The sequence below is a fragment of the Dendropsophus ebraccatus genome, chromosome 4 (genome assembly GCF_027789765.1).
Source record: "Dendropsophus ebraccatus isolate aDenEbr1 chromosome 4, aDenEbr1.pat, whole genome shotgun sequence".
Lineage (NCBI taxonomy): Eukaryota > Metazoa > Chordata > Amphibia > Anura > Hylidae > Dendropsophus > Dendropsophus ebraccatus.
This window is the reverse complement of record NC_091457.1, coordinates 62,665,646-62,809,824: the sequence shown is the minus strand read 5'-3', so window position 1 is coordinate 62,809,824 and position 144,179 is coordinate 62,665,646.

The window sequence follows — 144,179 nt, the reverse complement described above, 5'->3', positions numbered from 1 at the left end:
AGTTTCAGAAAGATCCTTACATACTAAAGCATATGTGCAAGTTTTGCATGGTGTATTATCCACATTTATGGAAGCCATCCACTGCTAGCCATGTGGATCATCTCTTCCTTTTATTTCTGTTTCCTAGTACTGAGGGGGAAAGTGTGTCTCCTATTGTTTTAGCCCTTCTGGATACTACATTTATACTTGAAGCCAGTAATTCATGTAGTATATGACCTTGTGTGAGAATAGGTATTTATTTACAATATTCTTGATTTGTTTAAATTGAGGACTATATGTTGTGACTAATGTTTTTTATGTTTGGTTTGTATTTTCTCTCTTTTAGTTCATTAATACAACTTTTCTGTCTTTCTCCTCTACCTTCCTACTGGCTCTTTCTACCATCTACTTTTTGTATCCTCCCTGTAAGAACCTATTTGTACATATCTCTTTTTCTGTGTTGTACAGTATGTATTTTGTTTATCGCAATTCCTCTTCATTCACAACAATTCTTCTACTGAGTAGAAGAACTGATTTTATGGTATGTGGTGGAAATTTCCATGTAATATTGTATTTCCTGATATGGGTTTTCTAAGATTTGTCTTTTGTACTATTTGCCCAGTAATCCCTACTAGTTTCAAATAATAGAAAAAAAAACATACTATGTGTGTCCTTGTTTGCTGTTAATAAATAAAATTCCAATTATTAGAATTAACATAATCGATAAACGGATCCAAATCAGACATCTCTCCTCTCCATAAAATAAGGAGGTCATCGATGTACCCCCATACTATTGTATGGAGTTGAGAAAGGGATTGAATACCGAATAGATATACCTGTCTTCTTAGAAGGACATTATCAGATTAGCCAGAGCAGGGGAGAATTTAGTCCCCATACATACTCTGCTCCTTTGTAAGTAGTAGTTGTTCATGAAAAGAAAAGGGTTATGCGTAATTAAATACCATCTAATCATCTTTATAAACATGATAACATCTTGACTGTAATTGATGTATGTACTTAAATGAATTTCCAGAGCTTCCATTACTAGTGAATGTGGAATGCTCATGTATAACAAGACAACATCTAGCCCTAACCACTTGTAGAAGATAGTTTGAGGAGTATAAGATTCCTCAGATGGCTTTGTTTAAGTGCATATAATTACTTCATGCCGTCATGAAGGAGTTAAAAAATAAGGTGTCAGAGTCACAATAATTAAATTGAGATGATTAACCTTTTGATGAAGAGTACCAATGGAAAGGAAACGGTGTCAAAAATTCTACCAGATACTCTTAAGACATAACCAAGATATAGACCAGAGTGGTATGAAGAAGTGGGAAAAGGATGTAGGGGTTGTGGAAAAAGAAGATTGGGAGAGAATATGGCAGTGGGGGAAAAAGATTGCACTGAATATTTCACTAAGGATATCACAGTCATTTGGCACCAGGCATATTATACACCATTTAGTATAAGAAGATTTAGTAAAAATTGAGGCAGTTTAGAATGCCCAAAATGTGGGCATTTTCATGGTGATTGATTTTGTTCGAATTAAAAAGGTTGTTACTGTTTTAATTGACATAAAAATAAAGAAGAATTAAAAAAAAAGTATAGAGTAATAGTAAAATGAGAATATATGGTGCCATCATCACATAGGTCCTTATTTTTTTATTTTATTATTCTACGGTCTTACTGCATTGCTCATTGTTTGTTTTTGCATATTGATGAACTCCTCTTTTGATCTTTGTGGGGGAGGGGGGTGTATTTAGGCTAGTGTTAAAGCGTAACTGTCATATTTTTTTTAATTGCAGAAATCAGTAGTATAAGCGATTTTAAGAAACTCTGTAATAGGTTTTATCAGCCAAAAAAGCCTCCTTCTGTACTCAAGAAACAATCTCCCAGCCTCCCCCCCCTGACTTCTTATCTGTGCATTATCAGGCAAACACGTCTTCATTACAGAGAAGCCAGTGAAGACGGGCTCTGTTCTCTCGATTCTATCCTTATGGAGGGGGGAGGCGCCGAGGGAGATGAGGGAGCAGGAAGAGGTGACATGAAGGTCAGCTGTTTGTAGACTGTCTGGGCACCTAAAAAGCAGGATCCAGGGGTCAAAAAGGTCAGTGCTTATCTATGAACTTACTGAGAGAAGTGCTGTGCAGGACTGCTCCGTGCTCAGTCACTCCTAACAGCCCCTCCCCTCTCCATAGCCACATAATGGAGACAGAAATCCTGCTGCTTCTGATGTGAGGGTGGAGGCTGGGAGATTGCTTTTTTAGTCCAGAAGTAAACTCTTTTGGTTTATAAAACCTATTACAAAGTTTCTTAAAATAGCTTGAACTGTTGATATTTAATGTTTTTAAAAAAAAATGACCCTGAAATGACAGTTACGCTTTAAGATATGGACCTTATGTTCAGTTCAGAGATAGTTTAATTACTGGTACCTATGAAAATAACCTATTAACTAACATAAAAAAACACAATACCACAATATAATAGTTGTATAAAATTCATTTAAATATTTACAGAACTTCCATGACTCTTGCAGACACAATCACTCCACCTTTCCTGAAACTGTTTAAATAGTGCTGTCAATATCAGATTTTATAAGAATATGCTCTATTATTAAGATAAATGGTAATATCCAGTTACTTAATTTATTCCTACATTTCTAGGAAAATAAAAAAGGATCAGCATAACACAAGAGTTCTTGGAAAACATTCTCTAGTATTGTTACTTAATAGAGGATATAAAGTATATATATTTTCTAAAACATACATGTTGACCAATATGATTTAACTACAGTACGTCCTTCATATACATTATAGCAACACAAAAAACATCGATATAGGCTATATAAAAATCTAAATAATACTCTATTAACTGGGAAAAAAAACATTTAAATTTTTACAGGCAGTTGTGTTATTTCGCCTGGTTTAACTAGTACATTACAAAGCCCTTACAATTTTATAATTATTTTTATTTGTTTTTAGTTTAAAACTTTTTTTGTTTTTGGATAACAGGTACAAATTAAAATTCAGGCATGTTATACAAACTTTAACACTTAAGAGCGTTACATTCAGTTTTTTTGTCACAATTGCAGGTGTCTTTCTCTAAGGGAGGAACAAGGTGGACACAGATGGTGAACCCTGTACTTGTCCCAGCCTACTGTTCCTGCCTACTTGCCTCGGACAGACCTAGGTTACTGCGGACAACTGGGTGACAATCCCTTACCTGTGATAGTACCTCAAAAGTGTAACACAAAACCAGGATGAGACTAATAAACACAAGAGTAGTCAAAAAGGCTGAGGTCAAATCAAAATGAGCAACGTGGTACAAAATCAGAATCCAAGTTGGGGAATCAAGTAACAATATGCTAAAGGTAACCCGGAATAGCAGACAGAGAGCAAGATACAAGGAGGATGCTTAGCATGCTTTGCAAAAAAAGACTAATAGCCAGCAAAATGTTAATAGACCAAAGGAGTATAGAAGAGGTTAGAGGTCTGGTCCAGCAAGTGATTGGACCAGAGACCCCGGACCCAGGCTGATAAAGCAAAGGATAAGTGGAAAAGGCAGAGTGTCAATCAAAGGCTAAAAAAGGTTAACTGTTAAGAGGCCAGATGGAACTAGCAGGGACCAGTCACTTTTACTTTGTAAACCTATATGGGTTCTTAGTCTTTGCAGTACTTTACATTAAAGTTTTAATTATTAAATTTGAACCTGAAAAAGCTCCTTATATCTATTTAGACAGCCTTTCTCCTGCAATACCACCTGATGTCTTTCGTCCATGTACCATCACAAATATCCTGGAACATGTGAATCTTTATTTGGTTCATCTTTATTCCACTATATTTTATTTGGGTTTGGGCAGAACAAGAAAAAAAGCAGAGGCAACACAAAATTTGCAAATGTGAAAAAGTCTTATTGTGTTCTAGCATATGCAAATTTATCTAATCTTCTTAAGTAAACTATGTAAACTTCTTGAGCGTTAAGAGAATTCACACATTCTTAATAAGTATGAGTCAAAACAGACACCAGGAAACATTGTGAACAAATGCACATTTTATAAATAAATAGTTTGCTATTACGTCTAGTACACCATAGTAAGATTTTATTATTTCTCATTTGATGTGGTATGTTAAACACTACACCAAAATGCACAACCTTTAATGGACTGAGGGCTGCATTTTAATATAATTGTAACTCAAGGGGCCACAAAAAACTTTGGCCGTATAGCGGATGTACTTTTTTATGTATGTATAGGGTCCAGGAGAAGTTAAGAAGATATCCAACAACAGACTTTTGGCCTCCATGAGATATTTAAAGATCTATGGATAGGGCGTGCGCCAAGATCTTTGTAGGTGTTCGTCCTCATTGGAATTTAGTGAATTCAAGGTGAAGCCAGCCTTTTTTAATAGCACCATATAATCTTTGTGTAAGTATCCAAGCATTTATCATTTTCCATTTTGTATTTTATTAAAGGGGTTATCCGGATTAGAAAAACATGGCTACCTTTTTCCAGAAACAGCACCACTCTTGTCTTCAGTTTGGGTGGCATTTTACATCTCCATTCAAGTTAACAAGCCTAGCTGCACCCACCCTCCCCCAAACTGGAGACCAGAGTCATCCTGTTTCTGGAAAAAAAAGGCTCCATTACATAGGGGTTTAATAGCCAAACAGGCTAATAATAAGCGTGACAATCAGCCAATGAACAATTATTAGGTATAAGGCACAAGTCTCAAAGTATTAGGTAGACTGCTTGGTGAGGGACAAATGAGGAGGCAGTCTGGACAGTTTCTTTTGTTTAGCAACATACTGTAATTTTTGGCACCTAGTTTAGGGAATAACAACATTCAAGAGCTACATGTTTAATCTTGACATGAACTTTGACCACTGTTAAGGGCCTGGCCTCACCATGGTCTGACAGTGGGCCCAGTAGTAAATATATTTAGTGGCCAGACTGGTGGGTCAGGTGGTAGAAATATTTCTAGTTCCAGGCTCATCTTCCTCTCCAGCTGTTTCACTGTCTCCTCCCTGTGCCAGTTACTGCTTTGGTTACACATCAAACTCAGAATACAGTACAAAATTCTTAGACTCATGTTCAAAGCTCTCCACAATGCTGCACCACCCTATTTCTCCTCCCTTTCCTCTGTCTACCACCCTACATGGTCTCTACTTCCTTCTAACAATCTAAAACTAACATCTTGCATATTTCAAACTTCTCATTCCAGTCTCCAAGGCTTTGCTCGAGCCGCACCTGTTCTCTAGCTTATGATACTTGAAACACTTTAACTCATTCACACCACAGTTTTAAGCATGCCCTAAAGACTAATCTCTTTAGGTAACTTATAACATTCCCTAACCTTTTACCTTTCAGTAATCACTGTTCCCCTATGCTCTAGGCACTTTGTATCTGCACCCATAGATTGGCTAGTGATTGGCTCAATGACCTTTATGCACAAACCCCCATTTATATACAAATACAGCACTTCCTGCCTTTTTGTCTCAACCTCTTTTCTCATAGACTGTAAGTTTTGCTAGCAGGACCCTCATTTCTCTTGTTTCAGTAACTAGTGCATTATTCTACAATGTCTACTTCTCTGATTATCAACCGCCAGACTTGTAACATGAAAAAAATCTATATTTTTTTATAAATATTTTTATAAGAGTTAAAGACATTGAAGAACAGTTTGCATTCTATAATACGAAGAAAGAAATGATATCTTCTGGGATACACTAGTTAATGACAATGGATGATGTAATAATTACAACTCTAATTGCATTAGTGACACAGGGCTAAGATGATTTACCTTGGAATGTTAGGAAACAGATTCTACAAGATTATAAGAACGCCAGCTCGCATTACATATTATGTCGGGTTTAGCGTGAGGGATTGTTGGGTTATTACTGCTTCGAAAATTAAGGTTACTTTAATTTATAACAAAGAAGAAAATGGGATGAGTCTTCATTTTTTCATGAGTAGAATAACTGCAAACAGACAGTTTTAAATTTATGTTTGTAATGATTGCTACGTGCTCCATTAGGACCACCTCTAAGAGAACTTAATTTGCAGCAGAAAAATGTACATGTCGACTTATTTTTCAAGATAGTTTATGGTGCATCCTGCACAGCTGTGCCTAACTGATTAAAGCCTTGCAAAATTTAAATAGGAAAGCCATTATGTCGACAGAATTATCTCCATTTGTCATTTACACATTTCCCGTGTAACTCTCAGAGCTTTGTGCTGCAGCCTTTTGCAATGATTCATTAATTATGCACAATTATGTACTTTCACATTTATTGCTTGTTTTCCTTTATGTAATTGTTCCCTTTGACCTTTACTATATTTTATCTTTTTCTTACAAGATTGTTAATTGATACTTCATTTGATTCCATAAAACAATATAACTACATTTTATTTAATCTTATATTTTAAAGCAAACATTCTTGGTAATTAGTGTCAAGCTGATTTTATATGGCCCTAATATGACTGCAGTCTAGTGTCCCTGTGATGCAGGTACAACCTTGATCACCTATTAAACAGTTCTACCAGGGTAACTATTAAAAAAAAAAACAACTTTTGATGTCCTAGCAACGTGTCAGAATCACTGATGATCAGGGTGCTGAGACCCCCATCAATTGCTAGTGCCAAGAACCACTCAGCTGAGCCCACCTGGTAGATAGGGCCTTGGGCATTTTAGTCTTCATTATAACCCACCCCTGTCACTATGCCATCCATATACAAAAGGATCCAGATGATGGGACTGAATTATCTGTTTATTTATTTTTTTTCTTTTCTTCATTTATAATTATTTTAGATTGACATTGTGGAACCAATTACTAATGTTCAATAGATTTATGGTCTATACAATGGCTTAAACTTACAATGATGAAGACCACTGTAGAGATAGATAGAGAGATAGATAGATAGATAGATAGATAGATAGATAGATAGATAGATAGATAGATAGATAGATAGACAGGCCAACATATTCTCAGTTTCTTTGCTCAGAAAAAAATTATGAAACTAAAAGTAAGCATGGTTCTAGGCCTCCTGAATAAAGGTCAGATTAACATCAATGGATGTGACTACAAAAATACAATTGTTTCCACAATTCTCAGCTAAAATGCCACCCTTTGATGAACTGGATGCAGAAACACATTTTGCAAGTTGATGAGATGTCAGTTTTGCTTTGAACACATCAAATAAGAGGAATGAAAGCAGTAACAGAAAGCAAATATTTGACTTGGGTCATTTGATGTTAATGTGACCTGGAAAGTGGGATGGACATTTCACCTGCACATTACAATGGAAGTCCTTTCACCTGCCGCCTGCTTTCATGCCTGGAATTTTAAATTGAAAAAGGGCACGTCTCACACATAACAGACACTTGTACCTGCATGTGTGTATGATCTGCATGACCATGTCAGCACATTTAAATAAATGTACACACATATAGACTTATACTGGAGCTGGCCAAAGATATAGCATGGATAAACAATCTGATTCTGTCATGTAGAGAGGTAAAGGTTGTTGGTAATAACATGACATTCTTTATCATGCATTCTGTTGTTAACCCCTTTAGTGTACTTTAAAGCCTAAAAACATTAACATATCCCTAAGCAGGTCACTAGCACTATACTGTAAACTGTAATATAATACACACTTAAGGCTTTAAAGGCCTGGATAACACTTATTCCAGACACATAAACCCTGCAATCAAAGGGTTTAACAGAGGGAGTCGTTTGCTATAACAGCCATTGCGTATCAAAGGTCTGTGCCTGCTATGGTTATATACCTATTAGACTTAGAATAAGATAAACAGATTACAGTTAAAGGGGTACTCCAGTAGAAAAAAAAATCATTTAAATCAACTAGTTTCAAAAAGTTATTTAGATTTATAATTTGCTTCTATTTAAAAATCACAAGTCTTCCCATACTTATCAGCTGCTATATGTCCTGCAGGAAATTATGTCTTCTTTTCAGTCAGCCACAGTGCTCTCTGCTGACATCTTTGGCCGAGACAGGAACTGTCCGGAGCAGGAAAGGTTTTCTATGGGGATTTGCTACTGCTCTGGACAGTTCCTGTTTCATACAGAGATTTCAGCAGGGAGCACTGTGGCTGACTGAAAAGAAAACGACATTTCCTGCAGGGCATAAGAATGGAAAGACTTTAGATTTTTAAAGTTAATTACAAATCTATATAACCAGTTGATTTGAAAGAAAAAGAACATAAGAATTCTCATTTATAACCAGTATGAAAAAATACTCAAATGAAGAAAAAAAGAAAAAGGAAAAGAAAAGAAAATATGATCACACTTAGTATGTGAAAAGATGCTAGAAGTAACACATGGCCTGTGTGGTTTTCTTGAAATGTTGTAAAAATTTGACACTTAACTCCACTAAAAGCAAATAACATGCACATTCATAGCTAATACCAATGTCTGGCAATTCTAAATATAAAAACGCAGCATAGCTATGCATTAACCCCTTAAGGACCAGGCCTGAAATGGCCTTAAGGACCGGTGCAAATTTTATGAATTTGACCAGTGTCACTTTATTCATTAATAACTTCGGGATGCTTTTACCTATCCGGCTGATTCTGAGATTGTTTTCTCGTGACATATTGTACTTCACATTTCTTGTAAATTGGAGTCGATACTTATAACGAATCTTTATGAAAAAAACCAAAATAGCGTGAAAAAATGCATTTTTCCAAATTTAAAACTTTTCTGCTTATACAGAAAATGGTTATACCACATAATTATATATTAAATAGCATTAGCAACATGTCTACTTTATGTTGGCAGCATTTATTAAACTATATTTCATTTTTTTTAGACAATAGAAAGGTTAAAACATTAGCAGCAAATTTCCAAATTTTCAGTAAAATTTCAAAATCAGATATATTTAGGGACCTGTTCAGGTTTAGGCTATGTTCACACTATGTATGTGTGCGGCTGTATTTTTTATGCGGCTGGAAATGTGCGGCTGAAACTACGGCCAGGGGAAAAAATAGACATGCGTCTGAAAACATACAGTCATTTACTTGGAAATCTGGTTCAACTAAAAATAACAAATAAAATCTTTAGAAAGTGATGCAAACACCTCTGGAATGCATCTGGGAAAGCAGGGAAACAGTTTACATGAATTGCTATTACCGGGGTTTGCGATCCTCTGCAGTAATGCCGATGCCTCTCATGGTTAATATATTTAATTAATAAAATACATTTTCGTTGTAATAAAGTCCCTTTCATTGTTCAATAATTAAATTTAAACGAATCCATCATTTTGCAATTAAATATACTGTTAAAATAAATATATATATAAATAAATGTATATTTATATATATATTTATTTTTTGACAGTATATTTAATTGCACAATAATGGATTCATTTAAATTAAATTATTGAACAACGAAACTGATTTTATTACAACGAAAATGTGTTTTATTAATTAAATATTAATTAGTACAGGAAGCTCCAGTAAGCCGTTAATTCATATTGCCGGCAATAGAGCATTCTGTACTAATCATCACTTTACTTTAATGAAAACATCAAATGTTTCTTCTAATTATGTTATCACAATAGCATTATTAGAAGAAACATTTAGAATTATATGTGCGCTCAGCTGATTGGCTGAGCGCACATATAAAGAGCTGGACCGCAGCACAGTGACTTCATTGTGCTGCGGACCAGCGAAGAGGACACATCGGGGTGAGTATAGAGCTCTCCCCACCCCCTCCCCTGCACTGCACCCCTCCCAGCAAGGAAGGGGGGTCACTTAACCCCTTCCTTGCTGGGATGGGTGCAGTCTGACATCAGTCTGGCCCCCAAGGGGTTAAGGGGGATGCAATACATCCTCCCTTAACCCCTTGGGGGCCAGACTGTAAGCAGCGATCTGTAAAGATGCTGCATACTGTAAGGTGCACAACACCGCTCACAATGATGGGTGTTGTGCTCCTGTTTGTGTGTTTTTTGTGTGTTTCTCCCTTTTTGTTTTTCAGATATTGGTATCCTGGGGATTACGTCGGATTCGGTGGACTACGTCGATGACCAGCGGTTGTTTGTTGTTGTTTTTTTTAATAAAATGGTCAATGAGGGGTGTGGGGGTGTTTTTATTTGAATAATTTTTTTTTTTTAACTTGTGTCTTGTCTTTATTTCTTTACTTTATAGACTTAGTAGTGGAAGCCGTCTAATAGACGGAATCCATTACTAAGTCGGGGCCTAGTGTTAGCCGGTATAGAATGGCTAACACTAACCCCCCATTATTACCCCAGTACCCAATGCCACCAGGGGTACTGGGAAGAGCCGGGTGCCAGTGGTCCCGGAGCGTCAAAATTGGCGCTCCTGGACGGGGCGGCAGCAGGCTGTTAAGATTTAGGCTGGGGAGGGCTACGCTACCCCCAGATACGTCATTGGATGATGAGGATGATGACGATGAATGGAGGAAAGAAGGATCCCCCCATTCATCCTCACTGGCTGTTTCGGTATCGGAGGCAATAATAACGTATGCGTCCGATACCGAAAACACGCCGGGGGCCACTTTTATATAGGGATTGGTATATGGGGTATGTAGTGGTGTAGTGTCAAACTTTATTCAATGTAGTGTAGTGTGGTGTAATGTAGTGTTTTTTACGTGTTTTTTTACAGTAAGTATAAAAAAAAAAACCTACGCCAAAAATGGTGTTGCTGATAAATGCCGCACTTATGTGCGGCACTTATCAGCAGACCGTGGCAGAAGGATATAGAAAAAAAACACCCTACGCCAAAAAGGAGGAGTTGCTGATTAGTAACGCACTTTGTAACGCGATAGGGTGCGGAAAATAGAAAACTACATGCTGAACATCCCTATATCTGCTGATACGTGTATTACACTTATCAGCCGCTAGAGAGCAGCAGAGCGCAAAATCCGAAAAAAGACGACGCTGGAGCCGAAAAAAAACAAACGGGGACCGCACGGACGAAGCCGAAGACCCGACGAGAAGACGAGGACGCCGCATACCCGGAAGACGCCGATCAGGACCCCGGGACAGGTGAGTAATGTACAAATACCTGAGCAGGTATTTATTACTTGTGGGGACCTTGATCGCCGTTCACGTCCGGCTGGTAACGGCCGTCCGTTCACGGCGATCGGGCCGGTGGTACCGTGACCACCATTACTTTTTTACAGTAATGGCGGTCGGTGCCGTCCTCAGACAGCACCGACCGACATTTTTTCCAGGTCTTCGGGTCACCGATGGCCCGGAAAGGTTCGAATCGCTGCTATGGGCTGCCAACAGGGAGAAATGGCCTGCTATGTATTATAGCAGGCTATCTCCCCCTATCGGGACCCGGCCGGACGCGGCGCCCTCTTAAAGGACTCGCGTACCGGTACGTCATGGGTCCTTAACCCCTTAAGGACAGAGCCAATTTCGATTTTTGCGTTTTCGTTTTTTCCTCCTTGTGCATCAAAGGCCATAGCACTTGCATTTTTCGACCTAAAAACCCACATGAGCCCTTATTTTTTGCGTCAATAATTGTACTTTGCAATGACAGGCTGAATTTTTGCATAAAGTACACTGCGAAACCAGAAAAAAATTCAAAGTGTGGTGAAATTGAAAAAAAAAAACGCATTTTGTTTATTTGGGGGAAATGTGTTTTTACGCCATTCGCCCTGAGGTACAATTGACTTGTTATGTACGTTCCTCAAGTCGTATATATAACATGTATAACTTATATTGTATCGGATGGCCTGTAAAAAATTCAAACCATTGTCAACAAACATATATACGTCACTTAAAACCGCTCCATTCCCAGGCTTATAGCGCTTTTATCCTTTGGTCTATGGGGCTGTGTCAGGTGTCATTCTTTGCGCCATGATGTGTTCTTTCTATCGGTACCTTGATTTCGCATATACGTCTTTTTGATCGCTTTTTATTACAATTTTTCTGGATTTGATGCGACCAAAAATGCGCAATTTTGCACTTTGGGATTTTTTTGCACTTACGCCGTTCACCGTACGAGATCAGGAATGTGATTAATTAATAGTTCGGGCGATTACGCACGCGGTGATAGCAAACATGTTTGTTTATTTATTTATTTGTTTACTTTTATTTATAACCTGGGAAAAGGGGGGTGATTCAGACTTTTATTAGGGAAGGGGGCTTTTTATTGACAACAACACTATATATTTTTTTTTTACACATATACTAGAAGCCCCCCTAGGGGATTTCTAGTATATACACTTTGATCTCTCATTGAGATCTCTGCAGCATAGATATGCTGCAGAGATCCATGAGATCGGCACTCGTTTGCGTTCGGCTGCTGCAACTGGAAGTAAACAAGTGCCGAGCCGGGGACGGCGCCATCTTGGAGCTATACGCCCTTTGTCGTTAAGGGGTTAAGTGACAGTGATCCATGACGTATCGGTTAAAATAAAAAAATAAATAAAAAACAAGCAGAAGTTTTCAAACTAACGAGGTTATTAAACATCAGCTGCAAAAACAAGGGGCTGCACATCCAAAAAAAAAAATATTTTATTGAAAGAATACAAAAATATACTATTCTCTCAACCCCTTAACGACATCGGGCGTAAATTTACGCCCTCGCAGCCTGGTACTTAATGCACCAGGGCGTAAATTTACGCCCGATGTTTACCCGATCGCTGTGTGTTCACACACAGCAGTCGGGGAAGATGGCCTGTTATAATGTATAGCAGGCCATCTCTGCTTGTCGGCACGGGGGTTGATTACCCCCCCGTGCCGACTATCGCTGCTATCAGCTGATCAATACAGATCAGCCGATAGCAGCTGAATACAGCTTTCCGGGTCATCGGTGACCCGGAAAGCAATGGCCATTGGTGCTGTCCGGGACAGCACCAATTTCCATTATTGTCCCCAACAAAGATGGCGCCGGTGCCACCCCCACGATCGCCGTGATAGGCCGGCCAGTACCGGCCGGCCCATCACGGCAATTTAACAGTTAAAAAGTGTCCGGCCGGGTTCTGCACCCCTCTGCTGAGGGGTGCAGAACAGGTGTGTGTGGTGCAGGTGTACCATACTCACCTGATCCTGGCCTCCGGAACAAAGATTCGCGGTCCCGCGCGTCCTCTTCTCCTCGTCGCCGCCACTTCCGGGTTCGTTCGGTCTTCGTCCGGAATCTTCGGCTCTTCTGGCTTTTCCGTCGCCCCCATCTTCGGCCATCTCCGCCAGCTCCATTCTACTGCCCCCTAGCGGCTGATCAGTGTATATTATACACTGATCATTTGCTTTGGGGTAAAAAGTTTATTTTTTATTTTTTTTTTCTATTTTTTTTTTCTTTTTATTCGCTCTAACGCCGCTGAGTGCTGATCAGCATCGCACATAAGTGCGCTGCTGATCAGCAACTCCTCCTTTTTGGTGTAGGGGCGTTTTTCTCCCCTATATCCTACCGCCACTGTCTGCTGATAAGTGCCGCACATAAGTGCGGCATTTATCAGCAGCTTCTTTTTTGGCGTAGGTATATTTTTTCTTACTGTCAAAAAAAAAACCGTAAAAAAACACTACATTACACCACACAAAATAAAGTTTTACACTACACCAGAACACATTTACATACCCCATATACTAGTCCCCATATAAAAATGGCCCCCAGGGTGTTTTCGGCGTCGGATGCATACGTTATCATTGCCTCCGACACCGAAACAGCCAGTAAGGATGAATGGGGGGTCCTTCTTTCCTCCATTCATCCTCATCCTCCTCATCATCCAGTGACATGTCTGGGGGTAGCGTAGCGTACGCTGCCCCCCAGACACGTCTTTTCCGCTAGTACCATCCCAATTAGAGATGACGGTATGGCGTGAAATTCTCCAAACTCTGTGAGAGTACCTCAGGGTACACTTACAGACTTAGGGAACGTGCACACTGTGGAATGGCGAAGGATAACCCTTTGTGCATTCCCCAGCTGGCACCCCCCGGCGGACTGATGTGGGCGCGCGTGCCATGGAATCCGCCCGTGCATAGAATGGAGTCTATCGTCCATCCAAAGAATGAACACATTGGTCGGAGAGCGGAATCCGCCCGTGCATAGAATGGAGTCTATCGTCCATCCAAAGAATGAACACATTGGTCGGAGAGCGGAATCCGCCCGTGCATAGAATGGAGTCTATAACATGGACGGAGACACACGCCTGCATTAGTCTGCCAGTGGATGCCAGCTGCGGAATGAGTGAAGGGATATCTGTCGCGATTCCGCAGTGTGCACGTACCCTTAGAGTGTATGAAGGAAGGGACACCCGAATCCTGCATACCCCCCCTCCCATCCTCGGAGTTAGTGGGAAGATCGTTCGGGAACTGATCTTCCCACTGCTGGATAAAGGTTACCACCTGTACGGGGATAACTTAAATACCAGCACCCCCTCTTCTGGTCCCTCGCTGCCTGAGCTACTATAGCTTGCGTCACGATCCGAAAATATCAGAGGCAGTAATAAAGCCCTAATATTTAGCAGCCATGAAGCGGCCCCAGCGCTTCTGAATATGAAGGACCCCGGATCGCACAAGGGCAACATTTTCCAGGTGATGCCCCCCACACTGGAAAACAGGAGACCCCAGAAGAAGTGCAGAGTGTGGCATAACAGGGGGATCAGGAAGGACGCCATTTTCCAGTGTGACAGTGTATTTTTTATTTTCCTGGCACATGTTCGACAAATTTGCCCGTCACTAGTGGGGTCCATATGCTCACTGCACCCCTTGTAAGATTCCTTATGGGGTGTAGTTTCCATAATGGGGTCACTTGTAGGGGGTTTCTACTGTTCTGGCAGCACAGGAGCTTAGTAATTGTGACATGGCCTCCATCCTCCATTCCAGCCTCTAAATGGCGCTCTGTGCCCATATGGCACATTATGCCCACATGTGGGGTATTTTCGTACTCAGGGGAAATTACTCTACACGTTTTGTGTTCATTTTCTTTTTTAACCTCTTGTGGAAATGGGGAAAATCAACATTTAGAGTAAAAAATGCTTAATTTTTACACTAAATCATTGATCTTGTCTTGATTTTTTCATTTTCACAAGGGGTTAAAAGATAAAAAAAAAACACAAAATGTGTAGAGCAATTTCCCTTGAGTACGGAAATACCCCACATGTTGACATAAAGCGCCATGCGGATGCACGGTAAGCCTCCAAAGGAAAGGAGCACCATTTGGTTTTTGGAGGGCCATGTTGCATTTAAAAGGCCCCTGTGTTGCCAAGACCGTTGAAACCCCCCACAAGTGACCCCATTATGGAAACTACACCCCTTAGGGAATGAAACAAGGGGTGTAGTGAGCATATGGACCCCACTGGTGACGGGCACAAATGTGGAACAATGTGGCGTGAAAATGAAATATTAAATTTTTTACACTATAATGTTGGTTTAGCCTTACATTTTTCATTTTTCATTTTCACAAGGGGTTAAAAGAGAAAAAAAACACACAAAATGTGTAGAGCAATTTCCTCAGAGTCCGTAAACACCCCACATGTGGACATAAAGCGCCATGTGGGCGCCGGGCAAGCCTCCAAAGGGAAGGAGCGCCATTTGGATTTTGGAGGCTGAATTCGGCCAGAATGGATGATGAACGCCATGTCGCATTTACAGAGCCCTCGTGCTGCCAAAACACTGGAAACCCCCCACAAGTGACCCCATTCTGGAAACTACACCACTCAAGGAATCTAACAAGGGGTGCAGTGAGGATATGGACCCCTTGATCACGGGCACAATTGTGCCGTGAAAGTAAAAAAAAAAAAAAAATTCCCTTTCACGTAACATTGTTCCACATTTGTGCCCATCACCAGTGGAGTCCATATGCTCACTGCACCCCTTGTTAGTTTCCTTAAGGGGAGTAGTTTCCAGAATGGGGTCACTTGTGGGGGGTTTCAAGTGTCTTGGCAGCACGAGGGCTCTGTAAATGTGACATGGCGTTCATCATCCTTTCTGGCCAAATCCAGCCTCCAAAATCAAAATGGCGCTCCTTCCCTTCGGAGGCTTGCCCTGCGCCCACATGGCGCTTTATGTCCACATGTTGGGTATTTCTGTACTCGGGAGAAAATGCGCTACATGCTTTGTGTTTTTTTCCTTTTATCCCATTGTGAAAATGAAAAATTGAAGGCTAGAACAACGTTATAGTGTAAAAAATAAATTTTTCTTTTTTCACGCCACATTGTTCTGAAAATCTGTGAAGCACCTGTGGGGTCCAGATGCTCACCGCACCCCTTGTTACATTCCTTGAGGAGTCTAGTTTTCTAAATGGTGTCCCTTTAGGGGTGTTTTTTAGGTTTTGGCACCCCAGAGCCTCTGCCAACCTGAAGTGGTACAGTCAGAAATGACCAAATATAACGGAGCCATTGAAATTAACTAGGCGCTCCTTTGTATCTGAGGCTTGTGGTTCCGTCAAATAGCGCAATAGGGCCACATATGGGGTATTTCTATAAACTGCAGAAACGGGACAATAATTATTGGGGTGCATTTCTCTGGTAATAGGTTTATAATTATGAAAAATATTGGATTACAATAAAATCTCTGCACAGAAAATTAAAATTTTCAAATTTCTTACACACTTAGCTTTTATTTCTGTGACTCTCCTAAAGGGTTAAAACATTTTCTGGATGTGCTTTTGAAGAGTTTGGGGGGTGCTGTTTCTGAAATGGGGTGCTTTGTGGGGATTTCTAACATACAGGCCCCTCAAATACACTTTAAACCTGAACAGGTCCCTAAAATATCTGATTTTGAAATTTTACTGAAAATTTGGAAATTTGCTGCTTATGTTTTAAGCTTTCTATTGTTTAAAAAAAATGAAATATAGTTGCCAACATAAAGTAGACATGTTGCTAATGCTATTTAATTTATAATTTATGTGGTATAACCACTTTCTGTATAAGCAAAAAAGTTTCAAAGTTGGAAAAATGCATTTTTTCACAATTTTTCACGGTATTTCGTTTTTTTTCATAAATATTCGTTATAAATATCGACTCCAATTTACCAGAAATATAAAGTACAATATGTCACAAGAAAACAATCTCAGAATCAGCCGAATAGGTAAAAGCATCCCGAAGTTAATAATGACTAAAGTGACACAGGACATTTTCATAAAATTTGTCTGTCATTGAGGCCATTTCAGGCTCTGTCCTTAAGGGGTTAAAGGCTGACATGTGTACAAACAAGCCTAATACATGATATGCCAACTGTTAAAAACAATAAAAAAATGAAGAATTGCCTTAGCCTGCTTGGATAAAAGCAAAGTGTTAGGAACCGGACAGCAGGACAAGACAAACAGTGAGCCCTAAGCTCAGCCCCGCCCACTGTCCTCTACCTATTTGCCACAATCCGCCCTAAAATGGCGGCGAGCAACTGGGCGGCAGTCCCTGCGCTGGCTAGGTGGGACACAAGGACAAGACAGACAGACAAAACACAATAACGAATGGTCAACAGTCCGGGTCACAACAAACGGGCAGCAAAAGTACAAAATCACAATCCGAAGGCAAAGTCAATATACAGGCAGTATGGTCAGGGGCAGGCAGCAAACAAGAATGGTCAGAAAGGCAAAGCAGGGTCAGAATCAACAGAGCAAGAATAGAAACACAGAACCAGGCAGAGACAAGCTCAATATCCGGCAATGAGAGCACAGACTGGGTTAGTTATATAGGAGGCCAGGATTCTGGTCCAGAATGTAATTGGACCATCCCCCTGATCTCCAAGCACAGACACCTGAGAACAAGACAGATCCACTGGCAGGATGACCTGTCAGTCACAGCAGAACCCAAACACAGATTAACCATGACATGGCCAGACAGAATTCAGCAGGTGAAGTCGGGTGTGTCTCCCAACAAAGGTGAGCATATAAACCAGTGTTCACACACTGCAAACAAAACACAGAAACAGGATAAGAAAATCAGCACCTTCTCGGCCGCACAGCATGAGCAGAGGGACGCATGACGCTCCGCAAAGATACCATCCTGACAGTACCCCCCCTTTTATGAGGGGCCTCAGGACCCTCACCAGACGAACCAGACCTGGGAGGAAACGGACCTCTTACAATACATGTCTCAACATCGCTAGAGATCTCATCGTCCGTCTCCCATTCATCAGAATCAGACTCCAACTGATGGACAACTGGTCTCCTGACAGATCTCCCATAACCGCTCAAATCGGTACCAGACACAGAGCCAATTTCAGCATTACATGAAGACACAGATATGGTATCCTCAGTGGGATACCCAGAGCCAACTTCCACATTACATGAATTCATAGAGATGGCATCTTCAACAGGACAATGCACACAAACTCCACCCACCTGCGCGCCCAGATGACCCTCCTGGTAGTCATCTGGACGCCGATGATCTGGCCTTGCAGGACGCTTGGTACAAAAGCTGATGAAATGTCCGCTGTCACCGCAGTAAAAACAGAGTCCATTCCTTCTTCTGTGTTCTTTGCGTACCAGGGAGCTTTTAACTTGGTCCAGTTTCGAAGGTTCTTCCAGAGTGACCAGAGGACGAGTTATAGAAGGCAATGGTTTAGAGGGGACAGAGAAAGGCACATCAGTGACACAGGGGGAATCTTGGTTTGATTTATTTTTACGTTCCCTGAGCGTGCGATCAATAGAAATCGCTAGAGCAATGGCCTGTTCAAAGGAGCTAGGGGTGGGGTGACTAAGCCAAGCCTCTTTAAAGGTAAAAAATGTGTTCAGGTCCCCTGAACCCTTGTCAGGCTCCTTGAGCGTGACCACTGGGGTGGCAGGAGTGGTAGCTGGTAGCTGCTGGGCCAATAGCCGGACCTGTTTGGCCAGCTCAGAAACAAGGGTAGCAAGATCTTCCACAGTAGCCATGGCACCAGAGGGGGCAGTATATATATTAGGCCGGATATTCTGTTAGGAACCGGACAGCAGGACAAGACAAACAGTGAGCCCTAAGCTCAGCCCCGCCCACTGTCCTCTACCTATTTGCCACAATCCGCCCTAAAATGGCGGCGAGCAACTGGGCGGCAGTCCCTGCGCTGGCTAGGTGGGACACAAGGACAAGACAGACAGACAAAACACAATAACGAATGGTCAACAGTCCGGGTCACAACAAACGGGCAGCAAAAGTACAAAATCACAATCCGAAGGCAAAGTCAATATACAGGCAGTATGGTCAGGGGCAGGCAGCAAACAAGAATGGTCAGAAAGGCAAAGCAGGGTCAGAATCAACAGAGCAAGAATAGAAACACAGAACCAGGCAGAGACAAGCTCAATATCCGGCAATGAGAGCACAGACTGGGTTAGTTATATAGGAGGCCAGGATTCTGGTCCAGAATGTAATTGGACCATCCCCCTGATCTCCAAGCACAGACACCTGAGAACAAGACAGATCCACTGGCAGGATGACCTGTCAGTCACAGCAGAACCCAAACACAGATTAACCATGACATGGCCAGACAGAATTCAGCAGGTGAAGTCGGGTGTGTCTCCCAACAAAGGTGAGCATATAAACCAGTGTTCACACACTGCAAACAAAACACAGAAACAGGATAAGAAAATCAGCACCTTCTCGGCCGCACAGCATGAGCAGAGGGACGCATGACGCTCCGCAAAGATACCATCCTGACACAAAGGCATTCCACATATAAAGTTTGCAAAAACCCAGTTCAAAATGGGGGACGCACATTGTACATTACATATAAAGCCTGGATGTTATAGGTTATTCATAATCCTTTGCAGAGAAGCAATCAGCTGCAAGCCAGCCCCTGTGACTGCACACTTTCATCTTCTGCTTCTATACAGTTAACTGAACGCATACATTTACAATAGCTAGAGATAGATAGGTAGAGGAAGTAATGCTTTCCAAAGCTAACCCTGTGAAGCGCCTGTCAGGTTTTGTCAGCTCACCTGTTCTAAAACCATGGCAGCAAACGAAGTGTCTGTCATTGTAAGTCAGTGATGCTCAAATGTCAACCACTCTCCTGGTTGAAGAACCTCTCAGGTTACAGTAGGTGGCCCGTTATAAAACAGTGAAGCAAAATAAGTATCATTGTACGCCAGTCATCCACCGCTGTCCACACCCCTCCTGGGTGAAGTTAACCCTGTGAAACACCTGCTCACCTGTTACATCAGGTGGCCTGTTGTAAATTTGTGTCTGGCAGCAAAATAAATGTGATTGTCAACTGTTTTACAACAGGCCACCTGACATACTCTGGTAGGTGCTACACAGGGTTTATTTTACCTGGGAGAACTGTGAGCAGTGGTGGATCACTGACACACAATGGGTCCTGTCAACGTGAGGTGAATTCCTCTGACTGACCCTTACTGCTTTTAGTCACATGTGGTAGGTCTCGTTTATTTTGACACTGCTCATTGAAATTTTCTTTTTTTTGGACCATTGTATAGTGATTATTACATATTGTTTGTCATTAGGATTGGTAAGGGAGGTGCCTTTACCTTTATCCAAGCAGGGTGAGGCAATTCTTTCTTTTCTAATTTGTTTTTAACATTTGTGATCTCATGTATTAGGCTTGTTTGTGCACATTTATATATATTTGGATTCTTTGAATAAAGTTTTTTTGGATGTGAAACCACACATTTTTGCATGTGCTTTCTCTCTTTTTTTCTGCCAATGTTAACATGCAATGGCTTTTGCACTCACGTGCTTGTACCCGTTTGTATTATTGTTGTTAGTTCAGGTTTATATGTTTACCCCTCATCACCTATCATTTGACTAACAAGTTGCACTCCACCATAAATTTTCATTCTTATAAACAAAAATGATAGGACTTAATGGTGTTTTTATGGGACAGTTGCCTTGAGTCCATATAGCTGGACACAAGTTTTTCAACCATCCCTGAAACTGACAGTCCCCAAATCACAGTATGTGGTGAAACCTTAATGTAAAAAAACAAAGCTGTATAAAGTTTTATTATGATTTTATTTTTCGTTCTAGAAGAGAACACTGGGACACGTGAAAGATCGTACAGAACACTTTTTAAGTGCCTTCCTATTATTATTATTAATTTTTTTTTTAAACTTTATGGGGGAACGGTGCCAGACTGCTTATTAACACACATTACAAAGTTATATAATATAATATAAAAGTTATACATGTTACATATCGTTGTAATTGTAATGAGTTGAGGAACATATATAACAAGACAAATGAAGTTTTTTTTTTTCACTTTCACCACACATTAAATTTTGCTACTTTTTCAGTGTACTTTATGAACAAATTCAGCCTGTGGCTATGTTCACACTGCGTATGAGTCCGGCCGCATTTCATACGCAGCCGTACATGTGCGGCTGAAACTACGGACGTGGGAAAAATAGACATGCGGCCGGATGCGTACGAACCGCGAACATACGCCCGTAGTAGAGTTATGCTTCCCAAGCTTGTTTCTAAGCGATCTGAAACAGGTCATTTACTTGGAAATCTTTGCCCAGCCCTGTAAACCACACAGAACCTTTTGGATCGAAAAATCAAGTTTAATTTGGCTGAAATAAGTACTTTCTACGGGACCGCATGGAAATCCACGGCCGTGAGTTTCAAAATTTCCATCTTCAAACAATGGTCTTGTTCATTTTTCACGGCGCCGTATACAATCCGGCCGTAAGATCATACGTAGTGTGCATTGTGCAGGCGTATATCGTATACTTTCAAGCGAACGCATCAACCTCAAAACTACGTGCGTATATTTGCGGTTTGCACTATGGCTGGAAACATATGCAGTGTGAACATAGCCTGCCATTGCAAAGTACAATTAGTGGCACAAAAAATAAGGGCTCATGTGGGTATCTAGGTGAAAAAATGCAAGTGCTATGACCTTTTAAGCACAAGGAGGAAAAAACGAAAACGCAAAAATTGAAATTGGCCTGGTCCTCTAAGGGTTAATCATTGGACTCACCCACCAAATATGTAAGAGGTTTCCAGTGGCTTCTTGGCACCTCCAACATACTGGAGAGGAGTTCGGAAACATTTTAGATAAGTGGTATGGAGTGAGTTCCAAAATAATTTCTTGTTCTATATCTATGGATTAGCAATGATTTTTAGCTTCACTGACATGTAATGAAGACAATAAAGCACATACAGTATGTAAATGTAATGCTGTATCATCAAAGTCCAGTTTTCTAATAGAAAGCATAATGTGAACCACACTTAAGACACCTTAACAGAAAGACATTAATGACATGTAGATATACCTGGATTTTCCCATGAGACAAAAATGTTCATTCAGTTTAGGTTCCCTGTTGTGAAGAGGTAAGAATGAAAAATACTTTATCCTTTTACATATAGCAGAAATTATAACACTTAATTGCCAATTCAGCAGCTTTATCCAGTTCCGCAAGGGCCATCTCATAGCCATGTTTTAATTAACAACAATAACTTTTACATAGTTCTTATGGCTATCTCTATTAATCCTTTGAGGGTCTTTAAGTTGGAGTATGTTATCCACAAACAACTCTTCAGTCCTATAGCTGTAAACCACCCATGAGTAACACAAACAGGAAAGTATCCTAAGAATAAACAGTATTTGGCTGATCTGGACTTTCAAAAAGAAAGCTAATAAGTCATGATCATTGCAAAAAAAAAAAAAAATTAAATAATAATAATCCACATTTATTAATAATCCAGAAAAATTGTGAAGATAGCAGATAACTGATGTAGCACAGTATTTGCCAACCATGGGTTTAGGAACTCAGGAGCCACCTGTTGCTTCTGTATGAGATACAGATGCCAAGGGTATGATAGCACATTTAACTTCAGTGGTACCTTGACTCTTGGCATTGCAGTAATCTCATTTCATGAAAGCCATACACCTCTCCTGCACTGATCTCTATTAGAGACGAATGAGCAAAAAAAATACTCGAAGGCTCGAAATTTGATCCGAATGCTCTGTAATGCTCAAAAATTCGATCGAGAATTGAATCCCATTAAAGTCAAAGGGAGATGCATGCTTGTTTCTTGGAAACTTAAATTCGACCACTTTGAGGTCATTAAGTTGACAAACACATCAGAAAATGATGCAAACACCTCTGGAATGCATCTGGGACAGCAGGGGAAGCATGCCTGGCTGCATCTAACACACCCAAATTGCAGTATTACTTCACTATCACAGCCTATCAACAATGTACTCCAAACAAAACATAACCTCTATTTAAAGTGGAAAAAATACCTTAGCATGGACAGAAAGATAAATATTAAGAAAAAGAAAAATCCTGCGGCCCTTTAAATCACATTGTCTATGACAACCACAGATGACAAAAATTAAGATTCAGGCTCTTGAGGTGAGCCTTCCGAAAATTGAGTTTCAGGCCCTTGAGCCCACAATAATAAATAATTTAATTAGAGGCCCTTAAAGTGAAGGCTAACCTCAAGGGCCTCAAATTGAATTTTCGAGCTCTTCATAAATTAAGTTTCAGGCCCTTGGGGTAAGTCCTCCAAAAATTGAGTTTCAGACACTTAAGTTGATGCCTTTAAAACTGAGTTTCAGGCCCTTGAGGCGTGCCCTCCAAAATTGAGTTTGTGGCCCTTGAGGTGGGCCTATATTAATAAATAACTGAGTTTGAGTGTGGGGGCCACATAAGGGGCCTCAAACTGCATTTTTTGAGGGCTTCCTGTATAGAGTTTTGGGCTTTTGGGGTCTTGCCTGCCTAAAATCAGTTAAAATCTTAACTGTCCCTACTCCAAGATCTATCCCTCAACTTGTTCTGTAACAATTAGAATGTAACAGCATATAGTTCAACTGAAGCTTATTCTTCACAATGAGCAGCTGTCTGTCTGTGAGAATAGGTAGCTGATATGCTGGTAGCCGGCCTATTCACTGTATATGCTGTGCTGTGTAGTGTGTTAGCCCTAAGAAGGACTATTGGGGTCTTGCCTGCCTAACAGGAGCTAAAATCCTAACTGTCTCTACTTCAAAGTCTCTCCCCCACTAGGTTCAAGATGGCATCTGATGACAAGCAGCGGGAGCTGTATTGCTATAGTTCAAAGGCACATGAGTAAGCCATCCAATGAATATAGATGCTGTTCTTGTGATGCCTGTGTGCTGCTAGGGCCCGTCACAGCCTCCCTGCATGGTTAGTGGCTGGAAAAAAATCAAACCATGGTGGGAGAAAAATAGAATTTTTACTGTATCTCGATCCAATACTCGTTCAAAAATGAATATACCAAATATGCAATATTCGATCGAATAGCTACTCGATCCTGATCCTCTGCTCTTGTCAGAGTACGAGACAGTGAGCCCTGAAGCTAGACCCACCTTCTGTCCCTACCTGCTTGCCTCAACGACCCTAAACGGTCGCGGACAACCACGGTGCCGGTCCCTATACTGATATAAGTGTTAACATGAAACAAAGACAGATGAACGTACACAATAGAGCGAAATCAACAAGCCAGGTCAGAAACACATGGGCAGTGAGGTACAAAATCGAAAGACAAGCGGGAAGTCGGTAACAGGCAGAAGGTCAGAAAACGCAGCAACAACAGAGGAAGGATAGGGCAGGGAAGGCAGAACCAGGATCAGGGGAGCTGGGACTAGAACAATCTAATAGCCAGCAAAGGAGTCTGATACTGGCTACACTTTATACTGGATCAGGAGTCCAGACCAGCCTCTCATTGGTCCGGCCTCCTGAATCCAAACCTTGTGCAGCTGAGACACTGCAGGCTGAATGGCAGAGCGATCTGCCCCTCAGCCTGAGTGTGACTGCACTCAGCTGTGAGAGCTGGGCGGAAGCCGGCCGTGACACGGAGCCGCTGCGTCCCAGGTTGTCAAGGACACCGTCGGGTCTCCGTGAAGTCACGCGACACCGGCGGCTGATGCGGCGCTGTGTCCTAGCGCCGTCAGACGGGGCTGAGGCCGAGGAGGACGCCGCTGGATCCACGGCAGGTGAGTTGCTTACATTACCCCCTCCCTTATGATTGGCCTCAGGACCCTTACTAACAGGACCCGGTCTAGAAGGGTTGTGCAAATGATATTGCCGAATGAGGCGTGGTGCATGCATATCTCTACTTGCTACCCAAGTGCGCTCCTCTGGGCCAAATCCTCTCCAATGAACCAGATACTGTAAAGAATTCTGAACACGGCGAGAATCCAGAATCCTCTCCACCTCATATTCAAGTTCACCCTGAATAATCAAAGGAGCAGGGGGAGCAGATGGTAACACGGGATTAACATATTTTTTCAACAGAGACTTATGGAAAACATTGTGAATTTTTAGACTCTTAGGCAATAGTAACTTAAACGAAACTGGATTAATGACCTTTACTATGGCATAAGGACCAATGTATTTAGGAGAAAGTTTACCAGATGGTGTTTTCAATCTCAAGTGTCTAGTAGAGAGCCATACCTTGTCACCTACCCCGTACTCAGGGCCAGATATGCGTCTTTTGTCTGATTGTCTCTTACAATTTTCTTAGGCTTTAACCAGGTTCTGAAGAGCCTGGGCCCAAACTGTGCACAGTTTTCTGTAGATTTTTTCGGCGGATGGATTAATGGAGTCGTCCAGCATGTACAGAGGAACATCGAGGATTAAACCCGAAATTACAAAAAAATGGTAAAATTTTGAGAGACTGACTTTCACGATTATTTAGGGCAAACTCTGCCAAAGGTAAATATTCTCTCCATTTCTCCTGTGACCCTGCAACAAAACATCTTAAGAACTGCTCCAGTGACTGGTTAACCCTCTTCGTCTGACCATTGGACTGCGGATGAAAAGCTGAAGAAAAGGACAAAGATATGCCCAGGCGACCACAAAACTCCCTCCAGAATTTAGACACGAATTGTACTCCCCTGTCAGAAACAATATTCTCTGGTACACCATGTAAACGTAAGATATGATTAATAAAAAGAGAAGCCAAGGTACGAGCATTAGGAAGTTTGCTGAGAGGAATTAAATGGCACATCTTAGAGAACCTATCAACCACCACCCAAATCACAGTTTTACACTTAGAGGGTGGTAAATCAGTTATGAAGTCCATTGAGATGTGGGTCCAAGGTCTAGCAGGTACCGGTAGGGGTTGGAGAAGTCCCTCGGGTAATCTGCGAGGAACCTTGGACCAGGCACAAATCTCAAAAGCCTCTACAAACAGCTTAGTATCTCTGACCCAAGATGGCCACCAATAATGGCGATATAACAAATACTTAGTACCAGCAATGCCTGGATGACCTGCCAATACTAAACAATGTGTTTCTTCCAGAACTCTCAAACGAAGATTTGGGGTAACAAACAGTTTGTTCTCCGGGGTATTTCTAGGCGCCATAGATTGAGACTGGACAACTTGGGCAGCCAGATCGGGCTGCAGTATAGCCGCCACCACCACCCCCGGAGATAAGATGGTTTCAGACTCCTTTATGGGGACTTCATTGACGTTGAAACTACGAGATAAGGCATCTGCCCTTACATTTTTGGAACCCGGTCTGAAGGTGATTTCAAAGTTAAACCGTGTGAAAAAGAGTGCCCATCTGGCCTGTCGTGGAGTAAGACGCTTGGTTTTATCTAAATAAACAAGGTTTTTGTGGTCGGTTAAAACCTTAATTTTGTGTTTAGCCCCCTCTAGAAAGTGCCTCCATTCATCCAATGCCCACTTAATGGTAAGGAGTTCTCTATTGCCTATATCATAGTTGCATTCGGCTTTGGAGAACTTTCTAGAGAAATAGGCTATGGGTCGGAGATTGGTGAGTGTTTCAGGACCCTGTGAAAGAACAGCCCCCACCCCCACCTCTGAGGCATCCACCTCGACAATAAAAGGTTGTTCAAAGTCAGGTTGAATCAACACCGGAGCTACAGAAAAACATCTTTTACGTTTGTCAAATGCCAGAATAGCCTCAGGAGTCCAGTTATCCACATCAGCTCCCTTTCTGGTAAGATCTGTTAAGGGCTTTGTAATCACTGAGAACCCCTTAATAAATTTTCTGTAATAGTTAGCGATTCCCAAAAATCTCTCTAAAGCTTTAAGATTCTTTGGGCGCTCCCACTTTTCAATGACCGCCACCTTAAGGGGATCCATACCAAAAGAACTAGGGGTGATTTTATATCCCAAAAAAGAGACCTCCTGAAACCAAACTGGCACTTTGAGAACTTAGCAAATAAATGGTTTTGTCTTAGGAGTTCCATAACCTTGCGGACATGACCAACATGTGAAGACCAATCTGGAGAGAAAATCAGGATATCGTCCAAGTATACCACTAAAAAACGTCCCAGGTAGTTGAGAAATACATTGTTAACAAAACGTTGGAAAACTGCAGGTGCATTACACAACCCGAAGGGCATGACAAGGTATTCAAAGTGTCCCTCGGGGGTATTGAAGGCAGTTTTCCATTCATCACCCTCCTTTATACGAATCAAATTATAGGCCCCTCGGAGGTCAATCTTGGAGAACCACCGGGCCCCCACAATCTGATCAAACAAATCAGGAATCAGAGAAAGAGGATGTTGATTTTTAATCAGGATTTTATTTAACTCCCGATAGTCAATGCAAGGGCGTAGGCCACCATCCTTTTTACCCACAAAGAAAAACCCAACCCCAAGGGGAGAACAGGAAGGACGGATGTGACCCTTATGTAAACTCTCTTTAACATAATCACGCATTGCCTCTCTCTGGTTTAGACAAATTAAAAATTCGTCCTTTCGGGTACTTAGATTCAGGAACTAAATCAATAGCACAATCGTATGGACGATGAGGGGGTAGCTCATCCACCGATTTTTCATCAAAAACATCAAGAAAATCAGATAGAAACTCGGGGAGCTCCCCTTCTAACGAAGAACATTCTGTTAAATTCAAAGAAATACAATGGGCGGCACAACCTGGCCCCCATTGGACAAGTTCTCTGTTTACCCAATCAAACACAGGATTATGTCGGGTCAACCAGGGTAAACCTAAAATAACATCAGAGGACAAATTGTCCATAACCAAAAAATCAAGACACTCGGAATGGATCGACCCCACTTTCACTTCGAGGGGAGGAGTGATATATTTTACTCTACCTTGGGCCAATGAAGTAAAATCCGCCCCCGTGATACTCAGCGGGCATTTAAGCTGAAGTGGACATACCCCCAGATTGGACCAAAACCCGGAATTAATAAAATTAGCGGATGCCCCTGAATCAACATGGGCAAACCCCTAGATACATCTCTCGCCCAAACATAGCGAGATGGGAACCATCAACTTATTCTTATCGAGTGGTACCTGTGAGCCTGAGTGACCCCCTCGATAGTCACTCAGGCGCTGGAGTTTTCCGGGGATGTTCCAGGCCTGGAGGTACATTCCCGAACACGGTGTCCAGCTTTGCCGCAGTACAAACAAAGATTATGCTGCATACGATGGGCTCGTCTAGTTCTTGCATCGGTGGCACCAATTTGCATAGGTTCTTCCGGTGGTGGCAACAGGGAAGAAGGGGTTTAAGGGAAAGACAGAAGAGAGGAAGAGGTTCTACAGGGTTCAGAGGTACCTTTCTCAGTTTGTCTGTCTCGCATCCGGCGATCTACCCTGATGGCTAACGTCATGGTCTCTTCTAACGTTTCAGGGGGAGGATAAGCTATAAACAGGTCCTTCAACTGGTCAGAGAGACCCATCCGGAACTGGTAGCGCAGAGCAGAGTTGTTCCAACCAGATGGTATACACTACTGGCGAAACTCTGCGCAATAGTCCTCAACTGGCCTTTTCCCCTGTTTTAGGGACGTCAATTGTCGCTCGGCTACTGCAGTCCTGTTAGGGTCATCATACAATAGTCCCAAGGCCGAAAAGAAAAAGTCAACGGAAGTTAATTCTATGGCATAGGGAGGGAGAGAGAATGCCCACTCTTGTGGCGGACCCTGCAGAAGGGACATGATAATTCCCACTCTTTGGGCCTCATCCCCTGAGGAACGGGGACGTAGTCGAAAGAACAACCGGCACCCTTCTCTGAAGGTTCGGAAACTCTTTCTATCCCCCTTAAATTTTTCCGGGAGTTGTACAGGCAGTTCAAGGGGAGAGGGGGTGGTCATAGTTACTTGTCAAGGAGCAGCCTCCTGCTCTTGAACCCGTTCAGCGAGATTCTGAACCAATGTGTTCAGATTCTGCATCTGTTCCACTAGCGCCTTCATAGGATCCATGATAAAAAAAATCCTTGGCACACGTCACACAATATTTTTGGGCTGGCTATTCTGTCAGACTCGGTAGGCAGAAATAGTACGAGACAGTGAGCCCTGAAGCTAGACCCACCTTCTGTCCCTACCTGCTTGCCTCAACGACCCTAAACGGTCGCGGACAACCACGGTGCCGGTCCCTATACTGATATAAGTGTAAACATGAAACAAAGACAGACGAACGTACACAATAGAGCGAAGTCAACAAGCCAAGTCAGCAACACACGGGCAGCGAGGTACAAAATCGAAAGACAAGCGGGAAGTCGGTAACAGGCACAAGGTCAGAAAACGCAGCAACAACAGAGGAAGGATAGGGCAGGGAAGGCAGAACCAGGATCAGGGGAGCTGGGACTAGAACAATCTAATAGCCAGCAAAGGAGGCTGATACTGGCTACACTTTATACTGGATCAGGAGTCCAGACCAGCCTCTCATTGGTCGGGCCTCCTGAATCCAAACCTTGTGCAGCTGAGACACTGCAGGCTAAATGGCAGAGCGATCTGCCCCTCAGCCTGAGTGTGACTGCACTCAGCTGTTAGAGCTGGGCGGAAGCCGGCCGTGACACGGAGCCGCGGCGTCCCAGGTTGTCAAGGACGCCGTCGGGTCTCCGCGACGTCACGCTGCTCAGGCGGCTGATGCAGCGCTGTGTCCTAGCGCCGTCAGACGGGGCTGAGGCCGAGAAGGACGCCGCTGGATCCACGGCAGGTGAGTTGCTTACAGCTCTGTTCCAGCATTATGCAGAGCAATGTTTGTTTTTCCATGTGCTGTATATTGTTATCTACAGTACACAGGGCGGGGAGGAAGTTCACGATCCTGGTGTCTAGCAGCCTCTACAGAAGAGGGCGATTGCTATCACCACTTGCTCTGCATCTAGCACAGTGATTGATGATAGCATTCACCGATCACAGTGCAGAGGCTGGAGGACACTGATCGTGTTGGGCAGCCTCCTTTGTGTTGCATATACACAAGAGCTTGGATGTCAGTATGACAGCCAGACTCCTGATGTTACTGTCAGAAAAGGAGTAATCTCTATTCTCTAATCTCTAATTTGACACATAAGGAATCTCAGGGGCCCTATTGTACCCATTGTTTTCAGGTGACATGATTGCAAGTGCAATGGATTTTTATGGCCGCCAGTGAAGAGTGAGGAATAGGCTGCAGTGTATCTGTCAGTATAGGGTATACGGCTGTGCGCCACTTCATAAAGTTGAAAGTCTGTTGCCTGCTGTATGGCATTCTTGTAATACATTTGTGAGTGTATATGGCTGTATACTCCTTGTGTGCCAAGGCAAAAAATCTAAGCGTGGTGGTACAATTCTGCGTGCTGTGTGACAAATTATAAATAGTGATGAGCGAGTTCTAAAATGCTCAGGTGCTCGCTACTCGAGACAAATATCTCCCGATACTCAAGTACTCATTTCAAGTAACGAACCCCATTGAAGTCAATGGGAAACTCGAGCTTTTTTACAGGGGACCCAAATTCGGTAGAGGGAAGGTTATGTGAAAACCTGTCAACCTCAGAAAATGATGGAAACACAACGGAAATGGACAGGAAACAGCAGGAGCAGCATGTATGGATGCTTCTGAGGCTGCCTAATTGCACCATTATGCCAAATTCTTGGCAACAGCCTGGTTAAAAAAGAGGTAGGCATATGAGCCACCCAAAAACTCAGCCTGACACAGCATGGCAGTGAGAACACAGGGAACTATTAAAACAGAGGTAGCATATAATGAACCACCCAAAAACTTTGCCTGACACAGCATGGCGGTGAGGACACAGAGAACCATTAAAAACAGAGGTAGCATATGAACCACCCAAAAATTTACACTGACACAGCATGGCGGTGAGGACACAGGGAACCATTCAAAGACAGGTAGCATATGAACCACCCCAAAACTTAGCCTGACACCACAGACCCAGACCAAGATGGACAATACAATCATCCAATAAAAATAACCGGATTATGACTAGATTTAGCCTCACACCCTCATGCAGTTGTGCGTGAGAGGCATATCTTTGGAGGTGGGGACGAAGAATAACAAAACAGTCTTCTTAAGAGGCCCCGGAATTTGATTTGATTGAATGAATACACTTTCAATCCTTTAAAGAGTCTCTAAGAGAGGGCAAGTGTGGTAACCTGTCTATTAAAAAGACCTGGACAATCCTGCCTTCAAAAAGGCTACAACATCCAAGGAAGGTTAACGGTACTGGTGAAAGGCCTGGTTAATCCTGCCTTCAAAAAGGCTACTACAAAATCCAAGGAAGGATAGAAGCTACTGGTTAAAGGCCTGGTCAATCCTGCCTTCAAAAAGGCTAATACCACATCCAAGAAAAGATAGAAGCTACTGTTGAAAGGCCTGGTCAATCCTGCCTTTAAAAAGGCTATAACAACATCCAAGGAAGGATAGAAGCTACTGGTGAAAGGCCTGGTCAATCCTGCCTTTAAAATGGCTAATACATCATCCAAGGAAGGATAGAAGCTACTGGTGAAAGGCCTGGTCAATCCTGCCCTCAAAACGGCTAAAACATCCAAGGAAGGTAGAAGCTACTGTTAAAAGGCCTGGTCAATCCTGCCTTCAAAAAGGCTATTACAGCATCCAAGCAAGGATAGAAGCTACTGGTGAAAGGCCGGGTCAATCCTGCCCTCAACACGGCTAAAACATCCAAGGAAGGTAGAAGGTACTGTTGAAAGGCCTGTTCAATTCTGCCTTTAAAAAGGATACAACAACATCCAAGGAAGGAAAGAAGCTACTGGTGAAAGGCCTGGTCAATCCTGCCTTCAAAATGGCTACAACATCGAAAAAAGGTAGAAGGTGCTGGTGAAAGGACGACAGAGGACACCCGCAACTTGACATCCACAAATAATATGGTTTTAAATGGACAAGACAAGGATGATAAATTGAATTTGACTATGAATTTGACTGTAGCATTCCCTGCATAATGTGACTCCCCACTTCTCCCCCCACCGCTGTTTCGACTTTGAATTTGTAGCATTTGGGGTAACATTTCCGGCATCATCTGACTCCCCACTCCCCCCCCCCCCCCCCCACTGCTGTTTTGAGTTTGAATTTGACTTGAATTTAATTGTAGCAGTTGGGATAACTTTCCCTGGTTGACTTGCGGAAATGCGCATAGATGCACCTTGGTGAGCAAGTCAGCCAAATTGGGGTAGGTTTTAAGGAATGGCAGCAACACTAGGTTGAAGACGTGGGCCAGGCATGGTACACGTGTGAGGCTGCCAAGTTGCAGAGCCGCCACCAGGTTCCGCCCCTTGTCACATGCAGAGTAATTAGCAGTGAGCTTGGATATGGCTTCAATAAGAAATAAATTAAAACATTAATAAACATCAGCCTGTCAGCGCTGTCAGTTGACAGGCGGGTGCTCTTATTAGTGACTGATGAAGCCACCAGCTGCATTGAAGACCCGCTCTGGCAACACGCTAGGGGCAGGGCAGCCCAGCACCTTCTAGTAAAACTGAAACTCAAAATCCAATCAGCATTGGGGGGAAGTGGGGAGTCACATCCAAGCTCGCTGCTAATTTCCCTGTGAAAGGTTGTGGCTGCATATATTATATACTATATAGCTGCAGTTACCCACAGATTGTATACGACAACCTCCAGAAACTAGTGTGACTGCAGTGACATCAAAGCTCACTGCTAATTGCCCTTGGAAAGATGGTGGTATATACTATATAATATTAATAATAATATAATTGTACTGAGGACTTAGGGGTCTGAATGCAACACCTGCTGTCCCCTTTCTGCCAACAGTCAATCACCACAGTGTACTGCTAAAATCTTGGTAGCTGCACTGCATGTCTCAGCCAGCAGTTTGGAGTCTGACTTTGAGCATAGTGGAGGTGAAGGGGTGGGTGTAGGGCCGGAGGGGCTCGTGCCTGGGGCCTGGCCGGGGGGACTGACAGACCCAGCATGTAACACAGGGGAAGGAGCACTAACTAAGTGAACTACCTTGGTTCCACTGAGTGGGGTGTTTAGCACTCATATGCCTACGCATGCTGGTAGTGGTTAGCCTGTTAGAGGTGGCTACCCTCCTGATCGTGTCGTGGCATATGTCACACACTACAGTCCGTCGGTCATCCGCAGTTTCTTTAGAAAACCTCCAGACTTGCGAACATCTAGGCCTGCCCACGGGAGTTTGACTCTGTGAAACAGTTGCTGATCTACTTGCTCTGGCTCTCCTTCTCCCTCTGTCCACCCCTTTTCCTAATCCAACATGTCCTGTGACTGAACTTGACTCCCCCTCGGAAGCACTGTCACTAGGCTTATCCACCCAGCTAGGGTCAGTCACCTCGTCCTCATCCACCACCAGCCCTTCCTCCAATTCTGAATCCCTCCTTTCCCTGGAGGGGCCAGGCTGTGGGGAAGTAGGCTGAGCTTCTAGAGCAAGGGTTACACTCCCTTGGCTAGCATGGGTGGACTGGGTGGAAGACACATCCACTATCCATGTCAGCACCTGTTCACACTGCTGCAGGTTTCAATAGTAGTCTACCCTGAGACCCCGTAAGTTGCGAGAAGAAGCTAGGGATTGAATGTCTGCGGTGTGCCACAGCTATAATACTTCAACTTTGGTGTGTTAGATACACCCAGGCATGCTTTCTCTGCTGTCCCAGTTGCATTCCAGAGGTGTTGGCATCATTTCCTAAGGTGTCAATGTGCATTTTTCTCCCATAGACTTGAATGGGATTTGATATTAAATTGAATAGTCGAGTATCAGAATCTACTCGACTAGATATTAACGAGTATTTCACTACTCGTTAATCTATAGTAGATACTAATATTATATAGTAGCTCCGCAGCCTGTGTAAGTGATTACAGTTACACTCAGTAACTCACAGGTTGTCTTTTCTCATTGGATGATGGTGCCCCTATTAGTGTACAATACAATAGTAATGTCCTCACTAATAATGCCCCAACTGCTTCATATTGTAATAATGCCCCTTGTGCTCCCTGTTAAGTAATAATGCCAATAATTTGTTCAACACTAAGGTAAAGCAGTCTGTAGCAGATTGAGAGGGATTACACTGCCCACTACATATCTGAGCATAGGAAAATTAGACAAAGAGATGCAGTTTGCAGGAAGATAACAAGGGGAAAAATACCATATACTTATGATAAAATGGCCAGAACATTTTTTTTAACATTTCAGTTATATTTTTAAGAGAAACAGATCGCTGATCTCAGGAAGACCAGCTAAACGATAACACCATCGGCTGCTAGTGAAAGCGCTCAAAGCTATGAAGTCCTAGGTGCATTGCCCCCTGGGAAACATGAATATGCAAAAGAAGAGCTCAAAGAGTCTCGAAACACAGGACTAGCCAGATATCCCTCTGGGGTGGCTCCTGTATGGAAACCACCAAAACCACCATATTAAGTGGCCCTATAAGTCAATGTAATGACAAGGGAAAAACCAAGGCCAGGTAACCATCCACATACAGCTGTTTCGGGGTGTTGCCCCTCATCAGTGTGGAACAGGATTCTGGCTAGGTGGGAGCAATGTCTATCAGAGCCATAAGAGAAACAGTTGTATATTTTTGTAACTTTATTAAGGTAACTTTATTAAGGTAAAATGTAAACCTTTTTTTTTTTCATTTACATCTTCAGGCTATGTTCATACTGCATAAGCTATGTAGTAATCACAGCCGTTGTTTCATATTTGCAACAACGCCCGTGATTACTACGTAGCTTACATAGTCTCCCTGCTTACAAATGTGTGTAGCCAGGTAAGCAGTTTGGGGTGTCTTTTCTAGCTGACAGTTCCCCTTTAACCTGAAATCTATAAATCTGTAATTGGAGTACAGTCAGATGTGAAGAACAATTGGGTCCAAATGGGAAGGGAAACACACAACACCTTACAATATCTAAAAAAAAAAAGTTTGGAAGAAAAACTAACAGCTGAAAAGCAGTGCCATCCAATTCACATTTTCTAAATGATGCTATGAAATATGTTCTACAACATGTGATTTCTTTATAAGAATGAATTTGAGCAGTGCACAGCACGCCATTGTGTCACAGCCAATGGCATCTATTCAGTTGTGTAGGTTGTAGAAAGATGTGTTTCCCATTTTGGCAAATGTCTTGACCGTTTTTTGGCCCTTTGTGGACTATAATTGAAGATTAAGACTTATAATGCAGTTTCAGCAGGTTACTGTGATCAATATCAAATTCAGAACTGCTAAGAAACTGTATTTTATATGAACTATTTCTGTAGTTATCACAGTTATCACAGAAATACCTTCAGCACTCCATAAGATAAAATAAAAGTGATAAAATGGACCGTTCACATGACTAAGGTATAATATAGAAATAATAACTAAGGCAAGGAGACAACAACATCTGAGCATCATGAGAGTTCAAGATGTTTATTTGACCTTCCAGTGGGCCCAGATCTCAAATTGACAAAGCAACCGTGAAACATTCTGAAAAAAATAAATAAATTAGTTAACGGAGGCCCCACCTTGCATATTATAGTACTTAAAGGGGTTGGTAACCTTATAGTAAAATTGCTCAGGGTAGAACAGTAAGTATTAATAAGTATATTCACTAAACTTACAGCAGCTCCCTGTGTACCTTACAGAGCTAAAATCAGACTGCTCTCCTTCAGGCTTTCTATTCTTTGGTGACTCTGTCCAAAAGATGGCTGATCATGGATGAGCATGTGACCATGCCTCTACTCCACATTCTCCATAGGCATATACAGGCTCAGTGGAGGACATAGAGGGCAGGGCACATACAGCCTGGAGGAAGGGAGTCTGATATTAGCTCTATGAGGTACACCGGGAGCTGCTGTCCGTAAGTGCTGTGAGTACACTTACTAATACTTTACACTAAACACCATTACTACAAAGTGGCTAACCCCTTTAAAAATGGTCACTAACATTTCATACCACATATGCTCCTTTACTTTTATATGTGATCAGCATCCAAACTACATTTTACTTCCTTAAAATCTTTTCTTTTTTTCTATCAAAATTATTTTTTAACCCCTTATAGACCCAGGTCCTGGGGTTCCTAAGGGGGCACCAAGACGGATCACAGACTATAGCTATTGGCTGGTACAGCTAGATTGGCTGTGCCTTCTAATTAACCATTTAAATGCTGTTGTCAAAACTGTTAAAAGCAATGCCTGGTGGTCTAGTAGCCAGATCGTCTCTGTAATAATTACCAGGGCCTCTTCAGGTTCCTGGCAATGTCCCAGGTTCTTCCATCTTCTTGGGCTGTCTGCAGCAGCCTGAAGCAATTGAGCCTGGATAACATCGATATGTACTGCATTGAACCCTATGAGCAATAGTGTAAAAAAGAAAAAAAAACGTTTTTCATGTATAAAAAATACTATACTGTACCTAACAAAAATTAAATCACTCTCCTCCTTTTCCTATTTATATTTTCTATCGCCCAAACTATTAAATTATCACTTTCCTGATCTTGCACAGTAAATGGTGTAAGTGACAAAAACCCGCCAAATTGCAAAATTGCTAATTTTTGGTTACTTCACATTCAGAAACATTTGAATGAAAAGTGATCTAAAAGTCACATATAAGCAAACAAACTGCTGATAGAAAGTACAGATTATGGTGAAAAAAAATTGCCTATCTTCATGATCTTGAGGAACATAGATAACATGTCAGTTTTACCACAAGATGAACCGTGTAAAGATTAACCTCCTCTTATACAAAAGGATGAAACAACAAAAGTGCAAAAACTAAAATTGGCTTGGTCACTAATGGGTTGAACTTTCAGGCATAAGGCTCTCCCTTCCACTGAGTTTGCTGTTCACTGCCTATACTTAGGTTCAATCAATCTCTAGGCTGGTTTTACAATGCCTTAAATTTCAATGAATTTTTATGAAATGCCATACATATTTGGTGTTTTTAAATGTGGTGTTTTTTCTCTCTTCTCTAGCAATTTCTAGTTCTGTGGCAGTGTTCACACCTGAATTCCATAACGCTAGAAAAAACAGCAGGATAATCTTTTTTTGGAAACACACAGAACCACACAAAAGCTGGGTGTGAAGACATGCTGAGAGAGACACTGCAACTGAATACAGAAGAAGGTATAGGGCCATCATCACAGGCTCGCTGCAAAATATACAAAGTATTGCTGCGTTTAAACAGAGTGATAATTCGCCCAATCGAACGATTAACGATTTCAAAGTAACAGTGTGTTTTTTATAATGATCAGCGTTTAGATGGAACGATACATCCATCCATAGAATTGCTGTCCTCTTGTCTGTGCTATTAGCCGAAGGATTGCTGTTCTGTTTCTTCTGCTAATAATCATGAACTTGCAGCTTTGCTTAACGTACAATTACCTAGACCTTTACTTTTAGAGCAGAGCGGTTGTCTGTAACCTAGACAATGAGTTGTCAACAATGGAAGGGAATCAGCAGACATATTAGGAGAAGGAGACAAGCTTGCTAAATGAACATTTATGCAAAACATTTTAACTTGAGTCCTAAAAATATAGCGATGTAAGTTGAGATAGGAATAACCCTTTAATTAGGACATACCCATTTTCCATCCTGCCCTCATTTTGATGTGTCTGATTCCCATCTATTGTGGTCACCATGATAGCTCAAATGAGCTCACACTATATGATCAAAATGAAAGGATACTCAAATTCAAATGTACATGTATTCAATTGAACACAATTCAGATTTTCATGTTTTGGCTTAAATGGTTTATCCTGCGCTACAAAAACATGGCCACTTTTCCGCCTCTCTTGTCTCCAGTTCAGGTGTGGTTTGCCATTAAGCTCTATTTACTTCAATGGAACTGAGTTTGAAACCCCACCCAATCTAGTCACAAATAAGGAGGAAAAGTGGCCATGTTTTTGTAGCTCTGGATAACCCTTTTAATGTGTGCTGCGGTATCTTTATGTTTGTTTACTTGACATTGCAGACACTACAGCATGCAGCTGTACTTCATTAATGTTTGGATGTGCTGACTAGCATTGGTTTTTGTATTATACCATGGATTAAGATATACACACGAGGCTTAGGTGAGATTACGGTTAATTATACTGAAGATCATATCTCCATTCAAAAGCTTTTCCTCATTCGATGGCAATTATATGACCCATCTTCCTTCTTTTACCTTTAAATTTTATAATGCAATATTTCCTTTTTGTTCTTTTTAGTATCCATGACAATACTGGTGTAAGGGGAGTGGTGAAGGTGTAAGCTTAAATAGAGGTCCAGTGTTGGGCTGAAATGTTGCTGGTTGTAATTTTTAACCAGATAAATAATAAGCTTTACTAAAAATTTCAGTGCTTTGGAAGATTATATTGTAAAATTAGACTTTCTTTAACTCTGTATAATAGAAAAATCTATTGTACTACATCAGTTTCAACTATTTGTAAGAACATTTATCAGTAAACTTCTTATATAGTTTTTTTTTTGTAAATTTTTTTGTACCAAAAATATTACGTCATGAAGTTGCTACATTGTAACTACTGAAATTTTCAGGTTATCTGATTCTAGGAAATATATGAGATACATAGATCTGGGGATGGTGACAGGTTCATTAATAAATATGACCCATCTGTAGTAGATGTTCTTGTGTAAGTGTGCACTGTTAATTTTCAATTTATCATTAGTTGGCTTAAATTAGGCAAAGGTAAAGTGCCCAAGTTTTGGTGCAAGTAGGTGATGCAGCAGAGTAGACTGCATAAAGATAGCAGAGCTGTAAGAGTTCAAGTTGCAGAGCTGGAGGTAATCAGATGACAGCTTGCCCGTACAGGTAATGCAGCAGAGCCGGATGAGTTCTGAAAGCTGTTTTAGCCAGTAGCAGATAATGCAGCATTACTGAGTGATTTCAAACAGCCACTGTATCCAATTGCAGGAGATGCATCATAGCTGATTGAGTTCAGGTAATGACTACAGCCAGCTGCAGGGGGTGAGGCAGAGTCTACAAGCCTTGTCATACACAGGAGTAAGGATGTTCCGAACTCTCCAAAGTTCGGGTTCATATGAACCCGAACGCTTGGCATCAGTTTCCCGCTGTCTGCCCGCTCCGTGGTGCGGGTGGATTCAGCGGGAGGACCGCCTGGAAAACTGGGATACAGCCTATGGCTATGGCTGTATCCCAGTTTTCCAGGTGGTTCTCCCGCTGGATCCACCCGCTGCACCGAGCGGGCAGACAGAGGGAATCATTACCAAGAGTTCGGGTTCGTATGAACCCAAACCGAACTTGATTCGTACCATCCCTACACAGGAGCATCAGCATAATACACAAGGGTACATGGTACACAAGCAGAAACCATGTCAGGAAACAGGCTCTGGTCAATACAGGAAACTCAAACAGAATTAGATACATGTGACAAATCACAATAGATGTGCAGACATTGGAGAGCGGGCGAAGTCACCTTAAATAGGTAAAACCAGATGGGGATAGGTGGAGGACACATTAAAGCTGTACGCACTGGCCCTTTAAGTTGCGTTTAGTGCACGTGTGCGGCCCTGACCAGGAACTGAAACCATAGTGGAAGCAGCAGGAGAGAGACAAGAGGTGGAAGCCCCAAACAGTGGGATGGTGGAGCAGAAAATGTGATCCGGCAGCAATGAGTACCTAGACACGTTCCATGCTAGTGGGTGCAAATCAGCAGCTTTACAGCCATTAAAGGGGTTATCCAGCACTACAAAAACATGGCCATTTTGCTCCCTACTGTAGTCTCCAGTTCAGGTGCGGTTTGCAATTAAGCTCCATTTACTTCAATGTAACTAAGTTAAAAACCACACCCAGTCTGGAGACAACAGTAGGGGGAAAGTGTCCATGTTTTTGTAGCGCTGGATAACCCCTTTAATAAATTATTCCCAAGGTGTTCATCTACAGGAGCTTTTAAATCCCCCTAGAGATTCAGCCCTCCACCAGTAGGCAAATAGGATGGAGGGCTCGATCTGTACTGAAGCTAGTGAACCTTAATTGTTTTTTTTCCCTCCCCAAACAGATTTAAATATTTCTCTGCCACAATTTTTTTTATACATGTATTCATATTTTGGTAAAATATCATTGCATATCTTAATACTTTACAAAAATGTTTAGAACTTTTGCATTCCTCAGATTTTCTCTAGAAATATAAACTATTACGTTTGTGCGTATGTTTACTTTTCAAGGTGTAAGCCTAAAATTTATTCTGTAAAGATGTGGGCATGAAGACATATGGGTAAATAGTTTATTTACACTTGCAGTATGTCAGACTTTTAGTCACAAACATATATTCCCAAACAATATTTGATGGAAAACTGCATGAAGGCATTTGTAAATGTGTACTATACTATAGCGTTTTGTTCTTTTCCTCTCTAGTTCCTGTGTCCCACTTCTAAACTCCAAAGCCATTTCGGTCTTTAAATGTCGTTGTTTTTAATGGCAGACTCATCCTAGTTCATTGTTAAATTTCATTTACCATAATAGTAAGGAAAAAAAATATATATTTTGGCAGTTGTTAAAATTCTGTCATTTCTATTTTTAATTTCAGAAAGTAATAAACCAGAATACTTAGCTGTTCACACTAGCAGCAAACAAAACATTTCCGTTTTTTATCTTGTTTGTTCAGACACGTAAACTTTACAATCAAAGGGAAAGACACTTATTAGCCTCCTGTCTTCTAATTGGGTATGTGACTCCTCACTGAGAGATTCGATTATGTCTGTGTCATATGGTGTAAACCTATCAACAACATGAAGGTAAAGCAAGTGAACCTTGTTGATCAAAACAATAATGTCACCAGCTGATCCCATACTAAGCAACATCCTGGGGCATCTTTCAATCCTACTCTTTACCCTAACATAAAATTTATACTATACGTCAGTCAAACATGAATAGAGAATGCCAATCTGACCCTCAATTTGTAGGCCTGCTCATCTGACAATAGGTTTGACATATTTTGCTTTTTACTCTTCTCCATTGTGACATTTGTTCATGTACACAATATGTAACAGTCAAAGCTCCACTGGCCACACAAACTTTTCAACTTTGATGAAAGTTTGGCATTTTCATCTTTTGATCAATGGCTCAGTGAGTAAGAAAGATAGAAATGCACTATGATATTTGGCTGAACTTTTTGCTTTGTGACCACATTAAAGATTTCCTAGACTAGAGCTCAACCTTAACAGTATAAATGATAAATGTAAATGGTGTTTGTAAAGCAATATTTATTACTGTTCTGTATATTACTGTTAAGGGTTTAACAAGTTAAAACCTCCTTTTTTGAAGCAGAGAGCTCCACTAACTTGGTTTGATGGACTCAATCTGTCCATGAAATACATTGTTGGCAATTTAGTCAAATGCTTAAAAATTGGATAGCTATTGAGGTCGCAATGGTCACAATTGTGATCAGCCCTCTAAGTCAGAGGGGGGGTAACGGAGCTAGTAGCTGTATTGCTGGATAACACACACACACATTGATACTGCACTAAACAGAAAGAAATGGGGGGAGAAATACACTGCTGGAGGTAGGTGGTGGTGGGTGCTAGGTGTTCCAGAAGGGGATGGCCTATGTACTCTCACATGCTTTGGCTCTACCCCACCCAGACAAAACACAGTAATCACTGAACTCAAAGAGATCAGTGAAAAAAATCCAATGAAGTACTCAATCAAGAGTCTCATGACTTTGGGGCTAGCTACAATAGCAGGGGCACTATGAGAACAATACTTTGCCTTTCCCCGGGTGCTGCAAATCCACGTTACTAACTGCAGCGCACAGTACGCTGCCCTCAAATGATTTTATTAATGTCCAACTGGCCCTCAACATGGAAAAGGTTCCCCCCCCCTGGTTTAGGTGAACACAGAGCAGTGATTCGGAGAGGGTTACAGAGAGGTATAGAAGAAGAAGAACGGAATAAATTTGGAGAGACTGAAGTGGTTAAACATTTTGTAGAGTTTAAACATAACATTAGCGATCTTAAATGGATGGTACTGGAGGAAGTGAAAGGGGAAAATGAGGTGCTGACAAAGAAAAAATTATTACAACGGGAGGTTTATTAGATCCAATTGTTGGATACAGTAAAACCCAAAGAACTCAATGAGATATGTTATTTTGGTGCATTTTTGTTAAGTTTAATATTTTTATCAATAAGTGCAATATAATATCTTGTGCAATAGATAACTTATGTAATGTGACATTTGTATAATATAATTAAGGAGTTTAAATGGATTGTAATTTTACTGATCATGTTGTCTTTGTTTTTAGCAGCCACGGAAGAACTCTTGTGAGACTTCCTAGGCATAGATGTGGTGGTGGTTGTCACACATAACATGCTTGAGAATTGAGCCCCAGCGGCGACGTGAACTCTCCATACGCTGTTTCGTGAGTTTTATCAGTATCCTAATGTGAACAGTATCCTAATATGCCCAGCTGGACAGTGGACTTTTACAACAAATGATGTTTTGCTATAAAACGCCTGTGTGTTATTTGCTATTGGATTGCCTACGGGTGTGCAGGCTCCTATTCACACACGGAGAGGAGAAAAAAGCGCAGTGTATTTATTGTCTGATACACAGTTTTGCTACAGGTTAAATCTTTTGTAAAATGTTCTATTCATGCTCAATGCTGAAAAGACATTTTAAGATTTCTTTGCCTCTGAAAAATGATGAAATACACAGAGAAACTAAGGCCATTGGCGACGTGCCTAGAGCATAAAAGAGAGAACTGTACAGTATGTAAAATGTGAATTATGAATTCAGATGCTTTACAATTTGATAATACCTACAAGTGGCTATATGCACTGTTGGGATCATATATGCACTGCTAAGGATCATAATCTTTTCTGAGACTAGCCGTTCCATGAACCAGCTGGGTCATGGAACGGCCGGTCTCATACTAAGTGTGCATATAGCTTTTAACTATGTACCTATGTGCAGTTGTCAATAAATGATGTCCATCGCTGTGTTTTAAAAGAATCTTGGTAATGTTATTTGCTGAAAAAAGGAGTTTTAATCCATTGAAAGAAGAGTAAAAGAGGCCCATGCCCCAGGCCTGCAATGCCTATGTGCTTCCTTCCCTGCAATGCCTATGTGCTTCCTTTAAATTTTAGGAACCCTGGGATTGATTTTGCCCCCTTCACGTCATCCAATTATGGATTAATAATCAGAAGGTGCAAAGGAGGCATAATCAAGCTGCGCGGCTCTGTCAGTACAATTGCTGTAGAGATTCAAACTGTTTCCCCTCTCATGTTTCCCCTCTCATGTTTCCCCTCTCATAAGGCCGTGCGGGGAAACAGTCAAGGTCACGCATTCACTGTTTGTGTTTTCCGTGTTTCACAAAGAGAACACGAAACATGTAAAATGCCTAACTGGTTCTGCATGCTTTCATCTAATGTGTTTTGGTACCTTTAGTCAGGTCTGATTGCAGCTTTGACAACAGAGTAGTTTTGATATGACACACTGAATGTAAAGATGCTAGACATTTCCATACTGTATTATCCCCTTTAAACAATGTGATATAAATTCTACAATGACCCACTAATACATTAATTTTCCTCTGTGTTATTATAGGGAGGTGAATACAAGCAATTTGTTTTTAAAGAATTTTTATATTGATTTTTTACAGGCAGTACAAGTCAAGGGTAATACCAAGCAATATACATCATCTAGCTGAGAAGTGAAATTAATAGCATTCCAAATAAAAACTTGGTCATACACATAAGACCAAAGTGGAGCTTGTTAACTTTGATTGGATCAGGGGACAGCCAGTTTCCTAATGGCATATGAGTTGGATTACAATGGGTAGGCATATGTATTTAATGCCTCTAACAAGTACAATATTTACCATATTTTTAGAGTTTCATTGTCTTCCTGCCCATCACAGTACAACAATGATGAACTCAAAGGTCCAGCAGAAGAGGAGTTAATTTAGAAATAACTATTAGGTCTTATTAATGATATATATTTCTTGTGGAAAGAGCATAGAACCTCAGTATTGCAATGTATATTTTAATAGTTCTGCTTACAGGTGTGCTTGTAGTACAGTTTAGGAATTAAAATGCAGCAATATCACAGTTAATTATGTCTAAGTAATTCTAAATAAATATTAATGTACTCCTGATGTTCACAGTCGGACCACGAGATCAACTCAGCAACTTTGCATGTTACCAATATTGAATTTCTATTTATAAAAAAATACATTTAACATAAGATCTCCACAATTAGTTTAGTGCACATCTATGTGTCTCTTTCTAATACTTCATGGTATCTATAGTACTACATGGTAAATGTATAGAATAAGCCTTCCTATCTAGGTAATATTCAGAATGTATAAATTAGGTTTTAAACCTGGTCTTAACATGAGCTGTATGCACCCAATTGCTTCAGTAAAGACTGACTTGAGCTGATATTGCAGAGCAAAAGGAGCTAATCAAGATGCCTGGGAGGTAAAAGAAGCTCGGGCAAAACATTAATTAGTGGATAAAACCGGCTATAAGTGACTTTGAGCAAGCCTGTGAGAAAAACTAAAAGGTCAACTGCTTCAGTTTGGAGCATTCTCTACATTAACCAAATAACAAATGTCATGCAGTGTATGTTGGCTGTGCTCGCTGAAAGCTAAAGTAGACAAAATGAATATTCCTTGGCTTTTACCTCTCTTCTTTATATTTGCTTGATTCACTTCAACCCAAATTCTTTTCACATTAGCAGCTTAAAACTATTATTTGCAGGTGCCTCATCCTAGGCTCCTGGGACATCAGGCTACTGTTCTTTACATTTTTTTTCTATTAATTTTAATATTTTTTTTTTCCTGCAAGGTCAAATAAACAAATCAGATGCACATAAAAAAGAATGAGTGGCCCCTTGGTAGGGGTTAATGTTTTTGAAATGCAGCAAACCTTTTAATGTGTTGTGACCCTTGTGACATCATCTTTCTGTGCCTCATACATCAAAATTAAATGATAAACTCTTTGGGGAATACTAGTGATTGCAAAATGCCATACAAAGAGTTGCACGACCATATAGCTGAGAGAATATACATTGGTGATGCCTGTATTTTCTGAGAAGTAATTGAAATAGCTGAATCAAGAAGTGCGTATTCAATAAAAATAAACAGGAGCTTAAAGTATCATTTCTTCAAGCCCTTCATTTTGATACAAACATGACTAGTAGGTATTGTTAACTGAAGATAAATTCATCAGGTTATATTCTAATCCATGGTAGGATGTTGGGGAAAAAAGTTGGATTTCTCCTTCAATGAAAGTAAATGCAACTCTAATAACAAATATAAGCCAACAGTAACTATTGCTCTTGTGTGGCCACTATGTTGACATAGTATTAGCACATGAATGCATCTATTTTATCAATATGTGGAACAGACAAATCTCTCTTATTCCTATTATTTTAAATGTTTGCATAAAATGTACAGGTAATTATATGAACCTTTGTAACAGATATGCCAGTGGCTAATAATTTGTCACCTGTAAGCAGCCTGTAGTTAGTTTCTTGTCTGCAACTTCTCAGTAAATATTCATAAAGTTCTTAATTCACCCAAAATATATTTTTCATTTATACACCTGATAGAAGATAAGCAAAGAAAAGCTGCAGAAGTGCAATCGTACAGCTGGCCTCATACATAATATTTTTGTCAGAATTTGGTTAATATTTTTAGCCAAAACCTGGATTGGGTCCAAAACACAGATAATTGGTCACACTTTTGTATTAAATAAAAATACTGACCAAAACATAGCCTTAGTGAGGGGGTAAAAAGAGGAGGGGTCTATTATAGTCCCTTTCTGGTTTATTCTCTGCATAAGTTATAGCACAGCAGTCATATTTAAAGGTCAGTGTACTTGTAGGTCAATAGACATACAGGGTGATTCAAAAAGGACTGTTTAAAATGATAGCATTAGTATTCATATCTGAGTGAACGTAACATAAATTTATTAACATGAAAAGACACTACATATCTAGTTCTTATCTATACTCAGCAAATGTTCAAAATAAAATGCATTGGTGACATGGCAGATGTTTAGGTGGTAGTCCACTTCTGTTCAGACACATGCCAGTAAATCCTTGCATATGGAGTAGATATACCAAGTCATTGATGTTGCCCCACAGGAAGAAGTCAAAGGGTGTTAGGTCTGGTAGTCATGGAGGCCAGGCAAAACATGGTTGGTTTATTCTTTCTTGTGCAGCTGGTCCAAATTTCTAAAACTACACGGGACAGGCTGCGGACATTCTCACAGCGGGATGTGCATCCCGCTGCAAGTTTGTCTGCCCATAGAGTGTTCAGGGCAGTGATCTGCAGCGGATCTTGCTGCGAATTCGCAACGAGAAATCTGCTGCGGATCGGTTATGTGTGAACGCACCCTAAATGTTGCCATCTAACATTACTCTACAAACAAAAACCCTTTGGCACTAAACATACAGGTAAATAAGAAAAAAACTTAGAAAATGTGTAGGCAGTGGCGCAAAAAACAGACACATTTTTGTCTCAAACAAGTAGCATTCTCTGAAATGAAAGCTGAGCTGTAATTGGTTGCTATTTGTTAGACAAAAAATGTGTCCAATTTTTGTCTCAGACAGATTGATAAGTCTGGGCCATTGTGTTAATTTTGACCTGCTGGGGTGTTGTAGTAGGGGGGACTATGCAGACTCTGTGGAAGGCCACCTTTGCCATGCCTCAATGCTTACCATACTAAGGTATCTGGTATGACTTATCCACCTATCAAACTAGTTTTGTATTAAATTGTGGTCACTCCTGAGAAAGCTGTGACAGACAGCGGAATGCATGGACCCCTGTACTTCACGGGACCTTGTGGCCATCAGGGTGGGATTAATGCAATCACTATGCTCTTATTAACTCTGCATTACTCTCATACCTTTGCAGTATCATATGCGATAAAAACATACTGACCAAAGAAGTGACCCGTAGCCACACAAAAGGTGGAGGCAACCCCAAAATATAGAGCTCAAATGTATTAACCTGAACAAATAATTTGAAGGTTAGATTGAGGTATATAGTCAGCTTTGTCTTTAGCACAGAAACATGTCAATCACTGACTGAGACTGGACAGAGCTACAGCTAGTGATTGGCTAAGCAGCTGTCCCTTTCTGGGCGAGTCCTTTTCAGAAGTGGCAGCTGGAGCATTAAACGAGGGACCTGAAGATGCCCCAGTAGGACACCGGGCGGGCATAGTAAGAATAGCATGTTATGTTCTGAGGAAGAACAGCAGTACATAAAAAGTTTCCCATGGCCAGAGTACCACTTTAAGACTTGGAAGGCATATGTCTGCCTAGTTTATTTATATATTAATACTCGTCTTGGTTCTAACATATTCTAACACCCTACAACATATAAAAGGTTGATATCACAAAATAACAAATATTCCTAACTATTGATTGACTGGAAAGGTTAACACATTCCTTACGTTTCTCAGGACAAATTAGATAGATTTTTTTTTTTCTTTCACATTGACCAAGCCTGTGCTCGCCATTAGTGCACCATACAATGAGAATTTGGTAAATGTGTATACAGTAATTGGAATTCTAATATTGCCTCCAAGAAGTTGAGGAGTAGTACCATAACACTATATATAGTCAAAATTACTACAATACAAGGTATTATATTTGCACCACACTCACCTTTCAAAGCAGCGGCTGTTACTTATCTTTGTGAGTACTCAAGGGCATGCTCAAATGACAGATTAAATCTAAAACTCTATGTCACAAGTTTTTTCTTCTCTCGCCAGCTTAAATCAAGTTATGCGCTTGCATGCTTGCAATGAAAGACAAGTTCAATACATTTCAGCGACTGTACTGTTGACATTTCCTTGAAATGTGGATTAGCCCCAGGATTGCTTTGTAATATTTTGCAAGTTTATGTGTACTGGTAAGAGTTAATGTATTATTAGCTTTCTGGCAGTGTAGTTGAATAATATCCAGCATTATCTTCTCTGTTAGGAAAAGTTCACTGTGATGATATATACTCTGGATTGCATACACCACAATAGCATTTGCTTTGGTACAGCTGATGCATATATTAGATTTTACCTGTAACCTCAAAATAAATTTTCAACTAAAAGGGGAAGATTTATCAAACGGAGTAAAATATAGACTGGTGCAAGCTGCCCACTGCAACCAATCACAGCTCAGCTTCCAGCTCTGGTGAAAGAAAAGAGGAGCTGTGATTGGTTGCTGTGGCAAGTTTGCACCAGTCTAAATTTTACACCTTTTGATAAATCATCCCCAAAGTGTTTGTTGTTCATGGTAAAAAATAGAAAGCATTCAATTTTTTTTATTCTGAATACCAAAGAAACTGATTTGCATGTATTTTTGTACAGGACATATTGCATTCAGGCTGACTTGACACTGCCTTTAAATCTTGGAAAAACGTCAATAAAAACTCCCCAGTGTTTTTTCCTTTCTTTCTTTCTTTTTTTTTCTTGCAAAAACGGCAGCGGCCAGATGTTAGTTGGAGGTAAATTAAAGTTTATGGTCTGCTTTACACACATTGCGTTTTTTGCACTTTTGAGGTTCTTTGATAGTTTTTCCAAAACATATTATACTGAGGGTGTGGCTTTTTTTTTTTTGCAAAGTATGCCATTTTTTGTACTATAGACTTCAATGGGATTATTGCTGTGCGTATATCGCTTTTTTTTTTTTTCACTTCTTGTGGTCTAGCAACCAGGTCATGTGATGGCAGAGGGAAAAAAAAGTTCAGCACACCAAAACGCTTAAACCACTAAAAAGATCATTCACACATAAAGTAAAAACACCAGAAAAAAATGCCAGAAAAAAGTTAATTAATTGAAAAATGCTTTGGCAGTTTCTCTGCCATTTTTTTGGCCTGCAAAAATGCCGTCTCCGGCTGGAATCCCGTGCAGCGCCGCAAATAACTCACATGTCAGTTTTCTGCGGCCACAGTTCAATGAATTGCGGCTGTAGGAAACCCTGTCAGTTCACACAGTGAAGTGAGCGGCTCCGGCCGCTTGCTTCATTGTGTGCTGTGGGAGGTTCTGATGTGGGCACGCGCTAATGGGCCCGCATTAGAAAATTGCGGCCGGAAAGATCATCCGGCCGGTACTGCAGTCACGGAACGGCCGTTTGTTCACGTAGTGTGAACATAGCCTCTGGGTGGACAGGTTTTGGGGATATTAATATGCACTCAAGCAAATAAAATTAAGAATAAAACAATCATCTATTATTTGATTGTATTTTTTTAATTTTACTTTTAGAACATTTTTATGTCAGAGACAACAATCCATAGCATCTAAATAGGGGTTAAAATAGACTAGCAAACAGAACTTTGCAAACAAAGATAATTGCAAAATGCTTAGCTCGATACTGAACTGAATTCTTTGCTAAATTCGTAATGAGTTTAAATACAGTGGCAGAGCCAACTTGTAAGGGCCAAAAGCCCAAATCACATCCAATAAAGCCCAAAAGCCCAAATCACATCCACAGCCTCAAATAGAAAATAATACGTATAAAGTGGCAGCACAAATTAAAGGAGCCTATGCTTACCTGTCTGTGCTCTCCTGGTGTCCTCCTATGGATCTCAGGTGTCCCCAATTGATGCAAACTTATGGGGGGTTTACACGGAGCGATAATTCGCCCAATCGCACGATTAACGATTTTGAATGAACAATTTTTTTTTTATAATGATCGGCGTTTAGACGGAACGATACATCGTACGGAATATTCGTTTTGCGATCGCTTAAGCCTATCTCACACATAGGGGAAATCGTTGAAAGACTGTTTACACTGAACGATCTGCAAATTTTTGCAAACGATCAACGACCATTTGAGAACTTGTTAAAAGATCAAAATGAACGATTTTTCTCTTGTCGCATGATCGTTCGCTGCGTTTACATGTGCGATTATCGTTCCAATTCGACCGTTATCGTGCAAATTCGAACGATACATCGTTCCGTGTAAAACCACCATTAGGCACAACTGATCATAATAAGCTATTGTTGAAAAAACATGCTTTTCCACCTTGTGGTGCTCAGGTCTCCTTGCACATCCTTCATAGACGCTATCACCACCCATGCTGAGTGCTTTCTCCCCCGCCAGCTTCTTTTGTGTTTATTTATTTATGACAGAATGTTTTTGTTCCAATCTTGCTGTTGTAAACGAAAAACAGCAACATTGGAACCAAAATATTTTGTGATAAGTAAATATACACAAAAGAAGCTGGCGGGGGAGGAAGCACACAGCATACAAAGTCATCTTGTCTATGTCAAGCTAGCGGTGTAGAAAAATGACTGCATGCAACTGCTTAATTTCCTAAAATAATTAATAATCAATAATAAATATAAAATATATTTTTCTAGGAATCAAGCAGTTGCATACAGTTAGTTTTCTGCCTGCTATCTTTCCATTTACCCCATCCCTGTGTGCGCTAATTGCTTTTTCCCCGACTTTTTTTGTGTATATAACTTATCACAGCATGTTTTGTTTCAATGTTGCTGTTTTTTTCAGTTCCTACAGCAACATTGGAAAAAAAACATGCTGTCATAAGTAAATATACACAAAAGCATTTCATTCCTGTACAGAGAGACATTCAAAAGGAGGACAGAAAAAGCCCAAGCAGGAAGGAAGAGACCACAGAGACTGGAGAAAAAGAGATTATAAATAGACAGAGCAATAAGGAGACAGAGGGAGGTCTTGCAGTGACTCACTCATTCCTCTAGACAGCTCATTCTCTGGAAAAAAAAGTGAAAGAATGAGGGAAGAGAGAGAAACAAAGAGCTGAGGGGTCACAGACAAAGATTAAAAAAAACGTCACCTATAGAAAGATTAGATAACTACCATTTCCATTTTCAAATTTAAAAATGTACAAAACATTAAATAAAAAAAACATATTTGGTATTACTGGATGTCTGATTTATCGGAATCATATGTTAGTGGTCCCACATGGTGATCATCATAAAAGAAAAATGCTACCAAATTCCAGAATGATTACTTTTTTGGTCACATCTTGTATTGGGTAAAATACAATAAAAAGTCCCCTCTACCCCAAACTGGTATTGATAAAAACTACATACTACAGCACAAAAAATGAGCCATTATACTGCTCCGTAGATCTTTTTAAGAATTAACCGTTGTAGATGTCAGAATATGGTGATTCAAGAAGACCATGTTTTTATTTTAGTAGAACATACCAAAAATAAAATATGTTGGTTATCACTAGTGATGAGCGAATATGCTCGTCCAAGCTTGGTACTGGTTCGAGTATTAGGGTACTCAAAGATACTCGTTACTCAGATGACCATCTCGCGATATGCGAGACAATGGCATCTTCCTCTTCCTGCATGCTTGGCCTGCATGTTTGGCCTAGTGTCATCAGCATCTTTTGTCATCTGCAGCCAGTCTGCACGGTTGCTTTCTTTTTTAGTGCAGCCATATACAACTTCACTACTCATTGTCCTGTGTAGCTTGGGCCATACACTATAAAGCACCACTTACACACAGTCTCTATATGACAACCTCCAAGAGCTAGTGTGACCAGTATCTTTTGTCATCTGCAGCCAGTCTTAGGCAATTAGGCAGCCTCAGAGGCATCCATGCATGCTGCCCCTGCTGTTTCCTGTTCATTTCCGTGGTGTTTCCATCATTTTCTGAGGTTGAAAGGTTTTCACACACCCTTCCCTGGGGCGAGTTTGAGCATCGATAAATATTCGTCTCGAGTATCGAGCACCTGAGCAGTTTACTATTTGCTCATCACTATTTATAACTGCTATTGTACTGATCTGCCAAGTTAAATGAGAAGTCTGACAAAATTTTTTTATTAAAGTATTGTATTGCCCCCCAAAAGTTGTACAAATCACCAATATACATTTATTACGGGAAATGCACATAAAGTGCTTTTTTCCCCGTACTTTCTATTGTATCAAGGCTTCACTTCCTGGATAAAATGGTGATGTTATGACCCGACTCCCAGAGCTGTGCAGGCTTTGGCTGCTGGAGAGGATGATGGCAGAGGGATGCTCAGTGTCCCTTCAGTGCCCTGTGTCCCTTAGTGTCCTCCTGCCATCATCCTCTCCAGCAGCCACAGCCCGCACAGCTCTGGGAGTCGGGTCATAACATCACCATTTTATCCAGGAAGTGAAACCTTGATGCAGTAGTAAGCGCAGGAAAAAAGCACTTTACGTACATTTCCCGTAATAAGTATTGTAGACATGTCACAGGTGAAGTGCTCGAGGGGGTGTACATCTCACCTAGGTTACTTCATAGTGTGAGATGGTAAGTCCAGGAGGGATCTGTTGCTCAGCAGTGTTATGCTGCTGAGCTATTATTTACTGTTGCCGGGCCTGGATTTACATGGAATGGCAGGTAGGTTTGGTAGTGGGACTTGCCATTCCCTCCCCTCGATCCAGTTCAGGTGTTGTGATCAGGTGAGCTCTGACCCTAATCAGCCTGAGAAGGTGAAAGCTCACACAGTGTGCAGATCATTGCTCTCAGCCAGGAGTGATCAGCCAGTGTGTTTTGGTGGAAGCTGCGAATGCAGCCACGGCTGGAGCTAAGATACACCCTGCAGTATCCAGGTGAAAGACGCACTGTGATCAAGTGTCAGATAGGTGAGAAGACCTGTTAGTAAGCGCCCAGACGGGCAAGACCTTTTTTGTTTGTTTTGTTCTTAACCCTTTGAGGACCAGGCCCAAAATGACCCAGTAGACCGCGCAAATTTTGATCTTAGTGCTTTCGTTTTTCCCTCCTCCCCTTCTAAGAGCTCTAGCACTCTCAGTTTTCTATCTACAAGCCATGTAAGTGCTTGTTTTTTTCAGGAATAGTTGTACTGTGTAATGGCGTCATTCATTTTACTATAACATGTATGATGGAATTCCAAATATATTATTTATGAAGATATAAATAGGTGAAATCGTAAATAAGAATGCAATATGGTATCGTTTGGGGGGTTCCTGTGTCTACGTAATGCACTATATGGTAACAGCGACGTGACACTATTATTCTATAGGTCAGTCTGAACACAACCACATGCAGGTTACACAGATTCTCTAATGTTATATATGTATTTTTTTATGAAATCCTTTTTTTTGGCAATTAAATATTAATAAAATGGGCCTAATGTGACGCTTATAACGGTTTTATTTTTTCACCTACGGGGCTGTATGGGGTGTCATTTTTTCCGCCATGATCTCTAGTTTTTATTAATACCATATTTGTGAAGATCGGACGTTTTGATCACTTTTTATTGATTTTTTTTAATATATAATGTAACATAAAATCGGTAATCTGCGCACTTTTTCCCCTCTTTTCGTGTACGCCGTTTACCGATCGCAATGACGCTTGTTATATTTTAATAGATCGGACAATTACACACGCTACGGTATATTATATGTTTATCTATTTATTTATTTTTATATGTTTTATTTATATAATGGGAAAGGGGGGTGATTTAGACTTTTATTGGGGGAGGGGCTTTGGGGTAGTGTAATAGTGTTTTGAACTTTTTTTTTTTTACACTTTTGAAGTCCCTTTGAGGGACTTTTACATACAGTACTTTGATTTCTACACTGATGAATGCTATGCCATGACAAGACTGAGACTGTGCAGGCTCAGTGTAGCAGATCGCCGATCGGACCGCACGGAGGCAGGTGAGAGACCTCCGGCAGTCCGTTTCAACGATCGGGACCCCCGTAGTCACACTGCGGGGGTCCCAATCGGTAAGTGACAGGGGACTCCCCCTGTCACTTACACTTAAACGCCGCGGCGTTTAAGGGGTTAATGACACGCGGCAGCGCGATCGCTGCAGCGTGTCATTACCGGTGAGGTCCCGGCTGCTGATTGCAGCCAGCCCCCACCTGCTATGAAGCGCGCTCCGCTCCGGAGCGCGCTTCATAGCGGGAAAAACACCCAGGACGTCTGGGGACAGACTTCCATGACGTAACCCTACGTCCAGGGTCGTCTAAGGGTTAAAGGCACGGTGTTGCTGTATTTATGTTTGCTGGACTGTTTATGCTGCAAATAAACGCCAAGCTGTTATTTTATAAGTCCAAGTCTGCTGTGAACTGCGTCCAAACACACCATCCCCCGGGAAGATCTCTACAGTATATATTGGTAATTTGTATAACTTTTCCGGGGCAATACAATATTTTAATAAAAATTTTCACCTGACTATTCCTTCAAGATAACATATCAGTTTTTTTGCAAAGTGAACTAAATAAAAACAAAATCCCTTAAAAGTGATGCACCCCCCCCCACACACACACACACATTTTCAGCCCACAATTTTTTTTTTATGTTTCACAGTACATTTTTGGGTAAAGCAAAGGGAGTCTTCAAAAAATACTATGGTTTCTGAAAAAAGGAGCCCTCATATGGCTCTGTATATGAAAAAGCCTTATACAGAATTACAAATTTGTAAAAAAAAATCTCTGAAAAGGTTAATACCCAAACTGATAGCATCAACACTTTAAATAGTTTACATGCTTTTAGTTAAATTAATTATTATAATGATTCATTAAAATTGATTCATCTATTTTTTAGCTGTGTTGACAAGAAATATGACATAAGGAGCAGGTGGTCTAAGCTTTTAGGCCATGTTCACATTGTGTTAGAATATTGTTTGCTGTCTTACATGCTCACTCACTGCAGTATTTGCCAAATGAACATTGTTTAATTTTAATTGAAATGCAGGAAAATTTGAGTTTGCCCGCACTCTAATTTACTATAGACCACAGTGTAAAGTATGGCCGAGAGCCATACTTTACACTTTGAGCACAGCCTATTTTGTACACATGCACTGAATAGCGGGTGTACAAAATAGACCTGTCAATTATTTTGTGCGGCTGCAGAGAACAATCACCGTCGTCTATACAGGGTACTTGATCGTTTTCAATAAAGAACTGCCATTGTTTATTGTTAAAATACAGTGACAGTGAACATGGCCCTAATGTGTAACTATAGTTATTTCATTAATGTTTGTTAATTGTTACATCTCACTAAGTATCTGACAGTCTAAACATACATACATACATACATACAACATATGGTTGAAAAACATGGTTTAAGTCCAAAATAACTAATGGAAGATGTAGAAGTAGAATGCCTGCAGTAATAATATATTCTAAATTCTTTCATCAGACATATAAAAGTGACAATGGGAGATGACTAAAGCTGAGCAACCGGGGACTGCAGAAGTTAAATGCCTACGGCTGTATCCATTAATTACAAAGCTACCTAGGGTTGCATCCAACTTCTTCAGGTGACGGTAATTTAATGCTGCACACTGGGGTCCAAACGCGAGCATGCTTAGAAATGAATTGTGGCCTAAGCAACTGTACCATACACTGTCCTTCATCACCCATGATCACTTTTTGAATTTCTGTCAGCATTTTCTACCAACACCACTGGTGGTGTGTCAGGAACCAGCCGTTACGCTCAGCTTCCAGCACTGCTGGAGTGTACGACAGAGCTCCTGCAAGCACACGCCAAAGCATACGGCCGATTGCAAGGATGTCGCTGACTGCATCCCTAGCCACTGTCTGGTGGGTTTGCTAGGGGCACGGTGGCTCCTTCCTTTGTTTCTACCGCGGCCGGGGCTTAACCGCCCCTGGCCAATCCGCTCAGGTGTGTGGCATCAGCTTTGTTATATGGTTGGAGTTGGAGTTCCTGAGTGTCCCTTGACCTAGAGATTCTTCTGATTTTTTTTATCCTGGTTCCTAGATTCTGGCTTTTGACTTTTCCCTTCACAATTTTGTACTGCCCTGACTGTTTGTTGCTGATCTTTAATTTTTAACCATGAGCTATTGTGTTGTCTCTCTTGTCTGCATTCTGTGTAACACCTGTGCAGGCTAGGGACTGTCGCCCAGTTATCCACTGCTGTTTAGGGCAGTTTTCAGGCAGGGTCAGCGGGGCTGGTGTCAGTGCTAGGGCATCACCTACTCATGTCCTCCAGTCCCCAAGTCCTGACATGGTAAACAGAGAAATGGTGCACTTCTTTCTTTTATCATTTTTTTTCTGATTTTGGCTACAAATTTTGACCTACATAAGTTAAACTTGTGATGGGAGACAAAACCAGCAGCGCACAATGACTAGAGACAATGATTAGTTTTTGACATCATCCAGGCATCCACATATTGTACTCAACCAATGGTCTTCTAGGGAAAACAGTAAAAATCTTACACATGGAGGGAGATTTATCAAAGGGTTTAAAATTTAGATTGGTGCAAACTGCCCACAGTAACCAATCACAGCTCCTCTTTCATTTCACTGGAGCTGGAAAGTGAGCTGTGATTGGTTGCTGTGGCCAGTTTGCACCAGTCTAAATTTTACACCTTTTGATAAATCTCCCCCAAGTGTGTACTCTTGATTGTGAGTCTTAGCTTTCCTAAAATGTAGCTTATTTGGTGAGTTTTATGAGGTTAAAAATTGTTTATCTTATTGCCAAAAGAGAGTGCCAGTAGGTTTTATCTAGTGCTGTGTGTCTCAATCCAGTCCAGCTGCAATACCAGATAAAGCCTATGGCGACCAGTAGTTTCATATGCTTTTTCAAATCCCTTCTAAGCCCTTTAAGATGGTATATTTTCTAGTAACAGAGCAGCTAAATGTATAATGGTTTGTCTAATATTCTTCCTGCTTGAAAATCTCATGCAACATGACTTGGGTTTGTGATCCAAAATAATACATTGAAAAGAATCTCTTCAAATAATGAATCTTGTATCTGATGTCATAACAAATATAACACTGGGGCAAGGACACTGACGGGAATTATAGAACTGTGTGAATAATTTCCCATTCAAGGTTAGGGGGAGATGTTTAAACATTTTATAAATAATTTAAAATCAGAATAGCATTTCTTTTCACGGCACAGCTGAGAATTGTAAGTTGAAAATCAATCTCTCTCAAGGGCAGGTTTCCTAAACACCAGTTAAATATGGGATTTTATTGGCAGCAGTTTTCTTTTGATAGATTTGGTGGTCTCAGGCTTGTTAGTTACAATGTACAAGCTCTTTGACTAGGTTTACCATCAGCAACATATTAAGCCAAAGAAAATTAACACAATATTGATAAAAAAATAAATTGATTTCATGTGTATAGATATAGCAGAGCTGAGTTACCTATTGAGAAAGAATGACTGATGTCATAATTTCTTCAGTTTTCTATCGGCTGCAGGTAAATCTACTGAATTAACATATGTAACCAAATGATCAATGTAAATGACCTAAGCAGTTTAAGGAGATTTCTTATGGTGTGTTTACACAGGGAGATTATTCTGAAAAGAGGAGAAATCTCAGTCTTTCCTTTATGACCTGTTCTCTGTTTATAGTCTGTTTCTGGCTTTGGCTTAAAAGATCTGTCAGATAAATCTTTCTGTGTAAACACAGCATAATAGGCTATGTTCACACTACGTATATTTCAGTCAGTATTGTGGTCCTCATATTGCAACCAAAACCAGGAGTGGATTAAAAACACAGAAAGGCTCTGTTCACACAATGGTGAAATTGAGTGGATGGCCGCCATTTAATGGCAAATATTTGCTGTTATTTTAAAACAACGGCAGTTATATTGAAATAATGGCAGTTATTTTCTGTTATATGGCGGCCATCCACTCAATTTCAACATTGTGTGGACAGAGCCTTTCTGTGTTTTAATCCACTCCTGGTTTTGGTTGCAATATGAGGACCACAATACTGACTGAAATATACGTAGTGTGAACCCAGCAGGGTGCGTTTACACAGAAAAGATTTATCTGACAGATTTCGGAAGCCAAAGCCAGGAATGGATTTGAAAAGAGGAAAGATCCCAGTCTTTCCTTTATGACCTGATCCCTGTTTATAGTCTGTTCCTGGTTTTGGCTTCAAAGATCTGTCAGATAACTGTCAGTAAACACAGCATTAGACTTTAATATTGATGGCCTAATGGTGGTTTACACGGAGCGATAATTAGCCCAATCGCACGATTAACGATTTTGAATGAACAATTTTTTTTTATAACGATCGGCATTTAGACGGAACGATACATTGTACGGAATATTCGTTTTGTGATCGGTTTTGTGATCGCTTAAGCCTATCTCACACATATGGGAAATCGTTGAAAGACTGTTTACACTGAACGATCTGCGAATTTTTGCGAACGATCAACGACGATTTGAGAACTTGTTGAAAGATCAAAATGAACGCTTTTTCGCTCGTCGCTTGATCGTTCGCTGCGTTTACATGTACGATTATCGTTCCAATTCGACCGTTATTGTGCAAATTCGAACGATACATTGTTCTGTGTAAAACCACCATAACATCCTAATTGGCCTAATTGATGATTCCCAACATCTGTTACTTTAATAAAGGTGTTCACTAGAGATGAGCTGTATCCATGTTTTCTAGAACTCCCTAGGGCTGCATCTAACTTCTGCAGCTACCAGTAATAAAAAGCAGCACGCTCTAGCTTAGACAAAGATGCTCGAGTTGTGCTGATCTCTAGTTTTCACCAGTACCATCATCTTACCTTTGGTAGTGGCTGTGTCTGGTACTGTGGCTCACTTGAATAAGACAGACCTGGAATAAGATGCAATGCAGTTCAAGTTTTCCCCAGTGGTGCACCTGACAGCCCCATTGGGCTTTGTTATTATTTTTTGATGCAAATTTTGGAATGAACCATTTGCGAAAATGAATATCAAGCAATGATTGCAATCCACATGAACTGAGAACTTTAGCACACATTTTTTTTAAATGAGTGCTTCAAATACGTGGGAGTGACATTTACAGTATACCAGGAATATTCCTGTAAGTGTCATCAATGCAGGATGCTTACTTACCTCTTTCAATGGGGCTAGTCTGCATCTATAACCACAATAAGATACACAAGCAAAAGAGTCAATTACTATAATTGACAAAAATCCAAGGATATGCTCAGAATTTCTGCCACAAGTTTCAAAGCATATTTTTTCCCCTATCAGAAAAATATGCCATCTGGACACCCCCTTAGTTCTGCCTGCCAGTGTACAAATGCAAAAATAAAGGCCCTACTTTTCATAGCATGATGATTGCAATCACCTTTAGCGCAGAAGAAAAGCTGTCAGTGACTAAACATAAACTTTGCAGCTACATTGTACTGTCAGGATAGGACAATTTTAATCCATTCATAATATTACAGTACCCAAGGAGGAAATGGTTAACAGGAGTTGCTGAGGGCCCACTTTTAATCAATAATTTGCACTTAGTTTTGAATAGGAGAAATAAGAGTGAACTTTTCAACAGTTCTAATATATAAAAATATTTAATTCCATGTGTTTTGGCTTATATGTGTTTTGTGTTTATACAGGTGATAAATGTGATAAAAAGTGTGCCAAGCCCTCGATTATGTACATATATAGGTATGCTGTAACCTACCATTTCTTCAGACCTACAGTACATGAGAATGCAGGATAGGGTTAAAGTATGGGTTAAAGGGGTTATCCAGCACTACAAAAACAAGGCCACTTTTTCCTGAGACAGCCCCACTGTTGTCTGCAGCTTGGGAGGGGTTTTACTGCTCAGTTCCATTGAAGTGAAATGAGCTTAATTGCAAATGGCACCTGAACTGGAGACAAGGGTCATGTTGTCTCTGTTTTTGTAGCTCTGGATAACCCCTTTAACTGAAGAAATTATCTATATGAAATGTTGACCAGCTTTGCAAATGCATTTGTACTGCTTATCAATAATATACAGTATATGACTTCACAGTTGATGCAGATGGGGATGCCGATGCGGGTGATCCAAATGAGCTCAGGTAACCAATAGAGATGAGCAAATACTATTCGATCAAACAGCTGTTCCATCGAATAGTACGCTATTCGAGGTATTCGACTGCAGTCGAATATTCGAGCCAAAACGCAGTAATAATTTGATTTGTCCTCCCACATCCCCTGGCGCTTTTTTTTTTTCAGCCAATAAACATGCAGGGGGAGGGACAGGCACTAGGAATAGGCGGGACTTTAAAAATAACCTCTAACTGTGATTGGCTGGCTAAACCATGTGACCTCCTGAATAAAAGAATAGTGATTTGAGATTCGTGTCACTTGCTGTTTGGAGCTAGAGAGGGACAGACTGTAAAGCAGGGAGAGGAAGGTTTTAGGTGAAGTTAGGTAGGAAGGGACCCCCAGAAGCCCTTGTTAGGGCTAAAACTATAGAAAAACAGAGATTTACAGGCTGTTGTGACACAGGCAGTGTGTATACACAGTGGGGGAGATTTATCAAAGGGTGTAAAATTTAGACTGGTGCAAACTGCCCACAGCAACCAATCACAGCTTCTCTTTCCTTTCACCAGAGTTGGAAGCTGAGCTGTGACTGGTTGCTGTGGGCAGTTTGCACCAGTCTAAATTTTACACCCTTTGATAAATCTCCCCCAGTGTGTATACCCACTGATAGTGTATACAGTGTGTGGGGGGGATAATTTAGCTGTTATCTTGCTACTACAGATTTGCGCAGTTTTCTTCCAGTGAAGGCATTTTTAGGTGAAGTTAGGTAGGAAGGGACCCCCAAAAGCCCTTGTGTGCCTGTGTGTGTGGGATAATCTAGCTGTTATCTTGCTACTACAGATTGGCGCAGTGTGCGTCCAGGGAAGGCGTTGACCAGCCCTTTATTTCTATTGTTGTAAAAACAATTCTATATCCGGTATACGGCTGTATACAGTGTGTGTGGGATAATAGCTGTTATCTTGCTACCACAGATTTGCGCAGTCTTCGTCCAGCGAAGGCATTGACCAGCCCATTATTTCTATTGTTGTAAAAACAATTCTATATCTGGTATACGGCTGTATGCTGTGTTTACACAGAAAGATTTATCCGACAGATCTTTGAAGCCAAAGCCAGGAACAGACTATAAACAGAGAAGCCAAACAGTTGACATGCCCAGTGTGCAGAAGGAGCAGCAGAGTGAGGAGATAGAAGAGGAGGGGCTGGACAATGAAACAAACGACCCGACCTGGCAAGGGGTGATGTCCAGTGGGGAAAGTAGTGGAGGTGCGGAGGCCCGCGCTGCACCAAAAAAGGTGCAGAGAGGCAGAGGGATTTCCAGAGGTAGAGGACAGACAAGTCAGCGGAGGCAAGAGTTACCAGGGCCAAAGCTATTTTTTAATATTTGCGCGGATGACAAGCTGAGCGTGGAGTGCACGCTATGTCACTCAAAAATAAGTAGAGGCTCGGAGAAAAGCAACTTGACCACCTCGGCCATACGGCATCACCTGGAAGAAAAGCACTGGGCATACAGGTATTGCACCAGCACGTTTCCAATAACATTGGGCGGGCCCTGAATTACATGGTAAGCACGAAGGGCCACTTGACCACCGATGCGCGGACAAGCACTTGCGGCCAGGGACGCTACATATCACTGCCGGCACACTGGGTGAATGTTGTGGAGGCAGGTACCAGTCTCTGGCAGAGACAGCCTCCCTCCTCCCCCCACCTAAGATTGCCAGCATGGGCTCTAACAACCCCTCTCTCTCCTCCTCTTCCACAAAATCGTCCTCATCGATGAGCTGGAAACGCTGCAGCACTGGCATGGGGAAACGTCAACAGGCTGTGTACAAGCTTATCAGCCTGGGTGATAAGAAGCACAGCGCCCCAGAGGTCAAGGATGCCATCTTGTAGCAGGCAGAAATTTGGCTTTCGCCGCTGCAGCTGGGACCAGGCATGGTTGTGTGTGATAATGATCGTAACTCGGTGGCAGCTCTTGAGCTTGGTGAACTTCAACACATTCCATGCCTGGCCCATGTTTTTAATTTTGTGCTGCAGCGCTTTTTAAAGACCTACCCTGACCTGCCGGAGCTACTGGTGTCGGTGCCGCGCCTGTGCGCCCACTTTCAGAAGTCCACCATGGTGGCTGCTAGCCTTAAAAAGCTACAAAAACATCTGCATTTGCCCGAACACTGACTATTGTGTGATGTCAGCACTCTGACATGTCAGCTGGAATTCTACATATTATATGTTGTCCAGGGTGGGTGAGCAGCAGAGAGCTCTCATAGGATACCTGCTCCAAAACCCACAGGTGCCTTCAACTCAGCTCCCTCAGTTTGCCAACCATGAGTGGCCATGGATTGCAGACTTATGCAAAGTTTTAAGGGTATTCGAGGAGTCCACCAAGAGGGTCAGCTGCGACGATGCCATAGTGAGCGTAACCATCCCACTCCTATGCGTTGTAAAAGAATCCCTCATCGTGATCAGGGACAACATCTTGCACGCACAGGAGGCCGGGATAAGAGGAGGCGTGACGGAGCTAGACAGTCACACTACACTCCTGTCAGCTTCTCAGGGTTGATTCCTGGAGAAAGAAGAGGAGGAGGAGACTTTTGGCCACACTGTCAGCGAGGCTAGTGGTGCAGTTGTGTTTGTCCCTTTGGTGCAGCAAGGATGGGGAGAAGAGGAGGAAGAGGGAGAGGAGATATTGAGCGGTCCTTCTGGTGAGGACAGCGAAGTGATGCCAATTCAGAGCCTGGCACACATTCATGTTGAATTTATGTTGGGCTGCTTTGCGAGGGACAAACGCAGTGTCCAAATAATAGGGAGCAAAAAATACTGGGTTTTCGCAATTCTGGACCCCCGGTATAAAGATAATGTCTCCTCATTCATTCCAGTAGAGGAGAGGACCACCAGACTACTTGAGTACCAGAGGGAACTGCTGCAGAATATGATGGAGATATTTCCACCTTCCATTGCTGGCGGCAGAGAATAGAAAGCCAGACAACATCCATCAGGTCCATGGCAGCCAGGGGAACACTCTCCAAAGTATGGGACACGTTCTTGGCACCCCCTTGCCAAAGTACCATTACTGCAGGGCCTAGTACGAACAGGAGAAACAAGTATCTGCGGATGTAGTGCATGTACCTGGTCGACCACAACCGTGTCTTTCCCGATCTCTAGGCGCCCTACACATATTGGGTCTCTAAGTTGGACACGTGGCTGGAACTCTCATTATACACCTTGAAGGTGCTGGCCTGCCCTGCCGCCAGTGTTCTGTCCAAAAGAGTCTTTAGCGCAGCTGGGGGCATCATCACAGATAAGCGCAGACACCTGTCAACTGACCTGTCAGGCTGCTGCAGCCGAAAGCAACCGAATGCCAAGACAGGATCAACACCATTACTGCACAGACCCCGGCCAGGTGAAGACACGGGGATCGCTCCTCCGGGACAACGTCGGGGGGGGGGGGGCGATCTCGGCCACTAGACACCACGGAACGGCCGCATCAGCTAATCGGATGCAGCTGTCATCTTTGACAGCTGCATCCGATTATCTAATTATAATTCGGTGCACGACCGGACCGTGCCCGCTAATACCCGCGGCCTCGGGCTACATGCCGCACCCGGGACCGCGGCGGTTCAGAGCGCGGCAGCCACTTGGCCCCTCTCTGAACACCTGTGGGCAGCCCTGGACGTATAGGAACGTCCAGGGTCGCCTAAGGGTTAAATGGCTGGATGATAAATTTTCTTTTGCTCAATATTTTGCTTTCTTTCCACGCTAACGTAGAGGAAATAAGTTGTCCGAGTATTTTTTCCATTATACAAAGTGGTTATATTGTGTTTGGAGTCTATAGTTGATAAAAAAACAACGACATACACTAATATTACACACCACCTAATACGTACGCAAGTACCGCTAGACCAAAAGGTACATTTCTATTTTACGTTCATGTACCCAGGCATGCTTCCCTGCTGTCCCATATGCATTCCAGTGCATTCCAGGTGTTGGCATCATTTCCTGAGGTTTCATTGGGCTTTTGGTGACCTCCCAGTGGTCAAATCTTGATTTCCAGGTCCCAAGGATTTCTCTCCCATAGACTATAATGGGATTCATTATTCGTTCGAATAGTTGAATATCGGGAGCTATTCGAATCGGATCCAATCGAAACGAAAATGTCACTATTCGCTCATCTCTAGTAACCAACAAACTCATTTAGCTTTAGACGTCTCACCTGAAGGATGGTGGGTATACAACAAAAGGAAAAACTATATATTGATATTGGCATGCATATGTATATAAACTGTATTGTACTGTGTACTGTATGCATAGAGCTATCTCCTGTTTACCTGATTATTTCTCCACTTATTCTCCAGGTAGTATTTGAGGTCATATGTTATATGATTCTTATCTTTACTGCTTTCTAGCTCTCCACAGGGACATATATGGCTTATTCTGCCCTAGGCACTGACCCTGAATACGCCCCTGTTAAAGGTTCATTTACACTCCGTGATAATGAAAATAATTTGCATACCTGTTATCAGTGTCAGGATTTATAAATGTAAAGGCCACTCATAACTCATGACTAGATAATATCCTCATATAGAGACTGGATAAAGGCCACCAGCACCTGAAAAAATATCACCATACTATACCCATACTATACACAATGTAACACCACCAGGACCTAAATAATACTGATACACTGTAGCTGAATAAATATCACAGAATGTAGACTGACGATGACAGCTGAATGATACACTCTGTAACCCCCACTATTCTAACTGACTATGAATGAATTGGCTGATGGCAATTAATATATCCACATCCACATTGGTGGGTTTCGGACTCCTGTCCTTGTGATTGGCAAGTATACCACCACACCATTCTTTCTCTATGGGAGCTGGAAAATAGTAGACATATCTTTTGCATAAATTACGGCCGTTGCAATTTGCAACTGTACGTTGTATGTGAATTGAATGGAATCCTGGCCGGAGCACATACACAAAATATTTGCTTCGGCCAGTATTCAAACCGGCCGCACAAAAAAGTGACATGTCGGTTTCATTAAATAGCTGACACAGAGAACATGTCAGTTCACGCAATGAAGCGTGCGGCTCCGGCCGCATGCTACATTGTGTGCAGCTGTGAATTGGGATGCGGGTGCACACGGATGCGCCCCCATCCTGATTCACCAGACATGAAGATCGTTTGCCGGATCTTCAGTAACACCAGCTGTTCTGTGACCCGGCCAGGTCACAGAACAGTCAGTGTCTTGCGCCATGTGAACATGGCCTTCAGCTGTTTCCAGTGTTTCCTTAATTTTTCCACAAAATATGCAACAAAACTGATCTTTATGTTTAAAAAAACAAATAAATAAGTGCTTAAAATTGCTCTATTCTGGCTCTTATAAACTCTTTATTTTTCAGTCTTTGTGGCTGTATAAGGGCTAATTTTTGCACCATTTTTAATAGGTACCTCTAGGAATGAGAAAAGCAAATTCAGCAAGCTTTGTTAACAAATTCGCTTAACACGGCAGCTGCAATGGCGCCGCACATTTTTAATTACAGTACAGTCACTGGGCGGGTTTAAGGGGTTATCCATAATCTCTTGCAGCCATCCAATCTTGTACACGTCTCACTGTGATGCCAGCACGCAAACCTCACTCTTTATATATTGTCATCCACTTCCTGGAGGCACGCAGTCTGCCATGTGTGTAGGGGAGGGAGGAATTTCTGCTGGCATGTTAGTGAAAGGCAGGGAGAGGGGAGAGTGAGGTATAGGAGAGAGGTAGAGAAAGAGATATAAGAAGAGGAGAGTCAAGAATAGAAGAGTCCATTGTAGGTGGGTGCCTGTGGGTGAAGTTAACACAGTGTTATGCCAGAGTCCAGTTAACTCAGTGTGTTTAAAGTTTGACAATAGGTTGAAATTGTTTTGGCCCCAAGACCTCTAACTACAGGGAAACCAAGCGCTAGCTTTCCTGAGGGAAACTTCGGAGGAAAGTTTACTTCAGAAAGGGAGCAAAGAACGGACAAACATAAAATGACAAAGAAGGGCACTCATATGGTGCAGTATTCAGGATATAAAATAGAGCAAAATGTCCTTACAAGAATAAAACTAACTTTATAATGTTGTGCAACCAATAGGCACAACACTAGTAGGGCTTAAATGGAAAGTCCGCAGCCAGGCATTCAGTGTGCAGCCGACGGCTCCCGTCTCAATGTCGCCGGTCACAGAAACTTGAAGAAAGGACTGTAGATAACTGATAGAACCTTGGTGCTGGGCTTGTAAAATGCACTCTCCGGTACCAAATGTATTATTAAAATAACTTGTTTAATTGAGCAACGCGTTTCGGCGACGTGCTGCCGCCTTTATCAAGCTCAGAAAGCCGCTCACAGCAGAGTATTCCCATCCTCACATGGCTCAGGTGATCATAATATGCGTTGCTCAATAAAACAAGTTATTTTAATAATACATTTGGTACCGGAGAGTGCATTCTACAACTTCAGAAAGGGAGGGAGAGGGGCGGCGATGGGGGAAAATGGAGTCAGTTTAGGAGGAAGGTATGGGGAAATTTGATGTTTTCCCAGCCACCTTCTACTCCTGAGGCCTTCTCAACCGCCCAGAGCCGATTGCAGTGCACCACTATGAAGGAAATGCTCCCTACAGGGGTTGGGCCATCCAGAGTGCATCGTCCCACCACATGAAGTCCATGCCAGCTGACCCTGGCTCAACAGGTGGAATCCTTCTGGTGGACCCCAACTATTTACTTCTTATTAAAGGTTTCAAGCCCTCTTGAACTCTCCCTTCAAAGTTTTTTTCAAGTTTCCCTTACAATAAGGTATTTAGCCTTAGATGGAGTGTATCACCCTCTTGAGGATGCATTCCCAAACAACTCGCCTCCAGGAAGACTGGGTCCTGCCACGCTGGAATCTGCTTCCGGCATAACACTGTGTGCTGGCTAAGCCTCGCTCAGAAGTACTTGGGCCCGCCACATTTTCCACACTCACCTGGTGAGCACAGATTCACCGCTGGGCTCTTTCCTGTTCATTCTCCATTACTGAGGGAATCCTGGTTAGTTTCTTTTTCTCCAACTAGTAATATGCTTAAATTCAGCGGGTTGTCTTATCTAATCTGAGGTTTTGTCTAATCTGAGGTCTAAATTTATGGGCTTTAGGCTACCAATAGAGGTTTCTTTCATGGGGTCAACCAGAAGGAAGGGTCGAGGGAGGGCTGTCCAGTGTTTCCACAGGCAGCCCTCCCCAGCATGATGTCTTCTGGTTATCGCTGCAGGTGTGGTGACAAGAGAGGTGTTCGGAGGTCTGAACTTAGGGGGATGTGGGGTCAGGGGGAACAGGGGGTACGGGACCACAATCGATCCTTAGGGATAAACCCCAGCATTGCCTGCTCTGGTCCTTGTCCTTCTCCTGCACACTGCTAAAAAACCATCTAAGTCCGAAAGCTCCGGTAGGCTGTGCTGTGTGTGGGCCATTTTGCTGCCGGCAGAGGCTTCACATTGTTGGCAGCTGTGAGAGAGGTAGGGCACTGCCTCTCTTACTGTTCTTTCATGGGGTGGGGGTAACAAGGTCATGGGACCACATCCCCACTGCCATTTTAGTTGATGACCTCCTGGAACTGTGGATTGGATCTGGCATTCAAATCTGACCAGAAGTTTTAAAAATTTTTTGAGTGGTACTTGTCAGGCACCTCCTGCTGCCACTGCTCTGAGGATCCCGGCATGAGGTGCGAGAAAGGATCGGTCCCTGCTCCTCCAGTCCTCTGTGGCCCCTTTGAAAGGGCACCCCCTCCAGTCCACTGGGTCCAGAGGGGTGGCTGGGGACCCTTGAGCAAGGATTAATGCAGGACTATGGAACCCCGCAAACTCTCCGGCGCTGGCTGTGGAGCCTGGCCAAGCCCACAGGGCCATGGCCACCCTTCATGGCAGGTACCCAGGTTTCACCATCTACTACCAGCATGTCAGGCTGGTAGCTGGACTCATTCTTCATCTCCACCACTTCCCGTGAGGTGTACAAATTATCCAATGACCTGAAACAATACCATCAACGCTAGTATCTCAAGAGCATATCAAGCAGTCTTGCCTGTCGGGTATGTCAATTGTGGACCACCCCACACCTTTCTCACACCAATATGACCGGTCACCCCCTTTCCTCGCCTCCCTCATTGCCCTCCTCTCTTTCCCCAGGAGTGGGGCCTGTGGGCTTGGGTCACCCCTTTCCCAGACTCCCTTGTTGTCAGCCCCTGGCTCGCATGATTGTATTGTGCCCCCTTCTGTTCTTTCACCAATCTTGTAAAAAAAAAAAAGTCTCACCTACTGACCTCCTGGAATTGATGATTGGGTCTGGTGTTTAAATCTGACCTTATTACAGAGGTCTGCAAACTTTTTAAGTGGAAGATGCCAGGTACCTCCTACTGACAGCGCTCAAAGAATATTAGTATGAGGTACGGGCGGGCGGTCACCTTAACAATATGAGGTGCGGGCGGTCTATGGTCAATTTTGTTCCCTAAGTCCCAGCACAGTCCACCCATTTTCTCTGTGCCACTGAACTCCTAAGAACCCTACTGGCCAAGGTAGGGCTCCCCGCCCTTCTACCAAGGCCCCAGAAGAAAACTGGGATTGGGGGGGATAGCTTTGAGTCAACCCTGGAGTTAAGCCATTAGGTATTGGGAATCAGTGCAGCATTACCCAGCCACGGCCAGACTCAAGAGCCGGTGGTCAGTAATGGAGGCTACGTGGGCTCAGGTGCACCCATTCTTTGCTGCAGCAAGCCTCAAGGTAACTCACCCAGGCCCCGGACGGCCACTGGCTACCTTGTCAGGCAAACAGCAGTCTTTCCCCGGCCACCACAAGGGGCTTACACTGGAGGGTTAACAGAGGCTCTGTGAGCTCAAGTGCGCCCATCTCCAGGTACAGCAAGGCTCTATGTCCTGCAGCTAGGCACCTGAGCGTCACCATGATGGGCAAGTTTCACCCTCACCGAGCCTTGATCTCACTCTCTACCTGGGGATCCTCATCTGCACAGCTTTGGCTGTAGTAAGGGGCCTTGAAAAGGACATCCTCCCTGCGGTCTCTGGTGCCCGTGATCTTCCCACCTATGCCCATAGAAGCAGATATGTGGTGGTGGAAAGTTGGTCATGGATCGGGCTCACTATGATCAGTTTAGCAATGCACCACTGAAATCATACCCACTTTCTGAAACTATGATCCAGCCTAGGCTTTCAAGTCTGAACCCAATCCTAAGTTCTCTGCTTAGGAGCTACCAGTATATATATACCAGGCCCCTGGGACTCCCCATTTACTGCTGCCTCAGGGGACCACTGTCTAGGCTACCAATACTGGTAAGGACATGCACATGATGCTTTTCCCCTCCACCAGGGACACCTCCTCCAGCCTGCCCAACCTCCTGGGACCCCTATCCAGTCAACCACAAGGCAGTTATCTCATTGGTAAATTTTCTGACACCTCCTGCTTAAAACCCAAAAAGTCAAATGATCGTGAGGCCCCACTTTTATCATCTATATTCATACTGAAAATCAAGATTAGGCAAGCTTTTGTCCTCCTCCACAAGAGGTTTTTGTCCTCCCTGAGCTCACCTTAAGACACAAGCGTTTTAGTTTGACAGTGTACCGCCCCAGTCAAACTTCTCAACTGCCGCTGTCTCCGGAATACCCCGGAATCAGGTACATTCGCTTTAAGTTCTGCACATGTATAGAATGTTGCCAGCACAGAGGGAGCTGGTGACACTGTGAAACCCCACCCCTCTATCACGTAGCTCTATTGATTCTAATGGAGCTGTGTCATAGAGAGGAGATGGTTTCCTCCCACTGGGGGCAGGTCAGCCAGCATCCAGTGCTTCAGCCCGGGACAATGCTGGGAAAAGAATGACACAGTGCACGGGAACCAGTTCAATAAAAGGAACCTGGCACCGGCTTCCCATTCTATACATGTGCAGAACCTAAAGCGAATGTACCTGATGGTACATTCGCTTCAGGATGTTCCGGGTTTTATAAGGGGCAAAAGCCTCTTAATATTTTGGTGCACTGCATCCACAATTCATACTCCAGTAGGACTTGGGAGAGCAAGGAGAGCTACTAGGCAATGATGATACAGTGCAAAGGGAGGCTGCCTGCAGTATATTTCCAGAAGGAGTAGTGAGGAAGCACTGGCGGCATGAAAAAGTTTGTATAGAAGCAGGGGCAATAACTCACCATCACTAAGTGTATGCATGCTACATGGTAACTGGGCCGCCGTTCAAAATAAGGACTGCGGCACCGGCTTCCCTGCATCGTCACCGTTCTATACATGTGCAGAACTTAAAGTGACTGTACCTGATAGTACATTCACTTTAAGCTAGCCTTCTATTACATTAGACTGGCATATAAGGTGTCATAAATTGCCTCTATGTTTCTGTTGTCGATCCAAACATTTAATCCCCAAAAGTAAACAATCCAGACATTGTATGGTTTTTCACTAACCTCTAGTTAAAACAGATAATATTACAGATCAAAAGTTCCACAGGTTGTGTGTTGGTTTTTATTCATTTGCATAGCCTTTTATTGGCCTTTTTAGTTAGCAAAATCTTGTTTTCGTCTGACATTCTCACAGTCACTGTCTAATCACAATTAAATGCCTTTTTTCAATACTTGGATTTGTGCATGTAAATTTGAAAATCTGTATAGGTTAACACAAAGAGCAAAGCAGTACATAAAGTGTTCATAGCTACTGTGGGTGTCAATGAAGAGCTGGAAACAATTGCAGAAAAAGGGAGTTTTACATAATAAATTGACTAGATTTCAAAAGAATGAACTCAGGGCATTATAGATATTGGATTTAGTGTAAAAAAATGGGACACGTTTAACCATTTATTATTATTACTACTACTATTATTATTATTAATATTATTATTATTATTTGACAACTGTCTTCATTAAAGGGGTAGTGCGGCGCTCAGAAATTATTCACAGAATAACACACATTACAAAGTTATACAACTTTGTAATCAGTGGCGTAGCCACCGTGGTCGCGGGGGTCGCCGCCGCGACCGGGCCCGCCACGAAGGGGGGCCCGCGGGGCCCTCAGGGCCCCGCAAGGCCCTCCCGATCAATCACTCTTGTGACCGCAAGCATTGTTTTGCTTGCGGTCACAAGAGTCCGACTGCGTCTTCCGCCGGCTGCTGCGCTGCTGCCGGGGATGTCGCGTCTTATCCCCGGCAGCGCGCGCATCCCAGAGCTCCCTGCGCGCCTTGGGCCCTGACTTCCTGTTCCGGCGCGCAGGGAGCTCTGGGATGCGCGCGCTGCCGGGGACAGACCGAAGGAGTGAGGATCAACGTGGGAGCGCGTTGTCAGGTGAGTTAAGTTTTGTTTTTTATCAGCCTGCAGGGTGGGGGGAAAGAGGGGGGCATCTATGAGGGTGGGGGGAAAGAGGGGGGCATCTATGAGGGTGGGGGGAAAGGGGACCATCTATAAGGGAGGAGGAGGGGGGGTGAAGGGGACCATCTATAAGGGAGGAGGGGGGGTGAAGGGGACCATCTATAAGGGAGGAGGGGGGGTGAAGGGGACCATCTATAAGGGAGGAGGGGGGGTGAAGGGGACCATCTATAAGGGAGGAGGGGGGGGTGAAGGGGACCATCTATAAGGGAGGGGGGTGAAGGGGACCATCTATAAGGGAGGAGGGGGGGTGAAAGGGACCATCTATAAGGGAGGGGCTGTGAAGGGGACCATCTATAAGGGAGGGGGGAGAGGGGGCCATCTATATGGGAGGGTGGGGGGGAGAGGGGGCCATCTATAAGGGAGGGTGGGGGGAGAGGGGGCCATCTATAAGGGAGGGTGGGGGGAGAGGGGGCCATCTATAAGGGAGGAGGGGGTGAAGGGGACCATCTATAAGGGAGGGGGGGTGAAGGGGACCATCTATAAGGGAGGGGGGGAGAGGGGGCCATCCATAAGGGAGAGTGAGGAGAGAGGGGGCCATCCATAAGGGAGGGTGAGGAGAGAGGGGGCCATCTATAAGGGAGGGGGTAGAGGGGGCCATCTATAAGGTAGGGTGGGGGGAGAGGGGCCATCTATAAGGGAGGGTGGGGGGAGAGGGGGCCATCTATAAGGGAGGGTGGGGGGAGAGGGGGCCATCTATAAGGGAGGAGGGGGGAGAGGGGGCCATCTATAAGGGAGGGTGGAGGGAGAGGGGGCCATCTATAAGGGAGGGTGGGGGGAGAGGGGGCCATCTATAAGGGAGGGTGGGGGGAGAGGGGGCCATCTATAAGGGAGGAGGGGGGAGAGGGGGCCATCTATAAGGGAGGGTGGAGGGAGAGGGGGCCATCTATAAGGGAGGGTGGGGGGAGAGGGGCCATCTATAAGGGAGGAGGGGGGGTGAAGGGGACCATCTATAAGGGAGGGGGGGGTGAAGGGGACCATCTATAAGGGAGGGGGGGAGAGGGGGCCATCCATAAGGGAGGGTGAGGAGAGAGTGGGCCATCCATAAGGGAGGGTGAGGAGAGAGGGGGCCATCTATAAGGGAGGGGGTAGAGGGGGCCATCTATATGGAGGGGGGAGAGGAGGCCATCTATAAGGAGGGCAACATGGGGGGAGAGGAGGCCATCTATAAGGAGGGCAACATGGGGGGAGAGGAGGCCATCTATAAGGGAGGGTGGGGGGAGAGGGGACCATCTATAAGGGAGGAGGAGGGGGGGTGAAGGGGACCATCTATAAGGGAGGAGGGGGGGTGAAGGGGACCATCTATAAGGGAGGAGGGGGGGGTGAAGGGGACCATCTATAAGGGAGGAGGGGGGGGTGAAGGGGACCATCTATAAGGGAGGAGGGGGGGTGAAGGGGACCATCTATAAGGGAGGGGGGGTGAAGGGGACCATCTATAAGGGAGGAGGGGGGGTGAAAGGGACCATCTATAAGGGAGGGGCTGTGAAGGGGACCATCTATAAGGGAGGGGGGAGAGGGGGCCATCTATATGGGAGGGTGGGGGGGGAGAGGGGGCCATCTATAAGGGAGGGTGGGGGGAGAGGGGGCCATCTATAAGGGAGGGTGGGGGGAGAGGGGGCCATCTATAAGGGAGGAGGGGGTGAAGGGGACCATCTATAAGGGAGGGGGGGTGAAGGGGACCATCTATAAGGGAGGGGGGGAGAGGGGGCCATCCATAAGGGAGAGTGAGGAGAGAGGGGGCCATCCATAAGGGAGGGTGAGGAGAGAGGGGGCCATCTATAAGGGAGGGGGTAGAGGGGGCCATCTATAAGGTAGGGTGGGGGGAGAGGGGCCATCTATAAGGGAGGGTGGGGGGAGAGGGGGCCATCTATAAGGGAGGAGGGGGGAGAGGGGGCCATCTATAAGGGAGGGTGGAGGGAGAGGGGCCATCTATAAGGGAGGGTGGGGGGAGAGGGGCCATCTATAAGGGAGGAGGGGGGGTGAAGGGGACCATCTATAAGGGAGGGGGGGGTGAAGGGGACCATCTATAAGGGAGGGGGAGAGAGGGGGCCATCCATAAGGGAGGGTGAGGAGAGAGTGCGCCATCCATAAGGGAGGGTGAGGAGAGAGGGGGCCATCTATAAGGGAGGGGGTAGAGGGGGCCATCTATATGGAGGGGGGAGAGGAGGCCATCTATAAGGAGGGCAACATGGGGGGAGAGGAGGCCATCTATAAGGAGGGCAACATGGGGGGAGAGGAGGCCATCTATAAGGGAGGGTGGGGGGAGAGGGGGCCATCTATAAGGGAGGGGGTAGAGGAGGCCATCTATATGGAGGGGGGAGAGGAGGCCATCTATAAGGGAGGGTGGGAGGAGAGGGGGCCATCTATGAGGAGGGCAACATGGGGGGAGAGGGGCCATCTATTTGGGGGGGGCAACATAGGGGGAGAGGGAATACACAGAGGGGGGCATATATTATAAGGGGGTCACATAGTCAGGGCTACCCACTAAATGAGGGTGTAAAGGGGCCAATACAAATGTGCAGTATGTATATAGATGAGGATGGTGCCAGAGTGAGGAGACTAATATGTCTGTCTGGCAGATTCTGTGGATTCGTGGCTCGGAGAAGTACTCATAACGGCACAGGGCAAATGGAGAAGAAGATGAAAAGGGAAGAACTCCGATCAGAGAAGACGTCCCCTGTGAGTCACCTGATATATCTGCACTGTAATGTATATGGTGTATAGAGCCTGTGTAGAGCTGGGGCCACCTCTATATGACTGGATGAGGTGATTTAGTATACTGGATTTGGTCAGTAACAATATGGTGGTGATGGTAGTGGTTGTGGTGTGGCAGTAATGTTTCCTTCCTATATACTGGTATTACTGGTAATATTGGTCTCAGTATACAGGATTTGGTCAGTAACAGTATGGCGGTAATATGTACGGTGATAATACTTTCTCTTCCAATATGCTGGTGTTATTGGTAATATCTGTCTTGGGGTGTGTGTGTGTGTATATATATATATATATACACCAATAGCATCACTTGGTTGAGAAAGGAGGGGGAGGGGCCCAAGTTGGCCTCTCGCACCAGGGCCCAGGAGACATTAGCTACGCCCCTGTTTGTAATGTATGTTATGTCTGTGAATCGCCCCGTTCCCCGTGTCCCACCACCCCCAGACGTGTACCCGAAGTGTGGTGCATTATACATTACCTGATCCGTGTCGAGGGCCGTCCGCCATCTTGTGCTAAACATCATCTTCGGAGGGACGGTTGAGTCGCTGTCGCCCGTCCCCCCCTCTGCCACGTCACTACTGTGCTCAACAGCGATTGGCTGAGCACAGTTATGCTCAGCCAATCGCGGCTGAGCATCGGATAACGTCTGAAGACGTCACTCGCTGAAGATCGGAGACGGGTGTCGGCACGTGACAGGTGAGTATAGCGCACCACACTTCCGGGTACACGGGTGGGGGTGGTGGGACACGGGGAAGGGGGCCATTCACAGACATAACATACATTACAAAGTTGTATAACTTTGTAATGTGCGTTAGTCTGTGAATAATTCTTTACCGCCGCACTACCCCTTTAAGGGTCATTGTAGAAAAAATAATACTTAATAGTTTTTCTGTAGGCCTGCACTGGAGCGATGGTACTTTAAGTGTTAACTGAAGTGAAAAGCGGGAAGGGCCATTATTTTTGGCCCTTTTGGCCCTTCCCAGCCTAATACCAAATAGCAAATTTGACACTCTGGGACTACTGGTACCCGTATCTTACCAGTATCCCAGGTGCAGTGCATCATTATGACAGGTGTTCTGCACCTTACAGTAGGCAGCATCTTGGCAGATGCTGCTAACAGTCTGCCACACAAGGGGTTAAGTGTGGATGCATGGCATACACACTAAACCCTATAAGGTCAACATTTGTGTCACAATGTACCCACTACATCAAGGAAGGGTGCCTGTAATGGGTGCAGTGCTGGGGGCAAAAGGGGGCTCTATTGATTTTAAACCTAACGTCTTCATTCTTTAGCAGAGCCTGGCACACTGAGCTACAAGTGTACCAGGCTCTGCCTCTTGAAATATGGAAAAAGAGACAGTGTCGCTGCCCAGCCACTGATGAGAAGATGGGGAGAAGACCAGAAGTTAAGTTAACCACCACCCCGGAACGGAGCACAGTCTGGTCCACATGTGGTTCATTTAACTTTCTGTGGACCAGACTGTCACCCCCTGGATCACACTCTGGTCCTCAGGGGGTTAAGTTACCCCCTGGGCACCAGACAGTGGCGTTTTTTATCTGAAGAATGCCACTAAAAAGAGCCATATGCATATGCATTTTTTAGTGGAGCAGAAGACTTCCATTGAAAAACGCCAAACCCTCAGACTGCTTCAATTTGCAAAAACTGCCAAAGAGTGGCAAAATCACCAGAGAGGAGAGAAAACGCCAAGTAAAATGTGTGCGAGGCAAATCATATACGTTTGACTCCCAGCTAACATCGGGCCACCAGTGTTTTTGCAAAAAAAAATAAAAAATAAAAATAAAACATGGCTTTTTTTTGCCATTTTTACTTAAAAAAAAAAAAAAAAGAGGCAGTGTGAAGGAGGCCTAAAAGACCAAATTTGCTTCTTGTATAACTGCTGAATTGATCTGGATCTGCTATGATCATATGATCACCAGCACTAGAAGCAGGAAGTCTTCTGACTGCTTTCTGAACTGTATACAGTACATGGTGCTCTTTGTGCGCTGTACATACACCAGTTGGGATGGCAAGGATGATAATAAACTATGCCTGCTGCTTCCTCTCCAGCTGTCTTTGACATCTGGTTCTCCCCTCCGGTAGTGGTTTGATTTCTGTGTAGTTGCACACTCTAGAAAGGAAATTCAGGAATAGAGTCATAGTATGTTGACCAGCTAGCCTTTAATAGTCTGGTCTATAAGCAGTTGGTCCACAAGCAGTTAAAGATTATACATCTCCTCAATATCCATAAGAAAAGATACAATGCTAATACTAAGCATACTGTATTATACCATCATTTTAAATACTTTTAATTTAGACATTTTATTTGCATCTTTCTCTGGTGAGTCCATGACATTTTTGGTAAGAATGTTCTATTTTGATGGAAATGTACATGCAGAAATCATGAAGGACAAAGCAATCTGTCCAGCTATTCACCGAATAGAGTAAACAAATGTATCCATGGTTACTGAAATTGTATGCACTGTTTTACCTTGAAACCTGATAAAGGTAAATACACTTGGAATGATGTAGCCTGGAGTGCAACAAAAAAACATTTCTGCATTCAAAAATAACCTTTAAAGACCATGTTTAATCTGACAAGTACTCAGCATTATCATGTGTTTTATATTGTATGTTTGAGAGCAATTAACTAGAGAAGCAACAGGTTGGTGATAAAGAGAGAAGTGGTATATTTATAATATGTGTACGGAGAACAATCTTATTATTGATTCGACAACTCACTGTTTTACGTATATAGTAGTAAATGTAAAGCAATACTATGTGGTTAAATAAAGGTAGAATGTACGGGTAGTTGTATTTATAACAATACTCATTTGCTTATTGCATTCACAGATAATCAAATTATTGAAAAAGTATTTTTCCATTGATTTACCAATTGATAAGCTTGCCATTAATATTAAACTTAGTAAGGTGATTTTTCCATGTTTAGTATATCAGGGATAATAATACAATTATTTAAATCTTAGTGAATCACTACTGCATGTGAACGTATTAATCCCTTCCCACCGTATTACTACATGTATCAGTACTAGAGATGAGCGAACCGGGGCTGCTGAACTTGGATAAAGCTCTAAGGTTGTCTGGAAAACATGGATACAGCCAATGACTATATCCATGTTTTCTACATAGCCTTAGGGCTTTATCCAACTTCAGCAGCCACCGCTAATCAAATGCCGAACATTCGGGTTCGGATGGACTCGAGCATGCTCGAGGTTTGCTCATCTCTAACCAGTACGTCATGGCAGGGTAGGCTATGATGGCCCCTGACTTACTGGTAAGTCATGCCAAACATAACCATGCTCCTGCCACAACTGCAGACACTAGAGTGAGCACCGGTCTCAACAGTTAGCCCTATAGATGCCGCACAATAAAGGCCACTGCATCCCCCTGTTTCCCACTTGCAACTCTGTGATAATGTTACCCGTGCACGGGACCACCAATGATGAGGGAGAAATAGCTATGTATGCATCTAACTGGCTAATTAGGGGGGGCGCGACCCCTCTCTGACCCCACCCAACCCAAGACGTACAGTTACATTATGGGTCGTCAAGAGGTTAAGACTGGCATAACAGTAGTCTGGTCTAGTTAAATGTCTCCTCTAAAATATAGTCTCCTAAGGGGACTATGTCTTCAGAACATGACCTAATGTTTTAATATTTTTTTTATGTTAAACATATTTTTAAAGAATTTGGGGTTATATTTTTGTCTAATTTCCAATGTTACTGTCTATATTTTAAACCAATGCTAAAATGTTTCAGTTTGCATTCTGTCCTCTCAACCTAAAACTGGTTACCCCCAAAAAACTTCATTTTATTGGTGCATTCACAAGTTTCTCCAGGGCTGCTGGGCAAAACCATTAACAGATCATTATGACGGTCAATACTATGTACACTTTGGAAAATATGTAGTCTTAGTGTTGAACTAGGTAGTTCCGCATTCACTTTGTATTATCCGCCTACCCCATAGTACTGAAAGGTGGTTGAAAAACAGCTGCGCATCCACTGTGGGTTTTAAGCATTAGAAGCCAAAAAGCAACCAATTATGGATGAACTCACTATAAGGCAACAGATAGCTGCTGGTATTAGCTTTAGAAGTTTCTTATATCACGTTTAGAGGACATCATCCTCTCTGATATATACATAGTTAATACGGTTGAAAAAAGACACATGTCCATCAAGTTCAACCAAGGAGGGGATGGATACAGGGAAGGGGGAGGGGTGATAGGTTCTATACATATGCATTTATATTATTTTGGTGTAAGAACTTGTCTAGGCCGGTTTTGTAGCCCTCTACTGTTTTTGCTGTGACCAGATCCTGTGGTAGACTGTTCCACAGATTTACAGTTCTCATGGTAAAGAAGGCTTGTCAACTCCGGAGATTGAACCTTTTTTTCTCCAGGCGGAGGCAGTGCCCTCTTGTCCTTTGAGGGGGTTTTACCTGGAACATTTTTTCCCCATATTTCTTGTAGGGGCCATTTATATATTTAAATAAATTAATCATATCTCCCCTTAAACGTCTCTTCTCCAGACTAAACAAATGTAATTCTTTTAATCTCTCATAACTAAGATGCTCCATTCCCCTTATTAGTTTAGTTGCCCGTCTTTGTACCCTCTCCAGCTCTAGAACATCCTTTTTATGAATCGGGTTCCAAAACTAGACGGCATACTCCAGATGAGGCCGTACCAAAGCTGTATAAAGCGGTAATATTATATCCCTGTCCCGAGAGTCCATGCCTGTTTTAATGCATGACAATATCCTGCTGGCTTTAGAAGCCGCTGTTCTGTAGTTTATTATCTACAAGTACACCCAGATCCTTCTCCATCAGTGACTCTCCCAGAGTAACTCCCCCCAGGACATATGATGCATGCGGGTTATTAGTACCCAGGGGCATAACTTTACATTTATCCACATTGAACTTCATTTGCCAAGTGGACGCCCAAACACTCAGTGTGTCTAAGTCATCCTGTAACATCTGCAAATCCTCCATAGACAGTACTGTACTACAAAGATTGGTGTCATCTGCAAAGATAGAAACATTGCTGTTAATTCCATTTTCAATATCATTAAGAAACCACCACCATCCAGGCTTCTACTTACCTCTTCATAGAAACATATTAGGTTGGTTTGACAGCTTCTGTCCTTAGTAAAAACCATGCTGGTTATCACTTATAATACTATTAGCCACTACATATTCCTGGATGTAGTCCCTTATAAGCCCCTCAAATAGTTTCCCCACAATGGACATTAAGCTTACAGGTCTATAGTTACCTGGGGAAGTTCGAGAGCCCTTTTTGAAGATCGGCACTACATTTGCCTTACGCCAGTCCCTTGGCACAATACCAGTAAGCAAAGAATTACTGAATATTTCATACAAGGGTAGAGAAATTACAGAACTGAGTTCCCTAAGAACTCTGGGGTGTAATTCATCAGGCCCTGGAGCTTTGGTTACATTGAGTTTATATTTATCTTTTCATATTGAATTTATCTTGGACCATATCTATAGTAAACCAGTTCAGTACATTACATGTGAGCAGCACTGGCCCCATCCACCTCAGTACTGGCCCCACTCACCACAGCTCCATCTTCTTCTTTTGTATATACAGAACTGAAGAACCCATTAAGTAACTAAGCTTTCTCCTGATCCCCAGTTATTAACTCCTCGTCGCCATTATTTAGGGGTCCTACATGCTCTGACCTTGGTTTTTTTGCATTAATATATTTGAAGAATTTTTTGTGGTTTCTTTTGCTATCTATAGCTACCTGCCTATCATTGTGAATTTTTGCTTCTTTTATTACATTTTTACAGGTTTTGTTGACTTCTTTATAATGTTTAAAGGCCAAAGCTGACCCCTCTGATTTGTATTTTTTGAATGCCCCTTTTTTTCTCATTTATAGCCCTTCTAACCTCGGTTGTAAGCCATGCGGGATTTGATTTTAACCGTTTATATTTGTTACCCATAGGAATATATTTGGCAGTACAGTTATTTAATGTGGATTTGAAGATTTCCCATTTATTAGCGGTATCAGTATGTGACAGCAGATGCTCCCAGTCTATGCCCTGAAGTTTAGCCCTTAACCCAGAAAAGAGTTTTTGCCCTCCCAACATGTTTTTCTTTTCTACACTTTAAGCTAAAAGTCACTATATTGTGGTCACTATTACCCAGGTGTTCATGGACAGTGACATCCCCAACCTGCTCAGCGTTGTTAGAAATAACCAGATCCAACAAGGCATCACTTCAAGTTGGCTCCTCCACAAACTGGCCCAGAAAATTATCCTGCAGTAGGTTAAGAAATCCCCTCCCCTTTGTGGTTTTAGCTGAACCGTGACCCCAATCTATATCTGGGTAGTTGAGGTCCCCCATTACCACTTCTGTGCCCTGCTGGGCAGCCCACTCTATTTGTCTATTCAACTGGCCATCTACCTCCTCAGTAATGTTGGAGGGTCTATAGATTACACCAAGAATAAGTTTTTCACTCTTTACCTCCTTCTGTAGTTCTACCCATACTGCCTCCACATTATCACAGTCACCGCCCGCTATTGCATCTTTTACACTCACTTTAATATCATTTCTGACATACAGACATTCTCCTCCTCCCCTTCTGCCCACCCGGTCCCTTCTGAACAATGCAAATCCCTGAATATTGACAGCCCAGTCATGTGAGGAGTCCAGCCATGTCTCAGTCACACCAACCACATCAATGGACTCCTCCAGAACCATGGCCTCCAGCTCCCCCATCTTGCTGGCTAGACTTCTGGAATTAGTAACCATACACTTTATATTACCATCGAGTTTAACCGCTTCATTATAAGAAATAGGATTTATTACAGTGCTGTGGCTACAATCATCCTCACTGTTCATCCGCAACAGATGGATCTCCCTATCCACTGCTCTTATCCTCCCCCCACAGGACCCTTCTCCTCCCTCCTCAATGTTCTGTCCCCTCTCTAACCTATACGCCACTATATTACATACTACATTGTCCTCCCTCAACATCCCTAGTTTAAAAACCCCTCCACCCCTTCTAGGATTCTCTCCCCCTGCACAGCGGACCCCCTTCCATTGAGGTGCAAATTATCTGCGGAAAACAGTTTGTACCCCATTGAAAATTCAGCTCAGTGCCCTTAAAACCCAAACCCTTCTTCTCTACACCACAACTTGAGCCATGCATTTAACTCCCTAAGCTCCCGCTGTCTTTCCTGCGATGCGCATGGCACAGGCAGTATTCCAGAGAATACAACCTTGGAGGTCCTTCCCTTAAACTTAGCACCTAGTTCTCTAAAATAATTTTTAATAGACCTCCACCTACCTTGTATCCTGTCATTGGTTCGAACATGGACCACGACAGCTGGGTCATCCCCAGCCCCCCCCCCAAGTAATTTGTCCACCTTTTCCACCACATGCCGAACCCTGGCACCAGGGAGACAGCAAACCATTCGGTTGAGGCGGTCTTGGCGAGAACATTCTTTTTATGAATCGGGTTCCAAAACTAGACGGCATACTCCAGATGAGGCCGCACCAAAGGTGTATAAAGCGGTAATATTATATCCCTGTCCCGAGAGTCCATGCCTGTTTTAATGCATGACAATATCCTGCTGGCTTTAGAAGCCGCTGTTCTGTAGTTTATTATCTACAAGTACACCCAGATCCTTCTCCATCAGTGACTCTCCCAGAGTAACTCCCCCCAGGACATATGATGCATGCGGGTTATTAGTACCCAGGGGCATAACTTTACATTTATCCACATTGAACCTCATTTGCCAAGTGGATGCCCAAACACTCAGTGTGTCTAAGTCATCCTGTAACATCTGCAAATCCTCCATAGACAGTACTGTACTACAAAGCTTGGTGTCATCTGCAAAGATAGAAACATTGCTGTTAATTCCATTCTCAATATCATTAAGAAACCGCCGCCATCCAGGCTTCTACTTACCTCTTCATAGAAACATATTAGGTTGGTTTGACAGCTTCTGTCCTTAGTAAAAACCATGCTGGTTATCACTTATAATACTATTAGCCACTACATATTCCTGGATGTAGTCCCTTATAAGCCCCTCAAATAGTTTCCCCACAATGGACATTAAGCTTACAGGTCTATAGTTACCTGGGGAAGTTCGAGAGCCCTTTTTGAAGATCGGCACTACATTTGCCTTACGCCAGTCCCTTGGCACAATACCAGTAAGCAAAGAATTACTGAATATTTCATACAAGGGTAGAGAAATTACAGAACTGAGTTCCCTAAGAACTCTGGGGTGTAATTCATCAGGCCCTGGAGCTTTGGTTACATTGAGTTTATATTTATCTTTTCATATTGAATTTATCTTGGACCATATCTATAGTAAACCAGTTCAGTACATTACATGTTAGCAGCACTGGCCCCACCCACTCAGTACTGGCCCCACTCACCCAGCTCCATCCTCAGTGCTCTTAAAACCCAAACCCTTCTTCTCTACACCACGACTTGAGCCATGCATTTAACTCCCTAAGCTCCTGCTGTCTTTCCTGCGATGCGCATGGCACAGGCAGTATTCCAGAGAATACAACCTTGGAGGTCCTTCCCTTCAACTTAGCACCTAGTTCTCTAAAAAAAAATTTTTAATAGACCTCCACCTACCTTGTATCCTGTCATTGGTTCGAACATGGACCACGACAGCTGGGTCATCCCCAGCCCCACCCCCCCAAGTAATTTGTGCACCCTTTCCACCACATGCCGAACCCTGGCACCAGGGAGACAGCAAACCATTCGGTTGAGGCGGTCTTGGCGACAAATTATTCTATCCGTCTTCCTGAATATAGAATCCCCTACAACCACTAACTGTCTAGGCCTACCTACAATACCAATCCGCCCACTACTAGTTGGACTGTTACCCCGGCTGTTAGGGAGAACAGGTTCGACTAGAGCTGCCATTTCTGACACGGATGCCCTTGCATCATCACCTAACTTGGCAATTTTGCTTGGGTATACAGTAGGAGAAGTGGCCTTCATTTTCTTGGATCCCTTACTGGTCCCTCTAACTACATTAACCCAGCTACTTACTTGGGCCTCCTGATCTATATCACCACCCTCCATCACTACCCCACTAACTTTCTGCTCAGTGAGCCGAAGTTCCCTCTCAAGGTTGCCAAGTTCCCTTAGTGTTGCAATATGCTTCTCCAGATCTCTAACTCGATACCTCATCAAGAACTCTTCCTAAAGCTTTAAACCCCTCAAGAAACCACAAAAGCCATTGAAACATCACACAACAAGTACCCTTTTTCCTATCAGGAACCATTGTGGGAGCTCTAAGTACTCTTGTGATATTTTAAAAACCCTAAGAACAGTTATTGTCCAGTTACCATGCTTGTCAGTAAAAATGAAACACGGATTGTAAGATTCCCTGGCACAAGTGCCAGGGTTTAAAGCGAACAGCTATGGTTAACAAGAAGTGAAATGTCCTCTTTGTGAACCATAGTCATGGGGATGTGTGTCTGGATAATCGTGGTCTTGGGGCATGGGTTGCATATTGTACTTTGGCGAGGCATTAAGCTGGTATGGATAATATATGCTATGTTTGAAATGGTTTGGCATGGACACTAAATTTAAAGATGAGTGGGGAGATTTATCAAAGGGTGTCAAGTAGATCTGACTCAGTTGCCTCTATCAACCAATCAGATTCCACTTTTCATTCTTAACAGATTCCTTGGAAAATGAAAGGTGGAATCTGATCTGAGACAATTCTACTTTACACCCCTTCGATAAATCTCCCCCATATACCCACATTGACTATGGTTACTTGCTACTGAATTATCCTATAAATTTTTGGTGTAAGGGGAAAAATTACTTGGTATGTGAAAAAAAAGAGATTACTCGTGGTAGGGGAATATTTTATTGGGGACTTCACTTTCATAGAGCCCTTGGGGGCCCAGTTCTTCCAATCAGTGGGGTGGTGTCGCTCCATGCTGATGCAATAGAAGGGGTGCCTGGGTTTGGACCCAAACCCTGACCCACTTTATAGTTACAGATATTACAGTTGGCGCAATTGTGGTTCAATTTAAAGAAGAATCCCTTATTTTTTGTATTCAGAGAGCCAAAGTATGTTACTGGCCTCTGAAGAGTTATAGATGTCTTTGAACAAACTTCCAGCAGATATGGTAAGTAAATCCACAATAATGAATTTAAACAGGCCTGGGATTAACACACATCTATCCTAAGATAATAGGAAAGTAAATACTAAAAGGACAGACTAGTTGACCAGGTGGTCTTTTTCTGCTGTTAATCTGCTATGTTTTTATGACTTTTAACAATTAGTGGTTTAAATTAAAGAAGAACCCTTTCATATTTGTATACAGAAAACCAAAGTCTGTTACTGGCCTCCGACTTTTAACAATGAGCACAATTGTGGTTCAATTTGATAAAAGAATCCCTATCTTTTTTGTGTACAGAGAACCAAAGTATGCTACTGGCCTCCAATCTTTTCCTATTAGGTAGAGAGGTCTGATTCTGTCAACATTTTTCACCTCCTCGATTTTTTACTATAAGCCCTGGGCTGGTCACCAACCCTGGGCCTCCCCACCCTTCCGTAACCATGGCAATGGCAGCACTAGTGTGGTGCTCATAGTACGGGATTGATACTGTTATATTTACCATGTACCTGCAAAGTTTCATTAAAAAAATGATTACTGTGCTCACTTTTCATTTTCTAAATTACATTTAGAATTTGGTGCGTAAATAACTTAACAGAGGTGTCATTGTCTCCGCTCCCCGCTGTTTGTACCTGTGAATTCGGAAGTGGAGCTTCCTGATCCAGCCTCAGCTTGAGCCCCAGTGTAATGTTATTCTATGGCACAAGGCTGGAGGTGGGTGTCCTTACCTACCAATTCATTCACAACATTATTCCAGACCTCAACAAGACCCCTAAATACATAGACTGGACTCCAAAATTACACAATTACACACAAACACATACACTACTCCCATGACCCTCCTCTCTTGTGTCCCTACTCTAACCTCAGAGTGGTCACCCTATATCTTCCTGCCCCCACCATACACTAGTCACCCTGTAACCCCCTTCCCTCACCCTAGACTAGTCACCCTGTATCCTCCTGTCCCCACCCCTGACTGGTCGCCCTGTATCCTCCTGCCCTCACCTCAGACTGGTCTCCCTGTATCCTCCTACTCCTATCCCAGACAGGTCATCCTCCCCTCCCCTCTCTACAGATTGTCCTTCCTGTCCCTTTCCAACATACCTAGCTTTAGTATACCTCCACCTCTAAAGTACTGTAAAGGACCTGTGGTGACATCATAGTCACATGTTAAGATCCTTCAGTATGTTCTCTAATGTTACTGAAAGGTCTCCTAGCAGCAGTTGTGTAATGATTTGTGCAAAATTGCTGTAAAAAGCAGCGATTTTTGTAAATTATGGGAGAACTGTTGCCAGCAGACAATACAACACTGAAAGTATAACCTCCATCTACATCCCAACCACAAAGGATGACCTAAAATGGCAGCGCTATCACAGCACCAAACTTGGAAAGACTTCACCATGCCTATCACAATACTTCTGGCGCTAGAGGAAAGTACCAACAGAGAAGAGCTGATTAGTGATGAGCGAATAGTGAGATATTCGATATTCGTACCAATATCCCGCGAATATTCAAATATTCGATCGAATATTCGATCCCATTAAAGTCTATGGGAACAAGTATTCGATTAGTATAAAACATCTATTTGACCATTTGGAGGGTGAAACCGGAAGCTGGGGGATTTGAACGCTTATCGAATATTTATCGAATATTCGCGGGATATTCGTACGAATATCAAATATTCGAATATCTCACTATTGAAAATGCCTGCACACAAACCTGATTGACATTTGAATTCAGCTGCCTGGGGAGGGTCAATGCAGCCCAAAGACTGAATTGAAACATTGATAAAGCCATAGGCTCGTCTCTACTGCTCAGCCAATTAGTGACTGAGGTGGGACACCTTTGCAGTTACTAATAGCAGAGCAGGTAGTTCCTGTGGGATCATCTTCACAACACAGGAATCAGGAGATACATGCTGCAGCATGTGAATGTGAGTGATGGTGCTGTGGGATGGGTAAGTATAACTTTTCCCCATTACCTCCTGTCCTTCCTGTTTTTTAAAGTTTGCCTTGAATTCCTTCTTTAACATATTACATCTACCATCTCTACCCTTATTTCTCTCTCTTCCATCTTCCTCTTCATTTTCCCTATTATTTTACGTGAAATTAGAAAACAAAGCAATCTGTATTATCAATTTTGACGCAGTTATAAACCTTTAGAACTATTTCAGCTCTTAGCTTACCATGTTTGTCCTTGATCTTTCACAGAGAGAAAAAGATGAATTCTGACATTTTCATGTACAAGCTTCTTCTTTTTTTTACCATATTCAGAGTCATTAGCAATTGTCTTATATTTGCAAATGTAAATATCTTCTTTTGATAACAGTTGACTGTAGGAATGTTTACATAATTGAAGAAACTAAGAAAACCGCTATTATGTTAATCTTTTCACAATTCAGTGTAAAAAAAATAAATAAATAAAATAATGACCTTCTAAAAAGAACACTAAACCTAGCAATGAAGGATAAAAACAAACCAGAGATGAACTTAGAGAAAGCCTGCGTGATAGTAATGTAGAAACCATATCTTGTAGAAATCTTGTTCAGAATGTTATTGTCTTCCTGATTTCTTCTTTTTCAGGCCTTCATTTATATTAGATAATTGGAGGGACGGGTCAACTATGAATAGCTACTGACTCTCCCCCCCCCCCCCCCCCAGCACATGATGTCCGGGAGCTAAGAGTCTACCGTCAGTTTAAACAAGTGATTATTGTCATTAGCCGATGGCACACCGATGGCGTCCATGGTATCCTGCCCGCGCGGTTGCAAGTGACGCTTCGTGGTGTCCTTAGCACCACGATCGCTCAGCTGACTCTGTATTGGGTAAAAATGACTGGCAGGGGCAGCTGCCAGCCAGCTTGAGGAATGCTTTGGAGGATGGAGTCCAAGGGCATAATCAGTTCTGGGGCTGGGACTTCACCTCTTCACCTCTGTGTATTTCCCTTCCCTGCCTGCAAAAGAGCCTCAGACCCTGAGTTCCCTTTTGACCTAGCGTTTGTTCCTGCATTGTTTGTCTGGCATTTTGACTTTCTGGCTTTTTGACTTCTGACTTTTTTTTTGGATACGTTTTTTGTGCTGCATTGCCCATTTGTTAGTGACCCGGACTTCTGACCCATTCATTGTGTTTTTGTACAGTATGTATTGTCTTCGTTCAGTGTTCATTTATACAAGTTAAGGACTGTCGACCAGTTGTCCGCTGTCGCCTAGGACAGTTGAGGCAAATAGACAGGGACAGCGGGGTGGGTGTCAGCATCAGGGCTGCACTGACAGAGGTGTTTGGCAAATACTTCTCCTTTACCATCGACAACACATGTATGATTAGCTGACCATGTGTGTATTAAGTAGTCGGCTGATAATTATTGAAAGTGTGTAGACACCATTTCAACAATTGAGTGATTTGGGCATAATCGAAAATTAGAGTTTAGTTTCCTTCATTTCCTTTTTGTCATAGATTCATCGGAAGAAAATACATATATAGGAGATGAATCTTTAAAACTTCTACAGGCAGACGCAGCTGCCTACATAAGTTTAGGTTGCAGTGGAAACATTTCAGGGGGTGAGTTTCCCGCACAAGCCCTATTCTAACTTAATTGGGCTCGGTCACAGAAATCGGGGATGCCAGGGACGTTTCCATGACCACCCTAACTTCCTTAGGAAGTTGAATCTGCATGTGAAAGTTTTAAAGGCTGCATTGTGAAAGGTATGCTTTAAAAACACTTCTCATTTTGGCCCTCAAGATGCATTGATACGGAAATTTTATATTGCATTGCATAGAGATGAGTAAATCTTGAAAATTCAATTTGCAATGAATTCTTACCCCAAAATTTGCAAACTTCGGGAACTGAACTTAACAAATTTATACTTCACTGTCTGCACCCCACTATGTCTTCTTCCGTGTCTTCAGTCTCCTCCAGCCCACTCAGCCAATCCCTGGCCATTGCACTTTGCCTTCTCAGTCAGTAAGTGATTGGCTGAGTGGGCTGTCACTCTCCACTCAGCCAATCACTGACTTACTGAGAAGACTTAGCCAATCACTGGCCATGGCGTTATCCCCTAGTCAGTAAATGCCTAAGTGGGCTGGAGTCTGCTGAAGACATTAAAGAGACACGGGGGAGCAGGGATAGGTGAACAAACCTTTTAAAAAAAAAATCTTAACAAATTCAGCAAAACTTTTTTGCAGGATTCATCACTAGCAGTAAAAAAAAATTATATCAATTTAAAGGAGATTTGCTAACAGAAAATGACCTACTGTTTAAATTAAGTTTTTATGCTAACCATCATTTCAAGATTTTTTTTTTATCACATTTTGAAATCTTGCAGTTTTCATTTTAGTCAATAAGCCTATTAAAAAGTTAACACTGCCTATTCTGTAGAAATCACTTTTTAGGAGTCATCTTATTATCACAAAAGGAGGGGTTACAACTAGAGATGAGCGAACCTCGAGCATGCTCGAGTCCATCCGAACCTGAACTTGCGGCATTTGATTAGCGGTGGCTGCTGAAGTTGGATAAAGCCCTAAGGCTATGTGGAAAACATGGATATAGTCATTGGCTGTCTCCATGTTTTCCAGACAACCTTAGAGCTTTATCCAACTTCAGCAGCCACCGCTAATCAAATGCCGAAAGTAAACAATCTAAGCAGACCATGACCGTCAACAATAAAGGAGTTAAATGGCTGTCAACAGAGTTATCTTAAATTCTGGTCATTGGAGCACAGTTCTAGTCTTGTACTTACATCAGTTTGAGGGAACTGTGTTGTTTCCTTGACATAAATTTGCACCATAGAAGGAGATAAGAGAGAAATTGCTGAAATTTTTGTGTATGTGTACTTTTCGTTTGATGTCTTTTTAAATATTTTTTCATTCTGCATAAAAACTGCAGACTAACTTCATTGTAACTTTTTACATTGGTTAATAGTCTGAGAGTACAGCCAGTAACCTTATCAAAGTCAGATATAACATAACTGCAGACTACATATAAAATGTGCTGTTGACATAATATATAAGGCAGGTTTCCAGTGTAATTAGTTTAACTTTGGGGGTTATGTAAATGTTGATGAGGACTCCCCTTGAAACAAAGAACATTGTTTTACACTTTTCCCTATCTTATGGGAGCAGCATTATTTACCTAATCAGATGCTTGGGACACTGAGAACTAATTTAGAAAACAGTTAATCCCATATTTCATGTTTAGCTGCCAAAGCTACTCTTCATGTCTCCCTTCGGTGGCATGGATCTTGCACATGTAATTCTAAAATACCTAGTACATAGAAAATGTACTTAGCTGCAGATGTTGCACAAATGCAATTCCCACCTTACACTGTGTCTTATATATCTCATCTCCTTGGCTTGACACTGTTAGAATAATTAAGAAGGGTCTCAAAGGAACATCATTGGAATAAAACTAAATTACTACATGTTAAAAATGTATATGTGATATAGTTTAAAAATAGCAACTGCAGATTAGCAAATTAACACTCCAAGGAATATCTACCTAAGTAAATAACACTAATAGTTTATAGGAAAAGCCCTTATAGAAAGAAGATACTGTAATTAAATACTGTGCTTACAGACTTCGAAATTGACTTTCAATTACAATGGAAGTTCTTTTAAAGATTGCTATCTAAATACTACATGTTTTTTATGCTAAAGTTCTGGGTTTTTGCATATTGTATCAATGTGTATACTAAAAGAAGTTAGCAATGTGTACATTAATGTACTTCTTTTTTTTTTTTCTTTCACTACCAAATGACTGCACTGGTGACTCGTTAAGAAATTACTAACCTTAAATCCTTCTCTTCTGAAATCTTTGCTAACACAGAACTGCCAAAACTAATTGCCTAATTTTAAATTTGAAAACATTAAACTGCTTCATGACTGTACCTGTTGTGACCTTGGCGCGGTCCTTGGCTCATAAGGTGCTTTTGGATTTGGGCTTATTCTGTGTTTTATTTGCTCCAGTGTCAACAGAACTATCTTTTGGCTCTGCTAATTGATTTATCTGACACACCTGTCTCTCTCTTGCTGAGTTCTTTTGGTCTATTCACGGTTTATTCTGTTTTGCTTGGGTGATTAACAACTGTGTTCTCTATTGACCCTTGTTGTTTGTTTCCGTGTGTGTGTGTGTGTGTGTGTGTGTGTGGTCTAATCGCATTCTGGACCAGGTCCCTGACATCCTGTAAAGTTTATCAGTGTCCTGATATCTATGCTTGTTATTAAGTCTAGTTCTCCTAGCAGGCTCAGCATCCTTTGCATTATCTCCTGTGTTTTCCCTTTATCTGACCCCGGCTTTCTGTACCTGACTTCTCTGGTAATCTGGCTTACCTGACTTCTTGGCTTTTGTGACCTGACCATTCTCTGTGTTATGCTTCTGTACTTCTGCTGCCTGTTCGTTGTGACCTTAGCTTTTTGCCCATGTCTTTCTGTTAGGATTATCTTGTCCATGTTCCGTGTCCCACCTTTGTTGCAGTGAGTGACCATCTCTGTGATTGTCCACAGTTGCTTAGGACTGCTTGAGGCAAGTAGGCAGGGACAGTCCCTGCCAGATTGCCATACATCTGTATACAGGTCTGCTTTGGAAAAATGTGTTTGTAAATATTTATTATTGCTGCTATTTCCGCCTTTATTTACATTTACCCTAATACCCCCTTACATGTTACATATTTATTTATTCTATGTACTGTACTGCAAATAAGCTTTATTTTTTATTTATGGCCTTATATTATCATTTATAAATTCTTATGGCTCCATTAACATGAAATATAAAAATTAATGCTTTTAGAAGGTTGGGATTAAAATCAAAGATGTCACCAAATATTGTTGCAACAAGACGTTAAAAGAAGACAATGGCAGACAGTATCAATAAAAAACATGTTTATTGGGGTTTTCTGTCGCTTAATATGGTACAATAACCTTAGTAGTCGCAGTTCTCAATAGTGGCACAGGTACAGTTAATTCCACACAAATTGGAGTCAACTCTTAAATGGAATCTTTCAGCTGCAATTTGTGTTCCAAACTTCTGACACTGTTAGATAGCTGTTAGGTCAAGGATACACAATATTAATTGAGTCCAGCTATTCAAACTGAATTTCTGTTCTCATCATCAGAGCCTTCATCCAGCTTGCATTGCATCACACAGGACCATTCACATCTAAAACTGCCTATTGACTACTTCCTTTGGATGACTCTGATGTAAAGTTTCTTGCAGATAAGTTCTTTGTATCCAAAGGGTTCTGTCTTTAGGCCATCATTCCCTGTGCCTCAAGGTTTATGAATTAGGTTTAAAATACCATCTGTTAGGTACTATTACTATGGTATGTGAGGGTAATTTATTGGGTCCCCCACTTATCATTCTTCACTTTGAACTTCAATCAATTTGACCTAAGAAAGGCCTATTTCAACAACAGTATTGCCTTCCACTCCCAAAGATCTGCTTACTCTTTCCATAGTTGCCTTATGCCCAGTTATGCACAGGTCTCACTATGCTACATTCCTCAACCTTTTGGTCTACCACCTTCTAGCATGGCTTTGCAGGTTTGCCCCTAGCTTTCTGTAAGACCCCCCAGCATATTTGTGTCTTTATCTTCAGTCTGTTAGACCATGCCAAGCTCCCTTTGTTTACCAGAAATATTACTGCTGCATTATGGCTCCCACTAGCCATTTTGCTATATATATACATGCCATTACAAAAAATGACTAACATGCTTCAATCTATACCTGTATATTAAAAAAAAAAATTACAAAAGTAAAGTCCATAGGCAAGGGTTAGTCTCCTTCTTTCCCCCTCTTACATATTATACTGTATGTAAGCAGGCTACATAAAGTTGGTCATGTGCACATTAGTTACATTTCTCTGCTATGCTACATGTGACCTGACCTCAACTAGTGACATAGCTTATTGCTATACCGCCATGTTCCTATATATTACATACTCTATGGTATCATTTATTTTCTGCTTTGAATGCATTGTCTATCTGTCACTGACTTTATTGGGAACGTGATATGATTCTTGATGCTTTATACTTCCACCATCTTTATAGGCTGAATGTCATAGAAGCCTATGTTGCAAATATACTTTGTGTAGAATTCTCTTGAAGCTTTACATTTTGTAATTATTACCTGCATGGTTCGAATTAAATAAATATTATTTGGATTGCTATGTTTTTATTGTACATAATGTTTGAGGATTGAATTTTACGATGACTATTATGTTGCTATTTGAGGCTTTGTGTTTTTGGGATGAATTGCAGATATTTTTTTTATGTACATATACAGAAATTCATTAAAATGGTGACAGCATATTAAATACACTTTTTTATTTAATTATTTATCATTCACTATTTATCAAAAAATCTGCATAAACAAAGTGGATTTATCAGGAAAAAAATAGCCAGGGTTATGTTCAGTTCCCATTGTGCTCCCACTGAAGAGGTCAATAGGCAGGGGGTTATAATGCAGCTTACTACTATCAGATTGTATGGAGCACAACTGTAAAATGCGAAATGTAATGTCTTACAATTATTACTGACGCAAAGAGGCGCTCTTCTATAAGACCAAAAAAACTGTTCTTAAACTGGGGCCCTCACCTGACACTGGACAAAGATTATGGTGTTACAATAATATAGCTATAATGCATTTGTTTTCCTTATTGAGTTCTCAGATACAGAGTCAATCTGTATCTGTACTATTTTGACAAGGAATTGAATAGACATATTTATTATGTGGTTGAGTTGAAAATTGCTTGTTTTTACCCTTGAAACCACAAGCTTGGAAACATATTTGTTGTAAATATAGTACAGCTTAGATGTATCAGAATAGCATGATCTTGATCACTGCAATGCCTTTGCTTCCAGTTGTGAATAAAGCAGCACTGACATGAATCTATTAAATTCAGTCTAGCCTATCTAATTATATTGCCTGCTGGATAATTTGATTAGTTCCATACATTATGGCAACAACTGTCATCTTGTTTATAGTCCCTTTAAATCAGTGTCTGGTTGGCAGTGTTTTTATTTTTTACCTAACTATAGTCAATGTGTAAGGAGAAACAAGAACAAGGTGTGAAGGTGAAATGCTTAGAAGTGTCCATATAACTAAGCAGTTCTCCTAGATACCATCTGTGTCTTCTGACTGATCAAGAATATTAGAAATGATGAATTAACTGAAACACCATCAAAGCATAACACACATAAAGCCTAATTGTCAAGCATGATGCTAAGGCAAAAGGAAAACATTTCAAATAGACACAATCCGGGGGAAAACGATTGAAAGAAATACTTGAATTGCCATTGTAGTATAGAAAATTTTTTAGTATTTTCAAATTAGTTACAATTCCTCAAGGTTTTGTCTTCCTATATTACAAACAGTTGGATCTTGCAAAGGTTAAGCCTCTTTAAAAAAGTGTGCCAGATTTCTCAGGCTGTTTGATAAATCTGTCACATGTAAAGACTGTCTAGAAACACCATTAAAGCATAACACACATAGGGTGACATTTACTAAGGAGTCTAATATGTGCAACTTTTCTATTGGAGAGTGGTGTGTATTTTGATCCAATATCTTGTGACTGATTCATTAAAATGTAGCACTTCCATAATAAATGTATCTAATTAAAAAGGCACAAAAAAGGCGCAAATATTTAAAAAATTGCGCAGTTTTATTCACCTGGTACTGATCAGACGTAAGCCTGCGCCTGTTTATGCGACTTTTTAAAAAGTCGCAAATTATAAATTGGATGATAATTAGGGATGAGCGAACTTTTGAAAAGTTCGGTTCGATCCGGCGAACTTTCGTGAAGTTCAGATTGGTCCGAACCGAACCGAAAACGAACCTTGCTCTAACGGCTGAATAATTGCAGCTACAATAGTGGGAGTGTGATAGGGCATAGTTTTGTTTAGTTGCAGTTGATATTACAATGAAAAAAGTGGGAAAAAAAGTGCAAAAATAATGAGAAAAAAATAATAATAATAATTTTCGAAATAATAATAAAATATAGTAAATAAAAGTGCCAAAATAGTGACAAAAAATATTGAAAAAAAAAAGTTTACAAGGAGGATGCGGCAGCACTTGATTGCACCCAGGCCAGTATTGTTGAGAGGAGACAAGTTGAGCAGCAGGAGGAGGCAGTGGTTGATTGCTCGCCTCTCAGGCCAGTATTGTTGAGAAGAGACAAGTCGAGGAAAAGGAGGAGACAGCAGTAGATTGCTCGCCTCTCAGGCCAGTATTGTTGAGAAGAGACAAGTTGATCAGCAGGAGGAGGCAGCAGTTGATTGATTCCAGTCCAGTATTATTGAGGAGAGGCTACTTGAGGAGGAGGCAGCAGTTGATTGATTCCAGGCTAGTATTATCGAGGAGAGGCTACTTGAGGAGGAGGAGGCAGCAGTTGATCGATTCCAGGCCAGTATTATTGAGGAGAGGCTACTTGAGGAGGAGGCAGCAGTTGATTGATTCCAGGCCAGTATAATTAAAAACAGACTACTTGAGCAGCAGTAGGAGGAGGCAGCAGTTGATTGATTCCAGGCCAGTATAATTAAAAACAGACTACTTGAAGAGCAGGAGGAGGCAGCAGTTGATTGATTCCAGGCCAGTATTATCGAGGAGAAGCTAATTGAGGAGGATGAGGCAGCAGTTGATTGATTCAAGGCCAGTATTATCGAGGAAAGGCTACTTGAGGAGGAGGCATCAGTTGATCGATTCAAGGCCAGTATTATGGAGGAGAGGCTACTTGAGGAGGAGGCAGCAGTTGATCGATTCAAGGCCAGTATTATTGAGGAGAGGCTACTTGAGGAGGAGGAGGAGGCAGCAGTTGATCGATTCCAGGCCAGTAATATTGAGGTGAGGCTACTTGAGGAGGAGGCAGCAGTTGATCGATTCAAGGCCAGTATTATCAAGGATAGGCTACTTGAGCAGGATGAGGAGGCAGCACATTATCGATTCCAGGCCAGTATTATTGAGGAGAGGCTACTTGAGGAGGAGGCAGCAGTTGATCGATTCAAGGCCAGTATTATCGAGGAGAGGCTACTTGAGGAGGATGAGGCAGCAGTTGATTGATTCAAGGCCATTATTATCGAGGAAAAGCTACTTGAGGAGGAGGCAGCAGTTGATTGATTTAAGGCCAGTATTATGGAGGAGAGGCTATTTGAGGAGGTGGCAGCAGTTGATCGATTCAAGGCCAGTATTATGGAGAAGAGGCTACTTGAGGAGGAGGCAGCAGTTGATCGATTCAAGGCCAGTATTATCGAGGAGAGGCTACTTGAGGAGGAGGCAGCAGTTGATTGATTCAATGTCAGTATTATTAAAAACAGACCAGTTGAGGAGCAGAAGAAGGCAGCAGTTGATGGCTCTCAGGCCAGTATTGTTAAAAACAGACAAGTTGAGATGGCAGCTTCCGCAGCTCTTGATTCCACCCAGTATGTTTCCAAATAGACAATTGACGTGGGGGCATTAGTAGGAGTAGTATTCTTTTGGACCCAGAAGGACCTAGTACAGACAACTGAAGTTTGAAGCTAAGGATATGCACGTTTGTAAAAATCATTCTTTAAACATGACAACATGTTGATGTAGAGTTCAGCACAGGACAGTCTCTGTAGCACCTCAATTTCCTCCCCTGATGACGCTGAGGATAATGGTGCTTGGGGACGCCACTTCCAATCAGCGACATCATCATCACCACCACTGCTACTGTCCTCCAGTGGCTGGGACAGGATCTCAGGTGTGGCACTGGATGCCCCTCCCTGGCTTACAGCCAACACCTCCTCTGCAGTCTCTGCACGTTCCACCTGCTGCCTTTGGGGGACTACCTCCTCCTCATCATCATCACCAAAAAGTGGTAGAGAATCCAAAGGCAGATCAAGATTTGCCAACAGTTCCCTGGCAGAAGGTGCCCCAGAGGTGAGTGGCATAGTAATAACAGGGGACGGGGCAGAGGACTTTCGCTGACCGTCCCATGTAAGGGTGGTGTCGGATGATCCAGCCGACCTCATTTGGGAGCTTTGGGCGGTGGAAGTGGAGGATTGGGTAAGCCAATCTAGAACCGCTGGCTGTGAAATTATTATTATAGAATTTCATTACTTGCTGAAATACATGAAATGTACATACTTCTGCTGGTAGTGATGTGTATTGTAGGATAGCAATTAGAGATGAGTGATGCAAGATTCGCTGTGAATCACGCTGATAATTTGCTTAGTTTTAAGAAGTGAATTCCAGTGAGTTAACAAATCCGCTAAACATGGCGGTCACAATGGCGGACACATGTTTAGTACAGTACTGTCACTTGGCAGGAGCAAGGGATTATCCGAAATCCCTTGCGGTCATCCAGTCACCTGCAAGCCCCTCTGTGGTGTCAGCACCTCCCCTTCACCCTGTATATAGTGTCAGCCACTTCCTAGAGGTGGGTAGTCGGCTGTGTGTGCAGAGGAGAGAAGGATTGCAACAGGCATTTAGGGGACAGAGAGAGAAATAGACAGATATGGACAGAGAAAAAAGTTCAGTGTGGGTGGGAGAGATGGTCAAAACAGTCTGTGGGTATTGTGAAGCCAGTGCCCATTTAAACCAGTCTGTGGGTGCTGCAAAGCCAATGTTATTTTAAACCAGTCTGTGGGTGCTGTAAAACCAGTGTGCACTCAAACCAGTGTGTGGGTGTTGTGAAGCCTGTGTGCATTCAAACCAGTCTGTGAATTTTGTGAAGCCAATGTCCATTCAAACTAGTCTCTGGGTGCTGTTAAGCCAGTGTCCATTCAAAACAAGTTTGTGGGGCTGTGAATCCAGTGTGCGTTTTAACTAGTCTGTGCGTGTTGTGAAGCCAGTGTGCATTGAAAACAGTCTGTGGGTGTTTTGAAGCCAGTGTGCATTGAAACCTGTCTGTGGGTGTTGTGAAGACAATGTCCATTCAAAACAAGTCTGTGAGTGCTGTGAAGCCAGTGTTCATTTCAACCAGTCTGTGGGTGCTGTGGTTGAAGTTAACCCAGTGTTCCTGCTCATTGGAATTCTTGCTTAGTCGGATTACTGGATAGACTGTTCATGTAAATCATTACTGTACTGCACTGTATAACACACGTGACAGAGATATGTAAATGTTAAAAAAAATTAAATCCCCATCAAATCCCTTCCACAGTACAAAAAAGTATTCAACCCCTTCCACCCCCTGTACAATAAAGTATTAAACCCCTTCCAGTCCCAGTGGAACCCACCCCTACATTAGGTTAAATCTTTGGCTTGTCCCATCTATTGAGGCACCAGTAATTGCAATCTCTCATATAAATAATTTATTTTGCTCCCTCAACCATTCAAGTATGAATGCACACTAAATAAGGCATGGTAACCTGCTTTTCAGCAATAGATTGCTTCTGTGTCATGATTGTGCCTGATAAAGCATCAGTGCTGCCTCTACTTTGAAGGTTCGACCTCTGCGCCAAAGATTACGCTTTTGGCCTTAAATTCCATTACTGGTTTTTCTTTATTCTTTGCTTTTGTCCTTGCTTCAGAGGTCCATTCCATCTTTTTCTGTTCTCCCTGCACTTACATTCACTGTTGCCTTATTCCAAATTGCTGCTGTGTTTTGATGGACAGGTCTCTTCACCTCTGGCTTTCTGTGTTTCTCTGCCTGAACCTATAAGCTTTGTGTCCAGGACTTGGTTTCCCTTATAGGTATCTCTCTTCCTTCAGTCTGGGTTCTTGATTGTTTTGTCCAGCTTGTCTTTTCAGCTTGATCCAGCATTTTGCCTTGCAGTCTGTATTTCTGGTATCCTGACCTTCTGCCTATTTTTGTGACTTTGCCTTTCTCAACTTCCATTGTACCTTGTTTTTCCTCTTTGTTGCCAACCTGGCCTGTTTGACTATTCTTTTCTGTCTTGTCTTTTGCATGTCTTTTAGTCTGTACTAGTCTGTGTTTTGTCCATCTGTCTGCACTTATTTCACAGCAGGGACTGTTGCCCAGTTGTGAATGGTCATTTAGGACCTGCTCTGCAAGTAGGCAGGGACAGTGTGGGGGGTGTCAGTCGTAGGGCCCACTTATCTTGTACTTTCTGTCAACCGGGGTCCTGATATGCTGGAAGTAGCTTTAGAAGGTTGCTCAATCACAGTTAGAGGACATCATCCTGCATGATATTTACCCCATCCCAAACCCTTCCTATAGCCTTATACCACTCAAGAAACAAGAGCCTTTAAACCCTCTCATAACAAGTACTCATTTAGTGAACCATTGTGCACCATCTATCATTGTGATATCAAAAACATTTACAGCCATACGTGTCTGTAAAAATAGGACGTGAATGCTACTATTACTTGTCACAGGTTACAGTGACTAAAAACCCCACAGCTATGGTAACAAGTAGGGAAAAATCCTATTTGAGAAACATAGTCATGGGGATTTGTTCCTGGATAATATTGCTTTTGGAGCATGGGTTGCATGATGCACTTTGTCAAGGCATTGAGCTGTTGTGGAAAATATATGCCTGTGTTAGAAATGGTTTAACTGGGTTACACCAAGGGCCGTAAATCTGAAGATGGTGTTCTTTAAATGTATGCAAATTGACTGTGTATTTCCCAGGTGGATTAAAATATTATTGGGGGAGTACAGGGGGAACATTATTTGGTGTTTGGACCACCTGCCCATATAACTGCTCTTCCTTCTCCACCACCATTTTTCTTCTCTCTGGGCTCAGGTCCTGCATGAACCTGCCAGCATGTGTGACAAGGAAGTCAGAGACCATCGAACTATGTTGGTACAGCTGATCCAACATGCAGAGGTACGGGTCTACCGCAATGACACATTACAGATGAGCCAATGTTGTTGTAGTCCATGATTGCGTGGGATCTGGCAGAGGGTATTACGTGCCATGTATGAGTGGCTGCAGTGGGTACAAAACTTCCTTGCCAATTTCAGGAGAGCCTTCAGTCCTAGGAAGGGCAGCCTGACAGCGCTTGGCAGAGTTGGTACGCCACAGGGACAGGGTGTGTTACGGCATGATTATTGGATGTGGTAGTGGAGGCAGATGATGTCCATACAGAAATCTTGGAGGATGTAGTGGTGTGACCTCCATTGCCTGTTACTGCTGCAGCAGTTTATCCAGTGGGCAGTGACGGACATATACTACTTCCAAGTGAGCCTGCTTTGTGGCCTAGACACACCTGGAGTCTCAATGCTGCCCTCCAATCGCTGACTGTCTTGACATTTCTCCAAAAGATCTTCAGAATAGAGTGTCTGAGACTCTGGGGGGTGTTAAGCTTGACAGAAGTTCTCTTGCTGATGGTCCTCCAAAGCTGACTTACGACTGAAACACAATAGGAGATGAGACAGAGGAAACATCCTGCCTTTGGCACGGATTGGTGTTGACACTGCTTCATGAGGACCCTTCTGATGATTCCTGGCTCCCGGATTGACTGCTGACTGCATAGAGTTGCACTTTAGCAGCTATATTCCACAATACCAGCCTTGCTAGTATTCACTTGACCATTGGGTCTTACAGGGAGCTGCAACCTTTGTCAAAGCCTGTAAGGATCGCCACTACCATGACCCTGTGCTCCACCACTTCCACCCCCTTGACTGCTACTTCTCTCGTTGCCAATGGCCAATCCCTGAAAAGGGCCAAATATCTTTAGACGCTTCGAAATCCATGTAGAGGACAATTTATTTGAATTAAAGTTAACTTAATCAAAATCAAATAAATTGAAATCAAAATTAAATTTACACTTAGGGTGCCTTCACACCTACCGGATCCACAGCGGATCTCACTTCTGCGGATTCGAAGCGAGAACCGCTGCGGATCCGGTATCAATTCACCCCTATGATAGCACATATTTGCAGCGGGATTAACATCCCGCTGTGTATATGTGCTTTAACTGGTGCCCGCAGCCCCGCCGTCGCATCCCCCTATCAGCCCACCCCCAGTCCGCAGCTGTAGTGAGGCTGCCGGCTCCGTCCCGCTCAGATCAGCTGAGCGGGACCGGAGCCGGGAGCCTCACTGCAGCCGCGCCGCCGAGCAGGTAAAGTGGGGGATGTAATATATGCCCTCTCATGGCTTCCACAGGGGAATTCATCAATCCCGTGGATGGACAACGCATAGCTCTCAGGAATTACACAAACTGCCGGACACGAAATGTGGTTTATGCTTCGATTTGCTCCTGTCCCATGGTATATGTAGGCCAGACAACTCAGGAACTGAGGAAGAGAGTTCAACATCATCTCTCCACCATCCGTAAGACCTCTAGAGCTGCGGTACCTCTACCGGACATGACATCAGTGGTCGAACACTTCTGGAACCATCATAGAGGTGACTATACGTCCTTGAAGGTTGTAGGACTGGATAGGATACACCTAGGGATGAGGGGTGGCAGTATCACCCAGAGGTTACTACAAAGCGAGTCTAGGTGGATCTATAAGTTGCATAGTTTGAAACCTTTGGGCATGAACGAGGAATTACTTCATAGCGGGTTCTACAAATAATTTAGTGCATTTATTTGCTATTATATATATTCTTCAATAAATGTAATAAGTTGTTTTTTTACACTAGCACCACTAAATCTCAAATTCCGATTTTCTCTCTCCCTCACCTACAAATATATCTCCATCCTATCACTTTGTATGCGATTGCCCTTCCCCACGGTTTCTTTGACACATATCACTTACACTCACTCCCACAAGTCCACATCATACTTTACCCTCAAGCACACATATACACCGGCACTCTATTATCATTCTTACACATTCATCCTTCTTTCCCCTTCCACTTTCCTTGGTCCTCTCACTTTCATTCCCCCCCCCCTTTTTTTTTTTTTTCCCCTTCTCTACCTATTTTTGACATTTCACATACTCACACGCTGCATGTCTGATTTCACGATCCTGTATTCATGGCTTTTGTCTTTGCTCATTTGTAGTATCACTTCTTGACCGGCTAATTGCTACCAAGTTCGGATGTGGATCTACAATTTGTAATTGAACTCTGATGCCTATGGAACATATGGACCCCGACTTCCTTCAGTACCTCAGCCTAAACCAATTTTGAACCTCTATTGAAATTTGGGAACAGTTCGTTATTGGAGCCTCATCTGCAAGAGACACCAACCATGTCCCTGACTGCGTTTCAATACTCCCGGTTGGGATCCCCATTCATCCCCATTAAGAACCTTCCTCCCCCTCCCCTTTTCTTACTCGCCTATGTACCGTTTAGGTCCCATTATTAAGTATGGGAGACGACATTTGAACTTTAATCGAGATCATGTACGAACTCCCTTCTCTTTCCTTTTTGTCACATTGCTTAGCCCTCCTTGGGACTGTTTGGAGACGACATCCCTGGTCTCCCTATGTCCATGCTTATGTTTATGCTCATAAATCCGATATGACTACAATGGTTATCATAATTACATATATTGCATCTTGCACACCATCTGATTACATGTTTGTTGGTATAATTTATTCGCCTTACCATCTTATTTCCTCTTTATTCTGGCCGGCATTTTTACCGGCACCTATCCGCGCTTCCGGACTGTGGCTAGCGGCGCATGCGTTTGATTTATTTTTACATCTATAGTGTTGTGCATATATAACTAGTCATGCCTCCTTTATTCTGTTTTGTTTGTGTTTTTTTTTATATATATTTTTTTATTTATTACTATTTGTGGTTTTTATTGTGGTATTGTGGTTCTAAGGAAGTTATTGTTGCATTATGTTTATGGACAATATTTGAGGTAACTAGTGGTATTAGGAAATTATTGTGACCCAGTGGTTTGTTTTTTTCTTTATATATTTTGTGTTTTTTGTTTTTTAATCACCTAGTGTTTGTTTGCTCACATGTGTGCACGTGTATATGTGGACATGCGCATATGCATGCATGTGAGCATGTATTTGTGCATGTGCATATTTGCATGTATGGGGCTGTTTAATCCTTTTTGGTGATAATCTTCTAATCTTTTACTTTTATTTATTTGATATATTAACACTTGTCCACCTTGTGTAGCACAAATGGTATTTGGTGTACACGGAAAATATATAAAATATATAGAAAACAAATAAATAGTGAATGAAAAATAGTAAAGAATAATTAAAAAATAAATAATAATAATGGGGAATAAAATATAAAGAATAGGAAATAAATAATAAATAAAAAATAAAGAATAATTAAAGATAAATAATTAAATATGAATATAAGAAATGGTAATTGGACAATATAAATAAATTAAAATATAAGATACTGTCAATTCAGTGCATATGGTATATACCTTTTATGGATAGTTAATTAATTCAACACAACTTTTGTACTCTATGTGGGTTGTCTGGGTTTCTTTTCCACATATCTCTGATTGTTGTCTCTGTCCTTGGTTGATAAAGTTGCTTGACACACACGTCAGAGTTGTTGTGAACAGGGGGGTTGTGTCCGCGTAATTGCGCATGCACAGTCCTGCCACCATCAGAATTCGGTACCTCCCGTTGTTTTCCTGTGTTGATAAAGTTAGTTGATAGGGACATTGAAGGTCATGTGGACGGGAGGTCCGGATATGCATTGCTTGCGCATGCGCAGTTTGGTTACATGGACGCTGCGGCCATGTCTGGGAGCGCGGATCGGAAATACACATGAGGTTTGGCTAATTATGTTTGTAATTTACATCTTGTGTTTATCATTTATTTGATTATAAGTGGGGTATATATATGTTGTCTGATGCGAGTATTAGTACCCTTGAGAAAGTCCCCAGCAGGGACGGAACGTGCGGGGTTCTGTGGACGCCGATACGGATCCTCTTATCTGGTGATATACATCTTTTTTGGCTTTGGCCCTTTTTTCTATCTTGCATTATCTTTGTACTTGTGTCTATCTTACTTCACATTACTCTCACCAGTGAGGACCCCCTATACCCTTATGTCGGCTTGTCTTTGTACCGTGCTTATCATACACGGCACAGTGTTTGGTTTGCTTGTGCATTTTAAGTGTTTTTAACCTGTGTGTCCCACTTGCTTTTTTGTATCAACAAAGTTTATTCCTGTTACACGTTAATTGATTTACTTTGTCAATATCTATTATTGGATGTGCCACCGATATATTTGGCATGCCTTTGTTTGTGGGTTTGAGCAGGTAAAGTATGCTCGGGGCGGCGGGCCGGAGATGGGCTGATGGGGGGATGTGGCCGGGATGGGGGGGGGATGTGCCGCCGGGGATGGAGGATGCGACGGCGGGGCTGCCGGCACCAGGGAGTTAAAGCACATATTCACAGAGGGATGTCAATCCCGCTGCGAATATGTGCTATCATACAGTGAGGTAGGATTGCAGGATCTTGTTTTAAGGGCGTATATAGTGTATAGGAACCAGCACAGAGGCTAGTCTACATACACACTGCAGCTGAGCATAGGGAAAGCAGACAGATAGTTTGAAGGTTTGTAACAAGGGAGGGAATAGATTAAACTAGAGATAGAATGGCCAGATATAGTCCTGAGCCTCATATACATACACATGACAGCTTCACCTGAAATATGATTTACACCTTAAGAAAATTAATTACATATATATTGATATATTTTATCCATCATTATTATTTAGACCCCAGAACAGACCAGTAATTTATTATACTGAAATTTATTTCCCCAGTAATATTCATTGAAATAGCACCAGCATATTCCACAGTACTTTACAATTCTAAGGGTACATATAATGTAAATGTAAAATGTAAAATAAGACATTACAGAAATACAGTACACAATTAACCATCAATTTCAATAGAAGAATTGAGGGCTCTGCTCTCAAGAGCTTGCATTATTAGAACCCCTAGACTCCTAAATTATGATACTCCACTAGTTCCCTAAAGTCTTCATATTCCAGATTAGCCCCCAATTATCAGGAATTTTGCTGGAATGGCTAGTAACAATGTCTATATTATTATTATTATTATTATTATTAATAATATTATTTATAAAGTACCCTTAATTCCAGAGCGCTATACAATAGATAAGGGTAACAAACAGGAACAATACAAGATCAAAACACATTACATGAAGGCAAAGACAGAACGGTACATGGGGGAAGAGGACCCTGTCCGCGAGGGCTTACAATCTAAATTGTCACGTACACACTTACTAGCACATGACGTAGATGCCACTACAAGGGGTTAATCTATTTCCACTCACTCAATCTTGCACTCACATTCCACTCTGGTGGCAAATTGAGCATAAATCACACCCCAACACAGTCCCAGCACCTCAACACACACGCTGCCACCACCTTTCAAGTTTGGTGTGAAATGATACTGTCAACCCACAACACTACTCACTGGCACTCACATGGTTAAAACACTACATCCAAAGGCTATGGATTCTTAGAGCATACAAGGACCAAACTTGTTAAAGTTTTAGGCTTTAATAGACAAAGGGTACAGTGCTTACAAAAATAAAGGTATAACAAGATGACATACATACATGCAATAACAGTATATAACAAAATAAAAGGGAGAAATAAGCAGAAACTATCTAAGACTTACAATAGTTGTTGCCTCCCCAGAGGGTAGGAGAAATAATGGATCGCAGCTCAGTCAGACTGACCCCCTACACTGCCACACGCTTTAGCTGTTGCCGCCATATTTTATACCATCAAAAATCAGCTTAGATTTCAGAGCCGCTTATCAGGTGATTAGGATAATGAGTTGTCCCTGATCTGCTGATTAGGTGATAATGGGGAAGGACCAGGGACACCTCATTGTATATGTCCTGTAATTGAACCATTGTCCTATGGTTGGGGGGTGTTGTGCTTGAGTGGATCTATTCATTTTTTGAAGTAGATAAGAACGCCAGGTTTCCTGCGACCCTAAATAAACCAGGCCTAGTGTTTCCTGACCAGAGGCCCTCAATAAACTGCCCAGAGTTTATGATGTTTGGACAAGCTAAGGTATAGTGAGTGGAATACACATAACAGTTTGTAGTGTTTGAATAAGTAAAACACTTTCATAACCACCTATAATATAACTGTACACACTCATTAATAGGGACAGGGCTGTCCATATTCATCACATTGATTCACAGATCATCTCCCGGCCATCTGCCTGCTCCTTTCTTTGATGGGACAACCCATCAGCAGGGGGAAGCACATCCTTTTTAAACAAGTCACAAGTCAAGTGTGTTACAGCAGTAAGGCCGGTAGCCAGATAACGAACCAACAGATAAACCATTACAACCACGATAGCTGTCACAACATATCACAACCAACATAACAGCTTTTTAAATAAAAGTAAATAAGAAATCAGAAGAAAAAGCTAGAGAAAAGAAGAAGAGAAAAGGAGAGAGAAGAGGAAGAGAAGCAAGAAAGGAGAAGAAAGAAGAAGGACAAACAAAACATACAAAAAAACAAAAAAAAGGGGGGGGGGGGAGGGGGGGAGGGGGGGGGGAGGGAGGTGAAAAGGCCCATGAGGATGCCGGGAACCACCACCAGTCAGGAGCATACTTATATTGTCAATAGTCGCTGGCAGTCCGGGGACCCCTCAAAGACTGTCCAGGCCATCCAAACCGAATTAAAGTTGGAAGACCTGTCCTGCAGAGATGCCGTCAGCTCCTCTATCCTCTGTATGTCCTCCACCTTACGGATCCAATGACCCACAGTAGGCGGCATAGTAGACTTCCAGTGAGCTGTAATGCAGGCTCTAGCTGCATTAACTAAGAACCTCAGTAGTGATTTTTTGTATCGCTTTACAGGGATATCAGATAGGTGTAGCAGGAAGAAGGCCGAGGTATTGGGGACTTGGTAATGCAATTTAGTACAAATGATATCATGTACCCCCTCCCAGAATGTGCGTACAGCTGGGCAGGACCAGAAGATGTGGAGTAATGTACCATCCTCTGATCCACATCGCCAACAAGAAGGAGACACCTCAGGAAAAATCCTATGCAGTCTGGTGGGCACATAATACCATCTGGCCAGTAGTTTGTATCCTGCCTCTTGAAACTTACTGGCTATTGAGGATTTGTGGGTAAAATGGTATATCCTCTCTAGTTGTTGGTCTGTGAGAGAAACGTCTAGGTCCGCCTCCCATTTAGCCACATAGGGTGGGCGAAACCCCTCTGGTGGGGAAACAAGGAGAGAATAGAAGATAGAAAGGGAGTGCTGCAGAGGTTCGGATCCCATACATAATGTCTCAAAAGAGGTAAGAGGGCGGGTAAATCCCACCGGTTCTGGGAGGGATTGCAGGAAATGTGTCAGTTGTCTAACCCTCCAGTCCCCCAAGGGAACAGGTTGGCTAGTATCTAATAGTTCTTGGAACCGAAGCCATCTATTATCCGTAAGGAAATTCTTCGCCCTATACCTCCCTGCTGTCCGCCAGGACCTAAAAGGTCCCGATGTCACCGGGCCAAATTGGGGATTACCCAAAATTGGGAAGAGAGGGGAGGGTCTGGGGGAGATGTCCTCCTTAGGGAACACTTTTTGGCATGTCATAAGCGTCGGACCAATGGAGGGGTGTGTTGATAAGTTCCCCAGGTGCGAAGGATGAATCCAGGGGAGAGAAATGTGTGGAACGTTAGTGAATGTTTGTTCTAGGCTGACCCATTGTTTCTGCTGTGCGTGGCGATGCCAATCTAAGACTCTCTGCAATACAGAGGCCTCATAATAGGCCTTGATATTTTGAAGACCTATGCCGCCCCTATGTTTCGGGACATACAGCAAGGTACGGGCAATTCTGACATCTTTACCTGCCCAAATGAATTTGGTTAAGTCCCTGGAGAGAAGGCGAAAAAACTGAGAGGGAATTTTAATCGGAAGAGTCTGGATAAGGTATAGGATCCTGGGCAGAACATTCATTTTATAGATGGCGCATCTGCCAAACCACATGTAGAGCCCCTTAGACCATCTAGTCATGTACCCCCACAGTGTCTTTTGTAGATTGGCGAAATTACGGGAATACAATTCAGAGAGGTCTTTGGAGATCCAGATCCCCAGGTATTTAATAGCACTAGAAGACCAGCGAAACGAGAAGGAATTTGCCAGGGAGTTTTGTGTGACCATAGGGAGGCACACATTCAGCGCCTCTGACTTCTGATAATTGATCTTAAAGTTTGCCAAACGGGAAAAAGAGTCCAGTTCAGCGAAAAGGTTTAGAAAGGAAGTTTGTGGAGAGGAGATAAAGAAAAGAAGGTCATCCGCGTACGCGGCTATTTTCATTGAATGTGGTGCCCCCATGGTCAGACCTGTTATGTCCAAATTTGCTCTGATCCTCCGTAACAGAGGCTCCAACATCAGGACAAAGATCAATGGAGAAAGGGGGCAGCCTTGACGCGTGCCATTGTTAATGAAAAACAGCCGAGAAAACACTGTTGACCTTTGTCGCCGCCGCGGGAGCGGAGTAGAGAGATGTTATCCAGGCCAACATAGAAGGGCCTAACCCTATGTGGCCCAGAACCGAGAACAGGAATTTTCAATTAACTCTATCAAATGCTTTCTCCGCGTCGGTTGAAAGCAGGTAGAGGGGGATCTTGTGCACACGAGAGAAGTGGATAGCATTGATAACCTTAATGGTGTTATCCCTCGCCTCTCTCGCGTGGACAAAACCCACCTGATCATCGTGTATAATATCTGGAAGGGAAGGAGCCAGTCTTGAAGCCAGGACTTTGGAAAATAATTCTAGATCTACATTTAACGAGGAGATCGGACGATAACTGGAACAAGTCGCTGGGTCCTTTCCCTCCTTGTGAATAACAGCTACATGCGCAAAAGTCATATCTGACGGTAGGGAGGCATCGGAGGAGACCGAGTTAAGTGCCGATGCAAGAGGTCCCAGCAGGAGCTCCGCATATTGTTTGTAATAAGGCATCGCAAGACCATCCGGGCCTGGAGCCTTAGAAGATTGCATAGTTTTCAGGGCCATGGTCAGCTCCTTTGTCGTTATCGGTTCCTCCAGCGCCTCACAAACCTCTGCTGGCAGGCTAGGCAGACCAGAGTCAGAGATATATTGGCGGATCGAGGAGGAGAGATCCACCCGACTGCTAGGTAGGTCATAAAGCTTTTCATAGAAAGCCGCGAACGGCTCCGCTATGGCATGTGGGTCAGAGACTTTCAGGCCACCTCCCTTACAGATAAACGGGACAAAGGCCCGCAATCTTTGTTCCCTCATCGATCTCGCCAGCAATCTACTGCTCTTATTGCCGTATTCATAAAAATGGCGTCTACCTTTCAGAAGGAGGAATTTGGTTTTAAAATCAAGTCTATCTCTCAGCTTGTTCCTTGCGGCTATCAAATCCTTCAGGACTTTGGGATCATGGAACCCTTTGTGCCTTCTCTCTAGAGACTCAACCAAAGCTATCAGTTTTGCAAACTCCATTGCTCCTTCCTTTTTTAATCTCGCCCTGTGTTTAACAAAGGAGCCTCTAATAACACATTTATGGGCTGCCCACACTGAAAGGGGAGAGGTGTCTGTGGGGTCAGATTTAATTGCCGTCGCCACTAGAGGGTCTCATAGAAGAGACTCATTGAGCCTCCAGTTCCACTGTCGTGAGAGAGACATAGGAGATGCGACTTCCATACGGACCATAGCATGGTCTGCGTATGTGATCGGGTCTATGGTCACTCTTCGCACCTGGGGAAGATCAGCATGGCGGACAAAAAAATAATCTAGTCTAGAATAGACATCATGGACTCCTGAATAAAATGTGAAGTCTTTAACGTCTGGGTGAGCTGTCCGCCAAACATCCATTAAAAGATGGGAGTGCAGGAGACGGAGAACACGCTTTAAGTACCCCCTGGCACACTAGACGTACCACGGGAGACATCCAACCTGGGGTCAAGGGCCAGATTGAAGTCCCCTCCCAATAGCAATGTGCCCTCCGCAAACTCCTCCAACTTTACCAAAATTGCATCTAGGGCCTGTAGCTGACGAGTATTGGGCAGATATACATTTGCTAAAGTATATAGTCTGCCAGCCAGTTTCCCTTGTATGAAGAGAAATCTACCATAAGTCATCAGTCAACTGCTTTACAAATTCCCACGGGACAGTTCTAGAGATAAAAATACTCCCCTGGATTTAGAGCCTGCATAACAACTATGGTAGGAATCAGGGTACCTTGGTGAGTGGAAGGAGGGGACGGCATCTGCACGGAAGTGCGTCTCCTGAACAAAGGCGATCTGCGTTTTCTTGCTCCGCAGCAACCAGAACAAGGCGGAGCGCTTCTCCGGGGTGTTCAAGCCATTGGCATTTAGTGTTGCAAAAGACAGGAGGTCCGGACCCGGCATCCCCAAGGGAAAGGCGGAGGAAAAAGCAACAAACACACACACACACAAAAAAAAGGGGGGGGGGAAGAGGGGGGGAGGAGGATGGAAGGGTAGTGAGGGGAAAGAGGGGGCAGAGAGTACAACAGAGAGAAAGGAAAGAACACAGAAAAAGACTAGTGTAGGAACACTATAAGCCAAGCCCAGCTATTCTGGGATTGGTAAGAAACTTTTAGAAATAACCTCTATAGGAACGGACAACCGCGCCCCCTGAGGTCCAACTATAGTGGGAACGTGGAGGACTGGAACAGAGAACGTGTAACCTCAAAGAAGCGCTCCACGACACCTAAGCACTAATCAGATTAATCCAGAACCAACATACTGCTGGCAACCCCTACATTGGTAGAAAAAAAAGAAAAAAGTCAGGGCATGAAAAAGAGAGAAGAGTCCCACTGAGAGACTACGAGATGAGTCACAGTAACATAGCCGGAACCTCAAACCTCGTCCGGGCCCTCAGCTACCCTTCAGCAGGGGTGAGGCGCTGACCCCCAGCGCGCCGATTCTTCCTCTGTGCCATGGGGGTCGTGGTTGTCTGTGGAAACAGAAAGTCCAACCAGTCTGGTAGGGAGAAATCCGGGACATCCAGGAATGCAGCCACTTCCCCGGCTTGATCAGGAGAGTGCAAATGAAAAACGGAATTCCCCCGACGGATAATCACATGGAAAGTGTGGCCCCAGTGGTACGAGGCTCCTGCCTCTATAATCTTTTGCAGCAATGGCTTAAGTAGACGTCTCATGGCCAACGTGCGTCTGGAGACATCAGGAAGCAGTTGAACGGAGGAGTCTTGAAATGGTACTGGACCCCCTTGCCAGGCTTTTTGTAGAATTGCCTCTCTCTCCTTATAAAAGTGGATCCTGCACAGGACATCTCTCAGATCCAAACGGCCTGGGATTCTTGGGCCCGTGACCTTATGCACCCTGTCAATATTTATTTCCGTGTCCAGTGGCCTGCCCAAGACCGTATTGAATATAGCTGTGACTGCAAGCGGCAAGTCCCTTGCTGGGACCGAATCAGAGAATACTGACAAGGTATTCTCAATCTCGGAGATACGCTTATCCAGGACCCCAGTACAAGACTCTTGAGAGGAAACACGTTGTGAGAGGGAGCCCATCTCCATTTTCAAATCTTTGAGCACCTGAGCATGGCGGGATTCCACCTGTTGAATCAGGGTTGTCAGATCCTTTTTAGTGGGCAAATCGCTAAGGATAGAGTACAAGTCTCTAAGCTTCATTCTTTTCTTACTGGTATGCTGAGTGGAGTCTCCAGAAAAGGAGCAATCCTCATTGGATGAATTGTCTGATGGGCGAGTGTGAAAGATATCTGGGGTGCTGGAAAAGTCCTCCATAAGGTCTATGCCTTGGTCACAGTGACTCTCTGCTTCAGGTCTAACAGTCTGGATACTGTGTGGAAGCTGATCTGTGTGGTGGTCACATAACCCTGGGGCCTGTGCAGTGTCCACTATGCCCGAAGGGGGTGAGATCGGGGGTCTTAAGGGAGTAGTACTGCAGCCCCCATCAGTATTGGGCACAGCCCTTTCTGCCCTCCCCTGCATGTCCTCAGTGAATCTGGCCGGCGCCCTGTCAGCCCCCTCTGTCACAGTGTTGACCCCAGGATGTACCTTTGTCATGGCTCCCTTCTGTCCCCCGGTCTCGCAGGGGAGACAGTACTGCTGCAGTGTGCGCTGTAGCTGAGCAAGAGCTGCCTGCGATATGCTCAGCCTCATGGTGCTCGGTGGTGGGCGCGGGGCCCGATCATCAGCTGTAAGGCTACCAGGCCCTCTCCTCATACCCGCCGACTTCTCCTGGGATGCGGGGGAAATGGGTGAGTTAGACGCCGCCAACTCACCCGGACGCTTGCTGGTGGTGGACCGGGACACTCCGGCAGCTCCTATCTGCAGTCCCTGACTGCTGGTCTTCTGTGAGGAGCGGGAGGATGCCATCTTTGCCGTGCGCGTCATCTCCGAGGCCGAACACGCTGCAGTCAGGTAACAGGTGATGGAGGTGTTGGAGATGACTGAGGGGCGCTCGGATCTCCTTAGCATGGCACAAGAGGGGTTAGGGTCACGTTAGGCGGTCTCAGGGTGCCGTTCTAGGTGCCGTGGGTGCTATCTGGACTGGAGCTCCTACACCACACCTCCCGCCTGCTCCATGTCCAGGCCACGCCCCGCTAAATGGGGTTCTTCTATTTTTTTTAACCTGATTTTAAAGATATGAACTGATTTTACCTTAATAAATTCGATAAACTTGAACATTGCAGTTGCTTTCATGTGTCTTGGTTAATACTCACAGACAGCTGTAACATTACATTTTTGATTAGGCAGCACCCAGGTATATCTGAGGAGACTAATTTAAGGTCTTTCAGGGATTATAGGAGTAATAATCCCTTGTATCCTGGTCTATTCTGTGACAAAAGTACTATTTTGCTTTGCCGTTGTTATTTTTACCAGATTTGTAACGAACTTTCTCAAAGTTTGATTTGGTCCCGAACCGAACTTTTCCCAAAGTTCGTAACGAAACTGGTTTGTAACGGTTCGGTTCTTGCACAGCTTGTTACTATTGTTCACAGAAAGTAATTCCCAAAACTGTTGCTAAACGGAACCCACACAATGGTAAAAATTACATGGCAAGAACATATAGACATGTAAAGTAATTTTGAAAAGAATAGTTTCAAAATAGTGTCAGAAAAGGTATTGCTAGTTCTACCAGTGTCCATAATTTGGAATAAATTTTGGAAAGTACTGCAGAATTTCATGGTGCTATATAAAGATTATTATTGTTGTTGTTTTTATTATTCTCAAACTAGCAACGCTTTAGTGATGTCTGTACAGTAGTGCAAATCATTATAATTTCTATACGTCTATTATTATACCTACTAGTTACCCGTTCTAACACTACTTCTGCCTCTTAGTTTCATTTGTTATTAGGGTCACTGGTAAGAAAAGGAACATTAGGAATAGGGCCTCAGGCTCTGGAAGACGAAAAAGATATAGAACCATCAACCACTCCAATATCATCCAATTGGCAAATTGATTCACATAATGTGTCCTAATAGTTGGCACATCATGAACTGATTTGCAAATCAGTGACTCTGAAACAGGGCAGAAAATTAGCTCTTCTGTACCCATTAGGAAAAACGTCTTAAATATGCAGTATCAAAAGACTTTGACTCGAAAATTGCGAATGATTTGTGATTATTTACTAAATGCAAAGAATTAACTTGATAAAGGTAATGGCATAGCTATAATACCAGATATTAACCATATACTATTACATTGTTTTCCGTAGAATAGTTTTATATTAGTCATAGTGACAGGAAGAATTGAAGTGTAATACATTGTTACAAGCAACAGTAAATCTTGAAGTCATTCAGCTGGATGAAAGACAACATGCATTTAGCAATTTTATAAACTGCAGTACATGCCCTTCAATTGTGAAAATGTAAGTGCTTCTAAGAAACTTCTTGTAGCTCCTATACAGTTAACTGATAAGAGAGGGTAACACATGGAAACCAGCCAACAGAAGAATCAATGAGATATACATATATAAAATATTTCAATATTTTCATTTCGGAAATGCCCATGCTCATAAAGGAGGACATGTCAAAATGACATGCGGTCTGCCTTTAAAATAAAGGCCTGTTGGGGTCCTCCTCTGTAATAATTAGTTCTAACTCATGGAGGTTAAGAAAGAGCACCTATAAATGTAGAATTAAAATAAATGAAGCATATTAAGAAATTGTTCTGTGTCATTTCTTAAAGTTTAGCTCTTTCCAATAGGTAGGGGTCAGCATTGACCGCCTTGCAAGGATGAAAGAGGGGGATGGTTATGGCTATTTAAAATGAGGAGGCACACAGATTACTAAATTGTTCAGCAAGGCACTGGTGCCAGTGGTTGGGAAAGAAAGGGAAAAGACCCATACCACTACTTGGGTTCCTTATATGCCCTTTGATCTTACCAATGCCCCAACAACCTTTTAGACACAGATGACATTGTGGCTAATCTACAAGCACATCTCATTATCTCATTATATTTCCAGACACCTTACATGAGAATCAATAGAGACTAAAACTGGTGGTTACCTAGTCAGGGGAACATGGGCTACAGCTAAAGCCCAGTAAATGGAGTTAGTACAGGGAAGACACTTAATACCCAAGGCATGTGGTGGCCATAAAAAAAGGCAAGTTCCTGTAATTGAATGTGCAAGAGTGGCAAGAGCCCAAAAATGTGACCAAACTCTAAGCCTTGGCTGGTCAGAAACTACCCAACTACTCATCCACAATGATATCACTTTCCAGGGGTTGACATCATAACTATCCAGATATAGATTGAGCTCAGTGTAAACAGCAAATGGGAGAATATTTCTTAAAGCGTACCTGTCAACAAATGTGTTATGAAAAATACATGCAGACTTGCTTGGGCAGTTTCTGTGATCCTTTCTAGACCCCCCCCCCCTTCTCCGTTTTATTTTTTATCCTTTTCTGCAGTTCTCCTTAACTCTGTGGGTGTGTACAGGAAGTGATGTCATCTGCCCCGCAGCCTGCAAAGTAAGGGCAGAGCTCCGTGATAACTGCAGCACATGTGGTAAGGATTATAGCGCACACCCATATAATTTCTATAAACATATAGCTGTATATATTAGCTGACTAGCACATAAAAAAAATCATGATGTACTGTAATTCTGCCTTAGAAAAGCAAATTACCATCTAAAACAATAAAACAGCTGCTTGATCTCCAGGAATGTACCATAACCACTGATGTAAAGCTTAGCAGAACTACTACTTCCCTAGTTAAAAAACATATAAGGACATGATAGGAATTGTAGTTGTTCAAGTTTCTCTAGCCTGAAATCCCGATCGCATGGCCTGACTGCCGGAGGTCTCTTACCTTCCTCCATGCAGTCAGGTCTTCAGTCTTCTGATAGAGTCCTAGAAAATGATTAACCCCTTAGCGACCCATGACGTATCTGATACGTCATGGTGCCGCAGGGGGTGTTCAGAGCGGGGTCCCGCCGGGACCCCGCTCTGAACAGCACCGATCCCGGCTGCAATCTGCAGCCGGGCAGTGCCTCTATTAGCCGGCGCGGGTCCCGTTACCGCGACGGCTAATTAAGCCCTTCAATGCAGCTGTCAAACCTGACAGCTGCATTGAAGTGCTTTCCTCCGTGCATCCCTGGTGTCTAGTGGCACGGATCTCCCCCCCCGCGATGCGATCGCGGGGGGGAGATCCGTTCTTCTGCCCGTGCCGGGCCTCAGCGTCGGAATGACGCTGATCCCGGCTCGGCAATAGATTGCTGTGGCCTGCAGCAGGCCATAGCAATCTATGACCGATCTAATGGATCTTTGCTGTGTATATACACAGCATTGATCTCTATGAGAGATCAGTGCTATGTATATACAAGCCCCCCAGGGGGGCTTCTAGTCCATGTAAAAAAAAAAGTAAAGTGTTTTTATTAATAAAAAATCCCCTCCCCTAATAAAAGTCCAAATCACCCCCCTTTTCCCATTTTATAAATATAAATTAATAAATAAATAAATTAATAAACATATTTAGTATCACCGCACACGTAATCGCCCAAACTATTAATTAATCACATTCCTGATCTTGTACGGTAAACGGCGTCAGCGCAAAAAAATCCCAAAGTGCAAAATTGCGCATTTTTGGTCACATCAAATCCAGAAAAAATGTAATAAAAAGCGATCAAAAAGTCGTATATGCGCAATCAAGGTACCGGTAGAAAGAACGCATCATGGCGCAAAAACTGACACCTCACACAGCCCCATAGACCAAAGGATAAAAGCGCTATAAGGGTACAAACCCACACACCGTATACACAGCAGATACGCAACAAATACGCAGCAAATACACAGCAGATTTGTTGCTACAGATTTGATGCTGTGTTCAGTTATTTAGATATAATCTGCTGCGTGTTTGCTGCGTATTTGCTGCGTATCGCAGCAGTAAATACGCTGCTTATACGGTGTGTGGGTTTATACCCTAAGCCTGGGAATGGAGCGATTTTAAGTGACATATATTTGTTAACAAAGGTTTGAATTTTTTACAGGCCAACAATATAAGTTATACAAGTTATATATCGTTGTAATCGTAACGACTTGAGGAACATGCATAACAAGTCAGTTTTACCATAGGGCGAACGGCGTAAATGCAAAACTCCCCGAAATCAAAACAAATTCGGGTTTTTTTCCAATTTGACAGCGCAAATGATTTTTTTCCGGTTTCACAACATATTTTATGGAAAAATTATGCCTGTAATTGCAAAGTACAATTGGTTTCGCAAAAAATAAGCACTCATATAAGTCTCTAGGTGAAAAAATGCAAGCGCTATGGACTTTTAAACATAAAATGGAAAAAGCAAAAGCGCAAAAACGAAAATTGGCTTTGACCTTAAGGGGTTAAAAAATGTAAAAAAAAAAAAAAAAACAATAAAAGTTTTAAAAAATGTCCCAAAGCCTCTACCCCAATAAAAGTGAAAATCACCACCCCTTCCCATTTTATACATAAAACACATAAAAATAATAAAGTTAATTAACATATAATATACCGTAGCATGCGTAATCGTCCGATCTATTAAAATAAATAATAATTATTCCTGCAGAGATTGCTTTTTCTAAATTACATTTTATGTATAAAAAAATTAATAAAAAGCGATCAATATGTTTGACCTAGAAAAAATCTTACTAATAAAAACTAGAAATCATTATATTTAAAATTATACTCGATACAACCCCATAGGTGAAAAAATAAAAGCGCAATAAGAGTCACAATAGGGCCATTTAAAATATACCTATTTGCAAAAAAAAAAGTTTTACTGCTAATAAAAATAGTAAAACATTAGAAAACCTAGTAAAAATGCATATTGCTGTGTTCAGACTGACCTATAGAATAACGAAAAAATGTCAGTTTTACCATAAAGTGCATTACGTGAACATGGAAGCCCCCCAAAACTTGCAGAAATGCATTTTTTGACCAAAATTCACCCCAAAATTTATATTTTGGGGGTTTCGTTGTTCCTTTTATGGCACATATAAAGATGCCATTATAAAGTACAAATGCTACTGGGGGAAAAAAACCCTCATATGGTCCTGTAGATGGAAAAATAAAAGAGTTATGGGTCTTAGAAGGCGAGAAGGAAAATAGTAAATGCAAAAGTGACAATTGGCCCGGTCCTTAAGGCCATTTTAGCCCCGGTCCTTAAGGGGTTAAGGTTGATTTTAACATAGAAAATGTAAAAAAAATTAAATGTATAAATTACAAAGTTACATTAAAAAAAAGTGACAGTCAATCTTTAACCCCTTAAGGACCCATGAAGAAGCAGTTCGCCAGTGGGTCCGGTGGCACTATGAAGTGAGCTCAAGAGCTGAGCTCACTTCATAGCGTGTGGGGCCAGCTCAACTTGAGAAAGGCCCCCCCTTGATTTGGTGGCCGAAACGCGTTGTGATTTTCATACATTGTTATCCACGGATTAACCATGCCACATTGTGGTTCTCTGAACACCTGCGCCCATTCCAAGTCGGGATCCCTACGGTCCATCAGCCCGCTGCGGTCTGTATATATGATCTTGAATTGTACGGCTCCCTTGACGTACCCCAGCAGGAGCTGCTTTGTTCCTCTTAACCCCTTATGTGCTACATAGAGTTGTGACTATAATCTCGCACAACTCCATTAGGTGAGTACAACTCATCCTTTTCCTATAAGGACATATTTTTCCTGATATACTACACCAGGAGGCGCCCCCGCCTTTTCTTTCTTTTTGTTTTCTATCATTTAAAGCAGTGACAGGAGCTGCCCGGGGGTTTTGACCATTCTAACTGACTGCTTGAGGTCTCTTACCTTCCTCCTGGCAGTCAGATCAGTGATCAATGCATAGAGTCTGCAGTGTGCGTAATTGTCCGATCTTTTAAAATAACAAAATATTTTTCCCGCTTGGTGAATGGCGTAAACAAAAAGCAGTAAAAAACAGCAGTATTGATTATTTTTTTTATTACATTTTATTTATTTTTTTTAAATTATTAAAAAGTGGTCAATATGTCCAATCTACACAAATATGGTACTAAACTAGAGATCATGGCCCAAGACATGATGTGCCATACAGCCCTATAGATGAAAAAGTAAAAGTGTTATAGCAGTCATAGGGCCATTTCAATCTATATCATAAAAATGAAAGTCTGTCTGCCTGTCTGTCTGTCTGTCCCGTATAGACTTCTAAACGCCTGAACCGTTTGACCCCAAATTTGGCACATAGATATATTGGGTACCCTGGAAGGTTATTGCGAAGGTCCCGTCCCCGCCAGATGAACAGGAGGGGAGGGGAAGGGGGAAGAGCGGTGCCCCATAGAGATGAATGGGAAAATCTCCACACTGCAAACACAGGTGATATAATAAGCTGCATGTCTCCAGCAGTAAACAGCATTTGGAAGCCTTAGGAACCAATAGGATTATTGCTTTTATTTTCACAGGGAGCTGGAATCTGAATGGTTGCTAGGGCAGCTGCCTCACAACATCCACAGAAATAACTGGTAGACCCCCTACTCTATCTATAAAGTATATGTATACAGGACCCCCTACTCCATTTATACAGTACATGTATACAGGACCCCCTACTCCATCTATACAGTACATGTATACAGGACCCCCTACTCCATCTATACAGTACATGTATACAGGACCCCCTACTCCATCTATAAAGTATATGTATACAGGACCCCCTACTCCATCTATACAGTACATGTATACAGGACCCCCTACTCCACCTATACAGTACATGTATACAGGACCCCCTACTCCATCTATACAGTACATGTATACAGGGCCCCCTACTCCATCTATACAGTACATGTATACAGGACCCCCTACTCCATCTATACAGTACATGTATACAGGGCAGTATTACCAGCTGTTGCTGCCCTAAGCACTAAAACTGAAGACGGCCCATCCTCACTCACCAATTAGCATCAGGATTGGTAGGTAATAGCTCCAGACGTCACATTTAACACCGCCACACCAAGCCTGACCAATACCGCCATACTGTGACTGGATAACACTGTCATACCACACCTGACCAATACCGCCATACTGTGACTGGATAACACCGCCACACCAGGCCTGACCAATACCGCCTTACTGTGACTGGATAACACTGTCATACCACACCTGACCAATACTGCCATACTGTGACTGGATAACAGCGCCACACCAGACCTGACAAATAACGCCATACTGTGACTGGGTAACACTGTCATAAAACACCTGACCAATACCGCTATACTGTGACTGGATAACACTGCCACACCACACCTGACCAATACCACCATACTGTGACTGGATAACACTGTCATACCAGACCTGACCAATACCGCCATACTATGACTGGATAACACTGCCATACCAGACCTGACCAATACCGCCATACTGTGACTGGATAACACTGCCATACCAGACCTGTTCAATACCGCCATACTGTGACTGGATAACACTGCCATACCAGACCTGACCAATACCGCCGTACTGTGACTGGGTAACACTGTCATAACACACCTGACCAATACCGCTATACTGTGACTGGATAACATGGCCACACCACACCTGACCAATACCGCCATACTGTGACTGGATAACACCGCCACACCAGACCTGACCAATAACGCCATACTGTGACTGGGTAACACTGTCATAACACACCTGAGCAATACCGCCATACTGTGACTGGATAACACTGCCATACCAGACCTGACCAATACCGCCACACTGTGACTGGAGAACACCGCCACAACAGACCTGACCAATACCGCCATACTGTGACTGGATAACACCGCCATACCAGACCTGACCAATACTGACACACTGTGACTGAATGACATTGCCATACCAGACCTGACCAATACCGCAATACCCCCCTCGAAAAGACACCAGATTTTCTGGCAAGTCTGAACGGCAGGGTAATGCCCCTCTGCAAGGTGCTACCCTACGCACTAGACCATGGGTGCCTAATGGCAAATATGACCCTGCAGGTATACAGGACACTACAGGTATACAGGACCCCAAAACTATACACTACAGGTGCATGGGACCTCCACCAACTATATACTACAGGTATACAGGACCCCAAACTTTACACTACAGGTATACAAGACCCCAAACTATACACTACAGGTATACAGGACCCAAAACTATATACTACAGGTATACAGGAACTCCACCAACTATATACTACAGGTATATAGGACCCCAAACTATACACTACAGGTATACAAGACCTCAAAACTATACACTACAGGTACACAGGACCTCCACCAACTCTATACTACAGGTATAAAGCACCTTCACCAACTCTATACTACAGGTATACAGGACCCCCAAACTTTACACTACAGGTATACAGGACCTCCACCAACTATATACTACAGGTATACAGGACCCCAAACTATACACTACAGGTTTACAGGAACCCGAAACTATACACTACAAGTATGCAAGACCTCCACCAACTATATAATACAGGTATACAGCAGCACCACCAACTCTATACTATAGGTATACAGGACCCCAAAGCTTTACACTACAGGTATACAGGAACTCCACCAACTATATACTACAGGTATATAGGACCCCAAACTATACACTACAGGTATACAGGACCCCAAAACTATACACAACAGGTATACAGGAACTCCACTAACTCTATACTACAGGTATACAGGACCCTAAAACTATACACTACAGGTATACAGGACCCCCGAACTATATACTACAGGTATACAAGACCTCCACCAATTATACACTACAGGTATCCAGGACCCTCAAACTATAAACTACAGGTACAGTATATAAGACCTCCACCAACTATACACTACAGGTATACAGCACCAACTATATACTACAGGTATACAGGACCCCCGAACTTTACAGTACAGGTATACAGGAACTTCACCAACTTTACACTGCAGGTATACAGGACCTCCCTCAACAATACACTACAGGTATACAGCCCTCCCCCAACTACACACTACAGGTATACAGGACCCCCCCAACTATACACTATAGGTATACAGCCCGCCCAACTATGCACTACAGATATGCAAGACGCCTAAAAACTATACACTGTGGGTATACAGAACCCCTCCAACTATGCACTACAGGTATACACTAATTCCACTGATTAACTCAGATGAAACAATACCTTTAGCTTGGCCTCCTGGGCACCTTAGAACAAATCTAACAAATCTAAACACACGGGCAGCGCCAGGTACATTTTCTAGTTATACCTATTTGCAGAAAAAAATATCCCCCCCCCCCCCCGGGACATTGTCCCGGAGTAGCGATCCACACATCCTTTACCGGCCGGGGCAGACGCGTTTCGGCACACTAGTCTATCAGTGCCTTTCTCAAGCTTGAGAAAGGCACTGATAGACTAGTGTGCCGAAACGCGTAGCTTTTTTAATAAACTTATCTTGGCATTCTTATCTGGCTTGGTGAGTCACATCCATTGGTAGCCAGCAGCACATGGCTTACTGACCACCTGGCTCTAATACCTGCGCTATGCTGTCTGAAGGATCGCTTGTGGGCCCTATAGTCTTTTAAGGACCTTGCTTCTTCCCATATAGACCATAATATACATAATCAAAATTGGTTAAAAACGCATAGCTTCACATGATTCTGCATAGTAAAATAATACAATAAACTCACATAAACATATTCAGTTCTATGCGGTCATTTAGACCAGCAGGTCCTTGTGCATTAGTATCTAATATAATTCGTGCTTCTTCTTGTAAAAGTTTTTTGTTTGTATCAAATTCAGAACTTGGTGATATTTTTTTCAGACCCATAAATTTTAGGATATTAGTTTTTCCTTCATGTTGTTCGTGTATATGGGCAATTAATCTTGGTACTCCTTGTTTTGTTCTTATAGATCCAATGTGTTCATAAAACCGTCTATTTAAGGGACGAGTGGTTTTTCCCACATAATACGCTCCACAATCACAGATTATGGTGTAAACTACATTCCGTGTGTGACAACAAATTAAATCATTAATTGTTTAAGTTTTTCCTCCTATAGATACTGTCTTTCCGGGCATGAAGGATCCGCACCAAGGACATCCTCCACACCTGACATTTCCCTTAGGAGCGGCTTCATTCAGCCAGGTAAGTTTTTTCTTGTTGCCTATGAATTTGCTCCTTACCAGTTTATCTTTGATGTTACTAGATTGTCTGAATGTTATAGTATATATTTTTTTTTATTTTCATTTGTGAGAGCCGGTTCATCTTTTATCAGATCCCAATGTTTATGGATTATTTTTCGGATTGTTTCTGCCATAGAATTATATTTTAATGAAAAAAAAAACGGTTTTTCTGTATTTACCGTTTTCCTTTTCTTGTTTTTTGACATATTGTTCAGTAAATCCTCTCGTTTTTGATTTAATGCTCTTTGCGTTTTCCAATTTATGTTTTGGATAACCAGGTAGTAGTAATCTTTTTGTTAATTCATTTGCATTTTTTACATAGTCTGCTTCAGTACTGTTGATGCGCCTTAGACGCAGATATTGTCCATACGGTACTGCGTTTTTTTTGTGGGTGCAAGCAAGTGAAGCAAGGCATTTGTAGCTGTCGGTTTCCGATATGAAATTTCAAACTATTAATTTATCACATTCCTGATCTCGCACGGTAAACGGCGTAAGCGTAAAGAATCCCAAAGTGGAAAATTGCGCATTTTTGGTTGCAAAAAAATTCTTGAGAAACCATGTCGATTTTTGACACAGATTTCCTTAAAATCTGTTCAGGATTTTGTATTGCAAAACGCAAAAAATGCGGACATACTCTGCAAACCTGCACTGTGGTTTGCGACCAGTTTCCTCTGGTTTGCAACCAGTTTCCTCTGGTTTACTTATTTCTTTATTTGTACATTATAACATTTAAGCAAAAGTACAAGTAATACATTGATATAAATTATTAGAGATGTTTTTAAGAGTAAAAATTATTTTGTATGTTTGCTACACCCCTACAATATGGTGGCTAAACCCTGACTCTGAGTGCACTACTGTCTCTGCGCCTGAGGGTAAACAAGGGAATAAATTAGTAAGTAGGCTCTCTAGGAATAGGTATATGATATAGTATATATGGTCAAGTATATGTATAGGTATATTTACTTGACCATATATACTATATCATATACCTATTCCTAGAGAGCCTACTTACTAATTTATTCCCATGTTTTTAAGAGTGCTTTAACCCCCCGCTGTCCGTAGCCTGCAGCCGCATCCCCCATCCCCGGCCGCATCAGCCCATCCCCGGCACATCCCCCCATCCCCGGCACATCCCCCCATCCCCGGCTGCATCCCCCCCATCCCCGGCCGCATCCCCCCATCCTGTTTGGCCGCATACAGTACCTGTTTGGTGGCGCGGCTGCAGTGAGGCTGCTGGCTCCGGTCCAGCTCAGATCAGCCTCACTGCAGCCACGCCGCCGAGCAGGTAATGTATGCTCTCGGCGGCGGGCTGCAGGATGCCGCTGGGGATGGGGGGATGCGGCTGGGGATGAAGGATGCGCCAGGAATGGGCTGATGCAGCCGGGGATGGGGGATGCGGTGGCGGGGCTGCGGACAGCAGGGGGTTAAAGCACATATTCACAGCGGGATGTTAATCCCGCTGCGAGTATGTGCTATCATAGGGGTGAATGATTCTGGATCCGCAGCTGATCTCGCTGCAAATCCGCAGAAGTGAGATCTGCTGCAGATCCGGTAGGTGTGAAGGTACCCTTACAATTTGGCGCGCTGTATGTTAATGACTCCTAAGTAGTCATCTGGGCGGCGGGCTGTTTGAAGGTAGTCACGGTCCCCTGGGCAATTTGGCAATGTAATCACGCCCCTCTGGGCATGAGTGGCGTTATTCAGACTCCAGTGAAGCCATGATGTCTTCCAGAGGTGTGCTGTAGGCAATGTAATGAGGACGTCGGCGCGCCACTGTGCACTACAGCGCGCCTCTGGATGATGTCATGGCTTATTAGCACATTTCCCTAACTTAAAAGGCTTTTTTAACATTATTACTTCTCTTTCATGCTTGGACGCAAAGCACAATAACCAAAAGCATGCTGGATACAAAGTGGCTTAAGGATTACAAAGTCAATGTTTCGGAGTGACCATCACCCTTCTCAACTGTATTGAAAATTTATGGGCAAACATGGCTCAGTTACACCAGTTCTTTCAGAAGGAATGAGTCAAATTTCTATCAACTATTGTGAGAGGCTTGTAGAAGGAGATCCCAAACATTTTACCCATGTCATACAGTTTAAGTTCAATGGTACCAAATACTAATAAAATACTATGTAAGCTTTTGACTTTGCAGAACAGCCAGTGTCTCACGACATGTGAACATGGCCTTAAAGTGTACCTGTCGGTATAACTTTTAAAACCTAAATCAACAGTAGATGTGATATTAAAGCAAGTTTGCAATTTACATTCATTATTTTGTTTTCGTTATCATGGAAAACACGGCACTCCCTGTTTTCTGATTTTTTTTTTTTTATCTACACACAGGAACTCCAGTGTTTCCCAGGTCATCCAAGCACTCAGAAAAGGCAGTCATTTGATTGATAGACACATTGAGCCGTGACTCTCTGTACTGGCCAGACCTCATGTGTTCAGTCTCTTTTTTTTTTTAATCAGCACAAGACTAAAAAAAAGTCCTTCAAGAGACTGGACCTGGATTTCTGGTAAGTATAGCTTTGATACAGCATGATAATAATAATAATAATAATAATAATAATAATAATAAATGTATATTGCAAACTTGCTTTATTTCACATCTACTGTTGATTTATACTTTGAAAGTTATAACAGTAGTGACACTTTAAGTTATTTTATAGCGATGCGGTAGAAAAAAATAAGTTTAAAAAAATCCTGCTCAAACTGACCAAAGGCGGTACATACACATGTATGTAATTTCCTGTGTATTTGATGGTGATGATTTGATGCTTCAGAATTCAGCTATTTCTTTATGGTGATTAAATCTGCAGAATAAAATCCTCTGCATGAAATGTATAGCAGATTAAGTACATGTCAAAGTATCCAAAATGTCAGCTGCAGAAAATGAGAAATGTCAGCCAATGGTTTGCTCTCATTAGTGGTCAGTGTGAAGTCAGTGTGAAAACAAGATAATAAATGTCTCTGAAAACCTGATAAAAACAAAAAATAATATGTACATTTTAACATTTCCTCTAAATGGAGCACCCTATTAACCAGAAAATGTTGTATATATTTGGGCTTAGTCTATAACTGCCCAGTTTTATTAATATACTAAATGTATATTCCAATAACCTAACTGTAGACTCCAAAAAAACTAAATATAACTCAATGACATGGCTTGACAATCAATCCATATCCAGCAGTGTAGAGGTTAAGTAGATCCTGTCTTCATTATTCCCTTTGTGCTACCATGTTCACACGTTTCTTAATTCTGTCCAGCTTGTTTTGTGAGCTGTTTCAGGCAGCCTGCCAGGCACAGTATGCCAGAGGGCAAGTCTGATGTTCCTATCTCTAGTGGCATCAGGTTTAACAGTGAGGGAAAAGTAGCATATGTTTTATGCAGTGACATCATCTGCCAGCACTTTCTACCTCTGACTTCTAAGGATGCTCCTATGCTCCATTACATTCTGTTAAATGCAAAGCGTACATCTGCTGAAACATCAGAATGTGTTCTAAGCAGCAACACTTTATCTACATTAGTGTAATTAATACATAATGTACACTGCTTAACTAGAATGCTAATCAGAATGTAAAAAGCCATTTGGAAACAATGACTAACAACTACTATTGTGTATTGACACGTACAATTATTTATGTGCTCATGTACTAACTAGTAAATATATCAAAACAATTAAATGGTAGGAAAATCCATAATTCCATTCCCTCCCCCTCGTCTTTTTTAGTCTGTTAATCTGTTCCTGCGTTGAAATGTTGTTTCCTGAATTTTAAGAAACTAAATTTAATTCGCAATGCAATTGGAAAAAAAAGGAAAACAAAAAAACAGAATTGCTGAGATGCAAAACGCTTTATAAAAAGCCAAAATGTGTCATTCCTTGGTAATTATTTACTGTGTAAAGTAATTCTCTTCTAACATCTTGGTACAGCTTAATTAAAGTGAAGTGAGGTATTTGGGCCCCAGAGTAGGAATTGTAATAGTCAGATAGTCAGATACAGGACTATGTGTGTCTTCACTGCTATCTGTTAAATGATAAAACCGATATGTCAGGCTGTGCTGTAAAATCTACTTTAATTTCAATTCAAAAAAGCAACTGATCTTGATAAGAAGTTGTGCAAATATATGCTTGTTGTGTATAGCAGTGCGTTAGCAATAGTTTCCTTCTTTTTAGTGCTATAATAAAATGACAAAAAAGACTGCATACTGTAGATACATATAAAACAAGAAAGTTAGTAATGAAGAACAGTTAATGATAAAGAATAAAGTAAATTTGCTAATACTAGTTAAAACTTTCCAAATTTACTGTTTCTACAACTCTTATGCATGCATTGCCATACTATATTTTAGGCTATATCTGGAACATGGCAACCATCATGAAAGCGGCCATATTTAGTGAAGAGCTAATCCGAATTGTAAAGTCCAGGTCTGTGTTCGAGTCCGCATGTTTAGGTATGCAGACCTGAACATGGATTTAGGCGCCAAAATCCAAGTTTGGGTGTGGTATTTGTCCATTTAATGAAGTTTGTTTGTCAACAAGGGCCTCTACATTTGTAAGTTAGGAGCTGTGTGGCCAGTACATCTGTGAGTTAGGAGCTGTATGGCCATTATGTCTGTAAATTAGGCAATAACTGCTGTGGATAATATTTACAAGTGTTGGGTCACTTAGCCCACTGTAACAAAAAAAAAAAAAAAAAGGTTGCCGCAGCTAGGCCATCAGGATGTGGCTAATATATACAAGTGTTGGGTCAATTAGGCTATCAGTGGAAAGTATATACAGTACAACAGTTGTCGCACCTAGGCCATTAGTGCATACCTTATATATAAGTGTTGAGCGAGTTAGGCCATTCCTGCATGGAAAATATATAATTGTTGACGCAGTTAGACCATTTGTGTGTGCTAATATATACAAGTATTGGGAGAGATAGGTCATCAGTGTTGGGCTGATATATACAAATATAGGGCCAGATAGGCCATCACTGCATGGCTAATATATACAAGTGTTGGCCCAGTTAGGCCATTAGTGTGTGGCTAATATTGCTGCCAGAGTTAGGCAATTTTCTAAAAAAAATATGAAGAAAGCAACAAACAAAGGGACATGGCCATGGTTCTGCTGGTGGTGGTGATGGAGTGCCGTTGCTTTAGGGAGCAAACCTGGGCGATCTGTGCCTTCCAGAAAATATAACACCTTCCTCTGGTGTGAGCAGGTGCCAGGGTTTGCAGCATCATTTACTAGGTACAGTCAACAGCAAGTGGACACTTTTTAGTATTTCATAGCAGTTCCTTCAGTTCCATGGAGACTTTCAGCAGTGTAAAGACAGTTGAGGAGGCAAAGAAGATGGGAGGGGTAAGTCAGGATGAGAAGGTCCTAGATCCCACATGGACTGAAGGCAATAACAGTCTGGAGGAAGAGGTAGTGGTCACTCAGCAATAACGCAAAAGAGGTTGCAAGGTGCAAAAGCACAGTGAACAGCTGGTGGCCAGTATTTTGGCTGGTACTGCCCACGATGCCAAGGGAACTAAGCGTGCCAAAGCAGTTTCAAAGGAGCTTTCTGGCATGGCATTTCTTCCACCAAAGTGCTAAACACAAGACATGGGTGGTTTGCACGCTGTGCCACCAGGACCTCAAGTGAGGCGTAAATATAAATAATTTGAGCACCACCTGCACAATAAAGGCACCTAAATGAAAAGCATGACGTACAGTGGATCAGACACCAGAAAAGCAAACAAAGATCTGAGGCTCCTTCTACTCCTTCTACTCCCAGCCTTTTCATTACCTTCCCCAGTGACAGGTCCACCTGTCTCCTGCAAAGAGAGGATGTCATGGCAGCACCACCAACAACAACCATGAACACACCATCCCTGAGAAGTGTGCAGATTTCCTTCCTGCAAACCATAGAGAGAAAGTGCAACTACCCCCTTCACACTCATGACCCCTGTTTCTTAATGAGAGCATTGCAATTGCTGTCCCTTGACATGCTCCCATTCAGGATGGTGGAGACAGACAGTTTCAAGAAACAGATGGTGGCCTTGTGGTGAATGATAATGGGCAAAATCTATCAGCAGCTCTGGTGGTGCAGAGATCACTGGCACCCTGATATGCCACATCTGCTGCAAAAAGCGTTGTCTGTGTCCACATTTTAGGTGTTGTAACGCCTGGAGTAGTGGATCCACTGGACCGGCACCAGCGATGGCACTAACCTCACCAGGGAGCGGAGTCTAAGGGGCCGCTGGTTTTCACCAGAGCCCGCCGCAAGGCGGGATGGACTTGCTGCGGCAGGCGACCCCCAGGTCGCTACCCCTGGCTTGGTTGCTGGTGACGGCAGGCGAGGCGTGGCAGGAGCAGTAGGCGTGTCCGCAGGTGACAGGCTGAACTCAGGAGCCACGGTGACACAGGGGAACAGGAACCAGGAACACAGACTAGGGACCAGGTAACGGATAGGAACCAGGAACAAGGACTAGGGACCAGGTAGCAGGAAGGAATCAGGAACAAGGACTTGGGACCAGGTGGCAGATAGGAAACAGGAACAACAGGGGCTGGGCCAACGCTATGGGAAGCATGTAGAGGCTCCAACACAAGGGACAGGGCATGCTGGGATTTATAGGGGAGTGATTGGGTGCAACTACCAATTAGGAGCGCACTGCCCCTTTAAATCTGAGACAGCCGGCGCACGCGCGCCCTAGGAGGCGGTGACGCGCGCGCGCCGGCCGGCACAGCGAGAGACAGGAGCGTGGAGAGGTGAGGCGCCCCCCGGGGCCGAAGTAATAGCAGCGCCGGGTCCCTGACTAGGGACACCGGCTGCTGCATGGGGCAGGAGGCGGTCGCGGCGGCGGCCCGGAACGCGGGACGCCGCTGCGGCCGTGGCAGTACCCCCCCCTTTGGCCTCCCCCTCTTTCTTGCCTGCAGATGGCACAGGAAGCCACAAAGTCTTTGACATCTTGGAACAGACTGGACCACCAGTAGTGGCGGGAGATCCGTTGGCCGGTCTTACGGACTCCAGAGTGCCCGGCCTCCAATGAGGAATGTCCCCACTTCAAAATACCTCTTCGAAGCGCAGGGTGAACATGGGTCTTTCCGGGGGGTACTTTCCGAAGAGTAGAGGTGACGACTGGTACTAGACGATCAGGAGATATAACGTGGCAAGGGGATGTGGGTTTGTGGAAGAGATCCTTCTGTAAGTTCTCCCGGTGGTAAGAGGACATAGAGTGCTTGGTGAGGTGCTGAGGTGACTTGAGACACTGGCTGGAACAGTCCTGACCCCAACTGAGAATCTCCCCGGTTCTCCAGTCCAGCTTAGGGGAATGTAATTGCAGCCAAGGGAGTCCCAGGAGAACGGTGGGGGAAGAATGGGGCAGGACGTAGAAGGATATCTTTTCCTGATGTAAAGGACCCACCTGGAGGACTAAAGGTGCGGTCTGGTAGTACACACGGTCGGTAAGAATTTCGCCCGTGACCGAGGAGATAGTCAGGGGCCTGGCTAGGCGGGTCACGGATAGCTGCCATCTTTGGACCAATGTAGCCGCAATAAAACTACCTGCTGACCCAGAATCGAGAAAGGCAGTAGTCTGGTGATTTTGTCCTGAGGGAGTCCGGATGGAAACTGGCATAGACAGACTTGGAAGGGTGGCATTCACACCTAGGGACACCTGTCCCACCGGACCTAGGTGCGAGCATTTTCCGGACGTTTGAGGACGTAGGGGACATCTCAGCCGAAAGTTATCTGAACCACCGCAATAGAGACAGAGATTCAACTCCAGACGACGGATTCTTTCATCAGGCGTCAGGTGAGCCTGTTCCACCTCCATAGGAATATCAGGAGAGGGCTGGGACATCGGAAAGTCAGGATTCTGGAAAACCGGCGCCAGCTGGGGATGGCGACGGGAACGGCTTAGTAGATGTTCATGCCGAACCTCCTCCTCCCTCTCCGAAAAACGAGTATCAACTCTGGCGGCCAGTAGGATGAGTTCGTTCAGGGAGGTAGGTAGGTCTCGGGCGGAAAGCACGTCTTTCACTTGACTGGATAGGCCCTTCTTGAAGGTGGCTATTAGAGCGGCTTCATTCCAGTCCAATTCAGCCGCCAGGGTACGGAACTGGATGGCGTAGTCACCAACAGAGGAGCTCCCTTGAGAGAGGTTGAGGAGAGCAGTCTCGGCTGAAGAAGCACGGGCAGGTTCCTCAAAGACAGAGCGAAACTCGAATAGGAAGGCCCGGAGATTGGCAGCAACAGGATCATCACGGTCCCACAGTGGCGTGGCCCAGGCCAGGGCTCTACCCTCCAATAGGCTGATGATGAAAGCCACTTTAGAGCGCTCGGTGGAAAACTGACTGCTTAAAAGTTCAATATGCATGGTGCACTGAGTCAGGAATCCTCTGCACAACTTAGAGTCACCAGAGTATTTGCTTGGGAGAGCAAGTCGGAGTGTAGAAACAGCGTCAGGAGGTGGTGTGCGCTGTAAGGCGGCAGTGAGTTGCTGGATCTGCTGCGACTGTTTCTGGATTTGTTGCGCCTGTTGAGCGACCACTCTGGCGACGTCACGGAGATCAGGCACCTCGCCGGAATCCATGGTTGGAGCCTACTGTAACGCCTGGAGTAGTGGATCCACTGGACCGGCACCAGCGATGGCACTAACCTCACCAGGGAGCGGAGTCTAAGGGGCCGCTGGTTTTCACCAGAGCCCGCCGCAAGGCGGGATGGACTTGCTGCGGCAGGCGACCCCCAGGTCGCTTCCCCTGGCTTGGTTGCTGGTGACGGCAGGCGAGGCGTGGCAGGAGCAGTAGGCGTGTCCGCAGGTGACAGGCTGAACTCAGGAGCCACGGTGACACAGGGGAACAGTAACCAGGAACACAGACTAGGGACCAGGTAACGGATAGGAACCAGGAACAAGGACTAGGGACCAGGTAGCAGGAAGGAATCAGGAACAAGGACTTGGGACCAGGTGGCAGATAGGAAACAGGAACAACAGGGGCTGGGCCAACGCTATGGGAAGCATGTAGAGGCTCCAACACAAGGGACAGGGCATGCTGGGATTTATAGGGGAGTGATTGGGTGCAACTACCAATTAGGAGCGCACTGCCCCTTTAAATCTGAGACAGCCGGCGCGCGCGCGCCCTAGGAGGCGGGGACGCGCGCGCCGGCCGGCACAGCGAGAGACAGGAGCGTGGAGAGGTGAGGCGCCCCCCGGGGCCGAAGTAATAGCAGCGCCGGGTCCCTGACTATGGACACCGGCTGCTGCATGGGGCAGGAGGCGGTCGCGGCGGCGGCCCGGAACGCGGGACGCCGCTGCGGCCGTGACAGGTGTTCTCACCCTACTGCAGCTTACCTGTCCGCGCTGCATCTAAACTTTGGCCTTCTAACACACCTTCTTATATGTGATGTAGCCACACTGGAATAAAACCTTATATATGCTGCAAAGAGTCTGGAAGTAGGAGTGAGCCATAGTCAAGTTTCAGCTGCAGAATGCAAGGATTAATAACAACATGGATCAACGGTACTTCACCACCAATGCGTGGGCAACGATGTGGGACATGTGTACTGCTTTAGGTTGTTTTGAATACACATCTAATATGGTCAGCGCTAAGGAAACCATCCCATTCCCATCTTATGCCTGCTCAAAAAAAACATGCAAACAATGATTGATAATAGTGGCACAGGAGAAAGCAAAAGATGAGGAAGAAGGCCTGTCATCCCAGTTGTCCATCCAGTTGTCTTCACCACTGTCCATCCAGGGGACGGTACTGGCACTGAAACGTGAATGGGGGGAAGCAGAGGAGCAAAAGGAAACACCTCCCACCAAGGACAGCTTGTCCTTGACTGTTGGCAGCCTGGCTGACATGAGAAATAAAATGCTGCTGTGCCTACATAATTACCATCCAGTTGCCCGGATTTTCCCCAGTGCTGATTACTGACTGGCCACCCTGCTGGATCCTGCTACATGGACAACATTGCATCCTTAATACTATCAGTGGAGCATGATAGAAAGATACGGGAATACAAGCTGTATCTGACAGAGAGGGCTCTGAGCCAGGGAGAAGTGACAAACGCAGTTAGGGGAACAGTACCACCGTAGAAGGGAAGGTGAGCATTGCCGCAATGTGGAACCCCTTCCTCAGTACTCCACAACATCCACCACCACCATATAATACAGCATGTATTTACAGGAGGCAGACATTTAGTTATATAGTGGATAATTTTGTGCCGACATGTCTCCTGGTACTAAATGATGGATCTTCCCCATTTAATTTCAGTGTATCTAAATTAGACACCTGGCTAATCCTTTCCCTCTATGACTTGGTGCTAGCCTGCTCTGCCGCAAGTGTGAGCTCTGAATAAGTGTTGTGTCATCACCAACAAGAGGATCCACCTATCCACAGCTAATGTGGACAAACTGACGTTTCTAAAATTGAACCAGGCAGCACTGTCAGCACTGGAGTCACCCTAAGACTTCCATTTAGACACATATGGGTGTACATTAAGGTTTAATTGAGTTGTCTGAGATATTTTGCAACTTGCGGATCCTGCCGGGCTGCAAGGGACATGTCAGTAATGTATACTTACTTGTCTGGCTCCCCTGCATCCAGTGATGTCTCTCTCCCTCTGGAAATAGATGGTCAGCGTAGGCAGTATAGGACTAAATTCTACTAGATGCCTTAGTCTACCATTGTAGACCGCAATGCTGTAGTGAGGGCCATAGCCCCTTTCTTTGTTTTTAACTAAATAACAGTTGTAGCATGTGAGAAAAAAAAATACATAGAAAATGACTGAGAATGACCTGTGTGCCCACATGCCCTCAGCTGAAGACGAAAATAAAATGCCATACATTTGTACAATCTGGAGGCATTTTTTTTCTGGTCATTTTTCTCCTGCACACCCCCTCCCTGTGGGGAGCATCATCATCAAGATAATTACACCTCATCAAGGGGGGGGGACTATTATATAATTATAAAGTCATTTGTGTAAAAACATTAAAATCCACATTTATGACTGATTCTCTGTATTCCTTTGAATGTGCATGATATAAACATGTTTTAAAAGGATAGTAATATTTTTCTTACATTTCGTTAATAAAGTTAATTTAATTAATACATGTTTTTTAAATTTTGACATTAAGTTGCAGCCACTTAAAGTGAAAAGGTAAAATAAAATAAAAAATTGTATTCGCTGGGATACTTTTTGAAGAAATTGTTACAAAATATGCAAATACAAAGCATACTTGATAACACAGCCTAACCTTACAAACTGCACATTTTCAAGTTTTTGTACTTTATTTTTGGTTTTGGCTTTATCATGTATATCCGTATTATAGTTACATAGTTACATAGTTAATACGGTTGAAAAAAGACACATGTCGATCAAGTTCAACCAAGGAGGGAATGGATACAGGGAAGGGGGAGGGGTGATAGGTTCTATACATATGCATTTATATTATTTTGGCCTAAGAACTTGTCTAGCCCTGTTTTGAAGCCCTCTACTGTTTTTGCTGTGACCAGATCCTGTGGTAGACTGTTCCACAGATTCACAGTTCTCATTGTAAAGAAGGCTTGTCACCTCCGGAGATTGAACCTTTTTTTCTCCAGGCGGAGGCAGTGCCCCTTTGTCCTTTGAGGGGGTTTTACCTGTAACATCTTTTCCCCATATTTCTTGTAGGGGCCATTTATATATTTAAATAAATTAATCAATCATATCTCCCCTTAAACGTCTCTTCTCTAGACTAAACAAATGTAATTCTTTTAATCTCTCCTCATAACTAAGATGTTCCATTCCCCTTATTAGTTTTGTTGCCCGTCTTTGTACCCTCTCCAGCTCTAGAACATCCTTTTTATGAATCGGGTTACAAAACTGGACGGCATGAGGCCGCACCAAGGCTTTATAAAGCGGTAATATTATATCCCTGTCCCGAGAGTCCATGCCTGTTTTAATGCATGACAATATCCTGCTGGCCTTAGAAGCCGCTGACTGACATTGTGTGCTGTTCTGTAGTTTATTATCTACAAGTACACCCAGATCCTTCTCCATCAGCAACTCTCCCAGTGTAGCTCCCCCCAGGACATATGATGCATGTGGGTTATTAGTACCCAGGTGCATAACTTTACATTTATCCACATTGAACCTCATTTGCCAAATGGAGGCCCAAACACTCAGTGTGTCTAAGTCATCCTGTAACATCTGCACATCCTCCATAGACTGTACTATACTACAAAGCTTGGTGTCATCTGCAAAGATAGAAACATTGCTGTTAATTCCATTCTCAACATCATTAATAAACAAGTTAAACAGAAGAGGGCCCAGTACTGACCCTTGGGGTACACCACTTATTACCGGGGACCATTTAGAATAGGAGTCATTGACCACCACTCTCTGGGTACGATTATTAAGCCAGTTTTCAATCCAGTTACACATTAAACTTTCCAAACCGATAGACTTTAACTTACCCATCAGATGTCCATGAGGACCTGTGGCAAACGCTTTAGCAAAATCCAGGTACACAATATCCACAGCCGCGGCGCCGTCCAGGCTTCTACTTACCTCTTCATAGAAACATATTAGGTTGGTTTGACAGCTTCTGTCCTTAGTAAAACCATGCTGGTTATCACTTATAATACTATTAGTTACTACATATTCCTGGATGTAGTCCCTTATAAGCCCCTCAAATAGCTTCCCCACAATGGACGTTAAGCTTACAGGTCTGTAGTTACCTGGGGAAGTTAGAGAGCCCTTTTTAAAGATCGGCACTACATTTGCCTTACGCCAGTCCCTCGGCACAATACCAGTAAGCAAAGAATCACTGAATATTATCAAGGGGGGTTTCCATCTCTTTCTTCTTGGCTGTAAACTCTGTATGACACTCAGGTTATTTGATCGCTTTACTGTTATTTGAAGTTCACTTACATTTGACACTGCTGAATCCAGTCAAATGACCTCCTGAGTAGTCTTCTTCATAAATCTGATCTACTCTGTCATTGTACATGAAGTCTTCTTCCTTGCCAGTCCTCCCACAGCTTTGACGCTGGTCCTTAGCATAACTTTTATGTTTATCTGCCCACAGGCCTCTATATAACAGCACATGCTATTGCTGTAATGCTAAGGTATTATCACTGTGCGTAATGCACATTTGCCAATCATGGTAAAATTTACACAATTTTACTACAGTTTCTATAATCCCTGTAAAATTGCACCATTTTTACAGCAATTTTGCAGAATCGCAGTAAACACAACAGTACTGCAACAGTATTAACTGTTATGCAGAGAACTATCAGTAGGTCTTCAATGCAACAAAAGAGCAGCTTATCCACTGATCTATCCACATCCACTGATCAGAATGTTTTAGTATACTTTAGTGATATACCATGGCATCTTGCACCCTTTCCGTGTTTTTTTTCCATTCTTATCTGCTCTGGACATGTAAAATCCTCTACTCTGGGTCCACTGTGACCACGCTCAGGCTCAGCTCCCTCTTCCCCCTCACTTTGTAGTCACAGGACATATGATCTCATCACTGGGGGCTGGGTTAGCAGTCTATGGTGACCCAACCCCCAGGAGACATTATTTGCATCATCTCCATGCACCTGTGCTGCTTCCATAAACTTACATGTGTCCATGAGCCTAGGTTTCTGTAATATGAAAAGTTCTGTCTCTGCTTGCTTTCAGTGAATGCAGGGATATGTTCCTTTCTTTGTGTCTCAGCTCTGCATATTGTAAGTATTATGGATGTTCTAAGAGTCTGGATGGAACTAGAAGGTTTTCATTCACAGCAAGCAGAGATTTAAACCTACACTATAACCCCCACCCCCTGGTAAATAGATGCCGTTAAGCAGCACATAGCTACACCATATGCGCGTCAGCTCTGCTACATTATCAGCTAGTATGGAATACATACTGGGGTGATGTGATACAAAATCATTAAAATAAAACAGTCCTGTGTTTACAGTGCAATAGTAATTACAGCAGTAGGCAGGAAAGAAAGCTAAGGGGGCAAGTATGAAAACGCACCAATCAGGGAGCTGCATGATGGGAAATGTAGTTTCCTATCTTGGATATAGATTTTAGAAAAACTTGTAACTCAGGAGCAGCAGCTAGAAAGACATGAGAAGGCTTAAAATACTCAAGGGGACTTGGTAAGACCAGCTAGCATTTCATTTTTTCACTCTTAGGTGTATAACCCCTTCGATAACACAATAACATCCCCTGTTCAGCAATACCAGTAATTTAATATTATCAAAACTGGTGGTAGATTCCCTTTAAAGGGAATGTGTCGCCAAGTAAAAAAAATTTTTTGAAAGTGTTAAAACTGAATTTATTTATTTTTTTGTTAATTTATATGTGTTTTTCATTATTTTTACATGTAAGGAAATATGAAAAATTAACAATCTAATTTTTCATATTTCCCAGTGATGGCCACCAGGGGGAGCTCCAGCAGGAAACTGCTGGTAAAAGCAGCCTGAAACCCGGCTGCTGAAAAAAAGAGGCAGTCTCTGCTCAACTGCTGTGACATCATCACCTCCCCCCTCTTTTCACAGGAGAACAAAGAGGGGAAAGGTGATATTATGTGTACTGTAGGGCAGCACCATTTTGTTGTTGTCTGCACAGCAGTACAGATAGAAGAAACATGTCCCTATTCTTTCATAATACACCTCAGCTGCTGCAGAACCTAATACACCTCAACTTGCTGCAGAACCATATAAAGTTCGCCTGCCCACACACACCTCCCGCACTTCTCACCGCCCATCCCCCGCATGCACATAGTATTGTTGTTACACTCGTACAGACAGCTCATGTCATACATTACACAGGTAGAGGATGTGTGTATATGTGTGTGTGTGTGTGTATATATATATATATATATATATATATATATATATATATATATATATATAATGTGTGTGTACACAGGCTATTGCTCTCTGGTTTCAGCAGTGTATATACATTACACAGGTAGGAGGTATATAGGTATATATATATATATATATATATATATATATATATATATACATACACACACAGTGGTGCCTTGGATTACGAGCATAATTCGTTCCGGGACCGCGCTTGTAATCCAAATCCACTCTTAAACCAAGGCAAATTTTCCCATAAGAAATCTCTGATCTGCAGAAAATTGGTTCCAAACCCCAAAAATAATGATTTATTATTCTGAATAAGATGTAAAACAGATGAAACAAACATTCAGAAACAGCAGAATATGTGATATTATGAGTTACTGTACAGTAATGGAGAGGATGGGAAACGCAAGAGCTGACAGAGACTGCAGGGAGCATGAAGGTATGAGCAGGACAGATGTGGGCACATACATGCAGCACTCTCTGTCCGGGGAGAGAGGGGTTACAGCTATGGAGAGATTACCTCCACAGTCCTGTCCCCTGATGTAAGCCCCAGCCTGAAGTGGATCAGCTATGATATGGAAGGTGAGGGAGACTTACTGGGTCAGAGTACAGGGCTGTAGACCCCGCTATGCAGACCATGCCCCTCCCCCACTCACGCTCCCATCCAGTACAGGGAGCTCTTACACCAAAGCAATGCTCTTACACCAAGTCACTATTTTGAAAAACTGTGATCTCTTAAACCAAGTCACTCTTAAACCAAGGTACCACTGTGTGTGTGTGTATATATATATATATATATATATATATATATATATATATACAGTATATATATATATATATATATATATATATATATATATATATATATACATATATATATACACACATAAACAGGAGAGTACAGGCTATTGGGGAGGGAGAGGCTGGCATGATGGAGGGACAGTGTGATGTGGCAGGGGGGAGAGGGGCTGGGGTGACGGGGGAGAGAGGCTGAGGTGGAGAGACAGGCTGATGTGGAAGGGGGGAGAGAGGCTGGGGTGACGGGAAAAAGAGGCTGGGGTGATGGAGAGACAGGCTGATGTGGAAGGGGGGAGAGGGGCAGGGGTGACAGGAGGGAGAAAAGTGGGGTGACGGGGATAGATGCTGGGATGACAGGGGGGAGAGAGGCTGGGGTGGCAGGAGGGAGAGAGGCTAGGGTGACAGGGGGGAGAGAGGCTGTGGTGACAGGGGGGAGAGAGGCTGTGGTGGCAGAAGGGAGAGAGGCTGGGGTGACGGGCGATAGAGGCTGTGGTGGCAGGAGGGAGAGAGGCTGGGGTGGCAGAAGGGAGAGAGGCTGGGGTGACGGGGGAGAGAGGCAGGGGTGACAGGAGGGAGAAAGAGTGGGGTGACAGGGGGATAGATGCTGGGATGACAGGGGGAGAGAGGCTGGGGTGGCAGGAGGGAGAGAGGCTGGGGTGACAGGGGGGAGAGAGGCTGGGGTGACAGGGGGGAGAGAGGCTGGGGTGTCAGGAGGGAGAGAGGCTGGGGTGGCAGAAGGGAGAGAGGCTGGGGTGGCAGGATGGAGAGAGGCTGGGGTGGCAGGAGGGAGAGAGGCTGGGGTGGCAGAAGGGAGAGAGGCTGGGGTGGCAGGATGGAGAGAGGCTGGGGTGGCAGGAGGGAGAGAGGCTGTGGTGGCAGGAGGGAGAGAGGCTGGGGTGGCAGGAGGGAGAAAGAGTGGGGTGACAGGGGGAAGAGAGGCTGGGGTGGCAGGAGGGAGAGAGGCTGGGGTGGCAGGAGGGAGAGAGGCTGGGGTGGCAGGAGGGAGAGAGGCTGGGGTGGCAGGAGGGAGAGAGGCTGGGGTGACAGGGGGATAGATGCTGGGGTGACAGGAGGGAGAGAGGCTGGGGTGACGGGGGAGAGAGGCTGGGGTGATGGGGGACAGGCTGATGTTGCAGGGGGAGGGAGGCTGGGGTGACAGAAGGAGCAATTGGGGGGGGCACGGGAAACAGCGGGGCGCACAGGGTTAAGCCGCGGCAGCGGCAGGCTGGTATAGTACAGTTACAGGACGGCAGTGAGCTTCCAGCACGGACAGGCTGTAATTCACCGGCCCGGAAGCTCACAGCTGCAGCTCCTCGGTGCCCGGACTTCCCTCCTGTTCGGCGGAGGACATGTGAGAAGGAGACAGGGGAGAAGTCCGGGCACCGAGGAGCTGCAGCTGGGAGCTTCTGGGCTGGTGTATTACAGCCTGTGTGTGCCCGAAGCTCACTCCGGCCCTGTAGCTGTACTGGATGGGCCCTGGCTGGCCTGCGGTCTGCTGGACGGTGAGTGGGGTGGGAGGGGGGCCAGTTCGACACTGGGGGAGGGGAGAGAGCTGCACACAGTTCTCCTGCCAACTCTGCCGGTCTCTCTTCTCCCCCGTTCTTGTGCCTCTTGCCGGGCTGGGACTTCAGGAAAATGGCGCCGCCACCCTGCCCCATGTACTTCAGCTGTGTATTGCGCATGTCCATGCACATGCGCAGTACACAGTGACGGAGCCTCCAGTGCAAGTGAACCAGACGGACTCCGTCGGTTCACTTCAATGTTCTGGAGGTGCCGTATAGTGTCTGTGTGTGTGTCGCGAAATGACGTCACACACAGACACTATAAACATGGCAGCCCCCTGTGAAGACATCAATGTAATTAAAAAACACTTAAGCCCTATGTAAAAAAATAAAATAAAAATAGAACACACTTACTTTTTCTTACTACCTTTTATTAAAAAAATTTCAAAAACATGACACTGTCCCTTTAAAGATGGGACTAGCCCTTTAAGAGAAAGTGTGGTTAATGCCTACAATTTACCAATCAAAAATTATAATAAAGTACAAAACTGATCTATACTCCCCAGAGGAGTTAGAAGCCCGTGGCAAGAATGTACTCTGAACACCAGGGCTTTAATTTTAACCACTTTACATTTTTTTAAATCAATTAACTGAAAAGCACAGTACTGTAGTGCAGAATGTAGGACACAAGTTTTATAAGTTGGTAAGGAGATGATAAGAAAGTAATTCAGTTACTAGAAATAACACAGAGCACTATATGAAAGCATTATGGTAGGCAGAGGCAGACGCTGCAAAGTGAGGAAAAAATATGGCGGTAATATAGTTGTAATTTTGTAATGCCATTTTATATTACAAGTGAACATAATTACAGTTCAATGTTCTGTTGCTTTAGAAGAGATTTATGTAGAAGTTTTATGGTATATATCACTCAGAACTCAGAGGGGCTGTATTGTTTATTATTCATAACATCTGCCACTTACAGCAAAGCGCGTTAAAAACACAACATTTTTATGTGCTCAATGCCTGAGGTACAACTTAGCAGCAAATAAGCTATGTTTTATTATGCTTTTTATTACTGCCCTTCTGTCAAAAATTTAAAAGCATTTGCCCTTGTCATAAATAGTGGAATTTACTTATCCAGTCTAAAAGATAGCGATTAATATATCCATGTGTAGAATGGTGAGAAACTGGTAAAACCTAGCCATTGCCTATTACATTTTATGTGTTTCCATGTCTCAGCATTCTTGGTGTTATTGCACTACTACTCTTATAGCCGTCAGTGACTGAACATACAGAGTGGTTTTATAATATTTTAAGGTAGTATTATTTTCCTCCTACATGTTTGATGGACACCTAAATTGGAACCCTTTAAGAGAACCTGTCCCTATTAGTACATATTTGTATTCCTTATAAAATAACTATTTTGGAACATATTTTCCTATAGTTCTGTGTTGTACCATACGTGTATTATTCTAACTAGAAATGTATGACCAAATAGCCAGCTGGGGGCATGTTCCTACGCAGTCTGGCACTGTCAGCGGTAATGAGAAAGTGTCAGATAGTGTAGATACACACTTCTAACTGGTGACACCCAGTTGGTTATTGAGTCATGCATTTCTAGTAAGAATAAGAAAGGTATTGCACATCACAGAGCCATAGAAGTAGGTGATCCAGAAATGTTATTTAATGGGCATTGCATGTATTTGATAAAAAAAGACAGGCCAGGAGTGATGAGAGGTCCTCTTTAAAGAGTACTTATTATTAAAAATGACATATTGTCAGGAGTCTGCAGCAGCTGCAGCGCTCATCCTGAGCCATTAATCACCTTGCACTTGATTCCTGACTGACAGATTTTTCCTACCAGTCACATTTGGTTCTGGAGGAGGGGCTGGAGTTCCTTGTCCAATGTTATTCTGAGGACGGGACTTCAGCCCCTATGTAACTACTACCCCCACCATGATCTAGTTGCCTGCTATAGGCTTCATTTGGAGTGACTAAGCTAGCTATCGCTTGCTATTTGGTTTGTCTGATACCTTGTTACTAGACCTTGGCTCTCATTCTCCTGACTATCCCTCTGACCACTGACCCGGCTTGCTGACCTCTCTTTTATTGTGCATTCCATGTGTCCCTGGCCTGTTCCTCACAGATATCATCAAGCATGTCAGAAGATATTGAGTGCAGTGGGTCTCACTGCAAAGACCCTTTGTGATCAGGAGATATAGCGAGGAGAGAACACAAAAGCTGTGCAATCCGCTCCCGGACGCTTGCTAATTCTCACAATGTAGCCTCATAGACTTACATTGTTTAAATTAGCTGATCAGGAAATACAGACGGTGAGTGGATGGCACGGCTGCAGCACTCCCCAACTATATTTGCTGATCACAATGGGTCTCAGCAGTGAGACCCTGCTGCAATCAACTACTTTTGACATGCCTGATGACATGTCAAAAGTTATTTTTAATGAAATGCACTCTTTCATGTCTTATGCAAAGCAATTTTAATGAACAATGTTTGGGAAATTCAAGGTTCAACCAGAATTCATTCTTTATTGTAAAACAAACATTAGGCATTATGTTTACTTTTATTAACCCCTTTCTTCAGCAGTGATTTTTAACACATAACTCCTGTTTCTCTATATACAGATCCAAATGAGGGATTGCTTTTTTGAAAACCAATCATCATTTAAAAAATTACCCTTGATTTTACCATAAAATGCATAAAAAAGAAATAAATACTTGTGGGCTGAAATAGAAAAAGTCAGCAACTTTTGAGGGATTTTATTTTTCATGTAATTCACTTGCAATAATAAGAATACATGTTATTCTTCATGTCAGTCCGATTACAGCAATACACAGTTTGTATATTTTTTAACTGACTTTTAAGGCCCTATTTCACAGAGCGATTATTGTTTAAAAATTCGCTGTAACGATTGAAAGTGAGTGGTTATCTGTCCATGTAATAACAATCAGCAATCAGACAAACAAAAAATCATTCATTTTTGTCTTTCAACATAATGAAAAATTACTCTTGGTAGATTAATGATCGTTCGCATATCTGTTCGTGTAATAAGTTGTTCGCCAAAACTAAAAAGCTGCCTTCAGGAGACTGGGCCTGGATACAAGTAAATATAACTTTGTTTTACTGCATGATCTGTGATATATTTTTTCACATAATTACTTTCTGTTAATCTCTCTTATCTACCACCAGCTCTGTGGCACTGCCATGGGCCATCCGATGACACCTACTTATGATTACGCACTCCTGGGCTGGTGGGCGGATACCATGGGCTTCCCAGAAACATACCCTGAGAACCAAAGGTACATCTTGCACTGGAGGTGATATGTTAATATCACTATAATTTAGTCTGGTCTCAATAAAATGTTTGTGGAATTTGTGGACAAGCCAAATGTGAACACTTTTAGACTATGGTTCACGTTTGGTAATATTCAGAACGAGCGTTGCTTATGGACTTTATCGTATGCTAAAATTCTCAAAGAGGCTAAGACACTTAAATCTTTCAGAAACACATGATTGGTACAGTCTCCTCTGGAACAGTTACCACCCTTTCCCACCTAGAAGGAATTCCCAAAGCGAAAACAAAATCTAAAGTTTTTGTTGTGACATTTAATACAAGTAATAACAGAATGTCAGGGTCTTTGAAGATAATCTTGTAACATTTAGTTTTTAATTAAGTTTTAAGACCAGACATTAATCTTCAGGGGTGAAGAGGTCAATAGAAAGATTAATACTTGCTTGATATGAGTCTTTCCAACCTTCTCTCCCTATTTTCCTTGTCTTATAGGTTGCACCAATGGGCAGAAAACAGCAAGTGAGCTGCATAATTTAATAAATGTAATATTACAGCCATAGACATACCTTCCTATAGCATTCAGAGAGTGACCCCTGAACTACTATAAAGCACATTTCTGAATATAATCAAAGAAGTACCTAAACATCTGGTAAAAACATTGCTTACCTGTCTGCACCAATTCTAAAACTACCAAAAATACTTTAGCTTTTTTGTTTTGGGGTTTAATTCTGTATTGTGTGGTTGTACTTCCTGGTCAAGTAATTGTTCAGAACTTCAAGTCTCAGAATAGATTGCTTTCTCTCAGTTGCCCATCACAGTCCTCCAACCCTGTCTATTCTCCTCCATCAACACTCATGTCAGTTCCCCAACCAAAGGTGCTGCGGCTGATGGTGACATCACTCAGGGGGGTGGGACTAGCGCTCAGAGATAGGATCCAGCCGAGCCTCCTGTGACATCAGAAAATGATGTGTTTTCTACAAAGACAAGGAGGAGGTGGAGCTGTAAACAATACTCATTTTTTAGTTTTTCTATTTTCTATTTCCTGTCTTCCAAAACCACACTGAAGGCAGTACTATTAGTTACAATGTCTACCATGAATAAATACAGCAGCAGTCACAGATAAAGAAATTCTTCTTTTTATTCATCCAACGCATGCCATAATCTCCTGCAGCACAAGACCAACAGGTGTTTGCAGCCTCTAAAAGCTAAATATTTGCAATGAACCTGGTCTGCAATTTTCTTTTTTTAAGGTGAACCATTAGAGAAATCCTAAGTTTATTGTTGGGTCCCAACAGCGGGGTAAGACTCCTGTAGATTATGGCTATCTTTGGAACTTCCATAACAACTCAATGGAGTAGCAGCTAAGCATTCCTGCTGCCACTCAAGTCACCCAGCGGACAATGGACTGCCATTCTCGTCATCATCTTTAGATAACCATTATCTTGGTGTATTGTATTAGGCATTCAATATACTCTGAAACTGCTTACAAATGTTTGTCACTGAATGCTACTTATTAAGAATTACAATAATGTCATGACAATGTTTAATGTTGTCACACTTTCCTGATTTGACTAAGAGCAGCATGATAATCACATTGCACTGAATATAAAGTGTGAAACACACAGACCTGGAAGTGGCATAAGCAGCTGGATTAATCTGACATTTTACCTAAATTGCAACTTTTCATATATTTCAGCAGCTGTTAAAGCATCACGTATCACAGAGCAGAAAGACAATGTGAAATGTGTGCGCACAGTATGAACAGAGGTCACTTTCCTGTTACTTTACTAATTATCTAACATGTTCTCCCAGTTCTTTCATTGACCTCAACGGAAAATGTGTTCCCTTTACTGTATCGTTTGCAGTAATGGCTTTTTAGAAGGTGTAAAGATATTCAGTTGAGTCATCCACACAGGTGTTAAGACACAACTAAAGTTCCATATGCATGATTCATGAATGCAACACTAAGCAGACTTTAAAACCATTTCCATTTTATTATCATGGTCATGGCAACACATCCAGGTATTCTGTGGAAACACATGGATTTTAATACCTGTCACAAGCTGAAATGTTATCCTTGTTTCTGCTTTGTTGAAATAGGCAACCAGGTTAAAGGGAGTTTCCAGTTTAATTTAAAGGAGGTAACTAAATGTTTTATATATTTTTAATGAAAAGTAATGCAAGGTTATCACATACTTTGTATTCTAATTCAACATCTCTGCTCCCTTTTGGAAACATTTGTATTTCCATCCAGAGGATGAAAGCATGCATGGGTCATGTTTACCTGTCAAAGGTAAAAGTTTACTTGTTTACCTGTTTTTAAGGGTGCCTTCACACCTACCAGATCCGCAGCGGGTCT